At 41.4% G+C, this 144,179-nt stretch overlaps 1 protein-coding gene and 1 long non-coding RNA gene across 4 annotated transcripts; both read right to left on the reverse strand.

The window, feature by feature from the left end:
• Nucleotides 1–28,560: 28,560 nt before the first annotated feature.
• ATL2 (atlastin GTPase 2) lies at nt 28,561–86,552 on the reverse strand. Of its 3 annotated transcripts, none has more exons than XM_027621637.1 (14): nt 86,385–86,552; nt 60,846–61,090; nt 45,411–45,545; nt 45,039–45,143; nt 41,288–41,338; nt 40,929–40,985; nt 39,366–39,458; nt 37,168–37,306; nt 36,255–36,382; nt 35,292–35,348; nt 33,624–33,695; nt 32,526–32,957; nt 30,968–30,982; nt 30,387–30,870 (listed from the first exon to the last, which is right to left on the reverse strand). In XM_027621637.1, exons 1-14 carry the CDS (start codon nt 86,494–86,496, stop codon nt 30,763–30,765), a joined length of 1,749 nt encoding a protein of 582 aa, XP_027477438.1. In that variant the 5' UTR covers nt 86,497–86,552; the 3' UTR covers nt 30,387–30,762. The 3 variants fall into 3 exon arrangements, with proteins under 3 accessions (XP_027477439.1, XP_027477438.1, XP_027477440.1); XM_027621639.1 differs by lacking the exon at nt 86,385–86,552 and adding an exon at nt 85,830–85,955 and having other exon boundaries at nt 30,751–30,870; XM_027621638.2 differs by lacking the exons at nt 30,387–30,870; nt 30,968–30,982 and adding an exon at nt 28,561–30,380.
• Nucleotides 86,553–98,027: 11,475 nt separating this feature from the next.
• LOC118357270 lies at nt 98,028–137,383 on the reverse strand. Its single transcript, XR_004820253.1, has 3 exons — nt 137,246–137,383; nt 117,578–117,686; nt 98,028–98,174 (listed from the first exon to the last, which is right to left on the reverse strand). It is a non-coding gene; the product is annotated as an uncharacterized LOC118357270 (long non-coding RNA).
• Between the last annotated feature and the right edge of the window lie 6,796 nt (nt 137,384–144,179).

Raw genomic sequence — 144,179 nt, forward strand, 5'->3', positions numbered from 1 at the left:
TGCTTATATGCAAGACAGAATATGAGAGGTTCTGGTAACACTAGAAAAATGACAACAACAAAAACAATAATAATACTGGTTCGTATTGTGAACGAACAATATTGTGGTTCGTATTTACTGAACACATACTACCTGCCAAGCACTTTGCTAAAGTGTTCATATAAAATAGCTCTACTCTTCAGGCAGGTAATATTATTCACCCATTTTTACTGAAGGAAAAAACCATGTGTAGCAAGTTTTAGTAGCTTTGCCAAGGTCACAAGGCTTCTAAGTGGCAGAGCTGGGATTCAAACACAAAATGTCAAGTCTTGAGCCTTGCTTGTTTCAAGAAGCTTCCAAACTATCACAAAAAGTGAAACATATTTCCAAATAAGACAGAGTTACCAAAATAAATAAATAAATACATACATACATACATAAATAAATAAATAATAAAATTTACAAATAAAGGAAGAGAAGGTATACCATAGGTAATATCATTGATTACCCTAATATGTGCTTCGTTTCCTGGCTCTGGGTCTTTGTGCTCACACCTCCCTTTGTCTGGGGCACATTCTTCCTCCTCTACTTATGAAAATACTCATACTTCTAGGCACAGATAACATGCTACTTTCTCCATGAAGTCTTCCCAGACTCTCAGTTCTTTTTCCCTTCCTCTGGCTCTGTTTATAAGTGAAGAAGGGAAAAGTGTCCTAGACAGAGGGAGACACGGGCAAAGGCCCAGAGCCAGGAGACAAAGCACATATCTGGATGATAATATATTTTGTGCAGCTGGAATGCAGGCAAAGTAAAGGAAGACATGGTTAAAAGTAGGGACTGGAGGGGCGCCTGGGTGGCTCAGTCAGTTAAGCGTCTGCCTTCAGCTCAGGTCATGATCTCATGCGCCTGGGATCAGGCCCCGTGTTGGGCTCCTTGCTCAGCCGGAAGTCTGCTTCTCCCTCTCCTTCTGCCCCTCAGCCCCACTCATGCTTTCTCTGTCTCAAATAAATAAATAAAATCTTTAAAAAATAAAATTAAATGAAAGTGGGACTGATAATTATCTCCTAGTATCCATTTGCTCTTCTTCTTTTTGTTAAGAAAACCCCAATTTTATCCTGGAATGTGGCTACCCCAGCTAGAGACTACAATTCCCAGCCTCTCTTGCAGCTAGGTATGGTCATGTGACTAGGTCTGAGCCAATGGTGCATAAACTGACATGACTTACTACTAAAGCACGGTGTTAACATCCTAAAGAACAAGCCCCCTACCCGAGACTTCCCTTGTTCCTCTTACTCCTGGATGCAAATGGCAACACATACAGCCTTGAACTCAGATATGGAATCCATTTGTGAAGGATGGCACAGCTGCCCACCACCCTTGGACACTCAGCTCTAGACACATGACAAAGGAAGAAACTTCTTACTTATGTCAGGGTACTTTGGCTTCTTGTGTAACCTCCAGAACCACAAATTTCTACTGTCCACACCCTAATTAATACAGAACCCACCTTTACAGGGTCCTGATTCCAAGCTAAATATTTGGAAAATAGTTCACAGGAAATAGGAAGCCTTTTTTTTTTTTTTTTAATTTCAAACATCTGTATCCACAGAGTGACCTGGTGGCATGGTTTATCTTTCTTAAAGAGCATTAATGTATTAATGGTGAACCTTTCTATCAACTGTGTTTCAGATTATGTTAGAGCTTGAGGTCAGAACACATTTGCCTGGATCACATAGCAGAGGGCTGTACTGGCTTTACTGAGAGTTTTGTGGGTTTTTTTGTTTCTTTAAATTTTTATTATGTTATGTTAATTACCATACATTACATCATTAGTTTGTGACGTAGTGTTCCATGATTCATTGTTTGCGTATAACACCCAGTGTTATACGTTCGGCATGCCGAACGTGCCCTCTTTAATATCCATCACCAGGCTAACCCATCCCCCCACCGCCCTTTATTGAGATTTTTGCTTTCAAGACTGTAGAAAGGGAAGAGGAAATACATGGAGAGGTGAGGAACATGTGTGTCTGAGACAAATTCCACCACGGAACTATGTGCCCTTAGGCTTCAGTAAAGTGCTATTCCCAGTTATTCTGGAATAGGGTTACTCTAAGGAGGGCAAGATCTACACCACTTGTACCCACCTAAGACCCACCATTTTACATCTTCCATGCAGAACACAGTAAGCAGTTAGACTGAGACCTAGAGTAAGATCTCATCTATGTGTTTTTTAAAGAAATGGGTATTTCAGACAAATAAATTTTTCTGATATCCGAAGCTTAAGTTCTCAACTGTTTTATCATTGGCCAACAATGAAATTTGTGCTATTGTTCCCAAGAGGATCATAAACAAAACCAAAAACACATGTACTAAATTGGTAGCAGTAATTATCAGAAGGTGGGTACCTAAATAATCCAGAATATGCTTGCTTATCCTTTTTTAGGTGGTCATCATAACAGAAACACAAAACATAAGCATTTTCTGGAGAATCTGGGGTCAATCTATAGTTCTCATGTTTGAGAAATCCAGGTATATGCAGCCAACATTTTGAGGCACGTGGCCTATTAACCAATCATTTGTCTTTCATAAATCTTGCCTTATAAATATATGTTCAGGATATTATTCAGCACGTGTTATATATTAAATATCTCTACTACACAGACTTACTCCTTATGGATCTGTGGTAAGGGAGGAAAACTTTAAATGAAAAGCAAAAATGTGTAGTTCTCGAATTCCACCTACATCAAATTACCAAAAAGTCAGGATACTATTACTTGAAGATAAAACAGTCCATTGACTTACAGCGCACTTGCATTCCTGGAAAACTCAATGTATTTTATTACCATGTAAAAAAGGATTTGTATTTCTATGTAAAATGGAGTTCACATCTAGGTTCAAGCAATTGCAAGTAGGTTTTTCACACGAACGTACAGTGAGATTAGAGAGTCGTGTGGGAGGTGTAGTAGTGTTTGTGATGTTCAGGAACAGTGCTGTGCATGGCAGGGTGACCAGCATCCCTGACCCCACCCACTAAAAGCCAGTAGCACCCCCAATCATCTGGTAAGTAAAAAGACTCCTAAAATTCTCAAAATGCTCCCCTAGGGGGCAGTAGCACTCCCACGGAGTACCACTGTCAGAGCACCAAGCTTCCTTACCTCACTTCTGGGGCTATCCCACTGTACCTCCAGGGCCTCCGCGGGGGCGTGGGCATTAGAAAGCTGGCGCCCGGGATGTGTTTAGACAAATTGCTCAGATCCACCAGGCGCTGAGCCTGAGCGTCCCACCCTCCCAGGCAAAAGTTTCTCTGCCTCACTGAACTGACAGGGAAAGAGGCTGCACAGTGGAGCATTCTCACTTTGGGTAAACCTCTGCACAGAGCCCCACAGCCGTGGCTGGAGGAGGCAACTGCCCAAGTGGATTTTAGCAGCATTGATCGTGAGCATAAGTAATGCAGGCCCTGGCCCCAAAAGCTCTTTTTTCACAGCCTAAGGGAGAGCTGGGCAGGCGATAGGGAATGTGGAGGCAGTGGAGGCTGGACGGTGAGAGGTCGAATTCTGGTAAGAGAGGAGGGGGCAGGGGGCGGAGGGCATGAGGTGCCAAGTCTAGAACAGTTAACTTGTGTCCTTTAAGGTGAGGGCAGGGGTTGTTTGCTCTGCGCTCCTGTTCTAGGGACAGATATGGGTGGCCTATGTACAGGGAGTATTTGCAGACAGGAAGTCAAAGGAAAGCAGAAGAATCTTGCAACCCAAGATCCCCCACGAAGAATTAACTCTCCAGGAAACTGTAACTCTACCAATAGCCTCATTTAACTGAAACCATGTATATCAAAGATTCAAATGTCTTCTGAGCTAAGCATACATGTCTACATGTCCTCAGGAAGGAGGGGACACAGGCCTGGAATCTCAAGTAAGGGAATAGCTGTGAGGTGCCTCTTTGTCTTCCATGTTTTGCTCTGTAGCCACATTCTCAACTTGACTGCTACCCTTGGCATTCATTCTGCCCTGCTCAGGCTAGTCCCAGGGGTCAGAGCTCCTCTTCGGCCTCCGTGCTGATAGTCACTCAGTCCCACCTCCCCTTGGGAATCAGACAAGGCATTACACTTGGCTGAGGGGAGAGCAACTGCCCCAACTAGTGCATGAAATAGAACCCCCCAAAAGAAACTCAACATGCTTTAAAAACAACAACAACAAAAACCCCGAGTAGGAAGTGACTTGTCAAAAGGAATATAAAGCCTTAGATTGTTTAGTTTCCAAAACTCCTTGTGTCACCTGTAACCTTTCAAAAGAATACTTTACCCTGTAATTTTTTAAGGCCATTCATTTTTGTGATAGAACTATAATAATACGGAAAGATCTCTAAGGCATATTAAGTGAAAAAACCAGATTGCAGAACAATATTTTTAGTATGATCTCATTATGTATATCATTTAGATCAACTTTACTAATTAGGTTGTTTAGATCTTCCATATCCTTATTGATTATTGTCCACTTGCTCTATTTTTTAAGATCCATCAGTCAAGTCATAGAAAGACAAAACTCATTTTACAGAGGTAAAGAGGAGGAGTCTATTCCTTGTTACACAGTGTGGTACTGCCTCTTAATCTTTAAAGCCCTCTACTTTCTTTTCACTTTGCTCAGATTTTTCATTTATAGCCTCTACTCTATATTCAGCAGTGTCTGTTTTCCTTCATGTTCCTTCCAATATATGACTTATTTGTCTCTGCCTCCACGTCCGCCCAAAAGCCTCGTGTGCGACCCACATGCAGGCCCCTGAGGGGCTCGGGGTGGGGGTGGGGGGCCTGGCCGTGTCGGGGAAAGCTCCCCACCGCCAGCCTGGCGCGTCAACCCCCCTGCACAAAGGCCCAGGAAACACATGCGCTGGCAACCTGGATTTCAGCTTGGTGCCTGTCTTCCAGTGTGTCCCCTTACGGTTTTTTTGTTTGTTTGTTTGCTTTTTTGAAAAATTCTGGGCTTTGTGCTTCTTGAAGAAGATAGATGTTTGGCGGCTTTCTCTATTTCTTTTAATATAATTGGTCCATATAGATATTCTATCTTCCCTCATAATTTATATTATACCTATTTACATTTCAGCAAGTTTTGTTATTGCAATCTATCTCCCTGATCTTTTGTAGTTCTGCTTTGGGCTCTTGATTTGATTACTTTTGAAGTTAATTCCAAAGTATTTTGTCATAATTTTTAAACAAACTTATTTTTTAAGGAAGTTTTTAAGTCCATAGCAAAATGGAGTGGAGAGTACAGACAGTTCCCACATACTTCCTACCCCCGGCATGCATGGCCTCCCTCACTATCAACATCCCACACCAGAAGTGGGACATTTGTTACAACTGATGAACCTACATTGACACATTATTATCACCCAAACTCTATAGTTTAGAGTTCACTCTTGGCAGTGTACATTCTATGGGTTTTGACAAAGGAATGACGACATATACCCACCATTATGGTATATAGAGTAGTTCCATTGTCCTAGAAATCCTCTGTGCTCCACCTATTCATCCCTCCCACACCACTAGCCCCTGGCAACCACTGATCTTTTTACTGTCCATCATTTTGCCTTTTCCAGAATGTAATAGAGTTGGAATCATACAGTATGTAGCCTTTTCAGATTAATGAATATAAATAATATGCATTTCAGGCTCCTCCAAGCCTTTTCATGGCTTACAGTCCATTTCTTTTTAGCACTGAGTAATATTCCATTGTCAGGATACACCAGTTTATTTATCCATTCACCTACTGATGGCCATCTTGGTTCCTTCCAAGTTTTGGCAATTATGAATAAAGCTGCTATAAACATCCGTGCCCAGGTGTTTGTGTGGACATAAGTTTTCAACTCATTTGGGTGAGTACCAAGGAGTGGGATTGATGGATCGTAGAGAAAGAGTATGATTAGCTTTCTAAGAAACCACCAAACTGTCTCCCAAAGTGGCGGTACCATTTTGCATTCCCACCAACAATAAATGAGAGTTCTTGTTGCTGCACATCCTCTCCAATATTTGGTGTTGTCAGTGTTTTGGACTTTGGCCATTCTAATAAGTGTAGTGTTGTTCTATTGTCATCATTTTTATCAGCGAGACTGCAACATTTGTTCTGGAGTGTGCACTTTGCTTGATACTTTTTACTTTTCCTTTCCTTTTTTTTTCTTGTAACATCTTTGTATATTATATCCTTTTTTATTACTTTTCATAGAAATAGGTGGTATATTCCTGTATCAGTTTTCTGTTTTCTTACTCATGTTCCTTTCCTGCCTAAGTCAACCACTTAGGCTGAAAATGACACCATAGAGGGAGAGGGGAAAAATGAGCCCCCTGGTGTTCCCCTTCTTCTCAGGCCCTCCTTACTCATCAGAAAGCCAAAGGTAGAGAGCCTAGGTGGAAGTAAAGTGCATATCAAGAAGTAAAGTGCAAACAGCTGAGTTAGTTGTGTGCAGCACTTCTACTGTTCTGGTTAAAACAAAATAATATATGTACATGTGCAAGCTACAAAATGTGAATTGTGTAATTTCAGTGATTGTGCCTATAATTTAGATGTTCTCATAGTTAATAATTTATAGCGCACATTGCACAATATAAAGATGAATGGTAAAATTCACACTAATAATATTAAATTTTAATTTTTCTCTACTTAGAATAACATTAAATAGTAAATGAAAAACATCATGACTGGTCGAAAGAACACAGGAAGAAGGAAACACTATATTTTAGGACCTTGAAGAGTACTTTTTCCCTGATTTTTTTTTTTTTTTTATTCATTTGACAGAGAGAGACACAGCGAGAGAGGGAACACAAGAAGGGGGAGTGGGAGAGGGAGAAGCAGCCCCCCACCCCCAGGATGGAGCCCGATACGGGGCTCGATCCCAGGACCCTGGGATCACGACCCGAGCTGAAGGCAGACGCTTAACGACTGAGCCACCCAGGCGCCCTCCCCTGATTTTTGAACAAAGGCCTTATATTTTCATTTTGCAGTGGGCCCAAAAACTTATGTAGCCAGCCCTACCCAGGAGATTAGTGCTAAAAGAAAGCCTTAGAGATGATCTAGCTCAATCTCCTCATCAGACAAGGAAGATGAGGCCGATGTAATTTCCTCGCTTCGGAAATTGAAAGGGAAGGGTAGAATGAGAGGAACTTTGTCCATCCTCAGACCTGGAGGAGTAAACTGGGGCATTGCTGAAACATGCTAAATCCCCAGGGACCCACCCCTCTCTGCTCTGTCCCCTTCTCGGTTCTCTGGCACCCAACCCCTCCCATGATGATCCTGGCATTCCCAGAGCCAGCCTTGTCTCCAGGGCTGGAGGACGGTGGAGCAAAACTCTCACATTCTGTGTGGCTGCTGCATATTCTGGCCACATTCCCACCATCCCGGATTCCCCCCTAGGCATCACTCTCATGCATTCAACAGCCAGACAAGACCTTATGCTGCCGTCCCGCCAGCTTGGGGCCCCTGGGCACTTTCAATGGACCTGTTCTCTATTCTCAGGAACATCTGGCTTCTAATAAGTCCACAAACCTTTAAAGCTTGGGAAATAAACTATTAGAGGTAGAATTTAGGGGAGCATGGGCAGTCCTGATACAGTGTCCTGAACCTTCCTGCCGTAGACCAATTTCTTCCTTCCTGTGAAGACAACATGGAGGGGAGAAAAAGAGAGCACTAGGAGAACCAAAGTGGGAAAGATGTGATGTATTTTCCTACTGCCCTGGTGACATTCTCACTGTGAGGCTTGGAAATGTTGACTTTGAAAGACTTAACAATTTCTTCCCAAGGCAATTGGCTAACTCATATAACAAGAGTCTTTTTTCAGATGTCCCATCTTCTGATAGTCCAGCCAGCACCCCCACCACATACATTCACACACACTTTATTTTCACTTCTTCAAGGAATAAGAAAATAGGCACTTTTTCTCAAATTACACTGACATAATTTTACCCTCCCTTATAGCCCTAGAGCCAAGGCATTCCCAAAACACAGTAGAGCAATGTCTGAAAGGACACCATGTACCAGTTCATTGCTTTGGGTGTAAACATGATTTCTGAACTCCACCCTGCCTTCCCTCCACCTACATTAAAACCTTAGAAGGATATTTTCTTCGAATGTTATGTTTCCTGGGACTTCTTCGTGTTGCCTGAAAAGTACTTCTTTCTAACCAAAACACTTCTGCACAGGCCATGGCTAGCTGTGGACTGCCAAGCCGACTGGGACCCTGGCTGCACAGCAGGGGAGAAGGGCCTCCCACCAGAGGCCCAACATTCCCTCTGCCAGATTTCTGGCCCATCGTGCTTTCTCAGGGATCGTTCTTTCCCCTGCCACCAGCCACAGGTTTTACAAAGAAAGACCACAGCCTCGGTTTCGGGGCTGTGGGGTGGCTTTGGGCTCCACTCCCCGACGCTCTGGCCCACCGCCGGTGGCACCCCCTCACAGACCGGCCCTCCCAACAGACCCTTTGCTTTGGTCAGACCCGGTCTTTCCATCGACTCCTGTGCTGAACTTCACATTCCCATTGCTTCCTGAGCCTCCTGGGAACTCAATCCTCCCGACCCGTTCTCTGACTGCTCGGCAAGAACCAGTGCCAACGGCTGGCTCCCCACACCTTTCCCCTTTGCTCTGAGGAATGCTCTAGAGCATCTGAGCAAGGCCTGTATTCTAGCACATCATCTTCCTCTCGTGATTGCTTCGCCCACTGACTGGAACTCGGGAAAAATGACTTATTTGTCTCTGCCTCCACGTCCGCCCAAAAGCCTCGTGCGCGACCCACATGTAGGCCCCTGAAGGGCTCGGGGTGGGGGTCGGGGGGCCTGGCCGTGTCGGGGAAAGCTCCCCACCGCCAGCCCGGCGCTGTCAACCCCCCTGCACAAAGGCCCAGGAAACACATGCGCTGGCAACCTGGATTTCAGCTCGGTGCCTGTCTTCCAGTGTGTTCCCAGCGCCCTTCCTCCATCCCTGGAAAGGCCACAGGGAGGTTGTCACAGCCGTGTGAGATCTAAAAAGCCACGTGGGCCGCTCTGCCCAGCTGCAGAGCACCAGGGGCTGTTGGGAGCTTTGAACAAATCCTGGGATTATTTATAATTCAAAGTCGGACAGCGAGCGCCTGCCGAGCCCCGAAGGAGTTTATTATTCTCCGCCCCCGCGTGCATCTGCGGGGTCCTCGGGCCTCGACCCCCCTGCCGTGTTCACAGCCGCCGCCTCACTGGCCTCGGAGCACCTGTGCCCACAGCGGCCGCCTGCCGCGGGGACCCGGGCTCAGGGATCTGAGACCCCCACCCTGCACCGTCCAGACCCTCCTGATCCGGGTGGCGCATCGCAGAGCAGAAGGGCCAACTGCACTGGCTTCCTCCTGGCTTATCTCAGCAGGGGCCTGCAGGGTCCGGGCAGGGCTGGAGGCCACTGGGAGAGCCCTGGGGCGGGGGGGGGGGGGGGGGGGGGAGCCTTTGGTGGGGGTGGGAGGTTCCTGTTCCCTGGTCCTCCGCACTTGGCCTGGAGCTTCCGGGCCTCTAACGCGACCCACCACAACTACCTGAGCTGCAGAGCCCTTTTTTCCAAAGACCCATACCAGAAAGCCAGCAAGAACAGCCCACACGTGTGCCCTCGGGTTTCCCTTCCACCAGGCCAAGGTGTTTGCATTTTACTCTCCTCCCTCTTCTCCCTTCCACTCCTGACCAGCAGAGGCACTGGCACCTCGGAGCCCAGCGTCAGGGAGCAGGCCAGCCGGCAGCCTGCACTTGCCCAGGCAGGAATGGGGTTTATGGAAAGCCATAAAACACAGGCACATGGACGGGGTGTGTTAGTCAGAGTATTCCTCCCTGCGAGTAGTAGAAGCCCAGTTCAAACAAGCTTAGTTAAAAGGGCCTTTATTGGAAGGCTCCTGGGGCATCCGCACACGTTCCTGGGATCTCAGTGTGAGAATTGGGCCTCACTGCCATGAGGACCCCTCCCTCTCTCTCCTCTCTCCTTACCTCCCCATGGCTTTTATTCTCTCCAGTGGACGTGGGTTTCCTCGGTGTGACTGAAAACACAGCCTCTGGAACCCTAGACTCCCAACCTCCTGAGTTAGGATGCTGTCACCCTTACCTCTTCTCGCAACCATCCAAAGAAAGGCCTCTGATTGGCCCAAATTCTGTCATGCGCCCATCCCTGAACCAATCACTGTAGCCCGAGGGATGGACGCATGCTTACTCCGTAGCCAAGAGTGGGGAGTGCTGGGATTGACAGCGGCTCGGAACCACGGGAAGGGGGGCCCAGGAGGAGAAGTTTATCCCAGAAAGAGGGGCATCTGTTAGGTTAAGGATGGTGAACAGCATAGGTTCTTAACATTTGGACGAAGGCTTTCTTGGAAACAGTGCCTTAACCAAAAGAAATGGTCCTAAAGAGTTCAACCTCAAGCATTAGCAGTGGGCCCAAAAAATTAGACACTGGGGCAAGGAGAGCCTTGCAGAGGCTCTGGGACCACCCACAGAGGGAGCCATCTACACTCGGTCCCTACACAACCAGAGCTACACCCAGGCATTAGCTGGGAGCATGTGTGTTGCTTTTCCTTTTAAACTTAATTCAACTTGAAAGGGCTCTTCATCTTATCTTGTGCAAGTGAGCAAGGGAGAGTGTGTTGGTTCAGCGGTGCAATAAATAACCTCTCATTATGAGAAATGTGATGCCTCAGTCCACTAAGCCTTTTGGTAACCATAATCTGACATTACAGAAGCTTTTCTTGTGAGACCAGAGATATCTGAGCCACTTCCCTTTTCAAACAACTTCAGCTAATGGCTTTCCATGCTATTAGTGGAATGAGTCCAAGCTATCTTTGATTTGTGGCCACTTGACTGGGTCCTGAAAGCAGAGGCTCAGCTCTGTGAGGAGGAATAATTGCCTGGGAACACTGCAGAAAGATACAATTCCTGTGGAGTCAGAGGGACCACAAATTTAGAGAAACTTAACTCCCCCGGAAAGATGAAAACATCAGTAGAGGTTTCTCACTCCCATGCTGGCCCCTTCCTCACTCTGACAGCTCACTTCAGCCCTCTCTGCCTCTCCAATTTTCCTGACTCTGGGAATGTTTTCTTAGAAAGGAGGGGGTCTTCTTGGATCCTACTACACCAAGCCAGAAACCATTTAGAAAATGAGCCAGCTGCCCAGCCTGGCTAACAGGTCAAACCTCCATATCCTTAGGCAAAATGTCAGCCCTCAGTGTGCACCTAAGCCTCTGTCTATGAATTTCAAACTGACTCCAGCTGCTGCAGGGCAGTTAGAGTGGGAGAACAGCAGTGTGTGGCCACAAAGTAGACCTTCTCTTACTAATAGGAAGAGAGACGCCATTTTGTGCAGCAAAGTTGCACAACCACCGGTATGCTTCTGGGCTCACCCACAGACCCATTTTAGGAGTCTCGATACCCTGTGTTCTAAAGAAAATGACAATAAAGCTCAACACTATGCTAAGCATGCTTCACAGGTTGAAAGAAGGAATACCAATTGGACAGCATTTGTTTTGACATTGGAAACCCAGCTTCATTTACAGAACCATAACAACCAAAGGTTATCTTGAGCTTGGAAGGGACTTTTTCTTTTGAATAAACTTTTGATTTTGGAATAATCTTAGATTTACAGAAAAGTTACAAATATAGTACAGAGAGTTACCACATACCTTTCACCCACTTTCATTATGCTACATTTGTCAAAATTAAGAAATTAATGTACCATCAACTAAACTCCAGACATTATTCAGATTTTCACCAGTGTTTCCGCTAATATTCTGGGATCTCACATTGCATTTAGTCATCATGTGTCCCTAGCCTGCCCTGATCTGTGACAGTTTTTCAGTCTTCTTTTCCTTGTTTATCATGACCTCGACAATTTTGAGGAATACTCGTCAGGTATTTCATAGAATTCCCTCCATTTGGGTTGTCTGATGTTGTCTCATGAGTAGACTAAGGTTATGGGTTTTGAGGAAGAATACTCAGACGTGAAATGTCCAGGAAACAGGTAACTCTGAAATTACAAACTGACCTGCTGTCAAATCAAATCACGGTTTGTTTGTTCTATCTGTACTTTTAAGAGATTGTGTGCCAATTTGGTGCGGAATTTTTTCAATTCAAATTTCTAGCCTCTCTTAAAAACTCGAAAGAGCTGATGACTGTGGGCTCCCACGGCACTCAGTGGGCACTGAGAAGCCATGACCCCCTCATGGCATGTGTCCTCTTTGGGCCCCACCAGTCCTATGGTCTCCCCAGCTCTAAGGCCCAGTCTCGGCTGCCATTGGTTATCATATCCACAGTGTTGATCTTCTCACAATAAAGAGGTGCTTTCTATATTTCGGTCACAACAGAAGTAGACCCAGATGGCTCCATGCTTCAAGAAAAAGAAAGCAAAAAGCAAGAAATGTGGAAAGGGGAATCTCAAGGAAACTGCATTTTCCTGATAATGGAAAAGGGCATGGATGCATACTCCAAAAACTACATGTGATTTTTGGCGACTGTTGTCCACATGACATAGACCTCACCATTTCTTTGGCAGCAGAAAGGAAGGGTGTGGGTCAAGTGGGAAGCCAATTATAAGAAAAGTAGATGAGTTAGGGGAAAGGATGTTGAAACCTCCCCGCTGCCCTGACTTATTCCCAAGACGCTTCCACAGACCAAATTCATATCATTACGCAGGGATGGCCCTAGCATCTACCGAGACACAGCCATCCAGTAGGGTCTGCACATCCAGGCCTATCCTGGACAGGAATTTCCAGTACTGCCGATCCTACCCCAGGAACTGTGAGCAGAGAGAGGGTCTTCCATGTTTTCTGTATGCTTGCTAACATATGACTTGCTAGAGGCAGAGTCAAAATCTGCCCGATTTCTCCTCTATTGCCCAACCCTTGCCATAAGAGCTAGAATTCTGAGCCCCCACCTCCCCACCCCAAGCAAAGTGACAGCAGGTTCTTCAACTCCTCCTCCTGATCCCCACCCCATCACCCCAGCCTCGAAGGCTGTAGGAGCTGTAGAATGTGACCACACCAGGCATTGAGGTAGTGACCAAGCCAATCTCCAAGTCTCAAGCACCCCACTAATGTGATGAGTTCTACCCAGTGCATTGCCAGAGCAAACCTGGAGGGGGAGAACTCAGCTGAAAGCAGTGAGCACTGGATCGGGAGTCAGAGGATCTGGACTGGGTCTGGACTGCAGTGCTGTGTTGTGTCAGGCAAATCACCTGACCCCTCTGAGCCCTAGTTATCTCAGCTACCAAATGACATTTTTACCTGCCTTGCCAACCCCCTGATTTCTGTGATGTGGAAAGGTGATCAAGCCACGGAATTAGCTTCCTGACTTGCTCCCTTTACTCCCAAGTGCCAATTTTATCCTTCTCTACTGTTCACAGCAGCCCCACTTTCTCCATCAGTGCACTCCCATCACCTTCCCTGTTTGTTTACCCTGCACCCCGACTCCTATTAGAACTGCTTTGAGGACAACATACTCGTATTAGAACATGGGACCTAGCACTGTGGTCCCTACTCCCGTTCTGGGTACAGGTCATGTCAATAAATGTTGAGTGAATAAATTAAGCAAGCAAGCAAGCAAATTAACATAGTGTATGTAAAAGCACTTTGTAAACTATTGGGCCTTATCTCCATGTGAAGGGTTAGCGGATGGTATGGGGCTGGTTCCTGGGTAGCTGACCTGATCTACCTAGCCCCCTTCTTAGAGAACCTCTTCTGGCCCACAGCCAATGGTTATTACCTGACCCTGCCTTGTGTTCAAAGCTGATTGGACTAATCTATTGGCCGACCAATCTGTCAGTCTACTGGCTGAGAAGCTGCCAATCAGACTCTTCCGGTCTTTGAACTGTCACAGAGATTTTAAAAATCATGAAATGAAAGTAGGTGATTGAACAGAAGTATTGTGTAGAGCCATGATTGGGGCAGCCATATTGGTCCAAGAAGCCATCAGAGGAGATGGAGAAATAGAAGTGAGAGAGATCAGCTGAGCCTTGCAACTACAGAGGGCAATCTCTGTTCCCAACATTCCAGTTGCATTTCCAGTCTGGCTGCACTTTGTGTCTTGTGCTCGGATGTCTAAGAGATTTTCCCTTGACATTGTATAATAAGTCCCTCTTTGCTTAAGCTAGGGGTGGGATGAAAGTTGGAATATCTGTTCCTTATACCCAAATAATCTTTCACTTAGACAGTAAGCAAACGAGACACAGTCTCTTATTAACAGGTACAAAATTAACCCACAGGGAGAAGAAAAAGGACACCCCTGAGGGCTAAGACACGAGCACTTACCCGAGGCACTTGCCTCACAATAGCTCCTGTGGCCCAGCACAGACCCTGAATCCCAAAGTCGATAATGGGAGTGGTACCTCCCTGAGAAGCCTCAGAGACACTTCCCTCTGATGAGCAGAGAAGGCTGAACCATAAGCCAGCCAAAAAAAAGATTCCAAACAATTAAGCATCAGCCTCGCATGTTATTGCTGGAGCTAAAAGCCAACAGTTAGCAACCAGACCAGGAAGTCTCCCAGGACCCTCTGTGGAGATTGGCTGGCTCTGAAGGGTAGGGAATGCACCAAATCAGGGGATAGCTAAGCTCACAATAAGCAAAAGTGCAAACAAATCAGATGAGCAAAGCGACAAAACCAGGAGGAGAAATAGCCAACTCTGGGCCTGGCCAGTGGATCCTGGTAACAAAAGATTCCTCATCCAGGAACTGTAAGTAACTCAGATGGTGTTTGTCATAAGATTATGAAACACTGTGGAACTTTTGTTTCCTGTAATTTGTCTGCCTCAGAAGAGCTAATGTTTATTGATTTTCTTCTGTAAGAGGCAGAATCATCAATTTGGTTTGCCTGTATTGAAAATTCTCAGGTTTCCCGACGAAGTTAGAACCAAAAGAATTGAAATAAGGGTCTCTATATTGGTTTTATTCTTATTCACAGAGAGTACTATAATGACAGTCTTCATAAACATCCAAAATATTATGCTTTTTCAAATATTCAGAAGTTGAAAATGAGAGAAGGAAATGAGCATTTACTGAATACTGAACATGTGTCAGGCGCTGAGCTAGACCCTTTTACAAGTCAAGTGGCAAATTTAATCCTCCCTGCAGGACCTCCGAAAGTTATTATACCCATTTCAGTGAAGAGAAAACTGAAATTTAAAGAAACTAAATAGCTTGCCCAAAGTTCCACTTATAATATGGAGCCAAACTGAGATTCTGACCCATGTCTATCCGTCCCAGCTTCCTGATCTTTCCATGGCACACAGACTGCCTCTCTGGGACTGGTCTCCCCAGGGCCTTAATAATCTAAGCACTGTGAAGAGAAATACTTTGGCTGGTTATTGAGTCCCCACTTCTGATCTAGTTTTTACGACAATCTGGGGTCAAGAATGTAGGAAAGTATTGAAACCCCAAACTTTCATTAACATTATCTCTTTTTCTAATGTCATTTTAAGGTTTGTATTGTGACTCCATCTGGAACTTATTTTTGAGTAAGGTGTGAGTTGGAGGTACAGCTTTATTTTTTCTTAACAGACACCCATGAATAGCTGGCATAGTTGATTTTTTTTAAGCTTCTTTTTCCCACTGAATTGAAACTGTCATCTTTAGCATTCATTATGTTTCCATATTCACAGGTTCTACTTCTGACTCTCTTTGTTCCACTGATCTATGCCAGCACCATTTCCCAGCTGTCTCAATTCCATAGCTTTGTTTTAAGTTGTACTACCTGGTAAAGCAAGCCAACCTTCTTAAATTCCTCTCAGGTATTTATTCTTCCATAGGAACATTAATATCTTTTTGTCCATATCCCCCCACCTACTCAAAATCATGATTTTTATTCCTTTAATTTTGAATTACACTTGTATATTAATATGCATTATTAATAAAGATTGACATTGCATTACATTGTACATTGGCATGTATCTCCATTTTTCAATCTTGCCTTATGTCCTTTGACATGATTTTATAGTTTTTTTTAATGTATGTCTTTTACCCATCTCATCAGATTCATTCGTAAGTATTTTGTAGTTTTTATTTCTGTCAAGAATGGTATTTTTATTTTTATTTGTAACTGGATATGCTCATTTAGAGAAAAGCTATTGACCTTTTTACATGTTTATCATATCCAGCCACCTTACCAAATTCTCCTCTTCATTCTAGTAGGTTATTAACGTCACTAAATTCTGAATATACATTTATATTTCTGCAAAAAAGTGATCATTTGATTTTTCTCCAACATTTTACATATTTTATTGCTCTATTGCATTGGTTAAAAGTTTCAAAATAATACTAAGTAATGATAAAAGCTCTCAGTGCTGTTTGTTCCTGATTTTAAAATGGCTTTACTATTTCAAGTTTTAATATTAATATTACTTGGGAATTTTTCTACCTTTTTTCATGGCCTAGGATAGTTTAAAAATAACCCACCAGTCTCACAGATGCTGACACAAAACTCCTGGATCAGAGACAAAAGACAGTTTAAAGCAGCACTGAGAGATCAGAGTGTTTGTGCCAATCTCTTAAGCCCTGATTCTCGCAGGGCAATATGAAGAGGACCAGATGACACCTGCATATGAAGTGGTTGGATTACAAAGGCAGAACGCTGAGTTTAAGGAAACTGATTATTTTATAACGGGCATGAAGCATACCTGCTCTTTGTTCCAGAGCAAGACACACTCTCTGTCTTCCAGGGTTATAAGAAACCTGCCCTTTACTCTGAGGGGAATCATTCTATCTTTCATAGTTGTTTACAATACAAACATCTTTGAGAAAATAGTCCAGAACAAGGAACAGTCAGTAGTTTATTCACAGATGTTCAAAAAGGTGAGAGACCCATGGAAAGTTATTTCCCAATGATGGATACTGGGGCAAAATGGACAACACCTTGGTGCTTGTTATTCTTAGGCAGTGGGCATATGAATATCATTACATTATTTCTTGCCTTTTTCTATATTTCTATAAACACCTGCTCCACCCTTCAAAAAAAGAAAAAGGAGCAAGAAGTGTCTAGTAATGGAATAGCTACATCAAAATACGGTGAATGTTCCAAAAAATATGAGTGACTTCCCTTTAGGGACACAGTGGAATCCTAAATTGGAGGGGTAGGGCGGGGTAGGGCCCTTCTAATTCCAAGAACAGAATATTAGATGGCTAAGTCTGAAGGCATTTCAGAGTTTACATAGGTACTCCTACGTGTTACCTCTGCCTTTCCCATCATATTCATAGGTGGGCCAGAGACAGATGATTGGAAATTACACACACACACACACACACACACACACACACACACACACACACACACACAAATTTTGAAAGAACTCGTGGCTGGGATTATCCACGTTTCTTAATCTCTTTAGTCTTTCTTTAATGAGGTCAGTGGGAGGACTGTTATTTATGCTCCTAAAGCACTGGCATATGAAAAATGTCATGGGCACAGGAAAGTCAATGGTGAGCAAGATAAACACGACCCTGTCCCACAGAACTTACTATCTAGTGGTGAAGATAAATAATTCCACAGAATATGAGATGTGACTGGCTCTCAAATTCCCTAGAAATTGATTTACTTCCCTGCCCTTTCACATCTACTCGTAAACCACTAGCTCTCGAGGGAGCCATACCCAGAGAGAGTTGGTGCAATTTTCTTGTGTTTGTCCCATAGAGAGTAACTGGAGGGCCAGGGAAACCGTAGGTTAATAAAAGATCCAATAAGGTACTGGTTGAAAAAAAAAGCTGTTTGCTCAGGTGATTCTGCTCTGACTCAGATTTTCCTTTTCAAAGGAAATTCTAATATCTATCTTCATACCTCAAATGAATACTAATTGCTTTAAAGCACCTAGCAAATATGACATAGCATTTAAAAGTCCAAAATTAGAATATTCTCTTGAGGTCTTTGCTCAAAATTTAATACCCCACATCCCTAATACTTTCTTTGTTTCTGCCCCTCTGATACCATTCGTGTGGCCATAACAGTATATAAAACATGCACACACACTCATACACACACACAACACATTTGCTTTCTCTACATTTCTAAAATTTCCTCTTATTCATTCTCAGAATCTGAGGATGTAGACTTAATGTTGCTGAACTAAGAACAAGATTAGCTGATGGGAATTACGGTTTCTTTACCCACTCTCAGTAACAATACAAATGCAACTACGATTCAATTTGAGCAAACACCTAAATGAAAATTCATGGAAAACATTAAATTAATATTAAATCCATTGAATAGTCTTTATTTTTTAAAGCATTCAGAGTAGAATTCCTTCACTTAGCAAGCTTCTCTCTCAGCTCTTCCGGGAAAATATTTGCTCTGAAAGGTAAAATGTTTGGCTTTTTCCCAAGTTTGTTACCAGTGGTACCCCAAGTCAGATAAGTAACGAGCAAAATGCAAAACCAGATTCCGGTTTCCAAAGCAGAACTAAGTAACGATTCTACTCTGCTAACCCCTAAAATGCTAGACCACCACAAATGATTCTGAAAGACGGACTTCTTCTGCCCCCTGCTGTACTCTAGGTAAATGACAGGACTTCCTAATTGAGCAGCAGGAGATGGGGCCAAATTAGGCAGGTCCTGGCACTCCCTGTAAACTATGGCAAAAGGCTGTGGCAAAAGGGCCTGTGCCTGGGTTTCACCATTATGCTCCCAGCACGTAGCAGGGTTGAGAGCAAGCACTCAGTAGATATGTGCTGAATGAGTAAACATACAGCTGAGGAAGATGGGCTGACATACTCTGCATAGGCATCATACCAAGAGCATATTGGCCTGAGGAAAAATATAGTGCAAATGTTTTGTGATTCTTTCTTCATAAGTGTTTGAAATAAATTGGTAACAATCAGCATGCTTGGTGTTCTCTAAAAATTCCACCGGACTAAACAAAACAATAAAATTGGAATATTCAGACTTTAAGGATAAAGGTAGATTTTCTAAGTGTTACTGCCAAGAAATAAATCTTTGATTGCTTAGGAGCTAAAAGCCACAAGGTTAAGGGGCGCCTGGGTGGCTCAGTCGTTAAACATCTGCCTTCAACTCAGGTCATGATCCCAGGGTCCTGGGATCAAGCCCTGCTTCGGGCTCCCTGCTCAACAGGAAGTCTGCTTCTCCCTCTCCCACTCCCCCTGCTTGTGTTCCCTGTCTTGCTATGTCTCTGTCAAATAAATAAATCTTTAAAAAATAAAAATAAAAAATAAAAAAATAAAAGCCATGAGGTTAAAATATGTATGTGTGTGTGATTTTCTCCAAGATGGCAGAACAAGTTGAGAGATCATTAAGTTCTGTTATCTTTCATCCTTTTCTCCAGAAACCCGTTTCTACGAGCCCTCCAATGATATACCCGTATATCTCTCCAGGAGTAAAGGCAAGGATGGGACAGATAGGCATCATCTTTAGTTGGAGGAAGATTTATTGAATATGAAAGAAGTCATGTTAGCGGTAAGATTTTGACATTTGATATACTTACGTACCTACCCTGGAGAAGCTTAGGTTTCACAGAGAAGTCAACAAGTAAGTATATGCAGAACAGTTCTACAGGGAATATAAGTAAGTGCCAATGGAGGTAATATAGAAAATGGCCAAGAAAGAAATGCTTCCACCAAGGAATTATTTCTACCAGTTGAGACAGGCACTTAACCAATTCGGGTTCCTTATACCATACCACTAAACAAGCAAATAAAATAGGGGCTAGGTGGAGGATGGGGTGAGTGTTTACCATTTTAGCTGAGGTCATTGATCCTGGCTACTAAGGGAAAATAGGATTGGTGCTACATGAGACAGCAATGAATGTTTGGAAACTACGAGATCCTCCTTGTCCTACCTTGTTTAGGGGTGAAAGTTAACAGAGGCCTAGAGCAATTCTAGAGAAGTAGAAGGCCACCAAGGGTGCAGATCCCTCAGGAATAAAGGTTTGCCCTGCTCTACCAGGAAAAGCCAGACTAAATAGTGGCTGAGGGCAAAAGAAACATAGATTGGACAAATATCAACTATGGCCATTTTTCTCCATCCTTGATGAGCTGTGTGCATAAGCGTGTATACTAATTCTTTCTTCTCTCTCTCCCCAACCCTTCTATATAGTCTCTGTTGATTCATTTTACATTATATCCACAGGCGACAGGGTATTAAGATGGGATTGTGTTTAAATTAGAAGAATGAACATCAAACCAAAATCCTGAATTTAGAGCTGGATGCAATAAACTAAAGTTTAGGGCTTCCCCTTTTGAGGAATGAGTAGCATATTCTGTAAAAGAGATAGCTGCCTCGTGTGAAGTAGACTGGAGATTCATGTTTTCCACAGCAGTTACCACATTCTAACAAACCTGATAACTCACTTTACTACACTTGTTATTGTCTGACTTCCCTACAAAGGCTGATGTGTTTGTCTCTTTTGTTCATTGATGTTCCCTCATGCCTTTACCTCGGCCTGACATTTGGTACCCAATGAAAATTTGTGGAGTGAATAAATTGAATTATAAAATGAGCAAATGGGTTATCAAGTGAATGAATGAATATTGCTTCTACAACTGCTCTACTACTACCTCTTTCTTGCCCTTCCAAGTTCACTGTCTGTATTCACCTTGCAAAATTCTACCTGGGCAAGAAGTGAGATTCAGAGCAGGAAAGTTACTAAACCAACAGCATAATGTTTCCTTATCAAGAATACAAAGCTATTAATTCTCAAATGTAATTTCATTGGGGGAGGAGGGGGAATGGGAGAAAGGGAGGGTTGTAAGGAGGGTCCTTTCACTTGTTCATATTAAAAACACCCTGATCAACGAAACCCAGAGACTCAGCAGAGATGCACAATTCTTAAAGGATTAAGAGGTAAGGTAAATGGATCCTTCATTTTTGAGGAATCTGTGAGGTCTCTAGAGCCTGTGCCACACAACGAGGGCAATGCCCATGAAAAGTTAGTTCACCCTGTAGCGGATGGTCAGGGGCTTTGGCTTTATGAAGATAGTTATAAGGTAACCGGGAAAATTTGAATGCTGACTGGATATTTGATATTGAATAGTATGTTCTTCTTTTAGAAAAAATAAGAGTACTGTGGTTGCTAAAAATGAAAGTCCTAATGTTTTAGAGATACTGAGGTATTTATGATTCAAGTAATATAATATCTGAGATGTCCCTCAAAATAACTGAGTCTGGGGATGGGGGAGTGGGAGTGCAGAGATGGTATCAGACTGGCTATGTGCTGGTAACTAACCTGGGTGATGGGTACATGGCAGTTCAGTATACTGTTCTACTTCCTTTATGTTTGAAAATCTTCGTAATAATATCTTTAAACATCTCTTTATGGACTTTTACATTAACTCATTTGATCGCCTCTCCCTGGCACCACACCTCCTCAGTCAGGAAAAACGTTAAGTCCATAGGTACACACATTGACACCACAAACAGCCCAGAAATAACATCCTGACATTTACTCAACAACAGCTGTTTGCCAACAGCCAAGGCGTCAACTTCTCTGGGAAATCTTACTGAAGGCAAACCAGTGTGAAGCTTACCTGAATTACCTCAATTCCCTTCTCCTCCCTGGAGCTGCTTCTCCACTACTCTACTTACACTGTTCTTGAAAGATTTAGGAGTTTTGCTTAATGTATGTATAGCATCTTTTTAAGCATTGAAGGTGTCTGCCAAATACTTTGTTAAGTATAGTTGATGTAAGACTGTTTTTTTTTTTTAAAGATTTTATTTATTTGACAGAGAGAGACACAGTGAGAGAGGGAACACAAGCAGGGGGAGTGGGAGAGGGAGAAGCAGGCTTCCTGCTGAGCAGGGAGCCCGATGCGGGGCTCGATCCCAGGACCCTGGGACCATGACCTGAGCCGAAGGCAGATGCTTAACGACTGAGCCACCCAGGTGCCCCAAGACTGTTCTTTTCAATACTGTTTATCCATTTACTTCTCAAGACCCCTCCAAGTTTGTGATATGAGGGTGTTGACATGACCATTTGCTGTGGCAGAGAGACCTGCAATTGTTTCATCCAAGAGCTCTGTTAAACAGCCTCATTACATATTTAAAAGGAGTGTTTACCAGTTCTGACAATTTAAGTAGTTAATAATATTGAGTTCTGACTCTACCAGGCACACTTCTAAAGTTGACAGTTGACAGCTGAACAAAGAGAACCCCTATCCTTTCGAAGCTAACATACTAATATAGAAAGACATGTAATAGGCAAACAAATACATTATCAGGTACTGAGAAGAAAATGCGAAAAGACAGTAAAGCAATAGAGCTACCAGAATAACAGTGGTTAGGAGACATCTCTGAGGAGATTAACTAACGTTTGGGTTGAGATCTGAATGATGAGAAGGGAGAGCGGACGAAAGAATGTTCCTAGTGGAATAAACAAGCATCAAAGCCCTGAGATAGTCTTCGTGTATTTAAGGGCAGAGAGAGGAAAAATGAGCTCAGAGAGATATGCAACGGCCAGCTTCTCAGCCAAGGTAGGGAGCTGGAGTTTTATTTTGGCAGCAAGGGGAAATCACTGGAGAATGAAACAGCAAAGTATGATCTGATTCACTCTTTAGAGCAAGAGTGGTTCTGGCCACTTTGGGGAGATCAGGATCTAAGAGGGTGAGCAGACCAGTTTGGGCTGATGAGAGATGACCATGTATGACCGGAGCTGTAGCAGGGGAACTGGAGAGAAGAAATCAGATTCAGGGTATGTTCTGAAACAGAACCAAGGAACCCAGGGTGGGTTGAATGTGGATATGAGAGAAAGAACAGAATAGAAGAGAGCTCTTAAGACTATTCACTGAGGCAAAATGCTTTGGAACAGACTCAGGTGGGGCTGGGAGAGAATCAGTAGTTCTGGTCTGGGCATAAATTGAAAAGGACATACAAATGGAGATTTGGTGTAGTTCAATACAGAGTCTGGGTGGGAGATACAGATTTAATAGTAAAATCACCAGTGTAAAGATGGGGATTATGGGATCCAACAAAGGACAGTGAGTAGAAGAGACCAGTGAGGTGAGAGAAATAATCACAAACTCATTTGAATGAAGGTATAGTCAACTATATCAAATGCTGCTGAGACCGTGCTTTAAGACTGATTGTTAACTTTGAAGATGTCTTGTAACCTTAATCCAAACTGTTTCCGTAAACTGGTGGAGGCAAGCGAGCTTGGAGTCAGTTAAGAAAACAGAGGCAGTGTATGTATATAAATCTTTCAGAAAAAATTTGCTGCGAAAAGTGAAAAAAATAGAACTGTAGCTAGGACAGGACAGGCTAAGGGAAGGGGGTTTGGGGTGTGTTTTTTTGAAGTTGAGTAAAATTAAGGAACGTCTGAAAGCCAAAAGAAATGATGCAGTAGCAGAGGATTTGATGATGTGGAGAAATGCAAAGAAAAAGGCTATTTGCAGGATCAAAGTCCTCATGAAAATGGATTCCAGAGCACATATTGAAGTGTAGACGTTCGACAGAACAGGGACACCAGCCATTGTGTAACAGAGAAATACAGAATGATGTGGGCACATTTAGAGTCACACTCATAGATCAATTGTGGCAAGATAAAATAACTGTCTTCTTGCACGCATTTTTCTTTATGAGATAAAAGGTGAAGTCATTAGTGCAGAATTAGAGCAGGGAAAGGATTTCAATAATATGAAGAGCAAGAAGGTAAAAAATAGCCCCTCAATTTACCAGAAAAGCGTGGTCAGGTTATTTGGTAGGGCTGAGTACCCATTTCAGATCTGCAGTCAAGCAATTTAAGGAACTTTAGCCAGCAGACTTCCCTCATATTCTGCAATAATATTCAGCTGCTAGAGAAGAGGTACAAGTGCCACAATGGGGCCAAGAATGTGTATAATATAGTAAGTGTAGTGCTGGACCGCTGCATCTAAGGAGAGTAAGAAGATGGGGTGACATGCACAAAGAAGCAGTGGGCCCAAAGGAGGAGATAGATTTGAAAGGAGTAGAGAATGTCTTGAAAGGGAATACGGGAGTAAAGGAGCTGAAAGGATGAGGAGAGATTGCTGTCAAAAATCAAGCCTTTGGGGGCAATGAGTTCTACAGCAGAAGGCTGACTTATGAATGCATGGAGATGGAGTGGAAGGAGAGATCTTCAGAGCTAAAAAAGATCATGGTGTGGCATGGGACACTTACTGGAGGGAAGGTTGCCAAGAATGACCATACTAGGAGCAAAAAGACTGTAAGTGTCATGCTATAGTTACAAATGCAGGAGGGGGCAGTGGTGGGGAAGTCAGTAGATTGCCCACAGTACATTGGGGGTGACGAGTGGAAAATTCTGACTACTCTGAAAAAGCTGTTTTGTTTGCTAAAAGAAAAAAAAAATGAAATCAGCAATGGAGCATAAGGACATCTAACCCTCCTTTAGTACCTGAAGAATACAGGGTGTGGGGAAAACCAGCCTTGAGTGGGCTGCACAGGAGACATTCAGCTGGGAAAGTGGAAAAGTGGAAAAGGAAACCAGATTTCAGTTCAGGAGAGAAATGAAAACACAGATTTTGGGGCAAATTTGCTAATAACAAACAGTGGATTATGAGAGTACAAAGAAAGGGGCGGGAAGGCAGGGAAAGGTTAAGGTTGGAGTAAGAGTAGGTAGTGGTTCTCAGTCCTGCCTGCACAACAGAACCATCTGGGGAATGTTTAGGATACTAAGGCGGGGGCCCAAAACACCTGGATCACAATCTCCAGGGGTGCTGTGATCCTGACACAGAGTTGAGAACCGCTGGCTCAGGTGATATGTGAAGCACTGTGGAGATAAATGGCTTCATTTTCTGACGCTGAATGGGGGTGACGAGCAGTGAGGCATGATGTGGTTGGTCCTAGAAGCACTGGTGGCGGGACGGTATTCTCAAGTACTGCTAGAGAAGACAGAATTTGGTACTAGACTCCTAGAGGGCAGTGATTTTACCTCCAGGAGTTTGTTCCAATCTCCTGGTTATTAATAGAGGCGCACAGTCATCCATTGCTGTATTAACACAGCAAATATGAAAATATCAAAGATGCAATGTTACAAAATGTCAAAGTGTCAAAGTAAAGATTAACAAAATAAAATGCAGCCATTTACAAAACTTAGAATATGATTTACTGTCATGAAAAAAGATTCAGGATCTATTAAATAGAAAATGCAGTTTCAAAAAAACCACTATGTATAGCAGGGTATCAAATCGACAGACCCTGACTTTTACACACCAACACAGATAACAGACTGGAAGACCTTTAAGAAAGGTATCAGCGTTCATCTCTGACAAGTTCAAAGTACTAAAGGGTGATTTTTTTTTTTTTTATATTTTGAAAATTTCTTGCACACAGTTTACATTGATAGAAAAAAAGACTTTTGTTTTGGTCAGGGGGTTGGTGGTGGCGGATTGTTTAAAGAAATGGGTTTATAATCAGTCCGAATTCCTACTATTTCCAAGGAGAATTTGGTCTGTCTCGCCCAATCTGTTTCTGGTGACAGGAACATAACACAGGCTTTGAAGTATTAAGAAAAATCATCCCAAACTTGAGTACACCCTGTCCTTTCAAATTCATACAGGGGCACTGTTTAACATGCCTGCCAGCAGGATTTCTTACTCTAGGACAGTGGTTTTCAAAACATAATCCAAGGACCCCTAAGGAGTCCCCAGTAGATTTTGGGGATTCTGGGAAGATCCTCCTTTTCCAATTACATAACTGTGTGAGGCCAGATTTTCTTCATATACTTCAACCAAAACAACATATTGCAACATATGAATGTGGAAGCTGATAATGAGAATCCAGCTGTCTGCTAAGCCAGTTAAGTGTTCTATTTGCAAACATGTAAAATAATGCCTTTTTTCCGAGAGAGAGGTATAGAGGTATTCTCTCCATTTTACAGATGAAGCAGCAGAGGCTAAGCTGTCACATAGTGTTTACCCAAGTTCACAAAGCATGAAGGGGTGGCGCTGGGACCAAAGCTCAGTTTTATCTCCAAGGTCCATCCCTTTTCCTGAAATTAAAATGTAAGTATGCTTCCAAGTTTTTAGGTAGTCTTTACATTTTGTGACTGGGAAGTCTAAACTAATGCTCAAATGATCCCCACCCCACCCCCCAAACAAGTTAGCGATGGACATGCTTCAGGAAGCCATCTATCAGAGTACTGGCCAAATAAAGGCAGTGCACGGAGCATTAAAACAAGAAAGAGTGCAAATTTTCTATTCATGCTTCCCAAACACCCTTCACATCTTATTATCTGACTCTCTCACCAATGCTGTGGTAATGAAAAACTCAAAAAAGAAGAAAACTATTAAGCAGCAATCCAAGGTCTAATTGTTCTCTCCCCAAAACCCCATTTACCCTCAGAAGAATCAAAGCCGTCACATGAGCATAAAGAATTACTCAGTGGCCTAGGAAAGTGTCTGTTACATGGGGGTGGGGTGGGGAAATCACATACAGGATAATTGTTTTTGGGTAAAATAAAAATTAGGAGTGTTTTATGCATACACAGACATGTCAATAAGCACAGGAGCAATTTCAACAGCACACCAAATAATGGTTACCTGTGAGATGCACAATCAAGACAACAGGAGAGTTTCACTTCTTGTTTAGTGTAATATTATGGGTGATTTTCACCTTGTTTCAGTATTAATAAAATCGTGTTTCCTCCGCCTTTTGGTGCTTTACAGAATGCCAAGACAGAGCTTTCATAGTGAGTAGGAACATTACTTGTCTGTGTCTGAAACTTCATACTGATTGAAACCCCCGGAGGTGTGCAGTAGCATCCTCGTTTGCAAGCCTGAGGTACCCTGGATGCTTTCTTTGATAACGTGCTTTTCCTACCAACTTCCCAGGACTATTGTTATGAAAAGTGCCGATATATGTGGAAGTGCTTTCCTGGGCTATACAAGGCTGTGATTCCCTCTTCTCAACCTTTTTGTACATACTTGAGGCACTTTTGACCTGGTCAACTGCTAGGTTTGGCTCCGAAGAGCCCAGAAAGTCACAAATCTAAAAGAACATACAGGAGTTGTATTGCACTGAAGGATGTCGAGGGTAGATCAATTCCTCAACCTAAACTCCAGCAAACCCCAAATCTGAAGAAAAAATCCCTAGGATCTAAGACTTGGGTAGATAAAGTAACAAGTCTCTGTTCTCCTTGGAAAAGCCCTAATTCAGCTGTTTGCCCAGGAGGCCTCCTGGAAGATTCCCTAAAGTTAAGTTCCATGACAGAGGCTCCTAACGGAATCCAAGAAAGTCATTTGGTTAGTAAACCCTGTAAGGTTAGTAAACACTGGCCATGAGGAGATAGCTGCCAGAAGCACAGCCGACCGTTCTCCAGGCTGGCTTTTTATCATCATCCCACAACTATGACAGCAAAGGGAAAACAGGTGCACAGGTTGATTCTGATCCAAGTTTGGGAATTCAACCACGAATAAATACTAACAGTGTGGAGAACAGACCCAAGCAACCTCCACAAGCATAGAGCAGCTAATCAAAAACCCAATTCCCTAGTTAAAAGGCTAAGCAAGTGCTTACAAAGACTTTGTGAAAGGCCACTTTGAGTATTTATATAGTGCACCACTAACAGCAGTCACATTAGTTACTGAAATTTTGTGGTGTATTTAATAGGTTCTTAACCGAGACAAGACCACACTTTTTTAATCCCAAATAATGAAACAACGTTAACTAACACCAACAGCACTCACACCTTCAGCAAGGATGAAGGTCCTAGTCTGTCTAATTCTGGAAATAACTAAAGCCAAGTCCAGGTCAGAGTTCTCTGAAAATATAACCCTCACAAGTAAAATACTGCTCTTCAATACTAGAAGTAGAGTAAGTTCAAGAAGTGAGGAGGACTAGCTATCTTCATGAGAAATATATTAAGACAGGGGCGCCTGGATGGCTCAGTTAAGCATCCCACTTTTTTTTCCCCTTTTTTTTAAAGATTTAAAAAAATCTTTAAAAAAATATTAGCAAGACAGAGATAGAGCATGAGCAGGGAGGAGAGGGAGAAGTGGGCTCCCTGCGGGGAGCCTGATGCAGGCCTCAATCCCAGGACCCCGAGATCATGACCTGAGCCAAAGGCAGATGCTTAACTGACTGAGCCACCCAGGCGCCCAAGCATCCCACTCCTGATTTTGGCTGAGGTCATGATCTTGGGGTCGTGAGATCAAGCTCCACATTGTTCTCACTGAGCATGAAGCCTGCTTGGGATTCTCTCTCTCTCCCCTTCCACCTCTACCCCCACCCCACCCCTACACTCGCTCACTCTCAAAAAAAATTATATATATATAATATATGACTCAGCAGGGTCGTCATTGTCCCTTCCACAAAAGTAAATTATTTGTGTCTTAATTAGGAAGATAAATCACTAATATTTCTTTTAAAAAACCTTCCATATTATATGGGTTACTATAAAATTGTACCACAGAAAATATACTAACACCAAAGTTTGATCAGTCAACAGTTTTGAATATTGCTTCTTACTTAACTGTTACTTTCACAATCTTCCAGCTGAAACCAAATTGTTTTTTTCTTGGAATTCTTTATAGAATTTTACCTTCTTTGTGGAAAACACATTCTCCAACAAGAAATACTACCAAATCCATGGTCTAGATTTCACAACTCTTTTGTTTTGTTTTAAAAGGTAAGCTCTGTGTCTTTAAATGCAGAAGAATTGCTATTATACAACAAACTTTTTATTTTTTCATTCATAAAAACAGTCCACAGCATTCATAAAACAGGGTGGTAGAAGAAATAAAAAGACTTTTCAAGTGGTTTATGTTTTAAGAACAGATGAGTTGGTAGCAATTTAATACAGATGGAAACAATATAATCCATATAAAAACAGGATTTGAAAGGAGGAGGGGAGGAGATTATATCAACCAAAGTAAATTTAGAGCTTTCAGGCATGCAACTCAACATCTGAATTTTCTTCACTTAAAAACCAAACTAGGTGCTTTAATAATAGGTGTTTATAAAGAAGGCTACAAAAATACTGCAAAAATGTTAGCCTTACATATACCACAAAAAAAAAAAAGGCGAGAGAAAGAGGGAGAAAAATTAACAAATCCCCAGCTACACCTAGGCTAATCACAAGTTTTCCCTAACAGAGACAGACAAAGAAAAATAATTTTTACAAGCTTAGCTTTGGGTACAATACCTTAGAGCTCTCACTTGGGTGTTTTCCTGCTCATGCTCTTTTCAGTATAAACAAACATGGTTTATGTAATGGAATACATACTTGAGGGATTCCTTAAAAAAGAATCACAAGTTTCATTTTATATATACAACAAATTTTTAATTATGTACTGAAAATAAATTACAGGAAATAACTTTAAAATGCAACAGAGGACAAAGTCACGATAAACATTCCCATTGAATTCCCTTGGGGGGGGAGGTGAGATTGCAGTGCTCAAAGAAGATAAATATCACAAATATATCAAAAACTTCAAATTGTCTATGCATTCACACACTGACATGAGCCACAAACATTCCTTCACAGGGACTGTACTTAGCCTACCACAGAACCAGATTTTGCCATAAACTACAAAACTTTTAATACAAAATCGTATTTATATATTTATAATTCATATACATGCCCTATCTGTGATTTTAGAAAATAAAAGCTACACACTGTACAGACACTCTTAACTCATAGCTGTAGGCAACATTTTTGGATGGAATTTCTCCCCCAATAAAATTAATGGCATATTTTATGTACATGAAGGCTAAACTGCATAAAGACAGTTCAGTTTCCCAGATATGCATCTCCTTTTAGGGCAGGTTTATAAATTTAAAAAGGCAAGACAAATGTACACCTCAGAATCACTTTCTTAGCTACAAGAGTTGTTGTGTAATTTCTGGGAAATTTCTGATACATGCACTTATGTAATACTGGTATTGAAGGCAGTAAAGCAATATATACTTTTAATGTAGTGGCTCAATAAAGGCTTCATTGTCATTCTGATCTGATTCTTGATACAGTGATTCATAACTTCACTAAAAATTAAAATTTCAATGGGACACTGGTGTTAAAGAGACTCTAAATAGACTTCTTAAAATATTTCCCTGAAATATCCTTGTACACAAGACAAATTTCACCAACATTAGATTAAAAGGAAAAAAAAATAAAAGAAATATGGCACAAATGTCCATGATAAACTAATGCTCCTCAGCCAATCTCCATGTCTTAGGAGCCAAGAACAGAATGTTTAAAACCAACAAACAATTTTCACACTCTGTGGCAGCCATCTGTGAAGCCAGTTATACTAAACTACTTCTACAGTTGATTGTAAACTTTGGTTTATTTTTATTTGAGTTCTCATTGTACAGCAAGCATGAAAAAAATGGAGAGTGGAGTCCATGAGGAGATGAACTGTCAGTCTGTCTTTAATCTGGCATGATGAGACACCTGGTCAGTCAGGCCTGCTTTGATAGAGTTTGTTACAGACTGCCTTATGTTTTCCTCCATCAAATTATCACCCAGAGGCTTCAATACCTGTGGTATGAGAAATGTGCAAAACAAATAAAAACATGAGGTAAAAAAAGAGTTACATATAAAAATAGATATAAAAATTCAATTCAAAGCAATGAAGAAAATAACCAGGAATGTGGGAAATAAAAAGATGCTTCTCCCAAAGAAAGTTATGATGCTACAAATAACGCAGTTAGACACTTGATAATGCAACATAAACTACTTTCGTCCTATTCAAACCATTAACAATTCCTAGGAGACGGATGTGCAATTCCATACCCTATATGCAGCATCAAATCTGGTTAAGTATACAGCATTTATGCAGACCGGCCCAGACGGTCCTGCTTATTGTCCTACATGTATAAGTGGGAACACTTCAGATAGAGAAAAAAGTTAAAAATACTGTCTAATTTTTCTTCTTGTTATTGTTGGATGACAGTCTCTGTTGCTGTGCTGATGAAAGAGCACGATGGACCATTCGACGTCTAGTAACTTCAAACAGTTTGGAAAACACCTAAAACATGGAGTGATTCGTTAGGACAATGACTCAGAGTGCCTTGAAGTTAAAGAGTTTAAGACTACAAGAATCTGGGACTTTGTGGGTTTCTCACCTTCCTGGGACTCCTCTGAAGCAAAAGAAAAGAGAAATGCAAGACAATTTAGGCAAGGTTTGTTGACACAGCACAGATCTTCTCTGACTAGTGATCAACTTACCTTAACTACAATGAAAATAATTTTACACACTTTAGATTCTTCCATTTAATTGTTTTATAATAATGATACTTCTAAAGTCCTAGAATCAATACTATATAGGAGAATGACTGGTTTTCAAAGTAAGACACTGTACAATGATTAAAATTCATGCTGCAGAAAATTAGTAATGGTCCAAAATTTTAAAGTAGATAATTTTTTTTTAAAAGTGAGATCGTTGATAGCTTTTTGTCCATCCTCTATTAGAAGATATCAAAGGAATATGAAGAGAGATTTTTTTGAGATAAAGAGTTAAATTTAACAAATATCCAAACACAAGCTTCCAAATCAGATCCAAATAAATCGAGCATTTCTCTGAAGAATAAATACAAAATCCAAATTAATATAGTCGGTCACTTTATAAAATAATAATGACATTATTACAAGAAAAGTCAATACCCAATCAACCTTCCTCAAAAAACGATTCACTTCTTCAGTCTTTAAATTTAAAGCCAAAATCAACATGAACCTGCATATCCTAGATCTTCAAATAAGCCCAACACTTCCATCAGCCCAGAAAAGATATCTGAAAATGCCTATTATACTGTCCATCAATATCTGCCGCTTTCATTCTGATCCTCGACATGATGCTCAAGTATTTCACGATGATCATTTTAATGACAGCATCCTTAAATGGAATTTTCTGAACACAGGCAATTCCAGCACACAGTTGGCCAATATACAACATGGTTTTCCTTAGAAGATTGTCAGGCCCGACTCTTGAATTCTGGTTTGAGGTAAAAGATTATGATTTGAATTCTGGTTGAGGTAAATGATTATGATTAAGTGAAGCTGGTTCTCTTTGTAGCACTTTGCTTTGTTCATTAGTGTTTCCATAGTACAGAGGTCAAACAAAATTCCTTTGGTGCAAGAAATCCCTACAGGGTCGTTCCTTGTTGTGCATCAGTAAATCACCACTATCTTCACGGAAGGCAACAAAGACCTGAATGCCATCCAATATTTTTCCTCAAATATTAAGCACGCATTGCTTTTTGCCAGTATTACTACGCAACTTCTTTTGCTTTCCTAAAGCACTGCACTTCCAAATTTCTTTTCCTTACACTGACTATATTTTCTTTCCCCTAAGAAAAAAATCCTTAGAGACTCTGGCCCTGCCCATGGTCTGGCATCATCAGGCCTATGACTAAGAATCTATCGAAAGGATATTACAGATTTCAGCCCATCAAAGCACACTATAATTACGACTTTAAGAAAAAAATGCTCTGGTTCATAATTAAGAAAAAAAATTCTCTGGTTCATAATTGATATTCAGATTATACAACCAAACAAAACAGAAAACATCCTTTGACATTCCTCATATAAAGGAAAAGTAGGTGTCTGCAAATACTGCAGGAGAAGGGTAGGGAAGTGTCACAGGGATGAAATTAGTCACTGAAAAACCAAAAGATAGATACCAACCTGTTCCCATAGTGTTTCAGCAATCTGATCAATCATTGTTCCAATTTCTCTGAACTCCCCAGAGTATTTTACATATGCCCAAGTACAAAGAGATGTCAGTGCTAACCCCATGATAAGGTTACACAAGACGGCTATAGAGTTTAGGCCAATGAAGCCAGTCAGTCCTGAGATTATATACATAGCAAACATGACTGCAAACAGTGTGGCAGGAGTACGAGCAGCATAGAAGATATTTTTGCCATCATTGTGCTTTATAAAATTTGCATAGGTTTCTTCAATTTCAGCTTCAAGCTGGTCCTGATAACGATGGCAGAATTCATCTCCACCCATTTTTTTTACTGAACGAAACTGTTTAATCGCCACTTCCTTGAGATCCAGGTGTTTTCGCTCCAGATCTGAAGGTGCAATGTAAGGCTTGTCCCCACCACATACCTGTCCAGACAGGATTATAGAAGGACACATTACAGGCTAGAAATAATTCACACTAGAAAGAAGCAGCTCCCTGCTCACAGTTTTTAATCTCAAAAAGCCAAGCCACCTACACAGTTGAGTTTTAAACTTGTTCATAATACCTCACACATAATCATAACTTATTTCTTATATGTTTAACTGACTCAGGCAAAATAAATCTTCCAAGTATGACTAATACCAGTAAAGACAAGAACAATTACACTGCAATCTGTACCTGACTTCACTTGACCCACCAACACACCATTAGAATACAAAAAGACTGCTGGCAGAAAGTGGGTAAAAGAGAACACAGAAAAAAGGTACTTTAATGTTCGAGTTAGCAAGGTTAGCACGTAAGTTGCTATTGGCCTTAAACTAGTATTACATCAGAAGCTACTAATAAGAGCACTCTGAATCACGGGTCAAACTATTTTAATACGATTTGTGTAATAACCTGCCACCTGTATCCTGCACTCTAACCATGTGAATTATTTTCTTAGTTTATTCCCAGCAGAGATGATAAAAGGGAATCAGGGAATGATGTAACCTGACAATGCATAAGGAGCGCAAAATTAGTTCAATTATTTTAAATGTAAAAATCCTCTCTCTCACTCTAACTAGCGTCAAATTTAAATGTTGGTTACAAACCTGCTCCATACTTTTGCAATAGATCTCTCTTGCTCCTGCTACTGCAGCAAGATTATTAGCTTCAGCTGTTGCCTAAAAAATAAAATGTGCCAATTTTATGCAAAAGATACTCAGTGGCTCTATAAATTCTGATTAACACAATAAATTATATACAGTGAACAGCCTGAAAATGAACCAGAGAAAACATTATCAACTTCCAGTTTTCCTTTCCAATGGAAGGAAACACCACTGTAAAAGATAAAATAATTGCTTCTAATAAGACTGCCTAATTTTGTTTCGCGTAGGTTTATTAAAATGGGTGTAGGGGTGTCTGGGTGGCTCAGTCGGTTAGGTGTCTGACTCTTGGTTTCGGCTCAGATCATGATCTCAGTCAGGGTCATGAGATCGAGCCCCGTGTTAGGCTCTGTGCTCAGCGCAGTGTCTGATATTCTCTCTCCCTCTCCCTCCCTGCCCCTCCCGCTTGTGCTCTCTCTCTCTCTCTCTCTCTCTAGAATAAGTCTTTAAAAAAAAAAAGAGTTTGTACAAACCACACATGCTCAGTAAATAACAGAGAAATAAGACACAACCCTAAACTTGTCAAGCCTCCAGATGTACAGAACCAAGAATTACAGATATGCTTGATCTCTCACATCAGTATTACACAAGAGACTTTAAATCCACAGAACTGCTTACTGCAGGAGTTTTAGAAGAAAATACTGTTTAATCTACTATGAAACTGAGAAACTGCCCAAAATAGCAAATCTTTAAAAATATGAACTAGATATGTATCTGAAAAAAATTAAACAAATTTGAGTGAAAAATTGACAGTATGAATGCAATGACATAAAATTTACTAAGAACAGATTGACATGAATGTAACATTAATTATTCGTCATTTCTTAATTAAACTGTTTTATCTTTTTTTAAAAAAATGAACTAGGTTGGGGCACCTGGGTGGCTCAGTCAGTTAAATGTCTGCCTTTGGCTCAGGTCATGATCTCCCTCTATCAATAAATACAATCTTAAAAAAAAAAAAATGAACTAGGTTAAAATAACACTGTCCCAAAAGAACACTTTTTCCCCCCCAAGATTTTATTTATTTATTTGACAGAGAGAGAGAAAGAGCGAGCAAACAAGCAGGGGGAGCAGTAGAGGGAGAAGCAGGCTCCCCACTAAGCAGGGAGCCCACGTGGGGCTCGATCCCAGGACCCAAGGATCACAACCTGAGCCAAAGGCAGAGGCTTAACCTACTGAGACACCCAGGAGCCCCCAAAAGACACCTTTTGAAAAAAAAAAAAAAAGGAAAAAACCTATATGCACTAGAAGCAGCTCTAAATCCTTAATATCAAGAGGAAAAATAAGCCTTATTTCAAACATTCACTGTCAAAGACTCAGAGTACAGAAGAAATTTGGTTTAGACAGGCCCATTTTAAGCCATCTCCTGCAAAAGAAATTTTTCTACACTTTTCCAGCAACTAAAGAGAAGGTACTGAAAACTCTAATTTCTGATGGCCTATGTGTGTGCAAGGTCTGCAATCATATAAAAACTTCAGGGCCCAAGACGTGTACTGCCTTAAGTATTTGAAATTTATTTGCATGCAAAGAAGTATGATTCCATTTCTAGCATTTATCTCTAAACCAAAGACTTTTCTCCTTCATAAGTAAATATATGTATAACACACACACTACCTGAAGCATGGACTTTGGATGTGGAAGTTCCTCTCCTTGATAAATTTTAATGTAAGCCTAAAAATAAAAAGACATTATACTGGCAGGTTAAACAACTTGGCTCTACAGAAGAAAAACCATTAAATATAAAAATAATTCATACTTTTAAAAGTCTCAAAAAAAATTCTAAATAAAAAAATTGAAAAAAATAAATAAAAGGAAAATGAAGGCTTAAAAATCATACACTCTCATATCCAAAAAGTTAACCCTATTCTCAACTTTATTAAAAACACACGTTGCAAAAAAAAACTTGCTAAATTATACCCTAATGTTTCTAATTATAACTTACATACAAGTTATCTCATATTTAAAAGTTATATACAATGAAAAGAAATCCCTAATTCTCCCCTCCTGCCATTGTTTTAAATGTTAGAAAACATTTTTACTCAGTATTTCACTTTGACCAAGTTAAATTATATTTCAGTTCAAGAAAAAAAATTACCTAATTTATGCTTTAAGAGTAAGAAGGATTAATTAGTTCATATAGGAACTGTTCATCTCAACTTTTTACTGCCTCTAAATTCGTAACTAAACAAAAATATGAAAATGACCATCAAGCTCTTATCAAGTCCTCAAGAACTCAGAGAGAAGGCTTTTATGAGAACTCAAGATGCAGAACTGCACTCCCAATATCTATCATCATTCACAAGTGAGAGTGGTATGACAATTATGTTGAATGGTCTCCTCTCTGTATCAGAGCTGGAGAAAAAGTAGGTAACTCCATAAACAAGCAAAATCACTGTCTAAGAGATACGAGTTGTCTACTACTATTTTAAATATCCTTAAAAATTGATCTAGCCAATTCAAAACAAAAACTATAAATTTCACTTTTCTGCTTTATAAACATACATATGAACATACATATGAGTTTTAAGTCAGCTATATTTCTGAGACAAAAGTCATTTAATGTGGCAGTTTTCCTACCTTAAAGTATTCTACAAGATCTCTACAAGTGACTTTAGATCCACTTATCTCTTTTTCTACCAAATTCTCAGGTGCAAGCAGCAAAGGAACCAGGTTTCGAAGCTCTCGTTTAAAGTCTTCATCAATATCTAACGGACCAATGAGATAAAAGGCAACATCTTAGTCAAAAAAAGAAAGATTAAAGGAGTCCCCACTGGTCCGCATTCATAAAATTCTGTTTCATGAAACAACAATATACAGTGTCTATTACTTAAGTAGATTAATTTAAAAGAACTGATCCAAACACATCGTATCTCCTAGAAAAAAATACACTCTCCCCTTACTCTGCTACTCCATTTCCCTCATCCCCCAATAATTCTTTAAGCTCAAATAATAAGTAAGTTGTGGACTACCGAAATAAATTCCATATCCTTTTCAAAAGGCAAACAATTCATGAAATTGTACTAAATTTTAATACTAGATTTTATTTTTCGAGCTATACTGTAAAACTTTCATTATTCCTCCAGCCTTTTGCCATCATGCTCCAATCCAATCCTAAAATATACTCAAAAATTTTTATCATCCCTAAAACAGAAACTTAAATCTGATTACATGAATATGATATATTGGTAAAACATTTTAAAGACTGCAAACAGATGAAATACTGAAATGTTCTCAGCCTTCGGAATTTATAGGACACCGGAGCTGAGCAATAGACCACATAATAAAATATGCTAATCCATACACTAGATAGTCAAGGACAAACCAATGGAAAGCTAGACAGACCACACAGAGCATTAAAATCACCTCATTAACCAATGCATCAAAATGTCTTCCAGTATAAGACAGAAAATTTAAGGAACCATGTATTTTTTTTTAAACTCTCAGCCTCTAAAAAGTAAGTTCTGATTTTAGCAAGAATGGGAATTCCCACCTTTCAATCTCCCATCAAAACTAGGATTAGTTGCAACTTTAAGACCAGGATGTGGCAAAAGGAAGCAACCAAGATTTGAGAAACAATTGTGAATGTGCTTCCTTACATTCTGTAGCTCTTCATGTTGATTTTGTTTTACCTGAGGGTAGAAGGAGACAGGGTGAAGGTGCAAACAGGAAAAAAAAAGTTTTAAAGAAAATATACACCCATACTCACAAGTGTGCACACTTAACTCAGATGCTACTCCAGATGGGTTTCTGACAACAACAAATTTTACTAAAGACCCATTTCTGACCACTTTGGTAAGACCCCACTTTGTGTTAGAACTAGAAAAGATGTTTTTTCCCATGTTAGCTGCCAACAAATGAAAAAATACAAATAATAATTACTCATAATATCCCACACCAGACTAACAAGTAGTGGCTGTGGTTTACAAACCAGTAAATAAAGAAATTGCCTTTCAAGTACTTATAACGGCAAAGAGAAAAACAAAGTACTAATTTGCTTACAAATAAAAAGGTCAGCCCCTGAGCAAAATAACAGCTAAACTGAAAAATCGCCAGTGCAGTCCAAAGGACTTTTGAAACTTGTTGCGATTTCAGTACTTAACCCAAATAATTATTTATGATTTATGCTAGTTATCAGTGTTTTGGGGAGAGAGACTATTTTCTGGAAGAAAATCTTAAACTTAGATTTTTTTTAATAACTACTTATCCCAGTATAACTCACATACGCTTATCCCAGTATAACTTACATACGCTCTCAAAGACTCTTCTCAAACACCATTTTTAAAAAAACATGCACCATTTATAATCAACAAAACCTGGAAACTACCTAAATCTCCATCAAGAATAGAATGAAGAAACTGTTGTCTATTCATACAATGGAATACTGCATAGCAATGAGAATAAATGAATTAAACTACATGTAACAGTATCTCAGAAACATAATACTGAGCAAGAAGCTAGACACAAAAGAACACATGTTGTATGTGATTCCTTTCATAAAAAGTACACACAAGGCCTGTTAGACATCAGGAGAGTAGTGGAGGGTTTAGGGGGTAGCGGATGGAGGTTGGGTGCTTCTGGGTGCTATTACATGGCTATGTTCATTTGTATAAATTCATCAAGCTGCACACTTAATGACTTCAGCACTTTCCTGTATCACTTTAGTAAGATAAAAATCTTGTCTTTGAAGTACATAATTCTGAGTTTAGTTAGTATGCCTGATATGCTTTGTGTTCATTTTTTCGGAAAAAAACAGAGAAAACTCTGATGACTGCAATTATCTCTGACAATAGGGTCTGGAAATGCCTTTCAAATATCCAAGAATGAGGAATTGGTTTTAATCTTCTTTTAGTAATAGGAAAATTATACCCCAAGTTTTTGAATGTGGTTGAAAAACTACATGTATCATCCTATAGGCAAAATTTTATTAACCAAAAGAGAGGACCCTACTACTTATGAATTAAGGGATTTTCACATAACTTTTATGTATGAGAGTAGATGGGTGTATCTGACCTGAGGGTTTCCCCAAGTACTTCCATGGGAGGGTACGTTTAGGAACAAAGGATCATGGTGAGGTTATTTTCTAGGAATGCTTTAGCGTCGCATGTTGCATGGGCCAGGAATCTGGATATTTGGGGCCTAGTCCCAGTTACCAACAGTTAAGAGACCAAAGGCAAGTCACTTTTCTGGGTTCAGTTACATTATATATTTTAAAAAGAAAGCTGAGTTAGATGATGTTTAAGATCCCTTTTCTATCTCTGTATGCTGTCACTCTAGGAGACAGTATTCTTTGGAGAGAGGGTCTCACATCATCTGTGTTCAATGTATGTACATTATATTATCCAGTCTGTCCCAAATGTTCGAAAGGTCAGTTGGCCAGAAAGAGACACACATGCAAGTAGATCAAAAAAGTTAGTCTCCTTCGAACTTTCATCCTTTGAATTTGATTTATAGTTGCTTCTAAAGAGAAATACTTGTTCCTTAATTTCTATTCAAGGGCACTGGCCTCTTTGGCAAGAATACAACCAATTTACTTTTCATCAATTCTGTATGGAGAACCTGGGCTAACTTGGGATGTGCAATTTATGGTGGCGACACTTAAGAGACTGGAAAAGTAAGCAGCAGTCCAGACAGCCCGCTCCTTCATCTGGCTTGGTGCTTATGCTCTCCTCACTAGGAAATGGGGCTTACCTGCAATCTCTTTTCAAGGAATTGTTTTCCACCTTCCAAACCATATGAATGTTCATAAGGATAACTCCAATCCCGAATTAAAAACATTAATGTCTACAGACAGAAAAAAGTAGAAATCATTTCTTACAAAGTTTTATTTAAAAAAAAAAAATCACTACTTTAACAATTTAACAATCATGCACTCCCTTAAACAATCCTTATCAAAAGTTATAGTAACAAATGGTCAATACTGCTCATAGTTTTAGCAAGATCCTACTTAAGGGTACAACACTCCCAGCCCCTACACCAAGCAATTGCTTCCGTTTGAGAACTTCACGGTATATGAAGAAAGAGTCACCACAGGCAATAATACAGGGTCTTAAAAAAATGAACAAAAGGCATATCAGGGCATATAGATCATAATTTTAAGTCAAGGTTGTATAGCTAAAAGACCAACTAATCTAATTCTATACCAACTGATTCTCTTCACTGAATTTTTAATTTATATATGCTTAGGTTTCTCAATCTCAGCCTTACTGATATTTTGAACCAGACAATTCTTAGTTGTGCATGGCTGGATGAACAGCATTTCTGGCCTCCATGCACTACACCAGCAGCATTAACCTCCCTCCAAAACTGTGACAACAAAAATGTCTCCAGACACTTGCAAATGTCCCAAGTGACAAAATTAACCCAGTTCAGAAAAACTGATGTAGGCCAAACAGAGTATATTTCAACCATATATACAAAATAAAGCCATAACCTGCCTGATATCGCATAAAAGTGATCACTTGAGCCACATAAGTCTGAGACAATCAATGTAAACCCACCCATACTAAGAATCACTAGCAATGCTGTCACACAGAAAGAAAGGACTGGACATATTGATGAGCGAACAGGGTGGAGTCATTCTCACCTACTGCAACACATCTGACTAAATGGTCAACTTATAATGCCAACTTATAAATTACCCTTACTTTAAAAAAGAAACTATCTGAAATTAGCTTTGTTTTTTTTTTTTTTAATTTAAATCTCTGTCACAACAGGACTCCACAGAAGCAAGCAGAGCATATGCTTCTCACATAACTCCACCCAGGTTTATTTCTGACTTAATATTCTGTACCTGGCATTTAAAAGGAATAAAAAACATATGGGGATTGAGGGGGTAGAAGGAGAGGAGAGATGTAATAAATTGTGAAACTTTTCTGTATGAAACCAAACAAAGAATAACAGGACTAACCTCAACTTGTAATATACCACAAAAAAAAAAAAACCTAATATTTTGTAATAGTTTCCTATGTACAAAAGAAATTTACATGACTGTCTCAAGTCTAGGAAATAACATCTAATTAAGAGAAATATTAACCTCTCAATCTAAGTATTAGCAATCTAACTGCATCATCTGTTCTCTTTCCTACTGTTAGCCTACTATTAAGGTGGTAATGACCTAAGTTTCAACTCCACTGAATCTGTTGCTAAAAATGAGTTTGTTGTAATATCCTCTTACCTTCAAACTTAAAAGATTAAGGTGGCTTGATGGCTTTTTATACATGAGTTTTTAAAAATGACAGAATACTTATTTACCTGAAATGGTTTCTGGTAGATTTCTTCCATTGCAAGTCTGCCGTACTCTGTAAATAACTATTAAAGCAAGTTATTTAAATTAATGCCCCCAAAGAGATTCAAAGAAGACACTGTAAAGCCATTCTATGTCAGACGAGATAGACATCAGAGCCTTTAAACTCATTTGAAAGTCAAGCATTTAATTTTCTAACAGACTGGGTATACCTTAAAACTTCTTCTCGTTAAGAAGTTATGTATCAGTTTAAAACTGTATAATACTGAATTTTCTTACACTGTAATAGGCTTCTAGATGGAAAGTCACAATTAAGTTAGAATTATATTTTCCATTCTTTGACACATATTCTTTGAGAAATACATACTTGCAAGTGTTGAAGATCATCTTCTTGAATATTCTGAGACAGATTATATACCTGTTAAAACAAAATTATGTTTTTATTCATTTTTTTAATACCCACCTGTATATAACTTTACTTGTAGAAATGAAGATTATTTTATATGTCAGCACAAATGAATCACTTAGTCATTAGCTTAACCAGTGGCACATGAAAAGGATTTTCTCTTTCTTCCTAACAGGATAAAACATTAAGGGGGAAAAAGTGGTGGTAAATTACGTAAAAATCATGAATACATACATAAGCGGTCTAGAAAGTAGCAGACATTTTTAAAAGGTATATTATGTAAAAAGGTTTTTTTTCTCCTTTTCAAAGTTTTTTTAATGTTATGACATGATCATTTATTTTTAACAGAGTGAAGACTGTTTCCACAATTATTTTTCTAAGTCAATAAATGTGAGGGGCATAGTTCTGCAAAGATAATATTCCTCCCTGGTACAGAGTGTGTGTGTGTTTGGATGGATAGAAAGGTTTAGAGTAGAGTGTGTGTGTGTGTGTGTGTGTGTGTGTGTGTGTGTGTGTGTGTGTGTGTGTGTGTGTGTGTGTGTGTGTGTGTGTGTGTGTAGATGGATAGAAAGGTATAGTTTATAGTTATTTGGTGGCTGCCTTGAGTAGTGTGTGTGTGTGTGTGTGTGTGTGTGGATGGATAGAAAGGTATAGTTTATAGTTATTTGGTGGCTGCCTTGAGTAGTGTGTGTGTGTGTGTGTGTGTGTGTGTGTGTGTGTGTGTGTGTGTGTGTGTGTGTGTAGTTTATAGTTATTTGGTGGCTGCCTTGAGTACCATCAAGTCTACATGGCTTTTTTCTACTTTAAATAAACCATCTGTCTTAATAACTTCAAATGAAAATTTTACCAGCCTATGATAGCTGAAAAAAGTAACAGTAGGTGGCACTCTTGCCCTTTCTAGAATGTTTCTGGAGGCTTTCCAGGGCACAGAGCCCAGAGCTGATGGTCTACGTGCTGTCAAGGAAGGGAAACCAGAGAAGACTGGAATTGCAAAAGAGGCCCAATCCTTCCGAGTCAGGTTAAAAAATGACATAGGCGGCCTCATGGCTAAGTGGGTGTGCACAGATGTCACCTCTGCTGAGAAATAACTTATGTCTAAGAAAACAGGGTTATTCCAAAGACAGAACAATTTGTTCTAATGGCAAATAAGTGATAATCTAGCTGAATCACTTGGAGGTCAAGAATATAAACAGCCAAAATAGGACAGCAAACCTAAAATGACATTCTCAGCTGACTATTTCTAAACATGGTACTTAAGAAGTAATTAATGACTGAGGTAAATTATACTAGAGCTAAACTTAAAATCTGAAAGCATGACCAACCTATTCTTACCCATAGGGGCCTTGGCTTTTAGAAAACAGGTCGAGATACTTTCACTGTCAGGGCCAGGTTGCAAATGGCAAAGACAAGATTCGTTTATCTTAGATCATTAGTATTTAGCATACTGCATTTTACTTAATAGATGTTCAACAATTATTTGTTGAAAGAATAAATGACAAGGGGACTTGTCATTGATCTGTCAACCAGATAATGTATGTAAGGAAGAGAAATCTAGCCTCAAAGATAAGGAAAAAAACAATAATGAAAATAATTTTCACCTTCATTATTTATAGTTTACAAAGTATTTTCTTATGCATTATCTCATTTAGATCTTATTTCTGCCTCCCCACAACCACCACATGTAAGATGGGTAAAATCCTCATTTTACAGATTAAGAAAGTGGCAGAGTGGCTTTAAGTGGTTGTCCAAAACCAGGTCTCCCATACTATCATAAAGCTGAATAAATAAACAAGAGAACACCAAGGTACAAATTTCAGGACAGAGAATTCGCTCATTATAATTTAAGGCAAGGCACAGAGGCACCTTATCTGAAGCACACAATGACTGGCTTCTGCTTGCCTCAAGGGAATGGCAGTAGTGCCACCTTGCAAGATCAGAGGAAAAAGGTAAAACGAAATGGAGAGAAGATACTGGAAGGGTCCCCAAAGCATCACTTAATTGGTAGTACCAGAGCTCCCCAGCCCTACAAAAAACAAAAGCCAAGCTGAAAAATACTTTTTTATCTCATAATAATATCCCAAGTTCCTTTCCATTCTGACAGCTAGATACTTCAAATTGAGGAAGGAAGGAAATGGAACTTATATCGAGACTGGACGTATGTTCCAGGTATTACCAGAAAGCTATACAAAAACTCCAAGACACTGTGACAGTTATCACCTATGATCTACTATCAATAAGAAACATCATCTCAGGAGGAGCACATACTTCTACTATTCACATATATACTTCTGGGTACATCATCATCAGCTAGCGCTAACCAACATAATAAATTCTTTAGCCAGAAAAGTATCAACCACAGATGATCTCAGGAAAAAGAAAGGGATACAAAATGACATGTGGTGGTTTAATTCAGTCTATCAGCCTAAATTATACAGAAAAGAAATGAACTAGCTTGAAATGACTAGAACTTGATATAATACCAAACACAATTAGAGTACAAAGTTAAGTGAAAAACAGAAGGGATTTTACTAAATTAAACACTTCCTTTAAGTCCTTAGTGTATTACAGAAATAGCACATACATTTCCTAAGTTAAATATGAATTCTTCCATCTCTACCACCATTAGTTCCAATAATCAAGTACTAGTTGTCATACATATCAAGTAGAAAACTAAGTTTAATTACTTTAAAAACTAAGTTTAATTTTTCTTTATTGGTTTAACCAAAACATAAAAGACCTACTCACACCTTAATATATCTGGGAACCATATGACTGAATTCAATTAAAGATGACATGGAATATCTTTAAAAAAAAAAAAAAAAGCACAGGGGTGCTTAGGTGGTTCAGTGAGTTAAGCCTCCAACTCTTCACGTCAGCTCGGGTCATGGATCTTGGGGTTATGAGATCAAGCCCCATGTTAGGCTCTGTGCTCAGCGCAGTCTGCTTGAGATTCTGTCTCTCCCTCTGCCCCTCCCCGCTTTCATATGCTTTCTCTCTCACTCTCAAATAAATGAACAAACCTTAAAAAAAAAAAAAAAAAGTATAGGTGCTATGATGAAGAACCAAAGGGATGGCTATTGATTTATTACTAAAGTATGAAATTTCATATTGTGAATCAGAAAAGCATGGAAATATAAATGACCAATAAGAATCAAAAGACTTTTGTTTTCAATGTGGATCTTTTTTTTTTTTTTTAAAGATTTTATTTATTTGACAGAGAGAGACACAGCGAGAGAGGGAACAGAAGAAGGGGGAGTGGGAGAGGGAGAACCAGGCTTCCCGCTGAGCAGGGAGTCGGATGCGGGGCTGGATCCCAGGACCCTGGGATCATGACCGGAGCTGAAGGCAGACGCTTAACGACTGAGCCACCCAGGCACCTTTTTTCTTTTTCAAATTTTTATTTAAATTCTAATTAGTTAACATATAGCATAATATTGATTTCAAGAGAATTTAGTGATTCATCATTTATACGTAACACCCAGCGCTCAACAAGAGCCCTCCTTAATCTCCATCACCTATTTAGCCCATCCCCCACCCCCTCCCCTCCAGCAACCCTCAGTTTGTTTTCTATGGTTGAGTCTTACAGTTCAGTTTGCTTCCCTCCCCTCCCTTTACCCTATGTTACCTGTTTTGTTTTCAAAAAGCATTTTAAGAAAGGGCAAAGGTATTAGGATTATCTGAACTGATCATACCACAGCATTTCATGTCTCACCTGGACAGAGCTAGTCATGGTGCTCAGAGCAAACACCGTTGCACAGTCTTTGATAGTTGACTGGCTATCGAAGGCACCCTGGGTATCCATTAGCAGCACAGCCACCTAGGAGTTTAAAAGTTTAAAATACTAAGTAAAATATTCACCAATAGTGACTATTAAAACCAAATTTAAAATGATAAATGTCAAAATCAGTAATTAAGAAAAGTACTCTAAGCTAAATATCTCACACATTTTGACATAATAATCCATATATGTTGAAGTTATCAGACATTAATAGTTCTGTGCTGTTTTGCTCTTTAATACCAGGAAACAGCTCAAAAAAGAATATGGAAGAAAAAAAACAATAAGAAAGTATAAACAGAATTTTACTTTTGTTCCATTAGGTCTGTCAATCACAAATACTTCATTCCAGACTTGTATGCCTGTTGTTTCTCTTTCACAACCACCTCGCCATGTAAAGCCAGTCAACGGTTCATTGTTTCCACCAATCCAACTTTGGGAATCCTGTCAAAGTCAAGCATAAATGTAAAATAAAACACAAAAATTAAGAACTAAGGAGAAGTGTAAGAAATCACCCATTCTTTATTTTACAGGTGAGGCAGGTTAAGTCCAGCAAGATAAAATACATGGTAACATTACACAAATAGTTAAAAAAGCAATCCCAAGTCCCATCTGAGGTGCTTTGTCTTAGAGTTGTAGTCCCTTACAAACTGAACCTTCTCAAATCTCACATCTTCACTCTTTCGGCTTCTAGATAGGTGAGGTCATACCCACTTTCCCATTTTGAAGATTTCCTATGTTTAAAAATCCTAAAAAGTAGATACCAGCTATTGTGACATCTCCTCGTACAGATAAGCAAAACAAAGTTCCAGAAAGAATGGCTGTCAGAAGAGCACTGCTCTCTTAGAATAGCTTATACTAAAATGTTTTCACACTGCCTTAATTTTCTCTTTAAAAAATATCAAGTTTAAAAATAACCACAACACTTGCTTGGAACCTGATTCAAACAATCCAATTGGTTAAAAAAAAAAAAAAAAGGCTTTTTTTCAAAATCAAAAGGGAAATCTGAACCCAGACATGGTATTTTACTAGGCCGTACTAAATCACAGTAAAAATGATTGCTTGGTGTGATTAACAGTATTGTGGGTAATACTAACAATAACAGAGTTCTTAACTGTTAAATACTCAAGTATTTACGGTGAAAAAATATACCTGGCATATGCTTTAAAATATTCCAGCAAAAAATAAAAGGGCAGGGAGGTATACAGATGAAACAAAACCAACAAAATGTTGATACATATATTGGGGTTCATCATACTATCCTATCTTTGGGTAAGTTAAAATTTCCGTAATAAAATGTTCTAACTAAAACCACAGGGCCAGTGGGAATGCAAGCTGGTGCAGCCACTCTGGAAAACAGTATGGGGGTTCCTCAAAAAGTTGAAAATAGAGCTACCCTACGACCCAGCAATTACACTACTGGGTATTTACCCCAAAGATACAAACATAGTGAACCGAAGGAGCATGTGCACCCCAATGTTTATAGCAGCAATGTCTACAATAGCCAAACTATGGAAAGAACCTAGATGTCCATCAACAGATGAATGGATAAAGATGTGTATATATCTATAATAGAACATTATGCAGCCGTCAAAAAAATGAAACCATGCCATTTGCAACGACGTGGATGGAACTAGAGGGTATTATGCTAAGCGAAATAAGTCAATCAGAGAAAGACAATTATCACTGGATCTCACTGGTATGAGGAATTTGAGAAACAGGACAGAAGATCATACGGGAAGAGAGGGAAAAATGAAACAAGATGAAACTGGAGGGGGAGACAAACCGTAAGAGACTCTTCATCTCAGGAAACAAACTGAGGGCTGCTGGAGTGGAGGGGGGTGGGAGGGATGGGGTGGCTGGGTGATGGACACTGGGGAGGGTATGTGCTATGGTGAGCGCTGTGAATTGTGTAAGACTGATGAATCACAGACACGTACTCTGAAACAAGTAATACATGTTAATAAAATAAATAAAACCACAGGGCCAAATAGTTATAATTAAATATTGTGAAATAATATAAAATTAATATACCATAAGATAGTTTATCTGGAACATAATGAGTAGTTTGACAGATATCAAGACCCCTATACTTTAGCCCACATACCCTTTACTCAAAGTAGCCCACAGGAAAAATTCCTTTGTTTCAGAAATACTAATAAGCTTAGACACATAGTCCAAAACAGATAACAAAGCTCACATTATGAGTAAAGATGTTTAAGGTAGGCTCAATGAGGGAGTGAAGCAATTTGTGAAAAGCAGATTTAAGGTGGGGAAAAAAGTGGACACCTAATGTGAAGATCAGCCTTAAACTTCAAACCATCTATAATGATGATTATTCCACAAAACTCCCATCCCCAGTAGGTTACCAGTGTTATCAATTACAAAATTCTCTTGCACTCTTCTTCACCTTTCAGTATCTTCAACTTAAGGCCCCCTCATCTCTCTACTGGTGACAAAGCTGCCTCATGGCATGACTCCATTCACACTATATACTAAGGATTGTGCTTCAGGAGGGACCCTTCACAGTGATTAGAGGAATAATGGTACCCCCTAAACAAGCACAACAGTGGTCTTGCCCCGGACTATATTTTGGATGCTCTAAAAAGGTCTTCCTGCACCTCCATGCTATACTCTCCAACCCATCCTCCCATAGTCACTTAATTTTCTCAACAAGAAATGGAATCATGCTACTGTCCTATAAGTCATCTGTGGGGGCGCCTAGATGGCTCAGTCAGTTAAGCACCAGACTCTTGGTTTCAACTCAGGTCATGATCTCATGGGTGGTGAGATTGAGCCCTGAGTCAGGCTCCGTGCTCAGCAGGTAGTCTTCTTTAAGATTCTCTCCCTCCGCCACTCCACCCCACTCTCTCTCTCAAATAAATAAAACCTTAAAAAAAAGTCACCTGCAGTTCTCCATTTACCTACAGAACCATCTAGAGATCTGTTGCATACAACCCACCTTCAATTTACTTTTCCTACCTCTGCTCCTTTTATACCATATAGTCCCCCTAACACACCACATACACACACTCTTCCTGTTTCTACCATACCAAAAAGGTCACTATTCCAAGTATGTATGTTGTTTAGCCTATCTATACCTTTGTTCCTTCCACCTGTTCTCTGCCTGGACTGGGCCAGCACTCAAAGAAACTCCAAGTTTTCTGAATTCCTAAAAAATATTGTTGACACTACAGGTGGTTATCTTTACACCTGCATTTGCACTGCATTTCTTGTCTAAGTCTTGAGAGCACACACTATAAATTCCACCTGTTTACCAAATTGCTCCTACCAAAGTGTCTTACCCCATTTTAGGCTCTCACATGTGGCTTCTCATTCCCCTAACAATGCCAAAGCGGTACTTAAACTGATTACTCTTAAAAGGTCCAACCTAGACAAATAACTTAAAAGAATCCACCCTGTTAGAGAAATCGATTTTTCTTCTACATTTTACTTGTCTTATTTCTCTATCTCCTCTAAGAGAATATAAGTTCCATAAGGAAGGAAGTTTTGTCTGTTTATTTTTTCCTCAAAACACAGAACAGTATTCCAGGACACAGAATAATGCCTGGCCTGTAGTAGGCACTCAAAGTATTTGTTCAATAAATGAACACATAAAAAATTTTAATTACTAAGTTTTAATGTATTATTTCCTTTTGAGCATGCGTGAGAGATAAGGAAGAAATATGTCCCTTTTATTATTCCTAAAAACAATTACACAGACAAGACAGTAAAAATAAATTTTAAAAAGTATGTATGACCAAAATCACAAGCTAACACGTTTGTTAATTTTACCCTCTCAAAAATTTTAAAAAGAACTTATGCCTCAAAAAAAAAAAAACTAATTAAAAAAAAAAATCTATTGACTATGTATCATCTTTTCTTGGTTTACCCTGTTAACAGAATGTTTAAAAACCACTAAACTGATTAGTCAATAAAAGGATGAAAGAGGAGCACCTGGGTGGCTCAGGTGTCTGAGGGGGTCTGACTCTTGGTTTGGCAAGTCATGATCTCATGCATCATGAGATCCAGCCCCAAGTTAGGCTCCTGCAGGGAGCCTGCATAAGATTCTCTCCCTCTGCCCCTCCCCTACTCGTGTGCATTCTCTCTTTCTAAAATAAATCAATCTTAAAAAAATAAATAAATAAATTTTTTAAAGAAAAAAAGGATAACAGGTAAAACTTGAAGAAGTTTATTACTGTATCATAAAGAATACTGGTAAGTTCCATAAAATACACTTATACATTCACTCAAGTATTCACTGAACCCTTACCACGTGCCAGCTACTGTTCTAGGTTCTAGGGCTACAGCAGTACACAAGAACATACATTCCTGCCCTCCAAGGAGCATTCTAGTGAATTCTAGAAGCAGCCTCACTGAAAACAGGTACTATTTGTCATAAGTTACTAAAAACAAATTTTTTTTTCTAAGATTTTATTTATTTAATTGACGGGGCGGGGGGGAGGAACACAAGCAGGGGGAGTAGGAGAGGGAGAAGCAGGCTTCCCGCCGAGCAGGGAGCCCGATGCGGGGCTCGATACCAGGACCCTGGGATCATGACCTGAGCTGAAGGCAGTCGCTTAACCAACTGAGCCACCCAGGCGCCCCTAAAAACAAATCTTAAGATAACTTGAAAAACAGTAAACTAGTACCATTTTACCATTTACTACTGTGGAGACAAAAAAAAAAAAAGCCTTAAAACTCAAAATTCCAAAAATAATTTTCATCCTCCAGTAAAATAAAAAGATCTTTTAGAATTAATCTTAATGCTAAAAGGTAATCTGAAAACACCCAAAGTTTAAATATAGTCAAATACTATAGTGAATAAACATGAGCCCTTGCCAAAAAGACTTACCAGTGTAATATAATTATCAAAAATAGAGAAACCCTACCTACTCTAAATAATAAGAAACAAATTCTTATTTCACCATAGGAAAGATAACATTCCCTAGCAACAAACTGAAACAACAGCCAGGTAAACTTTAAAACACAGAGCTGGTGATCCAGCCAGATCTGTATGTGTCAGAATACACACAACTTCCTGTTTGCAGGCCTACACACTCCAATTGGGCAGGCTGGAAGAATAAAGGCCATAGTAACTTACCAGAGCTGTGAAGAAAAATGACAAAAGGGATAAAATTAAAGGTTTAAGTAACACTACAATAAAAGAGGAGATCCTTCTTAGTTGAGAGACATTCCCCACAAAAGCACCATGGATAAAAATCTTAATCTTGTAAATCTACCTAATTTAGGAGGTAGGTTATAAACAATCAACACTCAAATTGTAGACAGAACAATATACACATTCTGACCACCAAGCATCATTTAGTGTTTTCATTTGAATATGTAAGAATACCCTGCAAGTCCTAGAACAAATGAAGAAACATTAGAATCTTAAAACAGTTTAAAATTGTTTAACATCTTACCTAACTAACCCCATGTCCAACTCCTCTCTTTTGGGGCCAGACAGATAACATTATGACTGACCCAAGTCACAAGCTCAGACAAAGGACAACTCTTACCAACTTAGGTACACACTCAACAAGAATTAAAATAAAAAATCTTGTTATAAAGATGTCCTTGACTTTGAAGACATTATGCTAAGTGAAATAAGCCAGCCACAAAATAATAATACCTTATGATTCTACTTATACAAAGTACCTAGAGTACTTAAACTCATGGAGACAGAGGAGAATGGTGGTTACCAGGCACTGAGGGGGAGGGGGAAAACGGGAGTTTTATGGGTACAGTTTCGGTTTGGGAAGGTGAAAAAGTTCTGGAGACATTAAAAAAAAGGAAAGCTATGGACCCATATACCTCATGCACATAGATGCAAAAACAGTCAACAAAATGTTAGCAAATTAAACCCAACAACGTATATTAAAACATTATACACCACAGCAAAATGGGATTTATTCCAGGGATGCAAGAACTGACTCAATATTTTAAAAATATTAATAACATAATCATATCAACAAGCTAATCATATCAACCACATGATCATATCAACAGATAGACAGAAAAAGCACTTGACAAAATCCAACATCCATTCATGATTAAAAAACAAAACAAAACCTCCCAACAGACTAGGAATAGAGAGGAACTTCCTGAACTTGATTTAAAAAAAAAAGTGCAAAAAATCCTACAGCTAAAATCATACATAATGGTGAGAACCTCGATGGTTCCTCCTTAAAGATTTCGAAAACAGTAAGGATATCCACTCTTACCACTTGTACTCAACATTGTACTAGAGATTCTAGCCAGGACAGTTACCAAGAAAGAGAGGTAAGAGGTACTTAGACTGGAAAGGAAGTAAAAGTATCTCTACTTACAGATGACATGATCTGGTATATAGAAAACTTTAAAGAGTACACTAAAAAACTACTGGAACTAATGAAGGAATTGAGCAAGGTTGCAGGATACAAGATCAATACACAAAAATCAACTGTACTTCTGTAAGCTTGCAATGAACAATCTGAAAATGAAATTAAGAAAACAATTCCAATACGTACCATAATAGCATTAAAAAAGGAATAAATTAACAAAAGTAAAACATACTCTGCAAACCGTAAAACATTTTTGAAAGAAATTAAAGATCTACATAAATGGAAAAACATCCCATGTTCATGAACTGGAACACTTTATATTAAGATGGCAATACTCCTCAAGCTGATCTTTCATAATCAACCCAATTACCAACAGAATTCCAGCTAACCTCCCATAGAAACTGACAGGCTAAGTCTAAAATTCATGCAGAATTGCATGGGACCTAGAATAATCATCTTTCTTTATTATTATTATTATTTTCATTTTTTTAGAACAATCTTAAAAGATGAACAAAATAAGAGGACTCTCACTTCTTGATCTGAAAACTTACCAAAGAGCAACAGTAATCAGGACAGTCTGGTCCCGGCATTAAAAGACATATTGACCAATGAAATAAAATTGAGAGTCCAAAAATAAATTCCTATGTCTATGATCAATTTTCAACAAAAAAAGTGCCAAGACCATTCAATGGACAAAGAATAGCCTTTCCAACAAATAGTGCTAGGACAACTGGATAGGCACATACAAAAGAACTGAAGCTAGACCCTTACCTATTTCCATTATTATTCATTATTATATACCCTTGTATTATAATTAGTGAAATATTATGTATTAATATATATTCATATAATTATAGCATTATTCATAAGCCAAAAGGTGGAAACCCATCCATTAACTGGTAAAATGGATAAATAAAATGTGGTATATCTATACAATCGACAATTATTCAGTCTTAAAAAGGAATGAAGCAGATAATGCTCCAACATAAATGAACGTTTCAATATTATGCTGGGGCACCTGGGTGGCACAGTCTGCCTTTAGTTCAGGTCATGATCTCAGGATCCTGGGATCAAGCCCAGCGTCGGGCCCCCTGCTCAGTGGAGAGTCTGCTTCTACCTCTCTTTCTGCCCCTCAACCCCCAATCGTGCTCTCTCTTAAATAAATCTTAAAAAAAAAAAAAAAAAAAACATTATGCTAAGTGAAAGAAGCCAGTCACCAAAAGACCCTATATTATTTCATTTATGTGTATGTCCAGAATAGGCAAATGTATAGACAGAAAACAAATGGATAGTTCCTTAGGGCCAGAGGTTTGGGGCTGGGGAAGGAGAAGTGGTAACGTGTACAGAGTTTCATTTTTCTCATTTTGAGGTGGTAAAAATGTTCTAAAATTGTGGTGATAGTTGTACAACTCTGCGAATATATTAAAATCCATGAAACTGGATTGATTATATGGTATGTAAATTATATCTCAATAAAGCTGTTAAAAGAGGGGTGCCTGGGTGGTTCAGTCGTTAAGCATCTGCCTTTGGCTCGGGTCATGATCCCAGGGTCCTGGGATTGAACCCTGCTTCTCCCTCTTCCACTCCCCCTGCTTGTGTTCCCCCTCTTGCTGTCTCTCTGTCAAATAAATAAATAAAATCTTTGGGGGGAAAAAAAGCTGTTAAAAGAAAAACCAAAAATCAGATACACTTAGTATGCAAGCTTAACAAAGACTCCCAGTCATACAAAATCCATCCCATAATACTACAGAAGTCTAGGAGGAAAAGGCATTGTCCACTGGAGGTTCTGCTATACGTCCATGCACTAGTGCAATATGTCATAAATCCTATGGCTTGAACATTTTTAAGATTTTTTTTATTTTTAAGTAATCTCTACACCCAACACGGGGCTCGAAATTACAACCTCAAGATCAAGAGTCTCATGCTCTACTGAATAGCCAGCCAGGCACCCCTAAACCTGCTTTAAAAAAAAAAAAAATTATTGATTTATTTATTTGAGAGAGAGAGTGTGTGAGTGTACACAAGCATGGGAGGGGCAGAGAAAGAGAGAGAGACTCAAGCAGATGCCCTGCTGAGCGCGGAGCACACCACTGGGCTCAATCCCAGGACTCTGAGACCGTGACCCCAGCTGACATCAAGAGTCTGCCGTTTAACCAACTGAGCCACCCAGGCGCCCCTCAACTTGCTTTCTGATGAAAGGGTTATGGTGAACATCACCAAGTATCTATAGGAAATGCATCCTATTAGTTATTTAAAAATATGTGTAAGAAAATGTTTCAGTGAGAACAAGCACTGCTGAACTAAAGCTTGTAAGTTAAAACAGCAAAGTTGTCTGGGAGAATGAGGCAAAGAGGCAGGGAGTTAATGACTTTTAAAAAGTATTCTTCAAAAAGAGTTACTATTAATATAAAAGGAACTTAAATTATACAAGACTGTTTAACCCCCTAATGTCTTAAAGCTGTGTTTGAGTCATCAGTATTTACATTAACAATCTATTACTTAGGATATCCTTCAATAAATAACCTAAATGAAATCAAGTACTTTAGAAATAGTAAATTTTAACTTAAAAGGAACACAGACTTCAGAATGGAAAAAGATCTGTTGGAACAAATAATTTATGTTCTCTCAAGTCCAAACATATGCTGATGTAGGTACCATAATTTTGATGATAATACTTAACAGGCAGTACATACATTCGGGGCTTAAAGCTAGAGGGCTGCTTTCAAAGACTACAAATGACAGCACATTTTTCAGGGAATAGATTCAGGAATACAACCGAGAAAGTCTCTCCCAAAACACTGCTGTAAGGACTTGGAACAATATATTGTAGACTCCTCCATCTCATCTGCTTCTGATTCCTCTAGCTTTGGCAACATTTGGTGAAGTTTTTCTAACTGAAATTACTCACACTAATTTTAAACCTGCATATGAGAGAACAGAAGATTAGTTTCAACCCAGCAATCAAAATCTAGGAGGAAAAAAAGTCAGTGTGCTAATGGAAAAAAGGTAGTTCAGAGTTCACATAACCTCTATACCCAACCCCTTAGCTTATATTCAGGGACAAAAATAACCCCACCAATTCTTATTTTCCTTTTTGGAATTCTGATCAAATTTTGCTGGCTTCTTGCATGTGCAAAAATAGTAACAATATAAAATTTAAAATTTCAGCAGCTTATTACATAATTACACAGTGTTTCACTTGTAATAAGTGAAATACACAAAAGCTAATTCAGTTAAAGTAATAAATGAATAAGCTGAATTTCTACATTAAATGTGGTAACAGTTTTATAAGCATGAACCTGTATAGAGTAAGATGATGGCTTAAAACTTACAAAGTGCCTACCTATCAGAACAGCTAAAATTAAAAAGACTGACAATACTGTTCATCAGATGTATAAAGACTTTAAGTCTCTTACATTGCTCATGGAAGTACAAACTGGTAAAGCCACTTTGGAAAAAATTTTGGCAGTCCCTACTACAGTTAAATGGGCATTATGGACCTAACATTTCTACTCCTGGGAATATACCCAACAGAAATAAGTACTTATGTTGCCAAGACTTGTAAAAGAATGTTCATGGTAGCTTTATTCATAATAGATAAAAATTACAAATAACCCATGTCTATCAAAAAAGAAGGAATAGAAAAATTGTGATGTCTTCATCCAATGAAATACCACTCAGCAATAACAATTACTGATGCATTAATAACATGGAGAAATCTCTTAGACTCAATGTTGAGCGAACGAAACTAGACACAAGAATGCATACTTTATGATTACATTTACGTAAAGTTCAAGAGTAGACAAAACTAATCTACTGTGATTTAAGTCAAGATGGTGGTGGACTCTCAGTGTTAAAGACAGTAATACCCAGGGGCACCTGGGTGGCTCAGTCGGTTTGAGTGTCTGCCTTCGGCTCAGGTCATGATCCCAGGGTCCTGGGATCGAGCATGCACTGGGCTACCCGCTCAGCGGGGAGTCTGCTTCTCCCTCTCCCTCTGCCCCTCCCCCTGCTTGTGGTCTCTCTCTTTCTCTGTCAAAAAAAAAAAAAAGATAGTAATACCTGGCAGGGGAAATGAGAGAGCCTTCTAGAATACTGGAGGTGTTCTCTTTCTTGATCTGAATGGCAGTGGTTAGAAAAATATAGGTACATAAAAATTCACTGGCTATGCTAAGGTTTATGCACTTTATTGTATGTAAGTTATACCACCAAAAAATAAATAATAAAATGACCCTAGGAAGAAACTTTTAAAAATATCGTTCTTCCTCTAAAGACATTTCTTTCTTAGAAAAGAACATGAAACAAACCAAGTTTTTCTTCATGTATTCACACATTTCCCCCAAGTCTCACATCAAAGACATTGCTAACCTTAGGAAAAAAGGTGAAATCAAGTTCAACATCCCATATGGCCAATTCAGAGATATTTGTGCTTTTGGCAAACTGTATGTAGCAGCACATATGATCCTTAAAGATAATTCTTACTCCTGATCTCTGGAAGCCATTCGGGGAGCAACTCTTTAAAAAGTAAAAAATAAAAACTATATATAGTTTCCCTTGAAATGCCTTTATCAATTATGTTATAAATGGAGTCAAAACTCTGCTCATTAAGCATAGATACCATGGGGCAGGAAAAAGTTAGCAGGCATGCACTCCTGTCTGTCTACCTCAACTACTGAAGTAAACATGGAAAAGAGACCGTTTACAAAAGAATAGTTCACTTGTAAGTATGGAAAAGGACCAAACATCATTTTATATAGTGATTTTAAGAAGACTTTGGAATCAAATTCCCTGGTCTGGATCTCACCCTTGCCATGTCCTTTGAGCCTCAACTATCAAGCTGAAATTCTAATAAGACTGCATAGGGTTAATGTGAATACTGAGTGAGATAGTATCTATTACTCAGTAATCAGCATACCTAGAATTCAGTAAAGATTCAAAAACTGTTATCTTAAAAGATAATCTATACTTCCTCATGGAAGATGCTTTTGCCAAAAAGTCGAACCTGAGTCTGATTAAGTCCTTAGCATTGACTAACATTCACAGGACAAAGGAACATGTAAAACTATACAAACGGAATAAAAATCAGCAGATCCGGACTGAGGAAACTCTGTAAGACCAACAACCAGTTTCTTCAACAAATAAACTGCCAAGAAAAAGAGATGGAGGGAAGCCTGAAAAGAGTTTAAACACTTTAAAGGCCACCAATCACAATGTGGACCTCATTTGGTTCGATCTTGACTCAAAACAGTTAAAAATTTAAAAATTAAAATATCTGAGTCAACTGGAAAGTTGATTCCCTATATTACTTAAGGAATTATTTATGTATGATATTACTGTAATGTCCAAAAGACCCCTTATCTTTAAAGAGATATATACTGAAATATTGACAAATGAAATCATGTATCTGGATATACTTCAAAACAACACATAAGGTATGGAATGAGCTGGGGTATAGATGAAATGAGATTGAGTTGATAACTGTAAATACATGAGGACACATTATAGTGTTATCTACTTTTACATGTGTTAAAAATTCTTAATAAAGTTTTTTAAAAAATAGGGAATGACATAAAATGGCAACCAACTCCATACAGAATTAAGATTCTATCTAGAAGAGTTAAGTAACAGCTCTCACCATTGTTTAGTGTTCAATATGTCCCAAGTACTAAGTTTTACATAATTTAATTCTAAATTAAGTTTTGACCTTCCTAAACCGATTCCTGAAACTGAAATTACTTTTACATGATAATTTTTGATCAGCATTTTTGTAATAATTCCTATTATCATAGGAGTAATCTACTTTGGAAGCATGGGATTCACAAAAACCAGCTTACTAAAACTTGTAAGATCAAAGCAAATATCCCCTGACAGTTAATGAATAAATAAAATATGGTATAATCATATAGCAGATACCAAAGTAACAAAAATAATGATCACTACATGCAAAAACATGGGCACATTTCATAGATACTTTAAAGAAATAAACCAAACACAAACTCTCACGGCATGTTTTCATTCATGTGAAGCTCAAAAATTGGAAAACCAGTCTGTGGTACAAGAGTTCAGTATAGCAGTTACCTTTTGGGGTAGATATTAACTGGGGGGGTATCTATTAACTGGAAGGGATATAACATGCTGGGGGGTGAGGTTCTATATCTTCATCTGGGTAGTGATAATATGGGTATGTGAATATATGTGTGTGTGTGTGTGTGTGTATATATGTAAAATTTCAGCAACCTATACACTTAAGATTTGGGTACTTTCCTGTATATAAATTATACCTCAGGAAAAAAAAAGTCAAAAAAAGAAAAAATATATTTATCTGAACTATACCCTTAACCAAATCAGCATTAGAAAGGGAAAAGTATAAAATACTTAAAAGTATACACATATATTCTGCAGGGAAAAGTCATCCTCTCTCCCACCATTACCACCTACTCTGTCTCTCATTACAGATTTTCATCTCCTCTTATATAACTCCCTACTTTTACAAATGAAATAATGATTTTTTTTAAATACTGACATAACAGACCTTTTCTCACATAAATTTTTATGATTTATAGCTTTTTGAGAATGACTTTTACAAGTAATAAATATTCCACTTACAAATTATTAAGTTCACCAACAATACTTGAATTTCTGCGGTATTCCTCATATATGGCATTCATAGTGAATGTCATAAGTGATATCCTTATAAGTTCAAAATGTTTCCTACATTATGAATTCAAGAATTAGCAATTTTAGTGACCCTCTCATATAAACTATAGTAAATGATCAATTCCAACACACAAGGGAATTTTATTCTAGAAAAATGTTTAGTTCACCTCTTAAGTTTACAAAAGAAAACTAACTTCTTTCCTCCTGTACTTTGAAAATCTATTTTCAAAATCCAAGTAGCCGCTCAAAACAACACCTGTGTAAGAAGCTATTTACTTCACAATATGAGACCTAAAAATCAGAATTTCCCCTATAATTTGGAAATGTTTGGTAAACACCTCAGAATATTCTTAGTTTTAAGAAATTAAATACTGAAGTTTTCATTTTTGTCCAACAGAAACAAGCTCACATTTAACCTTGTATTATTACTTTACTAACTACTCAAAATGAGAACAGTCATCTATTTCTAAATCATGAAGTAAAATATTTATATTTAGCTCCTTTAGTGAACTTCACCCTTACATAAATTGACTCAGGTCAATAAAGAGGACATACAAAGTCAGTATAAGCCACTACTCATCTCCTACCTTCTTCAGCTAGCATTCCACATTTGCAGACAGATATGGTTAATGAAATAAATTCAAAACTACCCCATTGTGACTTCTCCTTGTTTACTTTCATTCTCCTAGGAAAAGCATGACCCACCACTAAATCAGTGTAAGTAGAGGCATGCTATCCCAAAAATCAGACGTTTAATGTCATTTTTAATTAACAGAGTAAGATTACTTATACCAGAAATTCTGTATTAGTAATGATATTTCAGCTTAGAGGCCATTAACTAGGTGTATAACCTCACTCAGGCCCTCATAACCTTCCTGTGGCTTCAGGGTCTCCCCCAGGAAAAAGGAAATTGTTATTACTTCAGAGACTGCAAATACATGACACATGCGTGGGCTGCTACTCCCCCTCTGAACAACCACTACTAACTGATCAGAGATGGATTCAGAAATGGCACCTGGAGGTGAAATTTATCTGTTATTCCTAGGCAAGTGATCTATACTTCCTTTCCCTTTGAACATTCGGTCTGTGACCCACAAATACGTTTGCACTGAACAGCTCAGACACACATACATAATATACATAATACACACACACACAATATACATAAGCTAACTTAAGGAGTTAGAACCTCAATTATTATATTTAAATGTACATTCTTTTTTTAAAAGAATATGCCACTCTTTATTCATTTCTCTATTTCAGATGTAAAAGCGAGAAATAATCAAATCTAAATGGATGAAATACTGTATCTTTCTCAATTTGCTAAACATGCAAAATAGTGTTGTTTAATATGAACTACATTCTTGTTACTGAGGCATACCCGACCATGCCTGAGGAGATCCCTGTGAAAAGAATTTACTGAAAAGCTTCCTGGAAAATCAACTAGGAATGTTTACCTTGTTACTTACCTTAAGGCAGATGCACACCCAGTTACAGACTGATACAGAACTCGTAAAGGTTGAGCACCCTGACATGTGTTTAGGCAATTACATAATTCTGTCAAAGTGTTATTTCTAGCATCTTCATGTAGTTTCTGAATGTCAAACGCCCCCTGTAAAGAAAGTTCTTCCTCCTAAGTGCTCCACTCCAAATTTCCAATTCCTCCTTCTTCGTCCCTATCAAATTCTCACTCCCTCAAACCAACTTTCAACTGTTAGAAAAACATTCTGATTCAAGTGAAATTATTTCTTGCTTTTTTTCAGGGGAGAAAGCCAAAATCAGGGAGGAAGAGGGAAATAACAATTGTCTGGCACCATTAAAAAGTGACAATCTGTGGAGAAAGGGAGATTCATTGGTCAAAACAGAAAATAAGTGCTCACTATAGGCCAATTAATGTGTTCGGTGAGGGAGATAGGGTAATTAAGACAAGACCCACTCCTGGCAGAGATTAAACTGGCCAGGAAAAATAACTAAAGCAGTATCAATGAAACAAATTATTTGTGCCATGAGAGTTGGATATAACATAGTCTTAAAAATCAGAGAAGGCATCTGGCTGGCTCAGTCATAGAGCATGTGACTCTTGATCTCAGGGTTGTGAGTTCAAGCCCCAATATTGGGCATAGAGCCTACTTAAAAAAAAAAAAAAAATCGGGGAAGGCCTGCTATGCCAAGATTAGCCAAGGATACAGGAACATATGAGAAATAACATGAAACACTTGAGGAACTGCAAAAACTCTAGTATACCTGACACAGAGAAGCAAGATATGAAGCTCAGACATCAACTGAAGGCCTTGGAAGCCACTCTAAGGAACTGGACTTTATTTCAAGATGCAATAGTGACTGAAGCTGACTTATTTGAAGAGCATAGGTGCACTTTTACAAAAGTCTCTATCAGCCTACTTCATGCATTGTTGGAAAGGTGATCAAGAAGGGGGAGGTGTGAAGAAATAACGGGAGAGATGAACAGTACAACAAAGACTTCAGAGTATACTTAGGACATCGCAGGTTAGAGCTACAATGCCTCTAACATAGATGCTCAGTCATATGCACCCTTATGTACTATATGCAAAAAGCAATTATGGAGAGGAGGAAGAATCAAGAACTCAAACTTAGATTACTGTCTTAACTGAGAAGTCTCAGCAAGAACTGCGTTTTTGTAAAATTAAAGACACAGCTCTCACTGTTTTTTGTCTATTATTTTTAAACAAGGTTGGATGGTTGGTTGTTTTAAACTGGGTTCAATTTAAAAGACACTATTCACCTTGTTATACATATATCTAAGCATGAAGTCCAGTAGAAATGATTTCCCTTTACGAAAAGCTCCTGCCACGGATACCACTACTATGTTAAGATCTCGTATGTGCTCCTGTAGCAATATCTGCTCCAAAGCTTCTTCATCGAGCTCAAAGTTATGGTCATCTTCATGAGCAAGAACAATCTGTACTGGACATGGTTTCTTCATAACCTCATCAGAGTTTACTAGGTCATCATCTTCATAATTCTCACCTAGAAGTAAAACAAGAGAAAGAGGTTACTTGAATACCTGCATTACAAACTTCTCCTAAAGGACCACAAATAAAACAAAATTCCAAGTAACTTCCCCCTTATTCCAGATCATCTGAAAATAGTTACAAAAAGTGATGTTCAAGCACATATTGGATTTCTCACTCCCTCTATAACTGGACCAAGAGTATTGCTAAGATTTCCCACTATATATACAGATAAGCAGCAATACGAGTACAGCCTCTACTACTATTAAGTCGTAACAGCTAAATGTGAACAGTAGCTGTTTCTTGAGCACTGCATCATTCTATAAACAACTTCTGCTACTGTATGGACACAGAAACTGGATCTGTGCAAAAGGGGCTTGGGGGAGTCAATTTTGCCCAATAACTCAGAATCCAATTTTTCCCTGTGGGCATCACCTAGAAATTACTCTAAGTTACAACGGTTAAAACAGGAATTGTAAACATTGTAAACATTGTTCACTGTGAAACTTAAACAGCTAAGCTAACGTCCTAAGAAGTTTCTAAAACTGACACTTATGGTAAAGCTAACGAGCCCCCTAATTTAGTAAGAGTAACCTAAGAGTACTCTTCCCTTATTAAAGCAAAGCACAGGATTAATATTTTAGTGGAAAACACAAGAAGAGTCAGTGAGGTGCAGAGTTATATCCTATAGTTACACTGGCCTCCGGGCTCTTTTTCAAAGACCACAGCCACCACTTCAAAAATCACATAACTCCCCCAAAACAGCTATATAAACTCCTCCTTTGTTTACCCAACACACTAAATGAAGGTATAACCTTTGCTGAAGAACTTTACTCAACAGTAATGAATAACTATAAAACATGAAACAGCAGAGACAAGTTTCTAAAGTGTAGGCTTCTGTTCTTTTTAAAAACAAAACAAACAAAAACACCTAATAGCTAGTTTCAGAGTCTATATCCCTTGTCTGGCTTTCTTCCCTATCAACTGCCTGATTCCAGGTAGTTAGTAACAACTTACTCCTGGGGACCTTATTTATTATCCTTTCCCACATCAACATTTTTAAAAGACTCTCCCCTTGAACCTGTCTACCAAATGCCCCTTTCCAATCTATGGAGACATACATACTGTATCTATTGTGTCCCTTGTCTCCCAGGAGACAGTCTACTGAGGAGTGGCCCATTATTAGCCAACACTGCAAGAACACCTTATCCAATTAACCACTATTCTTAAAGACTATCTATCTACATTAATGGACTTTTTTTCTCCTTACATAAAGAAGTATCTAGCTTATTTGATTTACAAAAGCTAAGAGCCTTTACTTCCACATCCCAAGGCACCTTTAACTGTACACAACAAAAACAGCAACACTATTTCAAAATGTGCTGCAGTGACACTATAAAGAGCAAGCAATTTCAAAGGAGAATCTGTGAAAGCAAAAGCAATCAATATTTAATTAAAGGGGATATTATCACTTCCAGTTTCAATGGTACACAAATATAGAGTGGTACCTAACTGGTCTCCCTTTTTGCCCCCTCCTCTAATCCAATCTAAATTCCACAAAGTAGCAACTAAATAATATAGGTAAATATGAGTGTGATTAAATTACTCTCCTTAAAATCAGTCATGGAGGATTAACAACTAAAATCCTACACGTCATAAAATCCTGTACTCATTGCCAAATCTCTCCTGCCTTATTTGGTGCTACTCTCGCCTAGGTAAACTACAAACAGACAAGCTAGCCTTTTTTCAGATCCTCATGTTATTAAAGCTCTTTCTAAACACATATTTCACTCATGATATTCCTTTGTCTGGAATATTCTTTTCCACGTCATTGCCCTAATCAATTCATGCTTATTCCTTAGGTCTCAGTTTAAACATCATTTCCTCAGGAGTATCTTTGCTGAGGCTCCTAACCAAGTTTAGTCCTCCTATACTCCCCCAATCCGAATCCACCCATCATTTGAATATTTATGTAAGTAGTTATTTATTATATGTCTCCCCCTCTAGACTATCAATCCTCTGTTTAAAACCCTCAATTAGGGGCGCCTGGGTGGCTCAGTCATTAAGCGTCTGCCTTCGGCTCAGGTCATGATCCCAGGGTCCTGGGATGGAGCCCCACATCGGGCTCCCTGCTTGGTGGGAAGCCTGCTTCTCCCTCTCCCACTCCCCCTGCTTGTGCTCCTGCTCTCACTCTCTCTGTGTCAAATAAATAAATAAAATCTTTTAAAAAAATAAAATAAAACCCTCAATTAGCTTTCCACTGTAACCAGAAAATAGAAAAAACAAAACAAACTCTAAGTTCTTTACCATGACCTCCACAGTCCTGTGTATTCTGGTTTCTACAGTCTAGTCCTCTAGCTGTTCCTTGAACAGGCCAAACCTGTTTCCCACCTTAGAATCTTTGTCCTGTTTTCCCGTCTGGAATGCTCTGTCCCTAGAAATTCATGTGGCTTAATTCTCCATCATCTAGATCTCAGCTGAAATATTATCTCTTAAGTGTGGACTTCCTTGACCACTCAGTCTAAATTACAGACCCCTCCGCATCACTTGAACAAAACAGGTTTTTTTTTTCCCCACCGTCCTTTTCAGTATCTAAAATAATGCTTTATTTGTTTACATGTCTACCTTAAACCTCTCCCTCCATAGAATATACGTACCACAAAATAAGGATCCCACTGCCTTCCACCCAGGTCATGATATCAGGGTCCTGGGATCGAGTCCCACAGCCCGCTTCTCCCTCTGCCTGCCACTCCCCCTGCTTGTGTGCTCCCCGTCTCTCTCTCTCTGACAAATAAATAAATAAAATCTTTAAAAAAAAAATAAAATAAGGATCCCAATCACCCTGTTGACCACTCTTGTCTCCCAGCACCCAGAACAGTGCTTGGCACCTAGCAGGTGCTTAATAAATATTTCTTGATTGGATGAAATTTACACATACTACTCAGGAGTTTTATACCTGCCCCTATGTATTTTATGAGCAAATTTGACAATCACATAATCAGTTTGGGAAAATACTTCCAGCAACTCAAGAGTAGTGTGTGTGTGTGTGTATTTTTTTTTAAAGTATGAAGTTCTACCAAGTAATACACTAATTAATAAGAATCCAAAATGAATAAAGTATGCTAAAATATCACAATGACCAAATTTGGATTGCTGATTTTGTTAAAATCAACAAATAGTCATGTTCCTACTGTAAAGAAAGCAACAATTTCTGAAAAATAAAACGGGGCACCTGGGTGGCTCAATTGGTTAAGTGTCTGCCTTTGTTTGGCTCAGGTCATGATCCCAGGTGGGCTTCCTGCTCAGCGGGCAGTCTGCTTCTCCCTCTGCCTGCCACTCCCCCTGCTTGTGCTCCCTCCCTCCCTCTCTCTCAAATAAATAAAATCTTTAAAAAAATAATAATAATAGGGGTGCTTGGGTGGCTTGGTCGTTAAGCATCTGCCTACCGCTCAAGTCATGATCCCAGGGTCCTGGGACTGAGCCCCACATCAGACTCCCTGCTCAGCGGGAAGCCTGCTTCTCCCTCTCCCACTCCCCCTGCTTGTGTTCCCTCTCTCGCTGTGTCTGTCAAATGAGTATAATCTTAAAAATAATAATAAATAAATAAATAAAACAGACAAACCACTTGGCAGGAAATTTTTATTAGCTTGAAATTTCACCTAGATCAGTTGACTACAGTTACCACTAAGCCAGTTTTCTTTGATTAGCATGGATAAAGATAGGAACCTCAGATATACAGGCAGCAGAGGTCTACATACTGTCACCATTTCTAGTCTACAGACTTCTAAAGTGAAGTGCAACAAACATGTTTCAAAGGTATAATGGAGCACAATGACATGGTTCACTAAGTTTACTCCCCCATCATGACTTCTCTACCAAATTTGTAGGAACTACAGATAAAGTACTTCATTCATCAAATACTGATATAAGCAACTGAGTAATTATAATGTACATTTCATTAGACTACTTGTAAACATTAACATACAGTGATTACCTAGATTGGAAATCTTTTTAAATTTAGCATTACTTTGAGATTTTAAACTGAAGTTAAATGCTTGCAGAGAATAGTGATTTTAATTCTATTTCCATTTCTCAGTGTCAAAAAATGACTGAAGGTGACTTCAGACCCCCAATAAATTTTCCTGATTCACTGTTCCAAGCCAGTTCTTCCCCCACTCCAACTCCCAAATGGATCCTTCAAGGTCAAAGCTGAAAGATACCTACCTAGATAAGACCAACTGTTCCTCAAATATTTCCCCATGCCTTAAGGCTAAGTATACTCAACCTATTTGTCACAAGGCCTACAAAAAGACATTTGTCTTAGTAAAAACAATCAGTAGTTGCCACTGGTTGAGGGGGCAGGACACATGACCACGTGGAGCATGAGGATTTTTAGGGCAGCTGAACTATTCTCTCTTAAGGCAGACATATGGTATTACACATTTGTCAAAACGCACAGAATATGCAACCCCGAAAGTGAAGCCTAATGTAATCTGTGGGCTTTGAGTAATAATGAGAAGTCAATGAAGACTGTAACAACTGTACCACTTTGGTCTGGAGCAGGGAGGCTGTTGATGTGTGGGGACTGGGGTACATGTGTACTCTGTATTTTCCACTCAATTTTGTGGTGAACCTAAAATTCCTCTAAAAAAGGAAATCTACAAAAAAAGACACTTGTCTTTTTTATTGCTCTTTAAACATACCTTATCTTAAATCTGCCAAATTCATACATTCAGTATATATTCCAATGGCAAAATTTACACTTCAGGACTGACCTAGATCCGTCTGCCAGCTTCCAGCATAATTATAAGCTAAGGCAATAAAAAGATGCTACAAATCTGCATTACAATAAAATGTTACTAATGTTAGATTATTTCAACCCCAAACTTGTAGAAAGAGAACCAAGTAAAGAGTAATTCACTTTTCAAAAGCAATGAAAGTATATTTTAAGTTATTATTCACATTCCAACTAAAAATGTAAAACAATCTGTATGGAAAGTAGCCTGGATTCAGTCTACTCAGTGTATTTACAAAAATTAGCAGTTTGACAAAAGCAGTATTTGTGTGTCTGGTACTTGGCCCTCAACATTTATACTGTATAACCAAATGAAAATAGCATCTAAGTATTCAGAAGTTTATTCTAGCACATATTTTTAAAAGCCTTTAAGAGGTTATACAATAGCAAACCTATTTGTAGGCATTTTATAAGAAAATAAAGATGCTAACAAAGACGAACAAGTTTGTTGAGCAGTGTTTTTTATGGCAGTGAAAACTGATGTTGAGTGTGGAACTCCGCTGGAAAGGGACCCAATAGTTCTTTTAACCACATAGACATATTACACGGCTTAAAAACACATCCACACATTTAAGATATTAGGGATATTTAAGACATCAGTATAAAATAAGTGGGAAAAAGGCAGATCACAAACTATTACAACTCATCCCCGATTCTGTTTTGCTTTGTTTTTTAAAAACATAGGTACACTTAACAGAAAAAAACAAGAACAAAATAACACTTGGGACTTCCTCTTCCAGTCATTAGCGTAACTGCTGGCCCTTTGCCACAAACTGTAAAACTAGGCAAAATATATGAGGCATCGCTTTTCAAGGATGGACAACAGTCATAGGAGAATAATCCTTGATAGAAGGAAACTCACAAGGTGAGCCCCATGATCACCACCGGCCACCTCTCACTTACCTCCCCACCGCCTAGAAACAATTTCCTAAACACGGCATGGGGAACCAAAGCACAAGATCTGAGTTTAGGGCTGCTAAAGCAGTTGGAACCTGCTACACAGGACAGAAAGAAAAAGAAGCTGTGCAGAGGTGCAGCCCAGAAGCTTCACAGGTGCAGAGGAATACAACACTATGCAAAGCTTACCAGAAAGCTGCTACTACAGGGTTGAAAGGAGGAACAGAGACACCAGAAATGTAACAGTATCGGAATACTTTGGCATTCTGACCCAGCTGTGGTGGAAAGATCTTACCAACATCTCAGACACCACAAAGGCATAATAATCTGATGGGGAGGCTGACTATGGAAGAATAGATAAAATAAAATGGCCATTATGTTGATAATCATTGAATCTAGGGAGATGTATATACACACGTTCCTTTATGTCCTTCACTTCCCTACATATTTGAAAACTTCCATAATAGAAAGTTTTTTTTTTCAAGATTTTATTTATTTATTTGAGAGAGACAGCATGGGGGGGAGGGTCAGAGGGAGAAGCAGACTTCCTGCTGAGCAGGGAGCCCGATGCGGGACTGGAGCCCGATGCGGGACTCGATTCCGGGACTCCAGGATCATGACCTGAGCCGAAGGCAGTCGCTTAACCAACTGAGCCACCCAGCACCCCGAAAGTTTCTTTTAAAAAGTAGTAAGGCTAGGGGTGCCTGCGTGGCTCAGGTGGTTAAGCATCCAACTCCTGACTTTGGCTCAGGTCATGATCTCAGGGTCATGAGACTGAGGCCTGTGTAGGGCTCCAAGTTCAGCGAGGAGTCTGCTTGAGATTCTCTCTCTCCCTCTCTGCCCCTCCCATTTGTGAGCACTCTCTAAGTAAATAAATCTTTAAAAAAAAAAAATAGTAGTGAGGCTAATAAAGGTCAGATCCAAATACTAAAAACAGAGATACAGGTCAGTGCTATTAGAAGTAAAAGAAAAGTCTCAAAGATTCTATAACACAGCTTTCTCAACCTTTCTTCTACTTTCACAGTCCTTTAGGGATTGGGAGAGATAAAGGAGTGGCATGGAGGATTAAAAAAACAAAGTTTTCAAAATACACAACGTCAAGCAATTGTAAAGTTCTATGTCTATCTTACCATTCCTCTCAACCTACCTCCCCATAAAAACAGTTCATCTGAACACATCAATCCTTGCCTCCTAAAATGTGAAAGCAAAAACCCTAAGAAACTCATTATCAGTTGGCTAACTAAAAAGTAGGTACTCTTTACTAGGGAAAACTGAAAAAAAAAATGAGGTTTAAAATCAAATCCATTAAAACAAAAGACAATTTTAGGACTAGATGGCTACACTGGTGAGTTCTACCAAACATTTAAGGAAGGGAAAAAAAGAAAAAACAAACAAACAAACAAACATTTAAGGAAGAAATTATACCAATTCTACAAATACTCTTATAGAAAAAAAGAAAAGGAACATTTCCCAAGTCATTTTATGAAGCCAGATTATCCTAATACCAAACTAGACAAAAACATTGTACGAATGTTTTTCATACATTGTACCCCCATAGCCCTCATGAACAGACATAAAAATCCTTAATCAAAATCGAGTATTCGGAATACATGAAAAATTCTTACAATTGTTCGATAAGAACAATTCCATTTTTTTAAAAGACTATTTGAGAGGGCAGGGGGGACAAACTCCCCACTGAGAAGGCCCCCTGACACAGGGCCTGGATCCCAGGACCCTAGGATCATGACCTGAGCCCAAGTCAGATGCTTAACGGGCTGAGCCATGCAGGCACCCCCTAGAACAATTCCATCTTAAAATGGGCAAAGATTTTAAAAAACACTTCAAAGAAGATATATGAATGGTCATTAAGCACATGAAAATATACTCAACACCATTAAATGTTAGAGAAATAAAAATTAATACCACAATCAGATACCATTACACACTCTAATAGCTAAAAGTTACAAGACTGACAAAATAGATGGCGGGGAGCAACTGGCTTGCACATATATTTGTTAAGATTACAAAATTATACAACCACTTTGAAAAACTTTTTGGTATAAATAAATTATAATTTACCTTACAGAAAGTTAAAAATATTTTAATATTTTAAAAAAAATTTTTAAATATTTAAAAAAAATGAGGTTGAACTCACAACCCTAAGACCTAGAGTCGCATGATCTACCGACTGAGCCTGACAGGAGCCCCAGTTAAACATATATTTACCATACAAACTGCAATCACACACCTAGGTACTTAAAAGAGAAATTAAAATATATGACAACAAGGGTGCCTGGGTGGCTCTGTCATTGGGCATCTGCCTTCAGCTCAGGTCATGATCCCAGGGTCCTGGGATCTAGCCCCTTATCGGGCTCTCTGCTCAGCGGGAAGCCTTCTTCTCCCTCTCCCCCTGCTTGTGTTCCCTCTCTTGCTGTCTCTCTCTCTGTCAAATAAATAAAATCTTAAAAAAAAAAAAAAGGCAACAAAAGACTTGAAAATGAATATTCACAGCAGCTTTATTCATAATGGACATAAATTGGAAAAAACCCAAATGTCCATTTACCGGAAAATGCATAAATTGTGTTAAATCCATAAAATGAACTATTACTTGGAAATGAAATGAATTACTAAAATACACACTAACACAGATAAACCTAAAAAGCTATATACTAAGTGAGAGGAGCCACACACAAAATGCTATAGTGTCTGAGTCCATGTATATGAAATTTTAGAAAAAGTAAAACTACAGTAACAGAAAGCAGATCACTGGCTCCCAGGAGCTGAAGGGAGGGGAAGAGAATTGACTACTGCTACAAACTCTAATGTGTATGTGTCCCCAAATTTGTATACTGAAGCCCTAATCCCTGATGTGATGGTATTTGGAGGTGGGGCCTGCGGGGTGATAATATAAGGTCATGGGGATAGAGCTGTCATGAATTAGTAAGGGACTTCAGAGAGATGATCTTTCTCCACCCTCTGAGGACACAGCAAGACAGCCACCTGCAAACCAGATAGAGGACTAAAACCAAATCTGCTGTCACCTTGATCCTGGGCTTCCCAGTCTCCATAACTGAAAAACATACGTCTGTTTAAGCCATCCAGTCTATGGTAATTTATTATAGCAGCCCAAGCCAAGACAATTATAAAGGGATACAAGCAGCTTTTTGAGATGATGGAAATAATTCTGTATTATGGTTGTGGTGGTGGCTACAAAACTCATCGAATTCATCAAAACTCATCAAATTGTACTCAAAAATCAGTGAATTTTATGTATTTCAGTAAGGCAGATTTTGAAAAAAAATCAACGCAGCCTATTCCCCTTAGCACTTTTTTTTTAAGCTTTTATTCATTCATGAGAAAGCCCGAGTGGGGGGAGGGGCGGGGGAGAGGGAGTGGCAACCCTGAGAACATGACCTGAGCCCAAGGCAGATGCTTAACTGACTGAGCCACCCAGGTGCCACCGCCCCCCTTAGCACTTCCATTGAATGAGAGAATAAAGCAATACAACCAATTTATTAGTCATTTTCCAGAATAAAAATATTCTAATTAGTATCATCTACTTCAAGGAGTATTGCCCATGAAGGTTATACCCCAATGTGATGAAAAACTAGAGCTGTCCATCAATTCTGACACTGCTCAAATTAAATTTAAAATGTTTTCTCTTGACCTGAATTCAGGAACTGGAAAATACAATTTTGAGTGTCTCCAATGGTGACAAATGTACTCCTTTGTGAATGAATTCCTGTGAATCCACTATCTCATTGTGCCAAAATATTTTGCAAAGAAAATAAAAAGTATTAGGAAGTTACTAATACTTATTTTCAACTCAAAATAGCTTTTTATGTTGAGGAGCGAGGGCTTTTTTTTATTATTCCTATAAATTCCATATCTGTTTAAGCATCAACAGATTACACATATGCTTCCTATAATACATATGTCAAGACACATGAGGACATTCAAGTTCTAGTATATATGCTTAAAAATTAGTCTCAATACTTAAAATTATATCATATATCACTCACACAGGGGCTTTAGAGATTAGGCAGACAAATTCACTAATTGTACAGAAAAGGAAAACAAAGAACTAGACTTCTGTTTGCAGGGAGAACTGGGCTAGGTGTTCTTATTAATTTTGTGTTTTTCCTCTACAGCAGTGCTTCTCAAACTTTTAACATACATATGAATCATCTGGGGATCTTGTAAAAATGCATATTCTGATTCAATAAATCTGGAGGGAAGCCTGAAACTGCACATTTCTAACTCCAAAATGATTCCAACACTGTTAGTCTCAGAACCTAATGGAGAACCAAGGATCACCATATTTTACAGGTGTTTAGTATGTAAACTAACTTTATTTTGTAGTTTCTTCTGATGTAAAGTTTTTACAGAAGGAAAAAAGTTTTCAAGCTAAACTATAATCCTGTATTCTTCCTGAGAGACTGCTAATACTCTAACCACTCCAGCCTAGCCACTGAGGACTCTGGAAAAAGCGAAAAAAGGCAGTAAACACAGACATCCCTACTTTAAAAATGTAAGTGTAGAAAATGTTTTAATATGGTGACATGATATATAGATGGAGTTGAAAATTATTGGTCTATTGGTCTGCAGTCATCAGCGGCCACCTGAGTGAGCTTTCTAACAGTGCTGGGCTTCCCTCACAGCTCCCCCCAGACAGATGCAGCCCAGAAGAATACTGACAGACACAACCTTGGACTTCCATAACCTGTTTTTTTGTGTCTTTTTTAAAGAGAAGCAGAATCAGGAACTTCAAGAAAATTTTTAACTATTTGCTCCTATAAAACAGTGTTATTAAAAACTCATAAGGTTAAACTTCTCTCACATAAAACGGAAACTACAATGCAAACTGCAAAAATAAAAACTTCAAAGATTCCAGAAGACATACTAACAATGTCAGATATCAGGTACTTTCCTACATTAGCTTTGCCCCCTTTGCTAATCATTTTGCTAAAAAATGCTTTTAAAGAGTATCTAATGTAATTCATCTCCTTCCTTCATTACTGTCAAATCAAGAGATACACAAAAGTTGTTTTCTTGGAACATTCACATATTATTTTCCACTTGAAAACTACTGTTTCCAGTAGTTTCCAGCACTGATGTCACAGAATTTTTGCTGTTCCCATTTAAAGAACACTGAGGCATAAAAATGTTATGAATTTACCTTAATAGATTTAAAAAAATGTAAAATAGATTACAAATGTATAAGCACAAGGTATTTCCCCAAAGCTTATCACCAAATATTAAGCAGTTCTTAAAGCATATACTTAAATATAAGTGTACTTTGAGGGAAAAAATTTTCAACTAAAGTTAATTTAAATTAGTTTAAATGAGGATGCAGTTTATGAAGTCAATTTTGTTAGCTAGTTAAGAGATGCTGGAATAATGGCTCAAGGGACTCTTAGCAACAACACAGAAATTCAGAAAAATTCTACTTAGGTTCAGCAACAAAGGTTTTTCTCGATTTTCTTCTAAAGTTAAGTCTTGTGGAAAATCTCACCCAAGTTACCCCAGGGGTCTTGCATCTGCTCTTAAGTACTTTTTTTGAGGGGGGGTGAGGAAGATATACTTTTGTTCTGTGGTCCCAGTTTTTGAAGAATCAGAGTACACAATACTGAAAAAATTTGGGGGGAAGTTATTTATATGCTACAAGAATTCTTACACTTGCACACAGGGGAAAAAAAAAGGTTCCTTGTCCACTGAAGTACTATTTGAAACTGCAAAAAAAAAAAGTCGAAACAATCTAAATATTCATGGATAAATAAACCATGAAATAGAAAGCCAAAATTAATGAATAAGATATAAGTGTGTATACATGGATAAACTTCAAAACCAATGTCAAATAAAAAAACAAATCAAATCACAAGTACATGCTCTGGGCCACTTACTAAAAATTTTTAAATACAGCACAATACTGTATGTCATTTATTTTAAAAATACATGTAAGGGGGCACCTGGATGGCTCAGTTGGTTAAGCATCCAACTCTTGATCTCAGCTCAGGTCTTGATCTCAGGGCTGTGAGTTCAAGCCCCACGCTGGGGCTCCACACTGGGTGTGGAGCCTACTTAAAGAAAAGGATACATATATTTTATAAGACTATCAAAAAACCAGGAAACACAAATGCCAACTTCAAGTGTGTGTGTGTGTGTGTGTGTGTGTGTGTGTGTGTGTGTGTGTGTGTGTGTGTGTGTGTGTGTGTGTTATGTGTAGGGAGGGAAGAAAGGAAGAAAAAGATTTTGGGAGAACCCTTCAACTTGAAACACAAATGCCAACTTCAAGTGTGTGTGTGTGTGTGTGTGTGTGTGTGTGTGTGTGTGTGTGTGTGTGTGTGTGTGTGTGTGTGTGTGTGTGTGTGTGTGTTATGTGTAGGGAGGGAAGAAAGGAAGAAAAAGATTTTGGGAGAACCCTTCAACTTGTACAGTGACATTGTTTCTCTTTAAAAATGATTCAAAACAATTAGGGCAAATACTATGCATTAGATCTAGGCAATGGGCACTTGGACATCTATAATATTTTTCTATCATTTTTATAAGTTTGAAGTATGTTACAATCATTTTTAATGAAAACTTTTAAATTACTTCAGAATTTACTTCCACAGAAAAAGTAACTTCTATTTATTGAATGACTCTGACTTTAGGATAGGCACTGTGACAGGAACCCTCTCAACAACCCTGAAACTTAGCAATTATCCCCATTTCAGAGAGAAGAAATACGGACAAAATTTTTTAAAAAGAAAATGGAGTATATGCATCAAGATTTCTATCTGGGTTTTTATATTAAGTCCATGCTGTTTCCTCTATACCAAACTTTCAATGTTACAGGGTAATTCTTACAAAAATCACTGTTCCCCAGTGGTATAGCCATAGGAAAGGAGACACAAATCAGTTCATATTTTTGAAAAGATGTTTATCACTTAAAACAAATCCCTGATATCAGTTCATCTATTCTTACAAGTAAAAAATGACATGTACAGTTATGTATGGGCTTAACGAATTTAATTTTGTTTAGTTGGGAGAGGTGAACTGATAAACAACTAATATTTGAGATTTTTTATTTTTTTTTTAAAGATTTTATTTATTTATTTGAGAGAGAGAGAATGAGAGATAGAGAGCACGAGAGGGAAGAGGGTCAGAGGGAGAAGCAGACTCCCTGCTGAGCAGGGAACCCAATGCGGGACTCCATCCCGGGACTCCAGGATCATGACCTGAGCCGAAGGCAGTCGCTTAACCAACTGAGCCACCCAGGCGCCCTAATATTTGAGATTTTTAGATCCTTAAAGTCCTGGATTAAACTGGAGTTCTGGACAAAAAAATTGAGTAATCAAAATAATCAAAACTACAGATACGTAAGTCTTCCCTGACAGATCAACAGGAAAAAAAAAATGTTTGCTATAGCACAGTCAGTCCATATGTAATTTAATTTAATTATGGATCTGAGTTATACTGACAATATTTAATCAGCCAAAACCATACCATAAAACAGTGAGTCCCATGTACACTAAAGCTTAAGAACCAGCAGGATGGTTTGTTTGGAATACAGACTCTTGACTTCTCAACTCCAGAGTTGATTCAGCTGATCAGGAGTGGAGTCCAGAAATCTACATTTGTAACAAGCACCCCACTAACAACCACCAAGGCCATTCCGATGCAAGGGGGTTAAAGGACTAAAAGTGGGAGTGCATAAGTCTTTATTCCTTCAACAAACATTCACTGAACACCTACAACATGGTTCTAAGAATTGCAAGATTCACTAGTGAACAAATTAAAAAAAAAAAATCCTACCCTTAGGAGTTTATTACATCCTAAAGATGAGGAAACAGAAAACAAATATATGACATAGGCTAGTATTAAGTACTACAAAGAAAAATAAAGCCGGTTAAAGGAAATGAAAACAGGGGTTTGCTATTTCATAAAAGAATGATCAGGCAAAGCTTCTCTAATAAGGAAACATTTGAGCAGAGAACTGAAAAAAGTGGTTATCTGGGAGAAGGGGTGAAAACATTATTAATAACTTTCTCACTCCTCGAAATAATTTAATGCATGAAATAATTTTAGGCGTACCATCTACTATAGAAGAGGGGAAAACAGCGTCTCTTCTGGGTTAATAACTACATAATACATCTCTTTAATCCTCAAAATCATTTTGTTGGGTAAACTATGAGTTTCCCTGTTTATATATAAAGGAGGACAATGAGGTTCAGATTAAGCAATTTGCAAGGACATACATTTCCTAAGTAATCAAATCTGTATGCACACTCAGGTCCTAGTCAAATCCATCATCTTCCAACTATGCCAAATGAGCATGTTTGTTGAATAAACTCAGAGCTGAATTGTTACGTGCTCAAGATTTCTAGAAGGCTGGAAAGAAGTACCAAAACCACAATTTGTTTAAAAAAATAAAGAGGGGTTTATTTCTCATCTTTAAAACAAATCTTGGCATACGGCTATTTTTCCCTCTTTCCAAAAATTTCTTTGTCAAAATTTATTTATGCAGTCAGCAAAGCGTTTATACCATCCCCCAACAGGTGGGAAACAATCTTTTTTCTCTTCATAAGCTTTCTAGAAGGGCAAATTTTAAATTGCAGGCATTTAAAATGAGATACAATAAAATTATATTTGCCCATCTTTGATAAGATATGCATATATAATTTACATGTAAATAAATGTGTAATTGTTTCATACAGTACACCTATACAATGTGTCGTGAATAACTGAGGAAGGGCCCCCACCCCACCTACTTCAAGCTAGTAGTAATTAGAGAGCAAGGCATTATAGGGGATACCAGAGAAATACAATTTGCTGATGATAATGGTTCTTACTCTCAAGGCTTCAACACAAACAAGTATAAGAGAACAGTAAAGAAAGTGCTATGTTATATTATTTAGCTAGTGTTATCAATGAAGACATCCTGGAGAAGGTTGCATCTCTGAGCCCTGAAAATCAGATTAAGGCTAACCTTAAAAGTTTAGGCTAAGAATACTGGGCATTATCCTGAGAGCCAAGGAAAATTTTGAGGCAGAGGAGTGACAGGATCAAAGCTGTGCTACAGAGATAAACCAAAAGTGATGAGTAAGAAGTATAATGAGAATCTAAAAACAGGGAAATCAGTTATTAAGTAACTAGGAGAGCCTAGGTATAAGGTGAGAAGCCCAAAGTCAGAACGTGACAGTAAAAATGGAAAGCACTGCATGTGAGAGCTAGCCAGTTCTTCAACATCCTTCTTTGAACTAGGCAACAGAAAACGCTAAATCATTCCATATTTCTACAAGGAACATATACTTTTCTTATAAGCCTTTATGAAACAAAAACGCACTAAATTTCCATTTCCAAAAGTAATTTTGGCAGTTACTCTAATTTTTTCTGACACAGAGATCAGGAATCCATCAAACCCAGAGTAGGTTTCCTTGAATCAGGCAAACCATTGAATCATTCCCTTTTGGCCCCAAAATTAACTCAGTAGTGAGTTAAAGATATTAAATCCATAGAAAAAGCTGCTGAAATTTGGGATAACCAGTGAGCAAAGGAGTCATTAATACACACACAGACCCAAGCTTAAATTTAGAAAAGGTTTTTATGACAAATCTCAAATAGGTATCTGCCAAGACTCTGGAAATAAGTTGCTACATTCCATTTTGCCACAACTCTCTACCTCAGATGGCTCATTATAGCAGCACTTTATTTCTTAAAAAAAAGAAAAGAAAGAAAATTATTTATTTGAGAGCGTGTGCACACCCCCACCCCCGCAGGGAGAGAGGGACAAGCAGATTGCCCACTGAGCGTGGAGCCTGACAACACGGGGCTCGATCCCAGGACCCTGATATCATGACATGAGCTGAAGTCAGATGCCTAACCAACTGAGCCACCCAGATACCCCTACAGCAACATTAAAAAAAACAACAACAACAAAACAAAGAGAGGTATACACTCAAATCCCAAACTCGGCTCAATACAGGCAAACTTCCTACTAAGAGAACAGCTGTAAGAAGAAGGAACAGTGCAAAACAAACAAACATCCTTCCAAGTAGATATATGTGACTAATGTGAAAAACAAAAGGGATAAAAAAGTCAGAGGTTCTCACTATACTCTCTTTTTATCCTTTCTCTAGTTTGGCAACTTTTAGAGTACACATCAGGATTCCTTGTGGTAGATAAATGCAGATGCTCAAAAAACAGGGGTGGGGAAACACATCTCCATAGTTTTTAAGAAGTCACATTTACGGGTATTCTGACAGTTTTTCCAGGAATCATCCAGTTATTTAAATCAATTCTTTGCTTGACTTGGCTACAAAAACTGCCCATATTCTCTTTTTATTACACACGCTCTACCACCATTTGATCCTTCAGTTACCTCTATCTCATTGCTTTTAAATACTTTTTAAACAAATTCTTAGAAAGGAGAGACAAGTGCTTAAACTATTTTGAAGAAACCTTACCAAACACTGCCTTTTTATCTTGAAACAAGTGGTATAGCCTACACTCTCCTCCTAAGACCCAACCATTCTTCAAGGCCTGACAAAGCCCACCCTCCTCCATTAAGTCTTCCTCAGTAACACTAGCACACAGTAATTCCTACTTCTGAAACTATAAACTTAATGATACACTTTACTGACAAATATGCGTAAGGTCTATCTGATCTCCCAACTACATGAAAATTTAGAACAGGGATCTGTTCTACACTTTTCTACACAGGTACTCATTACAAGCAACTGAGAAGCCCTTTCCTAAGGTAGGTGCTCAATATGTCAACTGATAACATCAAGGGAAAAAAGCTAGTTCTTTGTCTAAAAATGATCTTTTATCAGCCTGCCCTCCTCCACCTCTTTACTCGCAAAGAAAACTAACTTCTTTACCCTGAAGGGGTGGTAACTTTGTACACTCAATACAAGCCAAGTGCTTTTAAGACATTACCTTTTAATCTTAAACTTCCAAAGTAGGTTTTTTTCTTAGTTAAGGAAGCTGAAGCTTGGTGGTGTTGACAATCCAAACCAAGCACCTAAGCTAGAAGCTTCTATCACACTACGGGGCACCAAAGCAGATACCCATACCCTGCCATTAAAGAGTCAGGAATAAAAACTTTTTCAGGAAGAATTCAAAACAGTTAAAAACAAAACAAAACAAAACAAAACCCTATGGCAGCATACCTAAAAATTCAGAAGAGACTAGCACCAATAAGTTGAAAAGTTACCAATTTAAGAAAAACACTCATACGCAACATTTTTAAATGTTTTTTCCCAAAAACACAATAGTCCCCCCAAAATCCCACAAAATTAAAAAGCAAATATGAAAAAGAATTCCTTATGTACAAAAGGACTCTTACAAAGTAAGAAAAACAGAGATGGTCCAAGAATATGAAAATGCAATTAATAAAAAGAATTCACATTCAGTTACCATATTAAAATTTAAACATCAACTATAATGAAAGAAATACAACAGTAAGATCCTTTACCTATGTGTTGGCATTCATTTTTAAAGAACACCCACTTGTGAACAAAAGTATTCGCAAACAAGTACAAACCTAACCCAAACGAACACAGAATAAATCAGAACTTTCTGAATGGATTTGCAGATGTGTCTTCAATATTGAAAAGTATAGGTGGTTCAACCCAGAAATATACTTTTAAGGCCTTATCCTAGAGGTCAAGATTTATCTACAGAGATGTTTAGCCAGCATTATTCACAAGAAATAACCCCATATCTAGAAGGATTAGTTTAGTACTACAATGCCATTTTAAAAAATCATGTTGTAGACATTATTTAATCACACAGGGAAATATAATATGAATGAAAGTTACAAAATTACAGAAAGATCCCAATTTAGAAAAAATTAAATTATGCATTAAAAAAGGGTATATACTAAAAGATGTATACCAGAACGCTAACAGTGCTTACCACTAGTTGATATGATTTTTACTTTCTTTTTTATTTGTATTTTCCAAAGTGTCTACAAAGATTTACTGCTTTTGAAATTTAAAAAAGAAAAATTAAAACTTTTACGAGGTATAAATTACCCATGACTTATATTAGATTAAGAGCCATGATCACAAGCTCTAATCAATCACAAGTTTAGTTGTAATTTATTTTTTTAAAAGGCTTTATTTATTTATTTGAGAGAGAGAGGAGAGATAGAGAGCATGAGAGGGAAGAGGGTCAGAGGGAGAAGCAGACTCCCTGCTGAGCAGGGAGCCTGATGTGGGACTCGATCCCGGGACTCCAGGATCATGACCTGAGCCGAAGGCAGTCACTTAACCAACTGAGCCACCCAGGCGCCCATGTTTAGATGTAATTTAAAGGCAGTAAATTTCTATCTTAATATCTAATTCTAAGACTTTTGGCATCAATAACATTGTTCAACCTTTCCGAGAACTTCTAGCCTACACTTCAGAATTTGCTAAACAATACCCAAGGCCACTGCCATTCTCCTGCAATAAAAAGCCTCTGAACTCTAAACAAAAACTCCACAGATCATATTGTAGTATCTATTTTAAAATTAAAGTGCTGGGGCGCCTGGGTGGCTCAGTCATTAAGTGTCTGCCTTGGGCTCAGGTCATGGTCCCAGCGTCCTGGGAGCCCCGCATCAGGCTCCCTGCTCAGCCAGGAGCCTGCTTCTCCCTCTCCCGCTCCCCCTACTTGTGTTCCCTCTCTCGCTATCTCTCTCTGTGTCAAATAAATAAATAAATAAATCTTGGGGAAAAAAATTAAAGTGCTGATGAAAAGAGCCATTTCTGAAGATGTGATTAATAACTACCTTCAAAAAAATCTAAGAACAAGGGTAATTCGTCAGTTTCTCTACAATTTATTTCAAAAACAACTCACCCCCCCTTTTTTTTGAAAGATTTTATTTATTTATTTGAGAGAGAGAGAATGAGAGAGAGAGAGAAAGCACATGAGATGGGGGGAGGGTCAGAGGGAGAAGCAGACTCCCTGCCGAGCAGGGAGGCCGATGCGGGACTCAATACAGGGACTCGATCCAGGGACTCCAGGATCATGACCTAAGCCGAAGGCAGTCGCTTAACCAACTGAGCCACCCAGGCGCCCTCAACCCCCCTTTCTGATAAAAGTAAACTTAATCCAAGTTTTAATATCTCATAAACCCATTCATTCAAATATGAAATGAGCTCATTTAGCATGCCAATTCCATCCCCCTTTTAAAAGAGTTTCGTTAGGGTGCCTGGCTGGCTCAGTCGTTAAGTGTCTGCCTTCGGCTCAGGTCATGATCCCGGAGTCCTGGGATCCAGTCCTGGGATCGAGTCCCTGCTCCGCGGGAGGCCTGCTTCTCCCTCTCCCACTCCCCCTGCTTGTGTTCCCTCTCTGGCTGTGTCTCTCTCTGTCAAATAAATAAATAAAATCTTTTTAAAAAAAAAAGTTTCGTTATAGAAAGGCTTTAAGGTTTCTAAAGTGCCTTCAAAGATTACCTATTTAATAAAAAAAAAAAAAAACGCTTTAAGTTTGCTAAGGCAGATATTACCTACCAGGAAGGAAAAAATGTTATTACAGAGCTAGTATTAAAATCCAAGCCTCCATTCTAATTCCATTCTGAAGATCATAGTAAGTTTATAGAATTCAAAAAGTTAAAATATATCCTAATCACTATTCATGACTCTAAATGATTACATGTAGGGGGAAAATAATTTTTAATGGGATTCACAATTTGTGGGGGAAAAAAGCTTTTAATGGGATTCACAATTTGTGTACTTTCAAGTCAATCATTCTTTAGGCATTTTTGAGCAAAACAGACCCCAGTCAGATTCTGCACATTTACTATCTGAAAAGTAAATGCACTCTACTTGAAAACTGCCATGACCTTAAGAAATTACTTCATATTGAATCCTATATTGAAAATAAACAATTTCAGAAGATTATTTTACTATGATTGATTCTCTAAAGCGCAAGTTTATTAAAATGAAGATAGGTGAAAAGTATGAATGTATATTTTTATCTTATAAAAACTGAACAGAGGTTTTTCAAGTCACGTATTTTGAAACTTAAAACTTTTTGTTCAAAATAACTACACATTATAGCAATACTACATCAACAGAATGTCTGCCACTGGGTTAAGCACTTTTTTCACATTTAATACTTGGAATATCCCTAATCATGAACACATTATCAGTATTTTACAGGTAAAGTTAAAAATTTACCTACCACCTTTGCCCAAACTAAACCTTTGTCCACACTGCAGGAAAAAAAAATTAGAAGAAAGTGATTGCAAATATACACATGTATATATAGCATAAGTAGCCAAATAGGCACATTCTTACATAAGCATTATAGTCTCTTACACAGGCAGCTTTACAATTTATAAAATATTTGGACCTATCATTCCTACTGTTGTTTGTCTCCCACAACAGTCCTATTATGGGATTACTATCTCTGCTGTGTGTGAGGGGTTTCAAGGCTCAGAGAGTTAAGTCAGCTTTTGATTCCTTTCCTCATTCTTTTCCACTGCATTATCTTACTTCTCTATAATTAAAAAAACATTGCCCCTGGGCGCCTGGGTGGCTCAGTTGGTTAAGCGACTGCCTTGGGCTCAGGTCTTGATCCTGGAGTCCCGGCATCGAGTCCCGCATCGGGCCCCTGCTCAGCATCTCCCTCTAACCCTCCCCCCTCTCAGGTATTCTCTCATTCTCTCTCTCTCAAAATAAATAAATAAATCTTAAAAAAAAAAAACATTGCCCCCACAATCAGAGTCTTATGCAATAAAAAGAGGAAATGTACTAAAGACCCTTGATAAGCATCCTTCATAAATTACATAGCTCACAAGTTATTAGTTACTGGTTATTTTGACTCTAGTCATAGAAATATAATTTGTATGAATAATTTTCATTAAGCTGGTACATTACCAAGGAATCCCCAGATCCTACTTGTACTGGCCAGAAAACTAAACCCCAAATCAGTCAAAAGTGCATACTATCTCCTTGGGAAAACAAAGTACATATACGTTAGTCTTTCATGACTTAACAGTTGCTTCTAATAGATATCACCTGCCCATAAAACCAACCACCTACAGCTATCTGTCCCACAGTAGATAGGGTGGTTACTTAAGTACACATTTTACAAAAATCTACCTAAGTTTAGCAAATATGTGTACACCTAAACACATGGCCATATGATTACCAATAACTTGAAAAATGATTTGTAAAATAGTTATCTTGGCTTTGCACTTATTTCATACTTCTTAATGTCCTTAACAAGCAAAACTGTACTACTTCATGAATTCTACTTCTTTCTACATCTACCTTCTCCCTTACTTTAAAATTTCCCACTCCACTTAGTGACTTGCTCTATCTTTACTTATTAACCGCCCCAATTTCTCATTAGTATGACTTCAGACATCATTCATTCAACAGTTTTACCGAGACATTTCTAATTGTGTATGTGATAATTTTCAATGAAGAAAGGCTCCTACTCTCCTCCAAGTCCATAGCTCTGAGTGCCTCTGAGTAGTTTGACTGTAGACAAGTTAAAATCACTCCCTCCAATGGGATTCCCTTAAGGGCAGATTTTAAGGGGGGCAAAAAAAAAAAAAGCAAGATGTTTAAAGCGCTTCATAAAATATCAAGGATTATGCTATTGCCATCATTATTTTCAGGATAGTGGGGGTTTTTTGGCTATTCATTTTTAAAGCTATAGAAAAAGCACTCAACCATTGTTTCTATAGGAGGGGTGGTGAGTGATGAAGGAAAGAATGTTAGGGTTTGAAGCCATATGGCCAAGAAAGAATTCTTGAGACATCTTTGGTGCAAAAAGGTGATTTTATTAAAGCACAGGGTCAGGACCCGTGGGCAGAAAGAGCTGCACTGGGGTCAGGAGGAGTAGCCCATTACATACGTTCAAGTTGGGAGGGGGTTAGAGATAGCCTAAGTCTCTAAGGAATTTTGGAAGCAAGGTTTCCAGGACCCTGAGGGGGCTAGCTATTGTTAGGAAAAGATCATTTATTACTGTCTAATAAAACCTGAGTCATGAGACCCTTCAGATGTATATTGGTGGTCCATATGCTTGGGGGATGATTGTCAACAAGTATCTTGGGGGTTTAGAGATAAAGGAAATTTCTAAAGGAATTTTTACATGTTAAAGTGGACTTACAGGATCCTGAGGGTCAGGCTAAGATTGCCTTTTGCCCTTAGCAAAGTATTAACATTGAGGCAGTTGAGTCCCTAGAGGAATATCACTCTGCCTGTTTCAAGGACTTGTCAACGAGCTGTAGGTAGTAAGGAAATTTAATTTCTCTTCTTTCGCTGTTTCCCACATCAGTCAGGAACAGTAAAGGAGAGAAAGAAACTTACATGAGTAATGAATTCACTGGGGGATAGTTCAGTGACTCAATATTCACCTACATCTATCGTCCTTAAGTTAAATAATGCCCCAAAAAGTAACACACCTGGATTTTAAAACACTAAAATGGTCATACAATCAGAATACCATTATACTTTAAAAAAAAAAAGTTATTTCCCTGCAGCCACCCCAGAAAAAAAAACCTCCCTCTATAAAGCAGTAAATCACCATTACAAAAAAGTTTTAACTTCCAATCCCATTCCTTACATTTGTCTCTTAACCGTGAGAGCCTGCCAAGAGGCTCTGCTTACAATTGTGTGTCAAATAGGTCTTCCAATAGAGCATAAACAAATTTTTAAAATGCAACCACGAACTAAACGGACCACTTTATGTATTCAGAGAGGAGCCACTCATCACCACAAAGGAAATACCAGTGTAAAAATCAGCAATTCAGAGGTTGCAGTATTTAGTATAGCTCATGATGAACCTTGTGCAACCACTACCAACAGAGTGTGTTGTCATGCATCAAGAAAACCAATACAATTTTATTCTCTAATGAGTATCAATAAAAGAAGTGATGGAAACCACAAAAAAAAAATGCATCTTGCTAGAGAGTCTCGAAATTGTAAAAATATGCCTTGAACTACAGCATGGAACGAGGTGACAGTCTTCCAGGTACTCTTTAACAACTGCTTAGTATCAGACAGATGGAAAAAGCACAATTCTGGAAAAGGTCTAACAATTTCAAGAAAGTTACTTTCATCTGTGAATATATATATTTTTTTAAGATTTTATTTATTTGACAGAGAGAGACACAGAGAGAGAGGGAACACAAGCGAGGGGGGGCGGGGGGAGTAGGAGAGGGAGAAGGAGGCTTCGCAGCGCGCAGGGAGCCCGATGCAGGGCTCGATCCCTGGACCCTGGGATCACGACCTGAGCTGAAGGCAGACGCTTAACGAATGAGCCACCCAGGTGCCCCTCATCTGTGAATATTTAAAAACTTTACCCTAAAGTTAAAACACACTGGCAAACTAAAATTGAATCCCAAAATAGGTGCACCCAACTTAAAGCCAGGATCTCATTTTAACTCACGGTTTATTTTCCCTGTAATAAATACCTCTTTACTGTATGATAAAGACAGCTCTTTGTTCCCCAAAAAAAGAATTTCCAAGAGATTTAATCATCCTACAAAGCCATTAAAATACAAGAGTACGTAAGTGCTTTACAAAGATCCTACATTCCTAAAGAGCGTAAGCATTTCTCTTAAGAGACACAAAGCACCTTCCTTAGACTAAACTACTAGCGTGGCACCTGACTCACCCCAACTCAAGTTTACTTATCCAGAAAGCAGAGGGAGACAAAGAGTTCCTTATACACTGTCAAAAATAGCCGAGTCCCTACTCATTCACGGCCTGTTGGCTCTGACTTTAAACACAAATCTTAAGAAGTTTTATTTGGATTTTAATGTCGTATTGAGTGACTAGAGAGCAAATGAAAAGGTTTCAGGCAGTCATCTGATAGGTATGGTTATCAAGGGAAGGGATACCTCCAAGAGTGGGGGGGAAAACACAAAAACCTGTGAGTAGCAGAATGTTTAAAAACACACAAAAACCTGTGAGTAGCAGAATGTTTAATAAATGGTGAGCCCTATATATCAACTCAAGAATCACATCTCAATGTACCACAAAATAAAAACGGTGTTCATAACCATGACTAAGTCATAAAGTTATGCTTCTCCTAGTAAGGCAAGTACATAAATCACCTTGAAAATACATCTAAAACAGCTACCTTAAAATATATATAAATAAATAAGTGCAGGAGCGAACACACAACACACACACACCCGTAGGGCCCCAAAGATCTAAATCAATCCATCGGCATTCCAAAACTAATTACTTGAGAATTCCAACCAGAAGATATCTAAGGCAAAACCTCTGGGGTGGGGGGGGGGGGGGTTCTATGTAAACAGTTCTGTCAAGTGCTTTTGTTGGCAAGCAATAAAATAAGCTTTATTTCCTGTTCTTTCTCCCGTATCAAAACTCTAGTCTGTCATCACCTCTGACATATGTTCAGCACATCCAAAGGTTACTATGAATGATGAAATATATTTCACGTAAACTCTTCTATTGAACTTAGTCTTCACGGATAACACCTTATCAAAGTGTTTTACATTTCATCTTACAAAACCTTTATCAGATTGTGGAAAGAGAGGAATCTGAAGGACACAAGTTCACATTTAGTGTAGTTTATAAACTCTTATGTATGCCATGGCCGTACTTACCTAACCGTAAGCTTTTACTATTTATAAGCCTTTGAAAAACTTTATGCCTTAAGTACCATCAAAAATCTCAATCAGGATTTCATGCGTTCAATTCACACCAGAGCGAAAGATCAAATGCTGAACTCCTAAAAATAGGGGTGTTATGAGAGGGACACACAACACTCCGCTGCCAAAGCAAACATGTCTTGGAGGGGGCAGGGGCGCTCCTTGTACACGTACAGTAGCAGCTCACATTCAACAAAACCGGGGAGCGAAGGATCAGGTGACTTCACACCGCAGACACTTCAGTCTGATGGGGCCTTACTATACCGTGAGTGACTAGTAACTGCTCACAACCCTAGTTTAACAACTAAATCTGGACTTGCATCCTAGCCACGCGCAACCCGCGCCAATGGGTTCGGGGGCCGAGGAGCCCCAGAACGCGAGCCCCGGGGCACAGCCCTGGCCTGCGGACTGCGGTTCCCTCCTGGAAGGGTGTCTGGAGAGCTTTCCGACCTGGCAGCGAGGTGTCCGCTCCCCCCGCGCGCTCCGCGTCCTCCTCCTCCGTGGGGGCCCATAAAGCTCTGGCCACCCCTACCTCCCTTTCTGACAGAGGAACAGAGAGCACAGTGCCCGCCAGGAGACAGATCGCCCTGCCGCGTCCGGAGCGCTCCTGCACCCAGCTGCGGCGCCACCGACCTCCCCGCGCCCCAGGTCTGCGGCCCCAACTCAAGGCCGCCCCCTCAGGTCGGGGCGGACGCGGCGGCAGCCACGCGGAGGCAGCCACGCGGCGGGCGGGCGGGCAGGGGGCCGGGCGCAGACGCGCTCGCCGCCCGTTCACCCGACAGCAGCAGGAGCCGCGGCCCCAGGGCCGCCCTTTCAGGCCGCGCGCCGCGGAAGCTCGGCACGCTGCGGGGGCTAGGCCCGGCGGCCGTCAGACGCGGCGGCAGGAGGAGAGCTGAACCAGCAGCGGACGACGACCCCGCCGCCCGCGGCCGGTGCCCGCGGGTACAAGCGGCCCGCGCCCTCTCCCCACCCGGGCCCTGCGGCCTCCGCTCCCCCGGCGCGTACCTAGGAAGGTCGTGGACGAGACGTGGTTAACCCCGGTGCTTGGGTCGCTGGTCCGCCGCGGGCGCCGCAGCTGCGGCGCCTGCCTCCGCGCTGCCTCGTCCCCCTCCGCCATCTTGTACCGATTTAAAATTAACTCCCCACTGACGTCAAACGCCGCCGCCGCTTTATCAACCTCCCGGGAGCCGGCGGGGCGCCCGTGGGTCCTAGCGCCGCCAGTAGCCAGCTCCTCCTTGTCCTCCCCACGCCCTCCCCCGTCCCGCCCATCGGCGCCCTCGCTCCGCCTCCGCTCTGCCAGCCTCCCTGCCCGGCTGCCCGCCTGCCCGCCCGCCCGCCAGTCGCTAGGTTTTCCCGGCCTTCCACTTCTGGAAGGGATTGGGCGGCGCCCCCACCGCTATCGCCTCGCACCGCACCGCTCTGAGCTCAGTACCACACCCCCTTAGCGCTGAGCCGGTCCGTGTAAACGCAGAAGGGATCTCCAGAGAACCAAGTCCCTCCTTCCCAGTTCAGTAACCCAATTCTTTTTACTGCTCTTCTTCATCATCGTTAACTCGTGCCCTGCACTTGAGGTTGCTTTCACACGCCTTTCTCTTTTTTATCCCCCACCTTCTCCACCACAGCTATTTTCCTCCTCCCTGTCTGCCCCCCTCCTAAGCTTTTCCTTTTGATCTTTCCTCGTCCAAGTCCCTAATGTTGCTTCCCCTCCGGAGACCATCCTATGGTTTATTTGCAATAGATCCCATCTGCTTATGAGACCCTCCGCCTATCTTCCTGTCCGTGCACACCCTTTCCTGCTCCTAGTACCTGCAGGGACAAGCCAGAAAGCACTGTCATCAGAAAATGAATTGTAGCAGGTCCTTTACTAACTATGATGAACCTTCTTGTGAGAATCCAGTGATATCCTGTAGAAAGTTCAGGTCACTTTTTAAAAATAAATACCAGCCTGTGGAAACTTCTGTGAAACACGGTCTCTTTTCTTTTGGATTTTTTACCATATCACCAAAGCATTAAAAACTCCTTTTCTTGGTAGAGATAGGTGTCCAGGTGTCCAGATTGCTGTATTGTCCAGGTCTTCTCACAAGTCTAAAAATCACGGCCTTTCATCCTGCATAATCTCTAGAAAAGCACTGGTGTCCTGGAAACTTGCACAGTGCCATTCTATCTGGGTTTTCAGTGGGCTGTCGATTTATTCATCTGTTTTCTGTCTTTATGGAAGGGGATTTGGAGCTCCTCCTGGACTTCCTACTTCCTACTCCCTGCATCCTGGTTCAGTGCCCCTAAGCTTACAGCCATGAGCCTGGCTTGATGATGGATTTCCTTTCATAATCTCCCTATGTGGCATCTATTTAATGTTGCCCACAATCTGCTTTATGCAAGGTATCATCTTGGGCATGAAAGAAGATGCAAAAATGAGTATGTTTGCAGTCAAAGAATAACCTTAGAGTTAACAGTTAACTTAGTACTCAGTGCACCCCATCACGGACCCCCAGGGACCTAAGGCTACACCCTTCCTAGTCTATTGACCTAACTGCTTTCCTTTCCACTATTAGACACTATCTCCTAGGCTGCTACTACAGTGCCCTGAACAGATCCACACAGCTCCTCACTTTAAGGAGTGTAGAGAAGCCAAATGAAAGTGTAGTCAAGAGATTGAGCGTTGTCCCACAGTTGCCCCAAATCTGTGTGTGTTGGAAAGTCCTTTCTTCGTTTTCCCCAGTCAGCTACCCCTCTTCAGTTTTAATCCCAGTGAAACCTCAGTGTCACTTCAGACTTCTCTCTCCTCTCTCCTCCCCTCTGCACCAAACAAGTCTGTGTGAAGTTGGTTCTGACTTCTAAATCTTTGTCCAAGTCACCTCCTCTCCATCCCCTCAACCTCCCTCTTGATTCAGCACCATCATTTCCCACTACCCTGAGGTAACTTTGCTGTGGGCCCTTCTCCTGTGCGTCCTCCACCCAGCCACTGGCTTAAGTTTTCTTCAATGCAGATCGGTTGATGTGATCTCTCTGCTCAGGATAAAATCCAAACTCTTCAGAATAGTTGACAAGGCCTTTCATGATTTGGGTCCTACCTATGTATTGAGCTTCATTTTTCACTACTCTGTCACTCATTCCTCATTTTTTTTCATTTAACAAATGAATTTTGACACTGTCGTGTGTGCCGAACAACAAATAATGAACATGACAGACAAAACTGGTTTACTTAGTTGTTTGTTTTTTCTTTCTACAGCCCACACAGACCCGTCCAGCACAAGAAAGTGAGCTTCAAGGGCTCAAAGATCTATCTTACTCAGGGGTAACTAACTGGCTCAGTGGTAGAGTATGTGACTCTTGACCTTGGGGTCTTGAGTTTAAGCCCCATGTGGAGTGTGGAGATTACTTTAAAAAAATCCTGGTTCTACCGCTGATGCACCTAATGTTTCTAAACGTCCAGGTCTCATTTTTAATAACTAACTATATATAACAAAATTCTTACGGGATCAAATCAGTGTATTTCAGAGCCTTTTCTTGATTGCTAAATAGTTAACATTTATGAAATGTACTTTACATATGTTAAGTCATTTAATCCTTAAAACAATCCTAAGAGGTAAATGCTGTTAATATTCTCATCTTACAGTTAGAACAACTAAAGCGCCAAGAGGTTTAAAACGTGCCTAAGTGGCAGGACTGGCATTTGAAGGCAGGCACTCTGGTTCCAGAGTTTATGTTTGGATCCACTGTGACAGTGTTCAGTTTATACACTGTGAATTCCTGGAGGGCAGAAGCCATAGCTTATCCCTACAGCAGATACTTTGGGATTCTGCCTTCAGTTAGTGTAAATTGTATTAAAAACTATTTCTTCCAAATAAACAACTTTAAACATGTTTAAATCCTATTAATAAATGGGCAAAAGATGTCCACAGACAATTCGTAAAAAAATATGTTATAAAAATGGACCTTAAACATATGAGAAAATATTCAGTTTCACTCAGAATAAAATAAACGCAAATTAAAATAACATTGAGACACCATTTCTCATGCATCAGTTTGGCAAAAATTCAAAAGTTTATGATGACACTGTACTGGCAAAGACATGGGCACTCACACATTGCTTTCTCACTGAGAATGCAAAATGGTACAACCCCTATGGAAAGGAACTTGGCATTGTCCAACAAACTTCATCTGCATTTGCACTTTGACCTGCCTATCACACTTCTGGGCATTAACTCTGAAGGTACAACTCCAGTAATACAAAAAAATACATTTGCACAGGTTATTCACTGCAGCATTATTTGTGGTTGCAAAATATCAGAAACAAGATATCCAAGCATAGGTGATCAGTTAAATAAACTATGATAAATACTCATGATGGGGCAATTTGTATCTGAAAAGAGAGAAGAGAAAGATCCCTATGAACTGGTATGGAATAATTCCCAAGAGATATTCTTAAGTGGAAAAAGCAAACTGCAGAATAGTATATGTAGTATGCTACCTTTTGTGTAAGAGGGAGAAATAAGAAAGCATGCATATATCCACTTACTTATCCAAAAAGAAACTCAGAAAGGTTAAACAGAAAACAACAGTTAGTTCCCTCTAAGAGGGGGAGATGGAGGGCATAAGAAGGAATGCAGAATGGAGTGACACTTTTCTGAGTGTTCTGTTTTACATAGTGTTGACTTTTGAAAACATGGTCTACATGATCAAAACATAAAATTAAATCAGCAAGAACAGGAAGGGGTTACTAAAACTGAAAGTAAACCAAATAAATGATTATAACAGTATCAAAATGAATAGCAGAGCCCCACTGAAGAAGGAAAAAAAGAGCCAACTAATCCAAGTAATTTACAAACATAGAATTGGACTATAAATATTTCTCAGTCTTGGTTGGGATAGGGTGAAAACAGCAAACAAATCCTGAACCTTTTCTAGTAGGCTTGTTTTTGTAGAGGTATGGGCAAAGCAATTTTGAATCTATTTTAGATGTATTATAGATCAGCAAATGTATATATATTTATATGATATATATAATATTGATATATATTATATATGATCAATCTATATAAATATATTGACATAATACATATGCCTATATTAGATATGAGTAAATATATAAATATATTTTAGATGAGTTATAGATGAGTAAATGTGTTGATATTGTTGAGAGGTAGGATTCTCAATGGGGAAGAATGGATATACAAATAATGAAAGGGGAAAAGCAAGGTGGATCCTATGGGATGCACTAAATTAGAGTTATTGATATGGACTGAAGATTTATAAAACATGCATACATATATGTGTGTTTGCAAGTGTAAATATGCATGCCTATGCATATGTACAATGTAAATATGTATATACATGCATATATTTCCTTTTCCTATCCACGAAAAAGACCTATAAGCAAAGACACCCAGGTTGCAACGATCATACCTAGTGCCCAGTCTTGGCCTCTAATACCATTCCCTACTAAAAGGAAGCAGAAGTGCATGGAGAAACCACTGGTTTCAGAGCTGGAGCAGGGGAGGAGTACAAGATGAGCCATGAGCATCATTTTTGTGTCAGAACAAGGGAAATACTCAAAAAAAAAAAAAAAAAGACGGGGCATGTCAAAAAGACACATAAGGGGTTCCCACTGGCCTAATTTGAAACGATTTAAGCACTAAAACAATTAAGGACAACAATGAATTATAGAAAATAAGAATCTATGAGTCTATAACAAATGATAGATTAGATAGGTAAATAGGTAGATGATGGGGGGCAATAGATAGATGAACGGAGGACTCTTGTTAACAGTAGAATGCTGCGGGTCGACTGGTAAATGTAGAGACAGCGCTAGAGTGGAAGAGTCACCAATTTGCAATGCAACCATGATAGCAGAGAGTGGGTCAGACAAGAATCATCAATGGATGCTAAATCTAGGGGCAAAGATTTGATGAGGAGTCAAATATTTGCATGTCTTAAAGTTTCTCTTCACATTTGCTTATTAATTGCAAGAGAAAAATAAAAACCAAAATTAGACAACACTTTGAGTAGGTGATTAAAATTAGCATCACCAAGGGTGCTTGACTGGCTCAGTTGGTAGAGCATGTGGCTCTTGATCCCGGGGTTGTTCAAGTCCCATATCGGGTATAGAGCTTACTTTAAAAAAAAAAAAAATTAACATCACCAAAGAGGAAGCAGATGGACATCATGTGCCTTTAGAGCTGATGCCCGGAGAGAAAAGTGATATTGTCACTTATGCAGTATGCCAGTCTGCAATGAGCCTCACCATGAGGGAACCTAAGACAAAGCTAAAACAAAAAAAACATTGTATTAAAAAAACAAACAAACAAAAGAGGGGATATATTCTTCAAAAGCATCCGTGTCGCAAAAGACAAAGAATGACTGTAAAACTGTTCTAGATTAAAGGAGGCTAAAGAGACATGACAACTAACGAGATCAGATATTGATCTGATCCTAGACTGGATCCTGTACTGGAGGGGATGCTATAAAGGACACTACTGAGTCAATTGGCAAAATGGGAATGTGGATGGTAGATAGAAGTATCACATCAGTATTAAATTTGTAAAAGCATATTCGTATTTATACAAAATACATACAGGAGTATCTTAGAGTAAAGGGCCAGTGTGTATAAAACTTACTCTTAAATGGTTTAGAAACTATTAGAGAAGAAGAAGGCAGAAAAGAAAAAAGCAACAATAAAGCAGATGGGGCAAAATATTAATAATAGTGAGTCTGGATATAGAACATATAGGTGGTCAATGTTTATTCTTATTCTTGAAACCTTTCTGTAATTTTGAAATTATTACCAAAATGGATTGTTTGGGTTTTATAATTGTAAAATATGTAAAATAAAAATTTAAATTGTTCCTTTTAAAGAAAAAACATCATCTCTCTTTGATTGGATCAAACATTGATCAGAACTTACACTTCACGGGACGCCTGGGTGGCTCAGTCGGTTGAGCATCTGCCTTCAGCTCAGGTCATGATCCCAAGATCCTGGGATCAAGCCCTGCATGGGGCTCCTTGCTCAGCAGGGAGACTACTTTTCCCTCCACCTGCCGCTCTTCCTGTTTGTGCTCTCTCTCTCTCTTTCTGACAAATAAATAAATAAAATCTTTTTTAAAAATTTTAAAGAAACTTACACTTCGTGTATCACTGTGCTATTATTAAAAATAATCGCCACTGACAACTCAGCAGTAGGAGGACATTTTTATGTCAAGCTGGAAAAAAAAAAATAGATTACAACTATGTAAAGATATGTGTGGACATAGAAAAAACTGGAAGGAGGTATGTTAAAAACTGGTAGGATGATATGGGGATTATATCTATTCTCTATTTTACAAATTTTTAGTAGTCCTACAAAATTGCCCATAATATTTTTAAAAATTACTTTGCAAGTGGCTCATTTGGGCTTCTAACAAATTTCTGTGGTGGAGGATAGAAGAGACCTTAATTTCAGGAGGAAGGATTTAAGTTGGACATTCTAATATCTATGACTTCCTTCCTGGAAGAAATTTTAGAAAATATTGGCACAAGTCAGCAATAATAGAAAAATTTTAAACAGAATAACTAATGACCCGAAGTTTCTCAAAGTCCATTTCTGATATAGAGTTTGTTCCTTTTATATAGAATACTGCTAAAATACCTTGTGATATTCTTCACAGTTTATTCTCTATCTCTAGAACAGAAGAAAAACTCTCAGCATATTCTCCAACCACACAGTCTGGATTTCCCAGCTGATTCTGCTTTCATACATAATCACCTATTCTGTATGAAATCGTGCATTCAGATGTTTAGTTGTGAATATGCCATCACTATCCTTTTAGGGGAATTGAAGAACTTTCTTCCCCATTTCCTCTACCCCTCTTAATAATTACTTGCTCCTGGGCACCTGGGTGGCTCAGTTGCTTAAGCGACTGCCTTCAGCTCAGGTCATGATCCTGGAGTCCCTGGATCAGGTCCGGAGCCCGCTTCTCCCTCTGACCCTCCCCTCTCTCATGTGGCCTCTCTCTCTCTCTCTCATTCTCTCTCTTTCAAATGAATGAATAAATAAATCTTTAAAAAAAAATAATTACTTGCTCCCTTTTCCTTTCTTCGCACAGAACCTCTAGAAGTTGCTTGACTTCCCTGAAAAGTCAGAAAGGAAGAATAAAGCTGATTTACAGAAAAGCCACAGACTCAATCCAAATATTTAACCTGAATCAAGAGTTTGTTCCAATTGTCACACAAAACTAAGGGAATAACCATTTCCGTGTTCTTGGCAATATTCTTTGAGTAACTGAGGTTGTCCAAAGGTTCTAATTCCGGTTCTAGGACCTGAACCGCCACCGCAATCCAAAGAATGATAAACCTTTCCCCCATTTCATATTAATGGCAGGATCTTTATCAACTTGTCAGCTGAATCCTCCTTATGTCTGAGAGACATGCAGTTTGAAAGTCCGCTTTGTCAGGACATTGTCTATTTTATTATTGGCCTGAAGAATGTAATATTTAAAAAAGAAGATGAAAAGAAAGGAAAAAGAAAAAAGCTCTAAAAGGATTATTCCACAAAGATTTAAACATTGTCATTTACTCACTAAAAAATTGCCAAGACACATGGAAATAAACAGTTTATACACAGGACAGCATAGACCATTTGCTAAACTGAAGTTCATATAGTCAACCAAAAAGCTACTGAAGTACTAACTGACCTGTAAGTTTACCTGAGAAGTCATTTCACTCTCTACTGGTTAATGTAGGTATTCTTTCAGAAGATTCAAAATATAATGTAATAGAGCCCTTATGGTTTTCCCTCACTTCAATTCTAAGGAATCCAATTCTATCTGTCAGTCTGGTTTCCCATGTCTTTTCCTTCCCTTTCTTTCAACAGACGTTTCTCTTTTTGGTGTTCTGTGCATGTTGCCCCCTTCCTCCATACTCCCTCCAGTCTGTGGTTCCTATACCTGAAACAAGATGGGCCAAATCCTTAGAAAGAAAGAAAGAAAGAAAGAAAGAAAGAAAGAAAGAAAGAAAGAAAGAAAGAAAGAAAGAAAGAAAGAAAGAAAGAAAAAAGCCTTCTCGGAGAGAAAAGGCAGTGATTCCTAGAGAAAACCTTCCACTCTCCTATCTCAGGGATTCTTGCTGAGTTTTCCATGAAAGGAAAGTACAAGGTACCAAGAGTATGCGAACTGACTGAGGACGGACCCTACGATCTTTTTAACCTTCATGGAAATGGTCTAAAATGGAAAGAATGGCCTCCCAGTAAGAAGTAGAGATTTGGATATTCACTATGGGAAACTCTTCCCTTGGTTTAGGGGACACCAGATGGATGGGGCAGGGTTAGGGTAGGGGACCTGGTTAACAAATATAAAGTAGTGACTACACTAGAAAAGGTGTTGGATATGGCTGAGGCTAAAATGAGATGATTTATTCTCTGAGAATAAAAAAGTTGTCTGTGTTAGGAGCAAACTGGAGACCTTGTTGCATTTTCAGTGTTGTGTTTTCTAGAAGTATAGTTTAAGCTACCCCATGCTTACAAACTCCTGCTCCTTCATGCGAAGATGTGCGCTTTCTTGTGCAAGAGTCGTTGACAGAAGATGAACGCACCATTTCCCTGAGACCACGTAGAATTCTGCGTACCGGCAGAGGTGCTTCAGGGCCCAGTTGACAAAAAGAAGAACAAGGCTGGAGAACTGGCGTGGGGTCTGGCAGCATCGGGAGCATTGGGAACCAGTGAGCTTGACCCAATTGCTGGCATCCCTTGGTGGACTCTGCAGGCTCGGTGGTAGTTAGTGCCACTGATTAATCCCAGAAGTTGCACGGTGACTGTGGCTGGCAAACTGCTTTGCCACCCAGGGGGCTTTCTTTGAGATTAAACATCCTGAGGGAGAGGCCAGAGAGGAGTTTTTTTTTGCAGGAAAAGAGAGAAACCAGAGTAGATGTGAACAAGAATAGAGATTCTGGGTTACTGAATGGCAGGGAGACCTTACTTATATCCAAAGCTGATGAGCCAGAGTGGTTTCGTTATATTCTCTAAGGGAGATCAAACCCAAAACATCAAGGTTCCTTGAGGCTGGTACTTGCAGGGGCCTGGACATGAGTGCATGCTTCTCCAGCACAACCATGTTTGTCTCGTCCTGAGAATTGTTGGCATCTAGAAAAGCAGTTGCTCTATATGGAACACTGTGGACAGATGAGTTTCCCCCTGGGCTTGCTGCTTAATCGTAGGTGTCTATTTTTCTCTAGAGCAAGAGGGAAATGACGACCCTTCCAACCCACATTGAACCTGAGAGAGAACGACTTGAACTGGAATACGTTAGCATCGGTGTGGCTTAGTGAAAAAGAACGCCAACTTTGGAGTTCAGACCCCAGCTCTGCGGCTTGGTGTTGTAACCTTGAGGAAGTTAATTCACCTCTCTGACCCTCAGTTTCCTCTGCTGTAACATAAAGGTCTCTTCCTAGCGTGTTCGTCATGATGATTATGGATAATGTAGATCAAGTATTTAGCCCAGTGGCTGGCACATGGTACTAAGTGATAGCCATCATGATTATTGCTCCACTGAAGTAGCTCCTTTGAATCCAGGAATAGACTGAAAAGCAAAAATATAATTAATAATAATATCTATTCATAATTTCATTTAATCTACAAAATACCTCAATGAGACAAGTATTATTGGCATCATCAGCCTTTGACAGAAGAAACCCGGGTTTTAAAAGGTCACATAATTTGTTCAAAGCCACATGACGAGTAAGTTGAAGAGCTGAAGGTTTAAATGCAGCTCTGTTTGCTTCCAGAGCCTGTGTTCTTAACCATGTATCTCCAGATTACACACTGGTCTTAAGGCTAGGCACTGAAAACTCTGTCATCATAAGCCATTTCTATAGACCACTAAGTAGCTAGAAGCAGCTTCTGGATGTCCAGGAGACTGTTTCAGGTAGCTGGAGTAGAGGTAGACACCCCTCAAAGTCCAGGACAAGGGTGCCCATGAGCATTCTGACAAGCACTCTCCTAAATGCAACAAGAGCATCTACTTGAGTGACTGACTTTTATAGAATTCATAGGTGTCTTGCTGTCACTAAAGTAAGTCAGCAGTAGGAGCAACAAAAATCCAAATCTGTGAACTGGACTTGCTTGAGACTACTTGGAAAAGTAGACAGAGCCCAGTTTTTAAGTGAAGATCAGCGTACAAAAGGAAAGAACACTGTCCGGAACTCTTTAGGAATGATTATCATATTCTACCACATTTTTTCAAAAATAGTAACAACGAAGTGGATGTAGCCATCACGACACAGAAAATGGGCTTGTGGCTTGAAAGAAACACTACTGTGTGCTTTCTGTTCCTTTGAGAACAGGGCAGACAATGATATCGTCTCTAAGGAGCCTGTCCGGGTACACCTAATATCCTCCCCATCACGCCCAGATTTCAGGAATGCCTTTGAAGTCAGTGCGAAATCCAGGCATCTCAGAAGGATTGCATATTTTAGCTGCTTTTAAGATGAGGACAATATCTACAGCGACCTATTACAATCAACATATTTTATTTGTAACTGGAAAGCAGCCAGATCTTTTCTAACTCACACCCAAGCTTAATTCCAAGCTCCCAAATCTGACTGGCTAGTTGGCAGGCAGAACACTCCACCTTGACAATGCCCTTAGAATTGATTGTCCTTGTTGTAACCTATTTAATCCTTCTAGAGTAGTTTCATCGTTATATTTTGACAGTTAGATCTGCACCTTACCTCAAACACCTCCCCAAGCCCCACGCCACTTCTCCCCTCCCTCATATTCTCAGGGTCTGTCTTCAAGTACAAGTGCTCAGAAAGTGAACTCCCTCTTTCTATTTCCCATAACCGTTCTTTGCTCGAGCTGAGATGTCAGCAGGTAATGCCACCACCACCTGATCCGCCCAGCAAATATTTATCTTTCAAGCTTGTCCTGATCACCCTCCCAGAAGGTGAGCTATCATAAAACATAATGAAATGATTGTTGTTGTAAGGCATTATGTTTGGGGGCAATTTGTTATACAGCAATAGATAACCAGAATGCCTACGTATGGTATGATACCAACGCACAAAAATATCTATGTGCCAAAACAATAAACAAGTACGTAGCAACAATAAACACTGAATTCAGGATGGTGGTAATCACTCCAGTAAAGTCACTTGTTTGCCTCTACTGTAGAACAGTGGATCTTAATTTTTTGTTGTTGTCATCTTGTTTTATTTAACAGTGATATGAATGTTAAATGGCACTCACTTGCAGGACATGTTCCCACAGGCGTGCCCAAATATCCACTGTGGTCATTGTAAATTAGACTGTTGGTAATGCAGCACCCATCAGGAGCAGATCCAGGATTTGTGGGGCCTAAAGCATCCACAAATTTGGGGAACCTCTTTCAGAAAAAAAAAAAAATTCTGAACCAAAATTAGATGCAAAAGTAAATACTTATTTAGAATGAGAAATCACAAATTTTATAAAGCTAACACATACCACAAACATACAGAAAAATAATGTTTTTATTAATTCACTTTATGACATACCTTTCTTTTTTTTTTAAGATTTTATTTATTTATTTGACACAGAGAGACATAGCGAGAGAGGGAACACAAGCAGGGGGAGCGGGAGAGGGAGAAGCAGGCTTCCCGCAGAGCAGGGAGCCCCATGCGGGGCTCGATCCCAGGACGCTGGGATCATGACCTGAGCCAAAGGCAGACGTTTAACGACTGAGCCACCCAGGTGCCCCTATGACATATCTTTCTAAAACTATTTTTCTGAAGTTTTGGCTGTTCAGTCTTCGATTGGCTCTTCACAGTATACCAATCTGGGGATATCATTTTCTGAAAAGAAAATGGAAAGACAAATTAGTTTTTCTTCTAGCATAGTTAATAAAGTTCTTATTTATTGAGTTTTTAAAGGTCTCTGTCAGCTTTTAACATTTTCTTATTGATGTCATGTGAATTTTGAGGATTACTGTCAAATTTGGGGAGATCCCTAGCAGGTCTTTTGGGCAGGAGTGTCAGATTTCAGGGCATATCAAGTTATCTTTTCAGTGACTGATCTCAAATACTCTGACTTGAAATGCATGCAGCATTTATAATTGCATATGCTGCATTTTGCAGTAGATTCTTTTTTTTTAAGATTTTATTTATTTATTTGACAGAGAGAGACACAGCGAGAGAGGGAATACAAGCAGTGGGAGTGGGAGAGGGAGAAGCAGGCTTCCCGCCGAGCAGGGAGCCCTATGCGGGGCTCAATCCCAGGACCTGGAATCATGACCTGAGGGGAAGGCAGACGCCCAACGACTGAGACACCCAGGCGCCCCTGCAGTAGATTCTTGACGGGAGAGAACTTCTGTTTCTTTCCTTTTTTTTCTTTTTGGTGGGGGAGTGGCAGAGGGAGAGAGAATCTCAAGCAGGCTCCATGCCCAGTGCGGAGCCCAATGCGGGGCTCCAGCTCACAACCCTGAGGTCATGACCTGAGCAGAAACCAAGAGTCAGACGCCCAACCGACTAAGCTAGCCAGGTGCCCCAAGAGAAATTCCATTTCTAATCATTACTGATGGGGTCAAAATCTTCTTTTTGCAATTGTACCCATCTAGTGATTGGAAGGATTTCCCCTAGACTACATTTTTTCCATACTTCCCAAACATTATTTTCCTTCGACTCTCCTACTGTTGGAGCTTTTTTTTTTTTTTTAACATATCACCTTTGAGTCTAAGAACAAGGACCAGAGAGACAAAGGGTACTATGTTCCGGTTTGCTCCTTTAGGGCCTGAATTCAGGAAACTGAAGTTTAAGAGACTGAAGGGATTACAGGAAGCCACGGAGGTTTTGGCCCCTCCCCTGTTTGGAACTTGGGGAGGGAACAGCTGCAGAGTGGCTTGCTTCTTTAAGAAATACTGCTGTAGATTAAAAATAGTGGTGCATAGGGGTTAGGTGGCTATGGGCCTTGGTTATCCCTCTGAGCTTCCCTTGGCTGAGACCTGGTTGTCGCCATATATTCCATGAAGGACTGGGAAGGCAGCTGAGTTGGGAACCAGAGGGCATGCCTGTGAGTACAGTGTTCAGCCTAAACCAGGAATCAGATGAAGGTTGTAGGTGCAACTCAGACAGGTATGTCACACCAAGGTGACCTGAATCAGCAAAAAAGAGCACTGGGTCCTGGACGCACCAAGAACAAAGTCCAGGCAGGTCAACTCCAATGGCAGAGTCAAGTGCAAGATGCCCCCGGGACCAGACTAGCCAAATGGACTCACAGCAGAGCCCAGCAACACCCCACACAAGAGCACTAGGACACAGACATGTATCCCAGGCCCCCTGCCCTTGCCAGATGGCCACCTGAGTAAGCTTTTCACTCTGTCTGCCACCCTGTTCCTTTAGCTATTGTTCTAGGAGGGAGTAGAAACAATGGAACCTAAGATACCAGAGTCAGATTTTCAAATCACAGGGGAAGATCCCTGGAATCCTCCACCAAGACTTATTAACAATATCTATCAGGTTCTTATATATGTCTGGTAATTCATGTTGCCATAATAATATATTTATATCACTTTTTTTCAGTTAAGCTTCACAATATCTCTAAAACAGAGGTACTACTACTATACCCATTTTACACTAAGAAGCCTGAAGCCAAGAGAAATTAAACTTTTAATTTGCCCAGAGCTACCCAGTTTATAAGATAGTGGAGCAGGGCTTTGAACTCACAGGTAGAATTCGGGAGTGCACACTTGGAACTGCTGAGTTCTGCTTACCTGTAGCAGCTTGAGGACTCTAGGTGTATAATACTAAAAGCTCCTTGGGGTTGGCCTGACTATCCCCCACCATGAGTCCCTTCCTTGTCACTGCGTGACATCAGTGGCAGATCTCAGAAGATAAAGTGATTGCTGCTCCAGTATATGTAGTGTGGTTCGCTTCTCAAATGCTTCAGGGGAGAGTCACCTGTTGCTGGAGAAGCGCCGCGTCAGCCATTACTACACTAGGCCACCCTCGCAGAGACCAAGTATGCCCTGATCTTGTACCCATGCTCATGCCCATGTTCTCTGCTCCCTCCCAGAAGCCTCTGGGGCATCTTAAAGGTATGCTCACTCCCAGCACAACATATTTTGATCCATGGAAATTCATCCTTAGAAGTAATCACACTTGCTACAGATAATCCAGAAACTGGAGAACTGTGGGCTCCAGATTGCAATTCTGAGTCTGTGACAGGATCGCTTGAAAATGTATTTATCCATCATGCACCACATTTCCATAAAACGGAAGGGGGTGCAACATACTACTATCACTTCTAGGCTGGTTGGTTGGCTTCCTCTTGCGCAAGTATTCATGCTCAATTGTACTTCTCTGCCCAGCTGCGCCATCTCCTCCAGCACCCCTCCCATCAGCATCTACTTTCCTCCGAGTTTTTGAGGACAAAGCCATCTCCTTGCTGGTGCTGGCAGTGCCCATGGAGAGAGCTAGGATCCGTGCCAAGCATGCAGACTGCTGATGCTCCTGGAGCCTCTGGTCCAGTGGGCACCGCAGCTGAGAAGATCCCATACAGAGGTGGTGAGATCAACCTCCGACCAGCCCTGCCATGCTTTGTTCCAAGCAGTTCTGCTCGTACCTGAAGATTCTCGAAGATGTTGCAGTTTCTTCCTCTCACCTCTTGCTGGGAATGCCTCAAAGTCTCATGAAGTCAGTTCCTCTGTTTCTGGTCTCTCCTCTCTAACCAATGGTCTGCAGCACCTTCTAGATGTTGTGCCTCTGCTCTGCCACTCACTTCTCAGGCCCAACTCCTCACTAATCTTACTTGTCCTCCCTGCAAGGGCAGTGGATATTTGACCAACCCAGCACAAAACAATGCACATTGGTGATAAAAATGGGTGCAAAGCCAAAAGGGACTTGAAGGAAAAATATTGTCTTCACTAGCTGTATTTTGGCCTCACTCAGGAAGACAAAATTGCCCTATAACAGTTGTTAAAAAATACTTAGGAATTTCAGCATGGGTTAAATATTTTCCTCCTGTTCTTATTTTAAGTATGTAAAACCAAAAATGTGCATATCCATCTGGAAAACAGCATTTTTATATTTTAGTCATGGGTATATTTAAATCTGAAGGTCAAGACCAGCAACACCCTACATTCCAAATTGGAACTCTGTCCTCACATACATTCATGTTTTCTTTTTTTTTTTAAGACTTTATTTATTTATTTATTTGACACAGAGAGGACACAGCCAGAGAGGGAACACAAGCAGGGGGACTGGGAGAGGGAGAAGCAAGCTTCCTGCAGAGCAGGGAGCCCAATGTAGGGCTCGATCCCCGGATGCTGGGATCATGACCTGAGCCAAAGGCAGACGCTTAACGACTGAGCCACCCAGGTGCCCCACATTCATGTTTTCTTTTCCTGAATGATGGTGAGTGACAGGATTTGTCAAATGCAATGAAGAAACACTAGGGGAAGTTCATCATGAGGGTAGGTAGGGGACTTGTTCTTGACAAGATAAGCGGGTTATGTCTCACCATAAATGTTGTAGTTGTATAGAAGGACACAAAATCTTTCAGTCTAATACCTTAACAAGGAAAACTATTTTCAGAGCAATTTTAACATCTTTCATCATGCTTATGTGAGAACCAAGGCACTAGTGGCCATTCTGGGGTTGAGGCTAAACATTATGCACAGATTAAGACATGGCAGCTTCCCAAAATTAAGACAGGAGAGCTCTAGGAAACCGCTGAAATTCCAGGTGTACACATAGATGCTCCAGGACGGCTGGAAGGAAAATAACAGGTCTCTGGTGGGGGACAAAAAAAAGAAAAAAGGAAAAGAGATATTTGGGGGTAAAAGAGCTAGTTGTGAGCAGTCGAGAAAGGGCAGAAGAAGCTAAGAGGAAGTTCAATTTAGGAAGGTAAGAAAAGGCTAACAAGCAAAGAAGTGCCCTTTGTGGGTCAGAAAGGAGGAAAGAGAAATTCAGCAACAAAAATTCAGGAACCCCAAAAAAGAGAATAAATGAATGTATTAGGATCACATGTGATTCCAGGGAATCTGCATCTGCTCACCAAAAGATGGTGCTCCCAAATCCCACAGCCAGAAAATGAAGAATAGGATGACCTTGGTTTCTATTCTATTTTCCCCAGCATCTGCTAAAGCAATCTGGCCAGCTATTCCCTCTTGGGTGGCAGGGAAGGGGAGAAGCATACAGACAACAAAGGTGGGAGGGAAATATAAAGGACAGTAGCATCAAGTATTTCTGTAGAGGAGAGACTTGGGAGTGCTGCTGGGGAAACACCCTGAGAGGAGTGTGGGCTCTGTAGTGACAGAGGCAGGGATCTAGTAGACTGTGTCTCAGGGGGTCTACACTAGGCTTGTAGATAGTGATCACAACCCAAAGGCAACTTTCTAGGCTCAATAGATCCTTTGAAAATTAGATCATTTGTAGTTCAATGAATATGAGTATTTTAAATCTAAGACTGTGCCTGGCTCCCCAGGTAGCATACCTGGGGTATATACAGTATTAGGATATGGTATTGGGCACAAGCTACCAATCCACCAGAGGTTTCCAAGATAGCTCTTCTCTCCTGCCAGTGAGAGCTCTGATCACATCTGCAAGTCTTTAGCAGGTTCCTCCAACATAGACTGGAGCATAAAGGGCAACATTTATTTTTTATTTTTTATTTTTTTTAAAGATTTTAAGTAATGTGTTTATTTGTCAGAGACAGAGAGACAGAGAGAGAACAAGCAGGGGGAACGGTAGGTAGAGGGAGAAGAAGGCTCCCTGCTGAGCAAAGAGCCCGATGTGGGACTCGATCCCAGGACCCTGGGATCATGAACTGAGCCAAAGGCAGACGCTTAACCGACAGAGCCACCCAGGTGTCCCAAAGGGCAATAAACTCATAGGCAGCCTCTAGTAAACTCTTTTTTTTGAGGACACAATCTAATCTTTAAGGGAAAGCTAGGCTATTTCATTACTCCAAGTGGAATAATAACAGATAATACATTAGGATGCTTTAAGCTGAAAATAACAGAAACCCCAACCAGGAACATCAGAAACAAAAAGGAGAATGTAGTATCTCATGTAACAGTAAGTTCAAAGGTAAAATCATTTCAGGGTTGATAAGCTCACTGTTCAATGACATCATTAAGACATCTGGTTGCAATGTGTTTTCCAACTTTCTACTTCTCCTTCCTCTGCTCTTCCTTCCTCCAACCAAAACCTTGACCCTTGTCCTCACATTTATCCTCTACAGTTGCAAACTGGCTGCCAAAGTTGTAAGTGCTCCATAGAGATGCAACAGCGTGAACAAAAGAGCGTCTATTTCTTGCCTTGAATCTCTTTTATTCAGAGGGAATTTTACGTTTTAATTTAGTTTTTTAAATTTTAATTTAATTTTAAGCTTTCTTTAAACTTTCTTGCAATCTCACTGCTCAAAATTGCTACTCATGCCAATTCCTAAACTAAACTTTGACAAGGAAAATGGCCTTGCTGTGATTGGTTCGATGTAATCAAGATCCACCCTGCTTTGGGTTGAAATCAGCTTTCCCTGAAGGACATAAGTTGCCTGATATCAGAACAAATTGAGATATTGTTAGTCAGGAAGAAGGGAGGAATGGCTGATGGAGAGGCCGCCATATTGTTTGTCTTAGAGAGGAACATGATTTCCAAACATACCCTGACCTACCAGCTGCTGCTCCTGTTCCAACAATCCGCTTGACACAAGGATAAGGACTCTTCCACCCTCCACCCCCAAATTTGGGCATAACTGAAGTAATGAAGGCCCTTCACAAACAGGCTAGGAGCAAGCCTGAAAGCCCTGAGACCCAGTCAAGAATTCTACAAGTACCAAAAAAATTAATGTGAGTCATAGGCAGCTTATGTTGAAACATAACACCAATTGAGAAGCATAAGTTGTACCACTGACGGTGATAAAGGACCTTCCAATAATCAGTAAGTACCAGTTAGATGTTGTTCCTGTTCATCCCTTGACCTGGGTTGTTTAATAGAGGTCCTGGGTTTCTATGAGGGCTTACTGCATAGTTGAAAATCCTGTTTATCTTATTGTCACACATATCCTTATAACATAGTCTCCCATAAGTTAAAGTAACTTTAATAAGTTGGATTTTTCTCTGCAGAAAGTCACTTTAACCTGGAGGCCCAGGGTTGGGAGCCAAATGAGGACCTACAGATTTGTTCTATTTTATCCTCACATAGTTAGCCTATAAAGTGGTTTTTAAAATTTCTAAATTAATTACAAACATTTAACAATCAAGAAATCACATCTTTAAAAATCTGGATTTCTGGATTTTTCTCAAAAAAATCAGATCTGACCATGGGGTCACACGGTGACTATTGTCTGAAGCTGAATTGTGATCCCTCTTTGGAAGGGAAGTAGATTCTCCAGCTTGCTACAGACCCCATTTCATATTCATCTGCCTGTTTGATCCATCCCAAGTTTATGGCCCCTGGCTACCTAATCAAAACTACACATGGACTTGCCTAATGTGCCTGAATTTGATAAGTCATAGCCAGTTCAATCTGAGATGGAAAAGCAAATGCATATATGAAGGAAGAGACATACATGTATTACACACACAATAGGAGACATATGATCTCTGAGAAGGGCTGAGCCATGAGGCCCATCCCCCACGGAGAAACATTCTGAAACTCACAGCCCTCCTGCCTCTCCCCACAAATCTTGGGAAGCTGGCCAGTCCTGATAGGAGAGAAAGAGGAAAGAATCAAACATACTATTGTGTTCTGGTCTAGTCTACAGCAATCACCGTGTCGGGGGAGGCCCCAGAGCACTAGATCTGATTACCTACTGATCATGATTTCAGCTTGTAGAACAAGCCTGTTCCCATTAGTGACTGTATACAATTACTAACTGATATGCTTTTGGGATCTTACCACAATATTCTTTTCAGGGATTTCTCATTTCTTCCACCATCCCCTACACACAGACACACAGACGCATACACAGGTATGCGTGCACACACACACATACACACACACACACACATGTGCTTACCTTGATAGATCTGATAGCAGGTGGCCCAAAGGGACTCTGAAAACTGGCTTTGTTTTGTCAGCATTCTATACATGTTTCTCAAGGTCTATTTTCTTCCTTCTTTAATCCCCACTTAATGACCACATCCGTTACAACCTATCTTCCTTGCTAAATGTCAGAGTCCAAAACTGGAGGGCCAGGGATGGGAATGGAGGGATAGTTCTACCAATCATTTTCAGTAAGTGCCTAATTCCAAACTAAATCAGAACGGTAAAAATGTACTAACTTAACGTCTCAGGATCTCAGTCCAGAAATAGCCAACATTCAGTATGAACAAAAATGTGCATAGCATGATACAAGGCTGCATGTTGAAATGGACAATTGAGTACAGATTCTTTAGCTGATGAGATGACAGAAATAGTTCTTAAAAATTAGGACAGATAAAAAAAAAATCAGCAAAACAGGGAACTAAGTATCATAGAGATTACTGTGGCCTTTGGAGAAATTTCTATCAAACTGGTTGCAGCTACAGGGAAATTAGGCTAGTGTAATAAGACCAGACATTTTGAGTCCAAAGCACCCCTTCAAGCACGGAAGGACACAAACAATGCTTCCTCCTGAAAACGCAGGGTAAGACAGTCTTCTGTCTGTTCTACTTTCTGGTGGCCTAAGGTACCTGCCTCAGGAAAATCCTGTTGTAAACAGAAGGGCTCATTCTACCTAAAGAGTTTTAAAAACACCTGGAATGTAAGCTCTGGTAGAACATCAAGGAATTGGACATTTTCTAGAACTCCTCTCTGATCCTTTCATCACCCTAGGAAGTGCCTGAAAATAGTAATTAGGCAAGGAACTGGGAACAGAGAGATACTGCATAGACTTTGGTGGGTTTGCCTCCATTATTCAGTTCAGCCAAATTCAATCAGAACTACTCTGTGCCCAGCACTGTGCTAAGGGCTACAACAAATGTGAAAGAAGTTTATGACAAAGCCCTTGACTTCAAGAAGCTTGCCATCTTGTTGGGTAGGCTGAAGCTATACGTACGAAGGAATTAGAGAGCAACATGAGAATATAACTGAGCATCAAAATTGATCTAATCTTTACCTAATCTCGGGTTTCTTAGGTACCATTCCACAAATACATTTGTTAAATTATAACTAATTTAATTTGGTATAATTTAATAAATTAAAATCCATCATTGGTCGCACTCCAGCACAGCTAAAACCAGGAGATAGATAATGTCAAGTGTTGAAAAGAATGTAAAGCGACTGGGCCTGTCATACATCAATGATGGAAGAAGAAATTGCTAAAACCACTTTGGAAAATTCTTTGGCAGTATCTGTAAATATAGTATATCCTATGATCCAGAAATTTTACTCCTGGATTTACACCCAACTGAAATCCACATATATTTTCACCAAAAGACATATATAAAAATGGTCATAGCTGCACTATTCATAATATTCCCCAAACTGGAAACAACCCAAATGGCCATCAGTAGCAGAATAGATATGTAGCATACTCAGGCAATAAGCTACTAAAGAGCCATGGGAATAAACAAACCATAACTATACCCAACAATATGGATGAGTCTTACCAACGCAATGTGGAGCAGAAAAAGCCAGACCAAAAAAAACAAAACAAAACAAAACAAAAGGACAACTACATACAATAGGATTCTATTTGTATGAAGTTCAAAAGCAGATAAAACTAATCTATTGTGGTAGAACTCAAGATAGTGGTTTCCTTTGTTCAGGAAGGGTGGTTATTGGAAGCCAGGCAAAAGGAGGACTCTGGGGGGCTGATCATGATTTATTTCTTGATCTGGGAGGTGATCACATGAGTGTTCACTTTGTGCAAATTCACTGAGCTCTGTGATTTGCACACATTTCTACATAGTTTGTCAATAAAAAACCCATACAAGGGTCACATCGAGTATTTTAAACGCATAAACATTTTCTAAAGATCTCTACTAATGGAGAATTGAAGCCCAGAAGAGTTTTAGAAATTGACTTCCAGCAGTCTGACTGGGACCAGGAATTTCAAGTTTCTGAACTCCCTGTTCTGTTACTGATTCTCTAGACAATTTTAGAAAAACATTACTTGTCATACCTCTCTTTTTAAAAATAGCAAGTTTGGCTTTCATTCTTCAATCACCAGCTAATGGGTTTGCCTTTAAGGGTAAAATATGTGTAATTGCCCAGTAGTTGATGCTTTCGACATTAAATCAAAATGAAAATTCAAGTCCCTTTCAATTTTCATGATAGGTAACAAAATTCTGCTGCACATAGGGAATGGGTTGTTATTGTCCAAAGGAAATCATTATCATTCTCATTCTCTGCTCAGCCCACAGGTGAAGCTTAGACTGTCTGCCATAAATCTTTATGTGGAAGCCAAGGTCTCAGAGGGACGGGAACAGGTGCTTTCTCAATCCTTATGTGGATGGATTCCCTTGCTCTGAGGAACAGGAGAAGAAACAAGTCTTAGCAAAATATGAGCCAAAATGAAAAGAGAGTTGGTCTGGGTGGAAGGGGACCTGGGGCTGTCACTTATTAGCTGGAAAATTCTAACAAGTCATTCCACCCCTCTAAATTTCAATTACCTCGTGTTTAAGATGAGATAACAATCCCTCTCCTACTTACGTCATCAGGTTGCTTTGAGGTAAAAGTGAGACAACGTATGTAAAAGTTTTTTGGAAACTAGAAAGTGCTACCCAAATGCAAAGGATGATAATTGTGTAAGAGTGCTGTCAGTAAACTCTGTTGTTTTAAAGTTAAATGTCCAGGGGCTGAGGATAGAGCACAGTGAGCGAGACAAACGAGGCCCCAGCGCTCAAGCAGCTTATGTGGTAAGGAGACATTTTTATAGATAGTAAAAGGCCAAATGAAAAATAAGATGACTTTGACGGTCAATAATATTGTCCTAATGTGGTACGGTGACAGATGGCGACTACACTTACCATGGTGAGCATTGAGTGATGTATAGTACACATATAGTAATGTATTGTGGAATCACTATGTTGCACACCTGAAACCAATAGTAAGTAAATAAGTGAGCTTGGTTGGTTAAAAAGTGCTATGAAGAAAAGAAAGCAAAGCAGTGCAATAGAGAGTGACTAGGAGGTTTCATTAGGTTGGACGACCAGGGACAGCCTCCCTGAAAGGGGGCCAATGAAGCTGTGTCCCGAAAGTGAAGAGGAGGCTCTGGGGGCAGAGGGGACCCAGATGGGCCAAGGCAAGGGTGCTGAGATGGGAGGGAGCTTCACATGTGTGAGAAGAGACAGAGAGCCCCTGTGGCTAGAGCAGGGAAAGAGAGGAGAGGTGGCCTGAAAGGTAGTTGGGGGCCCGAGCCCAGAAGACATCATGGATTGTGCTAGAAGCTGGTCACTTAGGGAAAGGGTGCAGGTAGAAAAGAGGGCACAGGACCAAGACTCGTGTATAGCAGAGGAAGACCTGGCAGCAAAAGACTTTTCTCCCAGGGAACTAGCTGTGAAATCATAAAATCTTGCCTTACTTCTGACTTGCAGTATTTCAGATAAACACCACTCAGGTTCCAGAGATGGATTCACTTTGAGGCTGGTGAAGGGTAAATTTCACAGTGCCCCACTTGTACAAGACTCTTCCAAGACCCTGGGAGGCACTCCAGCATTCTTGTAATCCAATTTGGTATTCTTTTTCTTTAAAAGGTCTCCCCAGACAGGCCCCAACCCCTGAATGTGTCCAAATGCTATTGCAAATTTCTAGAATCAGAGCTTCAGCAACAAGTCAGGACCCAGAGGTTTGTAAATATGCCTCCTTTGACTACTCAGGGTCCTTCTCAACCAGCACAGGAAGCTGAGACCAGCATTTCTATGGGCTGCCCTACTTATTTCTCTTTGCCTTACTAGGCCTTGGGGCCAGGCTTTCTACAATCTGGCCATAGCTAACCTTCCCAGCCTCACCCCCCATGGTTTCTCCAAGCCTTCTCCTTCTTCTGCCTCCCCTACCTTCCCCACACCTGTAATAAAGTTGCAGCAACTCGTTCCTGTTCTGGAAACCAGCAAATCCTCTCTTGACTCCATATTTTTACACATGCTGTTCCTCGTGCCTGAATGCTTTTCCCCCCTTCTCCTGTCAAACCCTTGCTGCACTCATACTCTATAAAATTGGAGCCCTCTTGTCCTCCTCCTCCAATTACTGCTCCCATGACCCTGAATGCATCACTCCCTGAAGACCCCAACCTCGCTGTAATCAGAGTTACTCATTTCCCCATCTGTTCTTACCACCCCCCCACCCCGACAAACTGGCCTAGTGGATTCCTTGAGAACAGGTCTTATTCATCTCCTGCATTCCCTTGCTCCATCCCAGGGATCTAGCACATTAAGTAGTGAATCAGGGGATGGCAACCTCCCAAATGCTTAGCAGGAGAGAACATGAGGGTTTGAGGAAACTTCTAGTTTTGCCAACATAGCTCTAAGCTTTTTTTTTTTTTTTTAATTTATGTACACATCTATCCCAGCATGCCCAGGGCCTAGTAAACACAACCTAGTATGTGGTTGCTGGCTGCATGGTTACGCACCTACCCCATACAAAGCGCACCTGTGGGCACCCTGCTCCTGCGGAGAGCTCCCTCTCCAGGGCAAGGTGGAGCACGGCACTTACGCTAAACAAAACTTAGTAAATAGCTCATTAAAAGGACTACAGCTGGAGGAAGGGACCCACTCTAAGGAGTAGCCGATGACTGCAGCTTGTCCCTGGGATTGGCTCTACAGACAAGAACAAAACTGTCCGGTTCTCTGAGGGGCTATGGGTTTGGGAAGGAGGCAGATCTGCCTTGGTTGGGGCTCATTCCCCTGAAGCCCTGTGCTCAGAGTGAAGCTTTCCCAGGGCTGCCCCAGGCCATGCGCCAAGCAGCTGGGTGGCGGTAGAGTGGCCTCAGTGTTTACTAAACAAACCAATGTTCTTATCCTGTCAAGATCTGAAAGACAAAAACAAAACACTTAGCATAAATACAAGGCTACCTATTCAATTAAAGCCTCAAACCAGGGCAGCTAAAAGGCTGAATATAAAGCAGTCAGGGAGAGTTTTATTAAAAGTGAGTTACATAACTTGAGACTTGCTTGAGACTCAAAGGCGCTGTTATCTCAAGGTTATAGAAAAGAATTAAGAGTAGCAGCGTCTCCAAGCACTTCTCCTATAAACTTTCTGCCAACAGTGAGGCCCCTGGGTGGGAACTGGGGCGACCAAGGCCTCTACAGTAAGCTGCTCCCTTGGGTTCATCAAGACATCTTCTGGGCAGGGTGTTGCTCCCCACTGGTGGTAGAATCGCAGGGCTGTCCCATCATCACCAACTCACCACTCAAGAACTGTTCCGTTCTACCAACCCCTCCTGTTGTGTTTAAGAAACCCCAGAGGTGACCCAGCCAGGTCCTGCAGGACAGGGACCAGAACTCCTGCCATCCAGGCCAGCGCCCCTTCCGCTCTCCCCCACTGCCTGCACCTTCAGACACATCCATGGACCTTGGGTCAGCAGCCGATGGCTAGAGAGGACAACTGGGCATGACCCCTCCACACTGGAGGAGGCTAGGCGCGCCCCCCCAAGGCTTCTACTTTCTTTTTACACACACACACACACACACACACACACACACACACACACACAAGCCGGGGGGGGGCACAGAGGGAGAAGTAGACTCCCCACTGAGTGGGGAACCAGCCTTGGGACTCGACCCCAGGACCCTGGAATCATGACCCAAAGGCAGATGCTTAACCATCTGAGCCACCCAAGCACACTTCCTTTCTCCCTTTCTCCTCCTTTCTTCTTTCTCCCCTTTTCCTTCCCAACCTGGCTCTGTCCTCAACCCACTGATGATACAGGGACCCCGACGCCTTGTTTTGTCTTACAGGTGGCAATGGGAGGCAGTGCAGTCTGGAAACGAAACATTTCTCTCTCAACCTCCTCTACCTCTCTTCCAGTCTAAGCCTTGCCCACCCGGGGCTCTGCCCTGCCCCACCCCCCATCCCTGCCCCAGCCTTTTCCTCCCTGCCCTTGATTGTCTCTCCTAGAAAACTGGTCATGTTTAAGGCAGAACCCGCCATAAGGTCATTACATTTTAATAGGGCACTCTTAAAGCCCAGCAGCTTTCACCAAGAAACAGGGTCCTATCAGTGGACATATTTAAAAGATAAATTTTTTGAGCCAGGGACTTCTGGACCTCCCTGAGATTATAATTTAGCGGTAATCCTGCTGCTCCGAGGGGAATCGGAGCTAACTCCCCCACCGCCTCCTTCAGCGAGCAGTAATCCCATCCTGGTGTCCGTCACCTGCCCCAGCCAGCGGCTCTGCCTTCGGTGGAACCTCTGTTTGCCATGCTGTGTACTCGGAGGCCACACCCTCGGGGGCTACGGTCATCGGGGATGTACAATGCTAGTCAGCTCAGAAGTCCTGACTTGCTCAAATGAGAAAAGAGCTACCTCTGAGCCAGTACGTGGGTGATTTATATCTTTAAATCCAGCAGGATGTGGTCCAAGCTGGTTCTATGGAGGGACAATGAAGAAGTTCTTTGTTTGGGGGACCTGCCGGGGTAGGTTAAAGTACCAGGCAGGCCCTTTCAGCTTCCCCAGGCTCCCAGGAGTGTTGGCATTACACAATCTCTAGCCGGACAGACAGGCAGAACTGGCAAGCTCGCTGGAACACTGGCGAGGTCTTGGGAGAGAGCTTTTTCCCTGCAACTCTGCCAGTGTCCCTAATCACACTGGCTCTAGATTTAGGGACTTTAAATGACAAAATGATAAGGTCTGAAATTTATTTTGCTGCTCCAAAGGAAATTGTAAGACTCCCCAAGGGCTGGAAAACTTTGTGTTAATTTTGAATAAGTGGCTTTTCCAAAACCCCTGGCATTAGCCAAACACGTGGGAGAGAATGCAAACTTGCCTTTCTGTGGGACCAGGTCCTGCCCTGCCCCTTTCTCTTTACTGGGCAGGGTTTGTCTTAAATTTGCATCAAAACAAAGAGCACCAGCCGCAAACTGGGTGGCTGGGTTGCTGGGTTGTTTTGTATTTTTTCCATCGTCTTATTTAGAAAGCAAGTATTATTATTCCTTATTTTGGCTCCCTTCAAGTGAAATGGTCTTTTAGATCCAGCACATTTCAGGATTAGTAATGGGTCAAAGAGAAGGCACAGGGTGTATGAAAGTGTGTGTTTAAATTTCTAGTGCTGCCTTTAGAAAAATCCAAGAGTGAAGTCTCCCCAGGGTGTCCAACTGCTCCCAGAGGGCAAACTCCCCACATGGAATCAGCTAGGGAGATCAGATGAGTAAAACAGGGGGAGGGCTGCCTCTTCTGTGGCATCCAAGGGTTGGGCCTGATGACTTCTGATTGCACTTCTGGAAACTACCATCCACCTCTACTGAGCTTAGCCATAGGATATCTCCATGGTGTCTCTTGCATGGATGTCATTGAAAACATGGTATAACCATCATGCAAGACTCTCCTTATGAGGATTCTCAGGAGAAATTTCATTCTGGCCTTAAGACCACAGACATACATCCATCTCTTGAACATTTATACCACCTTATGATATTTGTGTGCATTCTGGCAAACAGTCTTCAGAACGCAGACATATATTCTGGATGGATCCTACATCTGTAGTTCTACCGGGGCTGCCCTGGGAGGATCTGCCTGCCCAGACCCTCAAACCCCAGAGAATACCTCCCAGGAACCATCATCCCAGACCCAGAGCTTCAAGAAGCCTGACCTCAGCCCAAAAGCAAATCCCTATGGACATACCATTCTTTTTTAATAACAAATAATTCATATGACAAATATGGATAGAGCACCTACCATGTGTCAGAGGATACAGCCATGAACATGACAGGCAATTCCTTCTTCTCATAGAGTATGCAACTTAATAGGATTTACCTCACGAGATCCATTTGAGTTTGTAGATATGCCAATGAAATTAACAGGCAGCTAAGGTGGAAACCTCAGAAAAAGATCAGAAGACCAAATTAACAGCAACAGCAAAAGGGTGATCTGAGTTGGACTGAATGAGAAGAACACTTAGAGAAAGTGAAAGAACTATACTTCTGTCAGCTGTGTAATCTTGGGCAAGTGACTTAATCCCTGAGTTCCCACATCTAAAAAATGATGATACCACAAAGGCTTATAGTGAGAAATAAATGAGATAAAGCTCTTAACACATATTGATAAAGCTCCTTGCACGTGCTCAATAAACAATGGCTGCAACTTCTTTCACTACTATCCAAAGAGTGCTGAGAGGCGAAGGGCTCGTGGGATGGGCATTGTGGCCACATGACCTGTTTCAGTGGGATTGGTGTTAGAAATGGAAATGTGGGGACAATGGAAGGGTCATGCCCATGGTGTCACCTGAAGTTCTATTATTTCCAACAGAAACTATTTTTTCTCTTACACTTCAAAAAATTTCTAATCACAACCCTCATACCCTCTCTCTTTTCAGATATGGTAACTCCCATTGTCCCTTCCATTTTACTGATGAGAGTGGTTTCCATTTTATTGATCTTGGTCAACGTTAGAAAGTTAGCACAGAAGTCCAGACCTTCTAACTCATATCCCATGTTTGTGCATTTCCTGTTCTGAGGGAAAGCGGAAATCAATTTGATTTTCTTCTTTGTTCCTTTTTGGCTGTAGCAAGCAGTGTCACATGCCACAGACAAAGGTCTAAACAACACACATTCTAATTTAGGAGTTCCTTACAATTGGCTTTATTGGGTTATTGCTTCTCTAAGTAAATCGTCCAATACCTCACTAAATGTAACACCCAAGTAACGGTTGTTTGCAGCCCTTGACCTAAAATTCTGGGATGCAAAAAAGTTAGGGAAGTTCCAAAGATGTGGTTCCCTCTCTGGCTTCGCATACCAGCCTCAGCACATGGCTCACTTCTATTTCAAGGAGTTTATCTTCAGTGTACTGAAGCAATGAAAGTTGCATCTCAAAGCCACAAGATCCTAAAATCCCAGGATTTTGACAACCCAGTTTCCTCACCTTCTGTGCTTCATCCTACCCATCAGCCCCCACCCACACCCATTCCTCCACCCCTACCCACCCTTCATGGCCCTAAAGAACCCTCTCCAAGGCCAAGCAGAGAGTAGCTCTATAAACAAAGTGGTGAGAGGGAATACCCACATGGCCCACCCCCAGCACCAGTGCCCTAGGAGTTGAAACACAAAATGACCTTGCTGTACGAAAACTGAGAAAGGTTAGGAGATGATGGAGAAAGAGCATGCTACTCGTAATTTCTACTCGTGCAAGGTGGGCAGGCCAGTGATATAAATAGAAGAGGGGCAACTCTCAAGCCCTCATGCCTTTATTCTCCATAGACCTTATAATGCAAATGAGCTAGGTTGGGCTCAACATAATCCCAGTTTATTGACCCCCAGTTATTTTCAGGGGATTGGTGGGCCCTTCTGACCCATTGCTGATGAAACTTGGGTGAAGAAAAACTCACTGGGCATAAACTGGTACATCCAGGATCTAGAGTTAGCTGTGACCATTGGCAATAGTTTTTGGACAGAGAAAACGTTTTTAGGAACCTACTCTGTTATTGCTCTGCACCATAAATTCAGGAGACCACTCTTTATTTCTCTTATCTCCTCAACCTGGTCTCTTAAGAACCAGTTGAGTGTTTATCAACTATTCATTCTGGTACAGTGATAAGGAGGAATTCTCTTGTTTTCTACGATAAAGCTTCTGTGTTCTGTTTTCATGCTTAGGCAAGTAGCCACAAGCCTGGGAGATTTATCAATTTATTACTCATGCCAATTTGGGGAGCTTGCAACTTTGAATCAAGCCAGAGATATTTGCTATTGTACAAACCTAGCAAGCCAGTGTGGAAAACCCAGGAGAGAATATATATCCTTTGAACAAATTATTCAAGTTGACAACATCCCATCTCCCAGATCAATTGCCCATTGAATCATAATGCCTTATAGCCACATGACCCTTCAGGGAAAGCTTACAAAGCATGTTCTCATTTGTTATCTCCTGACCCTGCCCGCAGCCCTCTGCTGTGGGCTTGACTGGTGTTATCACAGAGCAGGCTCTGGACTATGAGCCCAAAGGAGAGGGCTCCAGCTCCAGCCACTTCCTTGATTGATGTCCTTGGGCAATTTCACTTCAACTGTGATCCTCTGCCTTCTCTTCCGCATAAAGGAGCCAAAACACCCAGAGATGGATGGGACTAACAAAGCTTTAGTTTCAGGCCCTACTGTTGCAGGATTTCTTTTCTTTCGGTGCCTGTGGTTCTTGGTCACACCGCTTTGAAGAATGAAGAGGTAGACCAGATGAATAGTGGGGGGCAGCAGAGCAAAGTTTATTGAACGATAGTACAAAGCTCCCGAAGAGGAAGGGGACCTGAGAGGGTTGCCACGGAGTTTCTAAGTCTGGGGGCAGGGGGATGTTTATGGGCTTGTTGGCGGGCTCTTTTAATCCGATTTAACCCTCCATGTGCCTGTCATCCAATTAGGTTTTTGTCATCTACCTATCACATGGGAAAGGGTGGAGGGTCCTTCCCGGGTGGGTGTAAAATCCTTTTAGGGGTGGTTTCTTCTTAGGGCAGGGACCCCTTGTCCCTGCCTGTCTTTCTTCCAACTATCCTTCATTACTACCACCTGCACAGGCTGTGAACCTAATTTTGAAGTCATTTTGTGTCCTTTTTCTTAGAGAAGACTCTAAATTGTAATAAGCTTCAGGACTCACCAAACCTAGATCAGTCTCCCAATATAACCTACTTAATCTAATACCAGGAAGCCAAAATATGACCGGTATTTCTTTGGCCTCAGCTATGCCAAATGGCCCCTGATGATCACCATTCAGACCCGTGTACTAGGTGGACTTCACCGGTGCCCCTCCTGGATAGCTGTGAACGGCTCACAGCTGGCCCTGTCTCTGGAGAATTGACTTCCACTGCATCGGAGCCCCTTGTCCTGGAGATTACACCATCACCTCTGTTCAGGGCAGTCGACAAATGTCTGCTTGATGTGATCAAACGGCTGCAGCCCTGTCTCAAGGTGAGACCAGCTCTGTGATATAATCCATGCTCCTTTGGGATCAGATCAAAGCTAGACTGTAGCTGGGCTGACATCCTGGCTTAGCTCCTTCCTCCGTCTCATTCTGCTTCCCTCATTCCCTTTCTCCTAGAGCCTTGCCCTACCAAGTTATATATATCTGAATCCTCACCTGGGGCCCAGCTTCTAGGGTACCCAACCTAAGACATAAAGTGATAAGGAGAGCATCATCTTTTCCCATGTCAAAGCCTGTCTGGTCCACTTTCAAACACAGCCAAAAAGCCACAAGCCCCTGAGACCCACTGCAGCCAGTGCTCGGCCTACTGCACAGATTTGTTTACTTATTTCATGACTAGCATCCCTATCTGAGGCCCATCCTGGACCTCTAGCTAAGTCCAGAGAGCCAGAGTTCTAAGTACCTTTGGAACTTGGTGGTGGGAGGGTAAAGGCGGTGATGCTGAGCATTTGGTAAAACTCTAAACTGTGACCGCCCCACCTTTAGTTTCTTCTCTGAGCATTTGCTTTAGATGTTAGGAAGGAGACCAAACGATGAGAAACAAATGATTGGTAGCATCATGTCTCTTTTGATCATTTTCTCGGCATTTTTTTTACTCAGGAGATTTATAACTAGCCCTTTGTCCCCACTGAACAGAAGAGGAATCCAGGCTCTCCAGTGTTGCCTGTCATTTTAAGGAAAGACAGAGTTTGGGAGGAAAGAGATTTAGAGCCTCTTTCTGTCTCATCTCTGACTTGTTTGCAACTTTAAATGAATTAATTGTCACCCATTAGCACTCGCGTGTGTGGCATGGACATTTACTTCCACACCCTACAAAGAGCAAAGACTTTTGGAGAAAGATCATCATAACAGCAAGACCACCATCTATAAAAGAGACATAATCTTTAAATCACCAAAACGGACACACGAGAAATTCCTCACGAAAGGGAATAAAATGTGAAGCAGGAAATATTTATTACCCAAGTGCTTGCTCCTCCAGGCCCTTAGCCCTAAAGGATCTAGAGATAAATAGTCTACCACTTCATTACACAAGAGAGACAGGTATAGGCTTTGCAGACAAATTGTGAGGATCTAGGTCCAAATCCAGGAGCATCATTCAACAGAGAGAGGAGCAGGTGGGCCTGATGAGCTTAGGCAGGTACATTCCAGAAACAGCTATCACAGGTTGGAAAAGCCCAGTTAGGGGACCACAGACCCAAGAAGCAAGGGCCCAGGGAACTCACCCAGGTAAGGCTCCCAGTGCCCAACATGGAACTCATCAGAATCCTGGCTTTTCTGGTCCAGCAGCTTCCTGTAGACATCCTTGGAACTTGTCTCAGAATGTGGGCAGTACTATATTGAGTGGGGAGCAAAATAGCAGGATTAACTCTGTGACCTTGGCCAACTTACTCGTCTTCCATTTCCTCATCTGTAGTAATTCCTCCTTACTCATTCCTCCTTACTTTCAGGCTGGTATCAGATTCTGTTTAAGACACTATGTATGAAATTGCTTTGTAACCTGGAAAGTGACAACTGTACATGTAAGACAATAATATCTGTGGATAGGTGAGAAGCCAGAGAGAAAAGAAAGCTTTCTGGAATAGGAAGAAAGGAGTTCCAAGATCTGTAGGCTCATCCAGCCTGGTCTCTGAGCCGATGCAAGACCAGGCTTGCAATGCATGCACAGCCTTCCCTGCTATTGAGGGAGAGCTGGAAAGAGCTCCATGTCCAGTGTCCAGTGATCTTGGCAAGAATGAATCTGCCTTTGGGTGTCCACAGAAGTGGGAGCTGCAGTCTAGTCTTCCTATCAAAGGCAACCACATATGGTCCATCTGTCAGACTGTTCTCTGCCATGACTTCTGATTGCAATTCCCTCTCCAGCTCCCTTTGGGACTAGGGCCCATCCCTAAGCTCTGATCCAATTGGCTGGGGCCCTGTTCCTTCCAGTCTCTTCCCCAGGACAGATGGACATGTTGGATAAACATGTTGGATATACACAGAGCACCCAAATTCTCAGAAATCTTACCCTCCACTCTACCTGCTCAACTCAAATAGAATCCCCCATGGACCAGCTCAGTCTGGATCACACTCAGCAGCACTCCCCAAGCTTAGTGGTTTGAACCATGGGTTCTACTCCTGGGGGAGGAGGAGTCTTCTGTCATTCCCTCCATCCCAGCTATTTCCCCCTTTACCCCTAAATCAACATCAGCTGCAACAGTCTCCCTCCTCCCCACTGGGAGCCCACAGTACATAATAATGACAGTTTTTAATATCTTTCTCTAAAAATTTCAGCAAGATAAAAGGCTCAAAAGAAATAAGGAGCATGTACTTCTAAAATTTTCATCCTTCAAAGGAAGAATCAAAGATAATTAAAATATTAGTGAAGGAAGCACAGGGAGATAAGAGTTATATTTGCGTATTCTTTAAATTATAAATTAGTGTGCTGGGGCGCCTGGGTGGCTCAGTCTTTAAGCGTCTGCCTTCGGCTCAGGTCATGATGTCAGGGTCCTGGGATCAAGCCCCGCATTGGGCTTCTTGCTCAGAGGGAAGCCTGCTTCTCCCTCTCCCACTCTCCCTGCTTGTGTTCCGTCACTTGCTGTCACTCTCTCTGTCAAATAAATAAATAAATAAAATCTTAAAAAAAAAAAAAGGAAAAAAATTAGTGTGCTGCTCTTTAAAAAAATTTTTTTTTTTATTTAAACAATTTAGGTAATTGAAGTGATGAAGTTTGTAGAACCCTGATTGCCTGTGGAATAAATACACTTTGTAGGTCCTGGACACACCACTGATGATTTTATATTGTATAAACTTTGCCGATGTTCTGGGTAATCCTCAAACAAGGGGAAAAAGATGTTAAGCTAACAGGTCAAACAGAATGAGGTTGCTTTTGTTACTCATCTAACAGTTTGCACATATGACATGAGATTATTGTTCTTCTGCTGGGCCAGGCAGGAATGGACTACAGGCAGCTGAGTAAGAGTGGCATGTCCCCCAAAGTGTTGTCCCTGGAGCAGAGGCTAGTGCTCCTAGAGGCTTCATCTTGAGACCCCTGGTGCCAAACCAGGCTGATTGTAAACCAAGTGGCAGTTGGTGAGAAGTGGCTTTAGGGGCTTGGGTTGGTGGGAGACGAAATGGGAAGACAGAGGTGGAAGCAGAGACAGGAAATTGTCTACTTGGGAGAGGGGTTGGAGCAGCTTTTGATAAAGCTTCTGTAGCCTTGGGATGGCCAAGGAGGGAGCCATTTAGGTGTCCGTTGGGTCTGGATGCTTCTCTTCCTCCAGGAGCCTGTGGGAGAAGGGTAAGTCCCTAGGGGCAGAGAAACACTGAAGACATTTGTGGTTTTGATGCTAGTTCACCTGTTGCTTAGTCACTACTCAATCTACTCACCTCTAAAATTCACCAATCTTGCAGCACCAAGGATGGGCACAGCCTCAAACTTGGAATATCTAAGCATGTGGAACAGGAATTCATACTTTGTTTTGTTTAGTGGGAAGTCTCTACTTCTTTGATCTTGACTATCAGGTAATGTGGTTGATCATTTAGGTCAAGTCTGGTAAACAAAGCAGGCAAATACAATTTGGGACCCAAAATCACAGTGTGAGCATATGGGGTCTCTGAGTAAGGTGGCTCCCAGGGCCTTTGCTGGAACTGGCTGGTTATTAACCTAGACAGCAGAAAGTGTATTTCAGTAGAGGGCAAAGGTAATGAATGAGAGAAGAGGAAGGACCCTCGTGAGGGTCAAAAGCTAGAATTGCCAACTATTGTGCTCATGGTTACTCTTCTACTTAAAATCTTTCTTTGGCTTCCCCTTGTCAAAGGGTGAACTCCGATCACCATTGTCCATTAGGGTGACATACAGGACCTGGCTCAGCCCGATCTCTTTTTTTTTTTTTTAAAGACACATTTATTCAGCGTCATGATCAGACTATTACATTTAGCAATCAAGAGCATGGGTGCAAAAAAAAAAAAAATCTACATTGAAACCCTTTGTTGGAATGCTTTACATTAACTAAAATAACCTGTTATACAATTAGTCACAGATACAGTCCTCGAGTTTTTTGCCCATACACATGAGTATTGTCTAAAACATGTCTTCTTTGTAGCAGCTCGGCCCTACCACCACTGTGCTTGGCTGAGTTCACAAATCTGTTGTAACCTGTGGCTTCCCTGTCACTTCTCTGGCTCTCCTCTCCTGCCAAGCTTTGTTTCCTGGCAGTAATTAAAAAACCCTCTGCCACTGCCATAGCTACTGCTGCTGCTGGAACCACCATAGCCACCTTGGTTTTGTGGTTTGGCAAAGTATTGGCCTCCACCACCATAGGGGCCAGAGCTTCTGCCTCCAAAATTTCCTCCTTTCATGGGTCCAAAATTTGAGGATTGATTGTTGTAATTGCCAAAATCATTATAGCTTCCGCCACCTCCAAAGTTGCTTCCATCATTACCAAATCCGTTACAGCCATCCCCACTGCCACCATGTCCACCACCACCTCGACCGCCACCAAAGCCACCTCGACCACTGAAGTTCCCTCCATGACCAAAGTTGTCATTCCCACCAAAACCACCTCCATGACCACCACCAAAGTTTCCAGAACCACATCAACCTCTTTGGCTGGATGAAGCACTAGCCATCTCTTGCTTAGATAAGGCTTTCCTTACCTCACAGTTGTGGCCATTCACAGTACAGTATTTTTGAATTAGAATCTTGTCTACAGAGTCATAGTCATCAAATGTTACAAAAGCAAAAACCTCTCTTTTTGCCACTGCCTTGGTCAGTCATGATCTCGATCACGTCAATTTTCCCATACTGTTCAAAATAATCTCTTAGATGATGTTCTTCAGTGTCTTCTTTAATGCCACCAACAAAAATCTTGGGCACCAGGTCTTTGAGAATCTTCTCTTGAGACAGCCCTCTTTGGTTCCACAACTCTTCTATCCACCTTGTGTGGCCTTGCGTTCATGGCTGCATCCACCTCCTCCACAGTGGCATATGTGACAAACCCAAAGCCTCTGGGGCACTTGGTGTTTGGATCTCTCATTACCACACAGCCCGTAAGCGTTCCCCATTGCTCAAAATGGCTCCTCAGATTCTCATCGGTTGTTTCAAAGCTCAAACCTCCGATGAAGAGCTTCCACAGCTGTTCAGGCTTTTTGGGAGACTCTGACTTAGACATGACGGCGGTGGGAGGGGAAACTTTAACAATGCTTACTCTGCGGCGTCCATGGGCAGAAAGTCAGCCCTATCTCTTGACATGACCTCCAGACATTCAACTTCGGGCGTCCAGATTCCTAGCAACTGGGTTGATCTAGCAACTATTTGACCATGGGTCAGCTTTCCTCACCCTGCAATAATTCCTGCCCTTTCTATGCCTGGGAATTTCCTCTTTATCCTTAAGAATCAGCCCCCCCCACCCCCAGCAACCTGCCTCCGCCCACTGACCATTCGCTCCTTGGGCCATGACAGTAGCCTCTGTACCACTTTATTAGACTCACTGATTTTGTGAGCACGTAAATCCCTACAGGCAGACGGAGGTGACGGTGTCTTATCACCCTCCATACCTCCAGTGCCCAGCATGGTGCATGACACATGCTAGTTACCTCACCAATGATTGTTGAATCAAATTGAATTGAAATTGAGTATGACTCTGAAATAACAAGCCATTTTCTTTTTCTTGTTCAACTCACAAACAGTGTGAGAAGAAAAATGAAGTCATATGTGCATATCATCTCCAAATAAATTACTTTAAAGAACAACTTCTATGTGAATTTTGGATTTGCAAATTCTGTCAAAGTGTACATGCAGGTAAAACTAAATTTGTCTCCTTAGTTTACGGTCACACTTTAGAGCCAGGATAACATTCAGTTAACTTTATTCATTAGTGGTTGTAAGAGAAGTGGGTGTTCTGATTAATCAAATAAAGAACCATCATAAAAGAAAACAGGACACCTGGATCCTGGGTCTTGGCTTTTCCACTTACTGCCTTCTATTGACTCTGGGCAAGTCACTTCACCTTAATTCCTTCAGCTTCAGAAAGTGGATTCTAAAGTTTTCTTGTTTAAAGTATTGGATAAGGGCACCTGGGTGGCTCAGTCGGTTAAGCGTCTGCCTTTGGCTCAGGTCATGATCCCAGGGTGCTGGTATCGAGCCCCGCATCAGGTTCCCTGCTCAGCAAGGAGTCTGCTTCTCCCCCACCCCCTCTGCCACTCCTCCTGCTTGTGCTCTCTCTCTCTCTCTCAAATAAATAAAATCTTTTTTAAAAATAAATAAAAAATAAAATACTGGATAAACTGTGAATTGACCTTCCAATATAAGGTATCATTAGGTATACCTGACCGATTCCCCAGGAATAAACGTCAAATATATTTAACACCAGAAAGTATTAAGCAAAACTCACATCTTTCTTTGATGATTCAGAAGGCATTTCAGTAAGTGCTTTGGGCACTTTATAAACATTTTTTTTTGTGCACTTTTGGGCACATTATAAACATCATTTACCCTTACACCATAACTTTGTGCAAATACCAGTTAATACAAAGTTCCATTTGATTGAATGGTATATAAGCCAACCTTTGAATAATGTGGTTTGTTGTTTTTCTTTTTTTTTTTAATGGACACACCATGAAACAGTCTAATGAGGTTACTGCCAAAACAGCTTTGAGTTTTCGTGAGTTAAATGCATAGTTAGGGCTGGAAAGGACTGTTTCAGCTCTGTCCGCTTAATCACGGTTTACTGGTCCTGAGTGGGTTTAGAGGGATGGTGTCAGGCATTACGATGTGTGGTCAGTGACTCACACCCAAATCATTGTTTTCAGGCAGAAGAATCAAACATTTGGGCAATAAGCCTCATAAAATTCTTATTTATAGGGAGGTTAAGCAGCCTTTGGGATTAGTCTCATCCAAAGAGGGTTTTGAAGACCTTCACTGACTGCAAGCCTGACTCTTCCTATTTACCACAGTGACACAGTTACTGCGTTCTAGGGAAAACATCCGGCTTCCTCCAGACTTGCTGGACCCCATATATTGTGGTGAACATTCCTTCATAAAGAAGAAATGCAGAGGCCCAGGCCCCACCCCAGATCTACTGAGTCAGAGCCTGCACTTCAACAGGATCCCTGGGGAATGGGATGCCCAGGAAACCAAGCCCTGGTTTGTTTTTGTTTTTGTTTTTAGGGCCCTTGCAACCTCAACTCCTCCTTTCCTTTGTTCTCCTTCCTCTCCCTTTCATCTTTCATCACTTCTTCCTCAAATTCCAAAACCAGGTCATGTGTGAAAATCAATATCTACTTGTCTCAACTTGGTCTAATTCAAACACTCAACCATATCTCTACTTGAGGTCCTAACTCCAAGCACAAACCAGCCTCAATTCATAAACACTTGAACAAAATAGTTTCATCGGGCCCCAGAAAAACAGCAGGCAAGAGCTGTCCCCCACAAGATCTATATTTGTGTCATTTATTTATACAGAGCCTTAAGTGTACACAGGGCTTTGTTAGGGAACATGCCAACAGGCTATAATCCCTGCCCTTTAAAAAATATTTTTTTCTTTTTCCCTTATGCCCCAGGAAACAGCTAGGGTGGGGATGGAGTTATGAAATCTTCGGACCAAAATATAGGAGATGAATAGAAGGAAGCCGTAAGTATTTGTTAGGGCCTCCAGACCTCTCTAAAAAAACAAATAAGACTTTCCCAAACAATACGCACGAGCAGATTTTTGCTGTGCAAGGAAAGCAGCCCTCAGTTCTCTGAAGAAATTTCAACCACATACACATACACACACATCCCACAGGAGATCTTACAAGCATTTGAGCCAAAGATATCCATTTAAAAAAATAAATTTGTAAAAGGAAATTTAAAAAGGAAAAATATTTAATGGTACTTATAAAAAACAGTTAAATAAAATAAGAAACAACCACTTGATAAAATATTATGTAGCCACTCGAATCAGGATTTCAGTAATATTTAGCACAAATCATTAAGTGGCAAGGTAGGATACAAAATTTTATAGTCACCATTACCCCACTTTTATGTAAATAAAAAAGGGGAATTAAATATACCAAAATGTTAATGGTCTGTATCTCTGAAATTGGTATGATTTAAATGTTATTCTTTGCTCTTTTCTGTATTTTCTAGCTAGTATGGACACATACGACTCATAAGAGTACTTTTTCTAAACATTTGTCCTGGTAAAAGTTCTTTCTTGACTCCACAAATTCTCCTTTCTCTCTATAGCCTCCCCAAAGCCCGCTTAATTTTCTGACCCAGAAAAGCAAGGGTTCAGACAATTCTATCCATTGGAAAAGTCATACTGGTTCTAGACATTGAGAAGAGGGGAGAGCAGTGTTGGAAGGGGGTCTGAATGAGGAAATTTAACAACTTCCCAAATCCTCTTAGGTCAGCCCTTCGGTGTGAGTTTCCAGACTTCATTCAGAGTGTCCTGCATCCCAAACACACCCATTATTGATCGACATGGAAACACATTCTAAAGTCGAAAAACATGGTTTGTGCACCATCCAGAAGCTCAAGAGTGGAAAGAATTTTAGAGACCATCTTAGTTCACTAGTTCTCAATTCTGGCGTGTGTTGGGGTCACCTGGAGAGCTTGAAAAAATATGAATGCCCAGGTCCTACCCTCAGAGCTTCTGATTTTACTGGTCCGGGGTGTGGCTTAGGCATCTGGGTTTCCTCTTTATAGCTCCCAGGTGATTGACTATGGAATGCCATAGCCACTGCCCCTCTTACTCAAACGGCCCTGCAGCCCCACTGCTGTGTGATCCCCTAGTTCAGGTTGCGTGACCAGCATTAGCCAGCTCCATGACTGGCTTCCAGAATCTGATCAGGTATTTGGCTACAGGCAGAACAGCTACCCGACCATAATGAACTGCAAAGGTGGGCAGCCAGGTTCTGTAACTGTGCAAGAGAAGGAGGACCAGTTTTAGTGGACAAGTCCCATCCTGACACATAGGTAATAGCTCCCTTTCATGGCCAAACAGATGCAAAGTAATTTACTTGGCCAAAAGCTCTCAGCTCCTGAGTGGTTGGGTCAAGATTCTCATTCTAAAGCCTCAGCCTTTCTACTGTACTACAGGATAAAACATCAAATGCAGTTTTTAAAATAATTCTTGGATTTCAGAATAATTTTAGATCTATAGAGAATTTGCAGAGCTAGCACAAAGAATTCCTGTACAACCCTTGCCCAACTTCCCCAAATGTTAACATCTTACCTAGCCAGAGTGCCTCTGTCCAAACTAAGACATCGACATTGCTACCTTATCATGATAACTATGGACTTTATTCAGATTTCACCAGTTTCTCCACGAATGTCCTTTTGTCTGTTCCAGGATCCCACGTTGAGCACTAATACATTCAATACGATACAGGAAATGTCAGGGGATAATTAGTTATCAAATGCAGACCGTAAAAAGAGCATCCTCTCTAGCTCAGAGAGGTCTCGGCATGTATCTCAGAACCGGTGGGGTCCCCGACGTGCCTGGAGGGATGTGTCCTTGTTTCACGGCAGACAGGGGTAGAACAGGCATTCCAGCTCTCAGAAATGTCAGACAGGGCTCAGTGTGCTAACTGCCTGAGGAGTTTGCAGCTCACATCGGACACAGGGTAGAAGGCTCCAACCACGGACTCTGGGACCAGAGAGGACCGTGAGGTCGAGCGTTTCTGTGCCTGAGAGGAGAGACTTTCCCATGCCCTGAAGCCACGCTGCGTGCGCTGCGCTCTGGCAGGCGTGCAAAGCCTCCAGATCCGGGTTTATTTCTGAAGTCATTTCTCAAGTCAAAGGAACGAAAGTAACAAATTAAATATTCAGACTTGCTGCTTCTGAGGTGTCTCTTTTCTTTGCCTCTCCAGGGGCCCTTGTGGCCCAGAGGTTGCATGGGGCTGGTGAGCCGGTGCTGGCACCCTCAGGGCCCTCCCAGCTCTGGCCTTCTCTACTTGGAAAGCACTGATCTTTTGAGCTGGACTCAGTGCCTAAGGCAGGCTAGGACCGACATATTAGCATTCCAACTATATTTAACGTGCAATAGATTCTAGATTTAGCTCTTCAGCTAGGATAGAATTTTCCTCTTCCCCTGCCCTCCCTGTTCCTGCCTCAAGAGCCAAGTCTAGGGTGAGACAAGACAGGTGCTTAGGGCGCACAATTGAAGGAGGCCCTTGCACTACCTTGAGAATGAACACGGCCCTCAGTTTTGTCCCTGGGGGCCCTTTGCTTTGCCTCACCCCAGCCACAGCCCAGTTACCACCTCCCCATCCACCACTCCACCCCCTGTGGTGTCACCAAGATGATTTAGCACCTACAGAGTAAACGGGGCCGACAAACCTCCCACATTTCGAGCCTTCCTCGTTACAACTGATACAGTTTTCAATGTCCCAACCTCCAGCTTTGCAAGAGGACTAAATAAATAGGAACAGTCCTCCCGGGGCAGCCCGCTGGTGTGGTCTCCCGTTCAGCAGCCACCACGTGGGGACAGCAAATGGGACCCGGGACACAGCCACTTGCTGGGCAGTCCTGGGCCAGGCACCCTCTGCTCTAGCTCACCTATGGAACCTGTACCTGAGGAGTCTGGGGTTTCGAAAGAAAAGAGATTCTGGAACTTCTGAGGCTTCTGACTTAGAAATATAAAGCCAGTGAGGAGAAAGAAATGGGAGAGCCGGCGAATGGTCCAGAGAGATCTGCTTGGCAGAAAAAAGCAGAACTTTCCCGAGGGCTGTTTATAACTCTGGCTCACTGGACACACTGGACATGCACACAGGGCTAACAGCTCAGAACACCTCAGTCCTAATGTTCTCAAATGAAAAATAAAGGAATTTTAATTAGCGAATGGTTCTCAACCCTGACTGAATATGAGCATCACAAGGGGGCTTTAAAAACACAGGTGCCTGAGCCCCGCCCTGGAGGTACTAACTAGTCAGGCTCAGCCACGAGTGCCTTTTAAAACCTCCAGGCGGTTCAGACGTGTGGCCCCGCTTGAGAACCTCTGTGACAGGTGGCATTCTATGATCCTGAGAAATAATAGGTATCTGTTTTTTGACTTGCTTCCCTGGAAAGAACCAATTCAGGAGTTCCCATTAAAATGACCACAAGTTTTGGAAAAAAAAAAAAAAGGTTAAGCTTTTCTAATGAAGTCTCTGGCTCCTGACAGAAGGAAGCTGAGGGAAACACAATCATGATAACAGGGTGAGCGAGTGCATTTCCAAATAGAAACAGCTCCAGGGGGCTCACAGCCACAGTGGCAGCTGAAAAGTCACAATTAAGTGGCTTCACGTGCTCAGAAGCCAGTGGGCCCAGCCCCAGAGCTGGCCACGTTGCCCTAATGATTATGCAATGACCCGGCTGCCCCGAAAGTGGGTGCAAGGCCGTACTCATCAGCGGGCAACCTCAGCTCCGCCTCCCGGCGGAACACCAATGCCAATTAAAGCAGAGGTCACCAGGGTCTGACAAGGATGGTGGCCGGCCTGGGCTTCACTGAGGGCGAAGTGCCCATAGATGCTGCTATGCAGTAGCCACTGGGGACTGAGTTCACCAGTCACACGCTAGAGCTCAGTGATTGAAAGGCCCACGGAACACTGGGCAAACGTGGATTTCAGGTCCAAAGTCCCAGGGCAGAAGTCCATCTGGTACCTCACAGGAGCTTCCCAGGACAGCCGCCCAGTGTATTACAACAGGGCTCTTATCCAGAGCAGAGTTTTTTATTCTCTTTCTGCCTTTTTTTTTTTTTTTTTTGACTCTCTTCTGGACTGTCCACGTGGACTGTGGATGCTGAGTGCCCTGAACACCACGTGATGCTTTGGAACATACCACCACCTCTTAAAACATTGCCAAGGAACTTTCTGGTAGTCTGGTAGTGGATGTTCTTGACCCCAGCGGCATGCTGGATTTGACTGGTCTGGAGTGGGGTCTGGGTATCAGTATTGTTCTCAGTCTCCCCAGGTGATTCTGACGTGTAACCAACAGTGAGAAGCACGGGACTAAGCTGTGCTTTGGTTCAGGTGAGGAGGTGGTGGGATGGATTGGAGGGGGTCATGGCAAAGGTCTCAGGGGAGTCATGGGGAGGTGGAAGAACAAGACATAGAGAGCTAGCAAGTTTTCAGAAATCACCTACTGATGCCTTCTAGAGCTCATTCTTTTCACTCAACCATTTGCTCGCCCATTACCAACAGTGGCTGGGTGCCAAGGGTATCAAGATGTTTAAGACCCAGGTGCTACCCTCAGGGAGCACCCAGTCTAATAGCAGAGACAGACACATAAATTGTGTAGCAGAAGTTGCACATGGACTGTCTATGTACTCAATTACTAGGCCCTGGAGGGCACCCCAGTCTGTGGGTAAGGGGTAGGTTCATCCCATTGCCAAGCATGTAGGGAAGAGGCAAAAGCTAAAATATTCAGTGAGATCTTGGAAGGAGGCCCTTGAACAGGGGAGAGGCAGGAACTCTGTAGCCTTCCTGGCCTTGCCCTCCAGAGCCTGTATCCCAAGAAGCCTGGGAAGTAGGTATATTCATGGCTAGCTTATTGGCCAGTCTGGGAGGCACCATTCATGTTGCGTTTTATGAAAACACTGCCTGCTATGCTCTGGGAAAATAGAGGTGTCTAGATGCCAGGCAGAGGGTTCTCTATTTTCCCAGAGCCTTCAGTGGGGTAGGATCCAGGACAGGTCTGTGACCAGCCTTTGGGCTGGCATGGTACCCAGACACCAGCATCTCCTGGGGCTAGGGTAGATGCAGCATCCCCCAGAACTGCAGAGGGAGTCACTGCCCAATGAGCAGTGGCCCAGAGCGACGAAGTCCCATGCCTGAGACCTCACCCAAAGATCCACTGACAGAGACTAGATGGGAGGGCCCCCCAGAAAGGGGACTTGAGGGCCTGCCACCATCCTGATGGAGATGAACAGCCAGTCGGATTTGACTTTCAGTCTTAATGTGACCTCATTTGTACATACAACCTAGTGTGAAGTGTGAAGATTAGTTGGGGACACTCAAGTGACACGTGAGATAATAAAGGACTGTGTATGGGCAAGGTGAAACCTAGAGGAGAGTGGTTTCCCTGGGCAAAGGATCAGGAAAATCAGGGAAAGCCTCTCAGTGCCACCCTCTGAGTTGGTTTTTTGTTTTTTTTTTTTTTTTTTAAGATTTATCTATTTATTTGAGAAAGAGAGTGGGGGGAGGGGCAGAGAGAGAAGGGAGAGAGAATCCCAAGCAGACTCCATGCTGAGTGCGGAGCCAGACTCGGCGCTTGATCCCACGACCCAGAGATTACAACCTGAGCTGAAACAAAGAGTCAGAGGCTTAACTGACTTCACCACCCAAGAGCCCCGCCCTCTGAGTTGGGTCATGATGGATGAGTGGACCTCAGCCAACTGGACTGAGAAGCAATCCAGATAGGGGGCAGCATGCACACAGGTGTATGGGGCAAGAGCCTTCTGTGATCTGGGTACCATCTAGGGTTGGGACCAGAGACCTGAAGCTAAGAGGCAGGTAAGGGCTAAATCAGGATGTAAGCTAAGCATACACCAGCTTAAAAGTGTGGACTTTGTCTTGTAGTGGATGAGGATCCCCAAATAATTCTAATCAAGCTCATGGTGTCATCTGATGGGTGGAGAGATGGGCCCAGGAGCCGGGTGGCACTCTTGCCAATTAGGGGAAAGACTTTGAGGAGATCTAGCGATGTTCCTTGCTACCTGTGCCACATCTGGCTTTTGGAGGAAAGAGAGTGGGTTTCTGTTGAATCATTGAAGAGCCACTGTGTCTCTATGGCTGTCAGAGGAATTGGCCATGGTCTTTGTTGCATTCTCCACTGCTCCCAACCATAAAACAAAGTGTGTCTTTCAATTTCCAGGCATTGCAAAAACCTTGCCTTCCTTCTCTCTGATTCGAGTTATTAAAAAAACTATCTTGATAGTCAAGGGTAAAACAAAAGGAGCTGGGCTTTGAATTTCAGGGGTCTGCTTCCCACAGAGGAAGTGAGGGCTCAGTGAGAGAGAGCCTCACCCACCTCCCACTAGCTCACTTTGACCTTCCCTTGATGGTCAACCCCATTTCTCTAGACCCCCAGGTGATTCCCATCACTATTTGAGTCAACCTGCTGCCTCCTTCCCCACAAGAAAGCAGCACAGACCCCCTGGGTTTGTTGGTTCAACAACCATTTCTGTACTTTATTTGCTCAGATCAAGAAAAAACAAAACACAAACAACTCTTTGACTGCGAGAAGACACAGACACCAGACATCATGCTTGATAAAGTGTCAGAGAGAGGCATTATTTATTCAATTGGCTTGATTAGTGAGTGCCAGACAGCTATTAGAACAAAAATCATGCTTTTAGGCAACTGTGTCTATTTATGTCATGGTGAGCCTCTGCAGAGAGCCCAGATAATGCTTGTTATCTTCACCCACACTAGCCAAATGTTTGGGTAAATAAAGATGTTGTATGAAATTCCCTCTCACTTTAAGACAAATTGACATAGAATGGAACACTATTCTGTTGTGTTCCATTTCATGGCTGGGTGGCTTCCAAGGCCAAAGAAAGGGAAGGAGAGGGTTTCCTGGGGCTAAGGATCCTGCTTAATCTGCCTCCTCTGTGCAGACACACCAGGTCCTCCCCTAAGACCATGGTTCACTGTATATCAGGTCACCTAATCCTTGAGTGGTTGTTAGAATTGTCTGTCCATAACCAGTGTTTTAATCTAAATAGCCTTACACACACAAGTCAGAGACCCATAAAAGGGAGTCGGGCACACTGGTCTCATTGCTAGCCACCTGCTTAGATTGCCTGCCTTTGTTTTCTATCTGGCTCTGACCTCTTGCTCAATTTTGGTATCTGGCCAAAGGCCAAAGACACTTCAGGCTTTGTGCCTTGTTCTTGGGCCCCTGGAGAACATGATCTAATTTTTTCCTTGCTTTTTGACTGTAAGCACTGGGCATGCACTAACCTCGAAGCTCCCCTGCGACCACACCCCAGCAGGTGAGCACAGGTGAGCCCCTCCGCAGAGCAGATTCTAGTTTCCCACATGGAGGGTTGGACAACAATGGAAGATGAGTCAGCTGTGACTACAGAAAGAGCACTTACTGGACCTTTCCTAGAATCCCATCTTGTTCAGATATCCAACTATAACACAGAGAACCAGAAGTAGCCAACCCATTTTACCAGTCAGGCTTCATAGACTAAGAAGCCACACTAAGGTAGATCCACTGAAAAGCAGCTGCAGACACAGTATAAACATGTGCTCTTGCTAAGGGAGACCACATGCACCTGTTTGTGCCCTCATGTGTGGCTGCCTACACTGACTTTCATTTTGCAGCTTCATCCACTGGAAGGAGGCCTTCCACCCGCTCCCTTCTAGTCTGCCATCCTAAATCTTCAGAAGGAGCTCATTGATCCATTTTGTAATGTGGCTGCCTCCCCTGCCGCCCTCTGATGCAGGTGAGGGCACGGAATGGCATGGCAAGACATGGCAGCCCCCAAAGAAGGGAACTCCTACAATTGATCACACTAAGTAGGGGTTATCACCCTGTCTTGTTCCTGAGCCCTACCAACCCCAAACCCGTTTAGCAAAACAAGAATTCTCCTGTTGCATCCCAGCTATGTCAAAGGACAAAGGCTACAGTATGTCTTAGATAAGCCACTTGCGGAATCCTTACCAATTATTGCCTTGTAATACAGAGGATCCCTTTTCTATCACTGTATAATGGGGGGAAAAAATGAGCTTCCCAGGCCGCAGAGATCCTGTGTCTTAGACAAAGACCTTGTTCTGTATTCTCAATGAGGCCGATCCTCAACAAAAGGCAATATGATGGAGAAGTTAAGCTCATAGTTTCTGGAGTTAATTAAGGGCTGAATTCAAACGCCTGCTCCAACATTGATAGCCATGTGACATGCAGCCTCAGTTTCACCATCTATAAATGAAGATAGATAGTTGATAACAACCTCCTGGTGTTGGTATGACGATGCTTGGAGATAATGCATGAAGAGCCCCTAGCATGGAACACAGAAGGCTTTTCATGATGCTGGATAGACTTGGTCTTCAGTGATGTCCCTTTGTAATGTCTTCCCATTCCCCACTGCTGCCTACACCTGGGGCATCCAGGGCTCTGTAACCAGGCTTGCTCCCTTACTGTTCCTCCTCCATATGATTTCCCAAGGGAACTTTATGAAATATACACCCCATATGAATTTAAAATCCTTCATGGCTCATTAAAACAGTCAAGACAAAGTTGAACTCTTTATCATGGGCCCCCAAGCCCACTCTCTGTTTGGACCCCGCCTACCTCTCCCATCTCAACTTGTCTATGCCAAGCTCTCACCATGCTAGAACATTTCCTATTGCCCGGATATGCCATGCTCTTTCACTACAATGCATGTCTGCACAAGCTGTCCCCTCTGCCTGCCACACCTTTCCCCTGGCTACCTCCAACTAGCCTAGCTAACTAGTTTCCAAGATTTGTATGATCAGGATATTCCTGGAGACTCTTGCCAACCCCACCCCCCATTCTGTATTAGATAAGCTTCACCTGGCTCTATTCAAGTCCTTATCACACTGTATTTACTTGTTTGTCTTTGCTATTAAATTCTGAGTTTCTTGAGGGCAAGAGTGCATTTCTGGCACCAAGCACAGAGCTTGGCATGAATGAGACATTCAATAAAGTTTGATTGCCTGAAATGCCAATGACTTATTTTTGAAACTATGTGTACTGGAAGGGATGATGAAACACATAGTCCTTTCCTCCATGTGACTAAGTCAACCAGTTGGGCATATAACCTATGACCTTGGTCACAACAATTCAATTGTTACTTCAGCTACTCCACCAGAAAGAGAACCCAGCATTGTGTATATCAGATTTTAAAGGTGGAAACCTACTTACAAAGTCCCCCTTTCTTGTGAGTTTGGCCAAAACGCTCAAATTTGTTTTCCTTGCCTACAAACAGAGTTTATAAAACCTAGCTGTAGAGAATAAATGAGACAATGCCTATAAAAGTAAAAGGTACCATTAAAATTCTTTCTGTATGGAATTGTTATGGTTACTTTCAGAAAATGGAGAATATCCCAATTTCTAAGCCACAGTTAGTCCTTGTCCCCTAAATATCAAGTCATTGGTACCAGAAAATGCTAATCATCATCTGTGTTTTTCTCATGTTTGTATTGCATCTCAAGTGGAGACTGGGGCATACATTTTACACCCCTCATGACTTTCAGGTGTTACAGAATTCACTGGAGCCTGACTATAGTGCGGCACCGTCCATAGAGGCCATGCTGTGGGACCAGGTCACAGAAAAACTCCTATAATGAGCTCTTTCCAGCACAGCCAGCAAAAAAACAAACCTCAGATAAGATATAATCTGTCCTAACACAGATTTCTACGCTTTCATCGGTCAGCCTCTAGTGAGATGAGTAATAAAACAAAAAAAGCTGAAATTAACTGTGGGAATAAGGGTTGCATTATTCATGTGTAAGGATTATGTATTAAGTTTTATTTTTTTTTAAAGATTTTATTTATTTATTCATGAGAGACAGAGGGGGAGAGAGAGAGAAGCAGAGGGAGAAGCAGGCTCCCAAGGAGCAGGGAGCCCGATGCGGAACTCGATCCCAGGACCCTGGGATCATGACCCGAGCCAAAGGCAGATGCTTAACCATCTGAGCCACCCAGGCGCCCTATGTATTGGATTTTAACAATACATATATGAAGCACTGCTAAACTTCTCCCTGCTTATAATTATTAACAAGTTTGCAGTGGGACTCATGGTAATTATCATCTGGGAATACCACTCAGGGTCCAACTCTCAGAAGGTGAACTAATTTCTTAGGTCAGGTGACATGGAGCAAGAATGTCAAAGTGTGCAGTATATAAAGTAATTAATAAGGTAACCATGAGCAATAAGGCCATAAATTCACCTAAGAGATCTGAATGACCCAGCCCAGGAAGGGGGACCCACAGCCTGACCAGGATGTGTACATTTCTACCCTTTGCTGTTACTGATGTGCAGTGTGTGGTCAGCAGCTCCTGGGTAACCGGCACATGGAACCCAGGACATGAACCTGAGGCAGAGGAGAAGTCAGAAAGCCTTTGTTTGTTGCACAGACATTGAAGCAACACTCACTGAACACCTGGCTCAGCAGCAGGTCTGTTAAGATAAGTTCCTGGCCTTAAGGAGTCGTAGATGGGCAACAACACGATAAGGGTAGTTTCAGGTGTGCACGGAGTCCCAGGAGAGCCCAGAGAAAGAAGCAGCTCATTCTTTCTGGGAACACTAGAAAGGATATCTATGAGGATGTGGCTTTGAAGCGGAAGTCTTGAGAAGCTCTTCTGGCCAAGAAGTGAGGAGAGGGAATTCCCAGTGAAAGAGAAAAGCGGATGTGTTGAATCCCTGCTCACCGGGAGCCAAAATGGGCCCCTCTAGGGCCTGGGCCAGACAAACTGGCCATAACCTTCACAGTCAAGCTCAACAAGGAGAGGGGAGAGCCAGAGAGGAGTGTGGGCCAAGACCTATAGAGAGCCGGGAGGCCATCGCCGACCAAGCCCAGGTCAGCTGACAACAGAGTCAGAGGGTCAGAAGCTGATAGAACAGAGGGAGAGCAGAGAGGGAGCAGAGACCCAGGCTCCTGCAGCCACTTGGTGGGTTGGTCTGGTTTAAAAGTGAAGGACTAGAACAGACAAGTTTCCGGGCACAGAGGTGGGTGTTTAGGGAACAGTGAGTATTCAGCAGAACAGAAACATGAGTTCCTGGAGAAGTGAAGAGGCAGGAGCACAACCCAAAAAGTGGGGCAGAGCCGATCATGACAGGCCTTTCCTGTTAGCTGAGGAATATGGCTCCATTTTGTAGCCCCTGGGAAAACATGGTGGTATCTTAAGCTAGGGAGTGAGATAGAATTATATTTTAGAAAGATCACTCCAGCAGCCCTACAGAAGACAAACCAGAGCAGCCTCTGTTGGGGGTAGTAAATGCCCTGCCTGTCTCAGAACTTATTTAAAACAAATAAGCATCATTTTAGCTGTGCTCTAGAGCTAAATTCGAATTCAATGGAGACACCGAGGAATCTGCATTTTTATATTTCCCTGGTATTTTGGGGGGCACACAACAGTCTACAAGCTTTGCCTGGGCAAGACAAGACAGGGCCTGTACCAAAAAGGAGACTAGTGAAGAAACATGCAAGCAAAGACCCTGTCACACAAAGGGGGTGCACAGTAAGTCTGGGACAGATAAACAAATAAATAGGACAGAAGGCTGAAGGGATGAAGAGAGATCAACTCCAAAGTATAAGGAAGAACCATATGACACACCGTGGCTACCCTCCACGGTGAAATAAATATTGAATTTGGGGGGGGAGTTCATAAGAGCATACTCAACCTCTGTGAATTATTTTCGTAGAATAAAGGCAGGCCAAGCTCCACGATACTTAGTCCAGTGGTTCTCACCTTGACTGCACGTTAGAGTCACCTGGGGAACTTTTCAAAGTTCTAGGAACCTGGAGCTCACCCCTAGACCAATCACATCCGAATCTTGGAAGGACAGGGGCAGTCCTGGCATTGGTACATTTCCAAAGCTCCCCAAAGGATTTTTTTTTAAGATTTTATTTATTTATTTGAGAGAGAGAGAATGAGAGATAGAGAGCACGAGAGGGAAGAGGGTCAGAGGGGGAAGCAGACTCCCGGCCGAGCAGGGAGCCCGATGTGGGACTCGATCCCGGGACTCCAGGATCATGACCTGAGCCGAAGGCAGTCGCTTAACCAACTGAGCCACCCAGGCGCCCTCCCCAGAGGATTTTAATGCACAAGCAGGGTTAGGAATTGATCATCCTTAAAAGTGGCAGACAACTGAGAAAGGAAAAGTGGTTTTTTTCCTTCTCCCTAAGCATCGTGGAGAATACAAAATAGTCAAAATGGGAAAACTTAGCCATTTGGGGACAATGGACCCAAGGCTGATTTCATGGTATGTAAGCCAAGAGATCCAGTTTAATATCCTTGAAAGGCAGTGTGTTTTCCTCTGCACCCAAAGTGCCACGCTTTCAAGAAAACCCTATCTTTCCGTTATCCCTATATGGAAACCGAGACACAACAGATGGCTGGAAAATGGATTGTGTCTGCTCAAGTTAGAGCTGCTTTTCTTTGCAAGACATCAAATTCATTTCAACTGCGGGGACAGGCTGACATGATTTATTTCTAAGAAAATGGAGGCATCGTGGGCTCTGTCTTTGCTCATTATCATAAGACAGAGTCTCATCTGTGACCAGGACACACTGGATTGCTGATGATAGAAACTGTACACAGGGACCACAAGAGGCTGCTCCTATTCTCAGGGACTAACTGTTGGAGAATCTCCACATCTCCCAGCAGAGAAGCCCGAATTTCACAGCAGTGAACTTCCCCACCCAGAGTCCCGCTCCTCCAGAGCACTCAGCTAAGTACCAGGGAAACAGCATTTATGTTTATTTTTCACCATTAATTATATATTCCTACATGTGCTCTCAAAAGTGCAGCATGAGATTTTGACAAGAAAATGCAAAGGGCATAGCACCTTCGTTCCTGAAAGAGATCATCTCCAGAGACTTGAAAGCAGCCCCAGCCCGTGGCTCCCGAGATCCCTCTCCAGCTCAGCAGTCTGAAATGGGCAGGGAGCCCGCCCGCTGCCCCAACTGCTCCTAGCTGCCTCCTGAGGCTGGTGACGGTGTGCAAGGGAGGGCAGAAGGACATGTGGCGGCGGGAAGAACAGGAAAACCTGAGCGACCAGTGGCTCTCCCCCCCAACAACCTGCCAGGAAAAGAGCAGACCCAAGCCAGGTGCCCACTACCCACCCGAACCCGGGAATGCCTAGTGATGTTTCAAACAGGGTCAGTCCTGTGGAATAGGTCTTAGGAATGAGCCCGCCACTTCTGAACTCCCAATTTGCAGATAAGAAAACGAGGCCAGAGAAATCACTGACTTGCCCAAGATCACAGGATGACTCAGTGGTGGTTTTGGCTTCAGGTCTCCTGATTCTCAGGTTCCTCCTCTTGGCCTCACCAGGAGATCTCAAGCTTGGCTCCACGGGAGAATTACCTGGGGAGCTTTAAAGAAAAAAAAATGACCAACCTTACCCCCAGAAATCCTGGTTGTGGGATGGGGTGGGGCCTGGACGTAGGCATTTTATAGTTCCCAGGTGACGGGCAGTATGCCCAAGAGAGAGGGCCCCTTCACGCTGGTGTAACTTGACTCAGCCGTCTGTTGCGATTTGCTCCAGGTTGAGCCCAGCCCTGTGCTTGGGGCCCGAGCCGGGAAAATGCAGCAGACTCGGTTCTTGCCCTAAAGCTGCCCAGCATCTGGCAGAAGAGCCTACTGTAAGGTGCTCTTCCAGCAGCAGAGTTGAGAAGAGTGACAATAGAAATAGAAATAAGTGATAGCAGTGATTAACTCTGTCTGGGAAGGTCAAGGGAGGCAGTGTTTGAGTCCACGGTAGAGGATGGATAGGAGTTTGCTGAGAGGACAAGAGGCAGAAGGGTTTTCCAGGGGGAGGGAAGAGCAGGTACAAAGTCCTGAAGGCATGAAGTGACATGGCACATTCATAGCTTGGTGTATGCAAAGCAGGGTGCAAGGTGGGAGCAGCAGATAAAGAGCTAGGGAGGCAGGCAGGGCTGGATCCCAAAGGGCCTCATGATACAAGCCATTCTGAGGGTTGGGGATTATCCTGAAATGAGGGTGAACCGCTGAGCTAGGTCATGCAGAAGGACAATAAAGTACAACTTGCATTTTAGGAAACGAACCCAAACGGTGCTGTGGATGGTGAATGGGAAGGGAAAGGTGCCAGAGGCAGGATGACCAGTGGACAGGGAAGGCAGAGAGATGATGAGGGTCTAGGGAGTGGCAACAAGCACTGAGACCAGAGGACAGATAGGCCCCGGATGCGAACCTCTGCCCTGAGTCAGTGCTTTTAGAAGTGGAATTGATAGGATGAGGTGGTTGATTGGCCAAGGAGCCAGGAGGACCGATTCCAACCCAACTCCTCCCTATTCCTCTTCATATACTGGGAACTGAATGGCCCCCTCCCCTCTGCCTTTGAGCTCACTGGCCCCTCAGCCTGGGATGCCTATCCCTCCTCCACGTCCAAATGTCCAAAGAGGATATATCCTTTAGGTCTCAAATTGATGCTGCTTCCTTCAAAAATCTGGGTTTTGAATGAAGGAAGGAAGGAAAGAGTAAAAAGTTCAGTAACTTTATTCTACGTGTTCTCAGAAACAGGTCTTCACATCGTGCCTCCTGAGAGGCCTTCCTTCTCGTCTGTGTGGTAAGCTACCATCCTTCACAACTCTGCCCAAGTCACCTGTTCTGGGAAGATGTCTTTGGCATTTACAGACATGGGTTGTGCCCCATAGCACTTTTGTATTCCTCTGTCAGTATGTAGAGAATTGCTTCGCAGTGTCAGTAATTACTGTCTCCCCTCCTAGGGTAAATAGGCTCGTTTGAAAGACAGGGGCCTTGTCCTCTGATTCTGTCTCCTATCCTAGCCCAGCACACAGAAAAAAGGTATTTGATAAAAGTTTCTTGAATAGAATGGGTGTCAAGCCCGAACTCATGAATCTAGGGAAACGTGCGATGATGATGATGATGATGATGACGATGATGATGATGGGATGCTGGAATCCCCCCTAAGAACAGGGCGCCTCAGGTTTAACTCTCCAGCATCGGGTGACACCCAGGGTGGAGGGCTGTACTGAGGGAGTACAGCCATGCATTTTGAACTGGTCTGCAGACCACTTGGAAGACTTCCTAAGGCCACTGCAAGGGCTGGGAGCTGCGCTTTGAGAAATGCTTCCAGGGTATTCCCTCAGAGGAGCCTTTAGCCATGGCAGGGAGGGGAAGGTAGAGACAAGACTGCCCTACCCAGGAAAAGTGAGGCCTATCCTGTCATCTGGGCAACTCTCCCTAGGGCGAGGCCCGCTCCCCGCCTCCTCAAGTAACTAGTATCTTCCAGAAGCACCTCTCCCTCCAGGAATCTCTCTTAGCTGGGTGTTAATGAAGGAACATCTGACGAACTGATACACTCATATGCACCAGTAGTTGCTCGCTTAATCCTCCCACAGGTTACCTTTTAAAGTACTGGAAGATTCATAAGCGTTTCAGGTGCTGGAGCAACTTGAAGGGAAAACATGTAGCCCTCAGCAGGGTCCTCCTGCTCCCCGCCATGAAGGAACTAGGATATTTGAGAGTTGTTCCAGCTGCCCTTGAGTAATGCGTCCAGGCAAGGAAGTCCAGATTTTGAGTCTGAGCCGGCACCTTGAGAAAGAGAGCTTGAATCAGCACAGCCATCAGAACTCTGCTTGAGGGCAGCATTGCTGAAACTAAGAGGAATACTTCTCTCTGGGGCATTCTCTCTGAAATGCTTGTTGCCCTGTGGCAGCCGTGATGCGCAGGTTAAGGTGAAGTATCCTGGGGCAGCAGGGGAAAGAGGAGGAAGCAAGGAGAATCATGAGAAAGAGGAGGGAAGGGAAGAGCCCCTCCCGGACACCTACGTGTCAGTGGGAGATTTACGGGGGGATCTGCTGATACCTGGACAAGGAACCCCTTCCAAACCAGCCACATTCCCCCCTGGGAACCTGGGAGCACGTGACCCCATGGCAAAAGTCCCCCTGAGGCTTTGGCTCTGCAGGAAGCTCCTTTCTGTTCTCCAGAAGATGCAGATCCTGCAGGAGAAGACAGACAGGCTGGGCAAGGGCAGGCAGGTGGGGCTGGCCCAGCCCTTCATCACTCCCCGGCAGGTTCAGACTGGAGGGCCCAGCTTCAGGATTGCCATCTGCTTGGCAATGAGGTCTGGGGGAAAGCCGCTGGAGACCATGGGCTTTAAATGACCCAGAGGGATTGTGGGGTGGCCTGGCTTGACCCCCTGAAAGCCACTGCCAAGAAGGCATGCGGTGAAATCATCCCAAGGGTAGGTTTAAAAGAAGGTATTCTGAGTGCAGAGTGCGATGCCCACATCCGGGGTGTCTCTTATAGTACCTGTTGCTCGGATGGGTAGACATGTTCTTGAGGAGAATGCTTGGAAGCCTCCAGCATTTGTTTTCCTTCAGGCTGCCTGACCTGATAGTATTCTTTAAGGCCAGCTTCTTTCTGTCCCAGACCTTAAGTTCACCCTCCAGCATGACTGGGTTGGGTCCTCCATAGACACCATTTTAATTTCCTGCGAAAAACATCAGCCATCCCTTCAGACTGTACTTCTTCCACTCTGATTTTGGAAGGACTTTCTTACCCCTGTCTCTCCAGAGCTAGCTGTAGAATTTCCCAGCCTCCACATGAAGTCCTGGCAGACTCCAGCCCTAAAACATTCTGAGTCTACATAAAGCCTGGCCTGTAGCCTGCCACCACGGGAGGATTGAGGACGGATCTAAGGTCCCATCCAGCAGTTCTTCCCTTCTCTCGGTCCATCCAACAGAAAGGCCATTTTCCAAATGGCCTTGAAGCCTTCCCCTAGTGCTTCCTTCTGGAGTGACCTGGCAGACATTAACTAAAGTCCCATTTTGTGCCAGGCGCTTGGGCAGGCCCTGGGAATGCACGAAGAGTAAGACTACTCGAGAGAGGAGATGGCAAGCCAGAAGGTCCTGTTCCCTGCCGAGAGTAGAGGACTGACCAAGGAGTCTGACATTGACCCTGTGAGACAGGATTAACTGGAAGCTCTCAAATTAATACACATCATCAGATTTTTCTGGGCCTCACTTGCTGCCTCCACTGCAGTCAGCCTTGTAGGTGTGGCCCCAGTGACAACTAAGCCAAAATGTGTTGCAATTTCTTCTTAGCACGGACACATCTTTGAGCCTGGGAGAGCAGGTGTGTAAGAGGAATGCCTCCATGCATTCTGCGTGTAACTGGCAGTGCCACCATCTTGGTTCATTCATCCGTCCGAAGCCTGAAACTGCAGTCTTCATGACCTGCCCTCTCCCCGCAGAGAGGGTTAGGAATAACCACTGTTCCAAAACCAGACTGAAGGGCTTGGTCCACTGCTGAGGGATTCCAAACCAATGCAGTTCCAGCCATCCTGCAGCTGTGCCTTTAAGAGAATGGATGCAGGCAGCTGAGCTCATCTTTTATGAGCTCATCTTGCAGAAGGTGTGGTCTCTTCTTCCTACTATTTTTCTTGTGCTGCCAGAGTCTGAAGACTTAGAGGAATGACTACAAAACGTCTCACCTTCGCTTTCGCCCATGAAACACAAAAACGCTGCAGCAAACCTCAAAGTCTGAAGGGTCATTGTATTCTGAGTGAGTGTAACAAACAGGCATTTTACTCCTGTGCCTTAATTTGGTTCTAGTCCTCGGGTCCTCACGCCCTGGCTTCGGACACCTATTCAGGGCAGTTCCAGACACCAACAATAGCCATTCATCAGTAGTGTTTGAACTACAGATCTTTATCCACTGCTCTTGATTGTGACTGGGTCTGCAGTAATGAAGAATTAGGCCAGCAAGTGCTAATCCTCAGAACTTGGTGTCGGACCCAGTTGTAAATATCAATTCTGCTACTACGAGCAATGTGATCCTGGGCAAGTTACTTAATTTCTCCAAGTCTCAGTTTTCTCATCTGTAGAATGAAGTTAATAGTACTTACCTCATATAACCGATGTGACAATTGAATGAGAGAGCATATGTAAAGAGTGTCGCCCATGGGTGGCACAGAACCATTACTTGACAAACGGCCCACGAATGCACTGTTGGTCTGGCGTAGGAGGGGCACAATATCCCTTTATCTGTTGACCAGGACGATCGAGAACGGAACAATTTTGCTTGTTAATATTCTCACACCTCTTCCTCCTCGATTTAGCCCTTCACTCTCTCTTGATTGTCTACCTGCTGCTCCCACCAAAATGTCAAAGCTCTTTGAGGACACAGATTATGCCCCAGTGGTCAGCGGAGTCTACATTTTTAGATGGTTAATAAATATTTGTGCATGGATACATGGATATCTTTTTCAACTGACTAGTTGAATATGACTTCTGCTGGGTATCAGTTCCCAGGAAATAGAGTCTAAGATAGGAGAGACATGGGTTTAATATTTACTGATTTCCCATACCCGCTGCCAATTGCTTTTAAAGGTATTAAATCCAAAATCTTGCTGCTTTGCATGACTGGATTAGATTGCATATAGGAATTTTGCATAGCAAAAAAGATACATCACACTGATTTGCATCTCAATATCTTTTCCTTTCAAAAGGCTCTCAAAAACCTCATAGTCCCCCAGCAATAATCATGTGCAAGGCAAAGAAATTAAGAACTTGGGCTGGAAAGACATTAAATTAGTCTCTGGAGTAGTAATGTAGTAAAAGACATAGCCAGGGGTGTATTCTTTCCCTGGACTTCTTTCTGGCCCCTGCCACAGACTCTGAGCAGAGCAAGCACTCATGGGGAAGGTTCCTCTCGGATAATGAGAGAAAATACATTAAAATCTTGTTACAAATCGCTGCTTGGTACTTTGGATTTGTTATACTGTAGGTCAGATTGCGTTCCCATGCACAGCGGTGTGTAAAAAGCATCATTCCTGATAACAACAAAAACCTGCAATATAGAGTTTCTAAGGCACAGAGTCCCTTAGTAATAAAAAGCTGTAAGACCCAATAACCTAACAGTTCTCTTTATCTCCTTTTATCAGCATTCCAGGGAAATCTACTGTGCTTCTTCCTTCCAGTCTCTTAGGAATCACGGTGATAATGAATGCTTGGGGAAGGTGGGGGCGGGTGGATGGAGGGTGGATGAAAATGAGCAGGTTATTATAGCCCAGGGTGGTTGTATTAAAAAGAGGAGTCTGGTCTGGTCAGAAAGGAGGCAAAAGGTTCAGCCTGGCTTGTAAGAACTCTGAGGGAATCAGAATTCCAGTTAGGGAATCCAGAGTAGTAGGGTTTGGTTTGTTTATATTTGTTTTACTAGAGCAGTAAGACAGGGCACAGTTTCTCTGTGCCACGTGTAGATCTACTGCTTGGGGAGGAAAGACTCTGATACAAAGATGGGACTTCCTCTCTCGTCAGGAAGGGGAGCTGCCTTCGGTAGAGCCCCAAAGCCTATAAACAAGGTTTTGCCTGCCAAGTGAGCAGGATGGGTGGTTGCCGGTCCCATTTTCAGAAGTCATTTCCTCCGGGGAGCCCTGCCCAGCTGAGCCCATTCAGCTTGGCAGCCCAGGGCACCCTAGGAAGCTCCTAACTTCCACACACCAGAGCATGAGGCACCCACACGGCCCGGAGTTTCCCTTCAGATGTTCGGCCCACAGTCCTCACAATTAAGCTTGTTTCTGACAGGTGTTCTCAGAGGGGAGGAGGGGAGGGTGGGAGAGTACAGCCATGGGAAACACCCCTGGTAGTAATAACTGATCCCCTTACCAAGTTTCTCACTCCCTTCAGGCCCCCCTCTTAGTGAAGCCTTCTTGGACATGCTAATTAAATATACAATTTTCCCAGCCCCTCCCCCCAGCACCCCCTAGCCCCTGTCCCTGCTTTATTTTTCTCCACTGAGCTTATTACCTTTTGACATTATTTTTTATTTATGTGTTTACTGTCTCTCCCACTAGGTTGTAAGCTCCCAGAAGGCAGGATTTTTGTCTCCCTTGTTCACTGGATTCCCAGTACCTAGAACAGTGGGTAGCACAGAGCAGACACTCCATAAACATATTTGTTTGAATCGAGGCCTACTGATGGCCAAGTGCTTTGCGTTGATTACAGCCCCCAAGCCAACCCTACCAGTGAATGTTGGTCTCTCCCAGAGGGTGTTTCAATGGCCACTGTGTTAGTGGGAAGAGTCACTCTGATTAAAAGTCTCAGAATAAGTGCTGTTTTCTTCTGTTAATCTTAAGTCCAAATTGGTAAAAAAAAAAAAAAAAAAAAAAAAAAGCCAGATCCTGCTCTCCTCTTTCT

The sequence above is a fragment of the Zalophus californianus genome, chromosome 8, assembly GCF_009762305.2.
Source record: "Zalophus californianus isolate mZalCal1 chromosome 8, mZalCal1.pri.v2, whole genome shotgun sequence".
NCBI lineage: Eukaryota > Metazoa > Chordata > Mammalia > Carnivora > Otariidae > Zalophus > Zalophus californianus.

What these genes read in the sequence shown, in the direction of transcription:
- ATL2 (XM_027621637.1), bottom strand. Translation starts at nt 86,496, where the DNA reads ATGGCGGAGGGGGACGAGGCAGCGCGGAGGCAGGCGCCGCAGCTGCGG. An exon ending in ACAGACCTAATGGAACAAAA is followed by an intron (nt 45,144 to 45,410) that starts GTAAAATTCTGT and finishes TTAAACTCCTAG; the next exon opens with GTGGCTGTGCTGCTAATGGA. An exon ending in TCTACCAGAAACCATTTCAG is followed by an intron (nt 39,459 to 40,928) that starts GTAAATAAGTAT and finishes TTCTGTCTGTAG; the next exon opens with ACATTAATGTTTTTAATTCG.